Source organism: Neomonachus schauinslandi, chromosome 7 (assembly GCF_002201575.2).
Source record: "Neomonachus schauinslandi chromosome 7, ASM220157v2, whole genome shotgun sequence".
NCBI classification, from domain to species: Eukaryota; Metazoa; Chordata; class Mammalia; order Carnivora; family Phocidae; genus Neomonachus; species Neomonachus schauinslandi.
The window spans coordinates 18,949,279-19,083,995 of record NC_058409.1 but is presented as its reverse complement, the minus strand read 5'-3'; the positions used below and the strand labels follow the sequence as shown (position 1 = coordinate 19,083,995).

The 134,717-nt window shown below is 42.7% G+C and overlaps 3 protein-coding genes and 1 pseudogene across 4 annotated transcripts; 2 read left to right on the top strand and 2 right to left on the bottom strand.

Annotated features, from left to right (window-relative positions):
• Nucleotides 1–31,165: 31,165 nt before the first annotated feature.
• On the top strand, nucleotides 31,166–32,729 carry LOC110591191 (annotated as a pseudogene).
• A 6,579-nt stretch (nucleotides 32,730–39,308) lies between these two features.
• TEX43 (testis expressed 43) lies at nucleotides 39,309–43,554 on the bottom strand. The gene is made up of 3 exons (XM_021702029.1): nucleotides 43,469–43,554; nucleotides 42,819–42,927; nucleotides 39,309–39,518 (listed from the first exon to the last, which is right to left on the bottom strand). The coding sequence occupies exons 1-3, from the start codon at nucleotides 43,552–43,554 to the stop codon at nucleotides 39,309–39,311; spliced, it is 405 nt and encodes a 134-aa protein (XP_021557704.1).
• A 5,775-nt stretch (nucleotides 43,555–49,329) lies between these two features.
• Nucleotides 49,330–64,103, bottom strand: PHAX (phosphorylated adaptor for RNA export). The gene is made up of 5 exons (XM_021701906.1): nucleotides 63,988–64,103; nucleotides 60,297–60,910; nucleotides 58,355–58,475; nucleotides 55,021–55,104; nucleotides 49,330–50,323 (listed from the first exon to the last, which is right to left on the bottom strand). The coding sequence occupies exons 1-5, from the start codon at nucleotides 64,081–64,083 to the stop codon at nucleotides 50,054–50,056; spliced, it is 1,185 nt and encodes a 394-aa protein (XP_021557581.1). The 5' UTR covers nucleotides 64,084–64,103; the 3' UTR covers nucleotides 49,330–50,053.
• A 5,353-nt stretch (nucleotides 64,104–69,456) lies between these two features.
• Nucleotides 69,457–111,776, top strand: ALDH7A1 (aldehyde dehydrogenase 7 family member A1). 2 transcript variants are annotated; one of them, XM_021701719.1, is made up of 18 exons: nucleotides 69,457–69,668; nucleotides 70,981–71,034; nucleotides 71,572–71,637; nucleotides 79,878–79,958; nucleotides 80,284–80,407; nucleotides 84,591–84,723; nucleotides 86,518–86,562; nucleotides 90,356–90,433; nucleotides 93,056–93,153; nucleotides 98,391–98,432; nucleotides 99,468–99,562; nucleotides 101,316–101,400; nucleotides 102,789–102,895; nucleotides 104,706–104,822; nucleotides 106,094–106,191; nucleotides 106,396–106,469; nucleotides 110,166–110,241; nucleotides 111,621–111,776. In XM_021701719.1, exons 1-18 carry the CDS (start codon nucleotides 69,477–69,479, stop codon nucleotides 111,673–111,675), a joined length of 1,620 nt encoding a protein of 539 aa, XP_021557394.1. In that variant the 5' UTR covers nucleotides 69,457–69,476; the 3' UTR covers nucleotides 111,676–111,776. The 2 variants fall into 2 exon arrangements, with proteins under 2 accessions (XP_021557394.1, XP_044773113.1); XM_044917178.1 differs by lacking the exons at nucleotides 101,316–101,400; nucleotides 102,789–102,895.
• The last annotated feature ends 22,941 nt before the right edge of the window (nucleotides 111,777–134,717 follow it).

Sequence of the window (134,717 nt, the reverse complement as noted above, 5' to 3'; positions counted from 1 at the left end):
TTCTTTTTTTTTTTTTTTTTTTTTTAAGATTTTACTTATTTATTTGACAGAGAGAGCACAAGCAGGGAGAGTGGCAGGCAGAGGGAGAGGGAGAAGCAGGCTCCCCACTGAGCAGGGAGCCCGATGTGGGACTTGATCCCAGGATCCCGGGATCATGACCTGAGCCAAAGGCAGCTGCTTAACCAACTGAGCCACCCAGGCTCCCTGACTTACATAGTCTTGCTAGGAATGTCTGAGAATCCCTGTCCTTCTACAGCCTTGCCAACATTTGGTGTTTTCTGCCTCGTTAATATTAGCCTTTTTTGTGGGTTTGTAATGGTATCTTACTATGGTTTGAGTTTGCATTTTCCTGACTACTAATAAAGTTGAATGTCTTTTCTATGCTTGTTGTCTATTTGGACATCCTCCTATGTGGTGTCACCGTTTACATCATGTCCCTATTTTTTCTACTAGGATTGTTTGTCCTTTTCCTATTGATTTGTAGGAGTTATTATATATTCTAGATATAAGTCCTTTATCAGATATATGTTTACTAAATATCTTCTCTCTGTGAAGTGCTTTCATCATCTCTTAACGATATCTACTGATGAACTAAAATTTCAGATATTAATACAGTCCATTTTATAATTTTTTCTTTTATGGTTAGTGTATTTTATGTCCTGTTTAAGAAATCTTGCCCTCTTCCAAGATCAAGAAGATATTCTCATATGTTTTCCTCTAAAAGCTTTATTGTTTTACTTTTCATCTGGAATTGCATCTGGAAAAAATTTTCTGCACATGTTCAAATGTTTCAGCACGGTGAAGTACTCTAACACATTGTCTCCTGTTGGCTCATCCTTGCATATCTGGAGTCCAACCCAAATCCACTGTGAGATATTTGTTATATACTGCTGAATTCAAATTGTAAATATTTTGCTTGGAATTTTTATTATCTTTATGTTAATGAGTGAGGCTAAATTGTATTTTTCTCTTATACTTCTTTTTGGTATCAAGGTTATACCAGTTTATTAAAATGATTTGGGAAGGGTTTATTCTTTTTCTATGCTCAGTAATAAGATTACAACTATCTGGCATTTGAATTTATGGTAAAACTTGCTTATCAAATTATTTGAACCAAATTATTAGGTTTATTTTGTAGGGAAAGTTTTTTTTTTTTTTAAGATGTTATTTATTTATTTGAGAGAGAGAGACAGAGATAGCGAGGGAGAGCATGAGTGGGGAGGTGAGGGAGAAGCAGGCTTCCTGCGGAGCAGGGAGCCCGATGTGGGACTCGATCCCAGAACCCTGGAATCATGACCTGAGCTGAAGGCAGACACTTAACCGACTGAGCCACCCAGGCGCCCTGTAGGGAAAGCTTTTAAACTTACTAATTCAATTTATTTAATAGAAGACTATGTGGATTCTTTCTTTCACCTTGAACTATTTTATTAAGTCATATTTTACATAAATTTATCTATTTCATGAAAGTTTTCAAATATATTAGGATAATATCGTCCCTAATTTGTCCTTTCTTATTAATCTGTCCTGCATCTATACTGAGGTCTCCCTTATCATTCATAATATTGTCTTCCTTTTCTTTCTTGATCTTGTAGATGGTAGTCAAATTTTTGTTCCTTCCAAAGAACCGTCTTCAAGATTTAACTTTTAAGGTTAGAAATTTGTTAGTTTTTAAAATATTGCAGTAAAATTTATATGTGTTACAGAGATTGTGACCTTTTTTTGGATAGTTTTGGGTGTGTTTTATTTTGTGGCTACCACATAAGCAAATCTTAAAAATTCCATATGTGCTTGACAAGAATGTATCTGATTATACATCCTTTAGATCTAGCTTGTTAATCGTGTTGTTTAAGTCTTTAATACCCCAATGATTTTTTTCTGCTTGAAAGATCATTTAGTGAGAGAGATATATTAAAATCTCCTTCTTGGGGTGCCTGGGTGGCTCAGTTGTTAAGCATCTGCCTTTGGCTTGGGTCAGGATCCCAGGGTCCTGGGATGGAGCCCCGCATTGGGCTCTCTGCTCCGCGGGAAGCCTGCTTCTCCCTCTCCCACTCCCCCTGCTTGTGTTCCCTCTTTCGCTCTCTCTCTCTGTCAAATAAATAAATAAAATCTTAAAAATAAATAAATAAATAAAATCTCCTTCTTGCATAGGGAATTATCCCATTTCCTCTCAAAGTGCTAATAAATTTTGCTTTCTATATTTGTTGCTATGTTAGTAAGTGGATAAAACTTTAGAATTTGTATATCTTCTATCTGAATTGAGCCTTATATTAATATGTAGTGATCCTTTTTAACTCTGGTAATGGTTTTTTCCCTTATAGCTTATTCCTATAGCCTGATACTACTATGCCTTTCTCTCTTTTACATATTATTTGTATATATTTTTCCCATGTTTGAAATGCATGGAACTTTAAATTATGTCATCATGTCTTTTATTGGAAAAAAATTTTCGGGGTGGCTGGCTGGCTCAGTCACTAGGAACATGTGACTCTTGATATCAGGGTTGTGAGTTCGAGCCCCACACTGGGGCTCAAGTTTACTTAAAAAAAAAAACATACACATGCACATATATATGTATGTGTATAACATATGTTTATATGCTAACCCTAACACTAAACATACATACATATATATAAAGAAAAAACTTTTCTTTTTGATTTTTGACAGTTTTGTTTTATTATGTTTTTGAGAGAGAGAGAAAGCATACATGTACACATGTGTGGACATGCATGTGAGCAGTGGGGGAGGGGCAGAGGGAGAGAGAGAATCCCAATCAGGCTCCACACCCAGCATGGAGCTCAACTCGGGGCTCAATCTTACAACCCCGATTTCATGACCTGAGCCAAAATCCAGAGTCAGATGCTTAACTGACTGAGCCACCCAGATGCCCCTGGTTTTTAACAGTTTTATTGAGATACAATTTATATACCATGAAGGCCACCCACTCAAAGTATACAATTCAGTGGTCTTCACAGAGTTGTGCTACCATCACCACAATGTTAGAACATTTTTGTCACTCCGAAAGACCACACACATCACCAATCACTCTGCATTTTCTGCCTGTCCCCCCCTCCCTCCCGCAGACGCTGGTAACCAGTAATCTACTTTCCTTCTCTATGAATTTGACTCTCCCAGGGATCTCACATAAATGGAATCATATGGTATTTGTCCTTTGGGGTCTGGCTCATTTCACTTAGCGTAATATTTTCAAGGTTGTAATACATACTTCATTCCTTTCCACTGATGAATATTTCATTGTCTGCACATATCACATTTGTTTATACATTCGTCAGGTGATGGACGTCTGGGTGACTTCCATTTTTTAGTTATTGTGAATAATGCCGTTATGAACATTCATGAGCAAGTTTTGTATGGACATGTGCTTTCCACATGTACGTTTCTTTTGGGTAGATGCCTAGGAAGGGAATTGCTGAGTCTTAAAGGAAGTGTAGGCTTAACATTTCGAGGAACAGATGAACTGTTCTCTAGGCAGCTTGCATCATTTTGCAGTCCCACCAGCACTGTATGAGAATTTTAATTCCTCTACATCTTCAACAACACATGTAATGATTTATCTTTGTGACTATAGCTATTCAAGGATGTATGATGTTGGGCTGCCATATGCAATACCACAGACCGAATGGCTTAAATACCAGAAAGATTTCTCATAGTTCTAGAGGGTGGGAAGTCCAAGATCAAGGTGGTGGCCAATTTGGTTCCTGGTGAGACTCTATTTCTGGCATGTAGGTGGGCACCATCTTGCCGTGGGCTCACGTGACTTCTTTGTGTGTGTAAAGAGAGTGAGCTATGGTCTCTTCTCTCCTTATAAGGACACTAATCCTATTAGATTAGGGCCCTGCCCTTATGACTTCATTTAACTTAATTAATTCCAGAAAGCCACTGTCTCCAAACACAGTCTCATAGGAGGTTAGGGCTTCAACACGTGAATTTTGGAAGGAGGCAAACATTTAGTCCATAACATAGAAAATATAAAGTAGTATCTCATTGTGGGTTTGATTTGCATTTGTCTGATAGTAATTACTTGAGCATCTTTTCATGTGTTTTATTATCCATTCATGTATCTTTTTTAGGGATATGTTTATTCAAATCCTTTGTCCATTTTTAAATTGGGTTTTTGTCTTCTATAATTGAATTGTGAGAGTTTTTTATATATTCTGGATATAATTCCTTTATCAGATATATGATTTGCTAAATCATATATTTTCTAAACTAAACATTTTAAATTATAAAAGTCATGAAAAAATGGAGGCACCTGCTAGCCCCAACAGTAGAACACGCGACTCTTGATCTCACGGATCTAAGTTTGAGACCCATGTTGGGTGTAGAGATTACCTAAAAATAAAATCTTAGGGGCACCTGGGTGGCTCAGTCAGTTAAGCTGCTGCCTTCGGCTCAGGTCATGATCCCAGGGTTCTGGGATCGAGTCCCGCATCGGGCTCCCTGCTTGGCGGGGAGCCTGCTTCTCCCTCTCCCTCTGCCTGCCTCTCTGCCTACTTGTGCTCTCTGTCTCTCTGTCAAATAAATAAAATCTTAAAAAAAAAACTTAAAAAAAGAAAAGTCACCAAAAATGCAAACTTCACCAAATATCAGAATTATCAAAACAGCGAAGAAAACAAATTGCATCACAAAAGAATTTTAAAATTCCAAAAACAGAAAATATAAAGAAGGACATTGAAATATAAAATATGCCTGTCACATCAAAAAAAATGCAAATGTGCTTACTCACCTTTTACAAATAAACAGATTTTCAGATTAGATCACAAAGCAAAAACCAAACTCTGTAGTTTGTATGAGAAACACACCTGAAACAAAGTGATTCACCAAGGTTGAAAATAAAAGGATGGGCAAAAGTAAACTAGGCAAATGCAAAGTAAAAGAAAGCAGAAATTGCAATCTTAATGTCAGGGAATAGGAATTTATGCCAAAAACACATGAAATGAGACCAAGTAGGGCTACTGACAATATTAATTGATGGAATCTACAATGATGATATAACAGTCATGGATAGAGATGCCGCAAAAATGTGGTAATATCTACAAAGAGCAGATACTACAGGAGATACAGACAGAATTAGACACACCTACCTTAGGAGACTTTTATTGCACCTGTAAGTCGAAAGCGGATCAAATAGATTTTTTAAAAAGGATATGAGGATGTAAATAACATGATAAGGTAGAACTGGTCAATGCATCACATTTCTTTAAATGTAAGATGCCATCAACTGTGAAACATAACACTTTTTAAGTAGCACGGAGAGAATAAATGCTATCAAAGTATGACACAATGCCTTAATTGTAGACCTGCAAAATACATGAACAAGTCTCACTATCCTCTGCTCATTGTGAAATCTCTTTCACCTCCTTTGAGGGATTTGGCAATTTCTCCTAAAATCGGTCGCTCTGTTTGGTGTACAATAAGTATACTCCTGTATGTATCTCAAGAATGAAACGCCACACAGATCCATCTACTCATAGTTACCATCCTGTTTTAAGGTTCTAGAGAGTCTTTGGTTGTTTTTGCAAGAAAATGTAGAATTACAGCAATTCTTCCATCGACAATATTTGCCTTACCAACATCAAGTTTATACCTTTCTGCCTTTATTTCCAAGCTTTTCTCTGTGCCCAGCAACTTTTAGTTTCAGTGCCAAAACATACTATAATCTTTTCACCCACATTCAAAATGGTAATTAAAGCCAACATGTACAGAGCCAGCAAAGCAAACATAACTCAGTCGAAGAGTCAATGGCATACACAGCTGGGACCAAGTTTGTCCATGCGCCAGCAGTAACAACCACACTCGAGTGCCATCTGGCCAAGAGTAATTAGAAGATGCCAAAATGGAAAGATGAATCTCAATCAGGGATTTTAAAATGTAAAATTAAGACATTGTGACTTAGATTCAATAAAATGTGGTATATTTTCTTCCCTCAGAGTTGGTAATACATCTGCATTTCAAGTGCCCATTGAAACCTGACCATATACGAGTCCACAAAAGAACCTGAACACATTTCCAGCAGTAGACGTAATACAGACCACATTCTTTTTTTTTTTTTTTTAAAGATTTTATTTATTTATTTGACAGAGAGAGAGCGAGAGCAGGAACACTAGCAGGGGGAGTGGGAGAGGGAGAAGCAGGCTTCCCACTGAGCAGGGATCCCGATGCGGGACTCAATCCCAGGACCCTGAGATCATGACCTGAGCGGAAGGCAGACGCTTAACGACTGAGCCACCCAGGCGCCCCAGACCACATTCTTTAATCACAGTACAATAAAGCAAGACTTACTAACATTATCACAAAATAAAGGCCTTTCTACCCAAACATGTAAAGAAAACAAATTCTCTTATATCTTGGATCAAGAAGGATATATACTGGAATACTAGGCAACCACCCGTGTTCTTGAATGGTGCCTCAGTCAAAACCATCAATTTTTTATTTTGTCAAATAATAAATAAATATTTACATTTTAGGGATTACCAGTGAGAAAAATAAATGGCAGTTCTACTTTCTAAAACAGTACAAGGGAAAGGAGCAATAAGGACCAGTGACAAAGAGCTTACCCCCTATGTTTTCTTCTAGGAGTTTTATGGTTTCAAGTCTTAGGTTTGCGTCTTTAATCCAGTTTGAGTTTATTTCTGTGTATGGTGTAGGTTAGGGGTTCAGTTTCATTCTTCTGTGTGTGGCTGTCCAGTTTTCCCAACACCGTTTTTTGAACAGACTGTCCCTTCCCCATTGTAGATCCTTGGCTCCCCTGTCATAGATTAATTAGCCATATAAGTGTGGGCTTTTTTCTGGGCTCTCTATTCTGTTCCAGTGATAGATGTGTCTGTTTTTTTGGTTTTGTTTTGGGTTTTTTTTTTGCCAATACGACTGTTTTGTTCCCAGATTGGCTTAAGTCCCACCCTAAGGGCCTCATTTTAACTTAATCACCTCTGTAAAGGTTCTGTCTCCAAATACAGTCACATTCTGGGGTCCAGGGCATCCGGGCTTCAATATATGAATTTTGACGGGACACAATTCAGCCTGTAACAAAATTTATACTAAAATATTATATGGGAGACAAACCGCAAGAGACTCTTAGGAAACAAACTGAGGGTTGCTGGAGGGGAGGGGAGAGGGGTGGGGGGATGGCGTCACTGTGATGGGCATTACGGAGGGCACGTGTTATGATGAGCACTGGGTGTTCTATGCAACTGATCAATCACTAAACTCTACTTCTGAAACTAATGATACAGTATATGTTAATTAATTGAATTTAAATAAAATAAAAAATATTATGTAATTTTTCAATATTTCCATATAGGGACCCTAGGGCATGGCTACATTATCACAGTGCTTCTCCAGCTTTAGATGCACTTATGAATACCCTTCGGATCTTGTCAAAAATGCAGATTGTGATTCAGTAGTTCTGGGAGGGCCGTGGATTCTGTAAGACTATCCAGCTCCAAGCAAGGCTGAGGCTCTGCCCCCGGGGACGCCACTCTAGGTAGTAGTGAAGCACAACAAGATATGAAGTAGTCCGATCCTTGCACCTGCTTGTCATCGAAAGGTTTGGATTTGAAAAATAACTGCATCAGAAGATATTCCACACAAGAAAAACAGAAAAATGAAACAGCAGGGGAACAAATGTGATTCATACTTGTAAATGATAAGAGAAAGAAATTCAAATGAAGTAAGGATACCATGCCAAGACAACATACCATCTTAGTGGAGAAAATGACGAGGTAACACATCCCGCCACCCAAAGTGAGTAAGTGAAGAGCGTTAATTTACCCCACCAGCGCTGTCGCATTTTCCAAACTGCAAATTTGCAAAACACTTTTTCATGCCACTGCATAATTTCAACACTACTGCAGGTGACACAATGGGATGCCCACCATGTATCCTCAGTGATAGCAAATACGGTGTTTTTAAAATGGGAAATGATTCAATCAGCACTAATAGCCCCCTTTCCGGTTTATTTATTGCCAATTTTTTTTAGTATTATAATCATACATCACATAAGGAAGAAGCTCAGATTTAGTAAATTATTCAAAGACTATGTCTTTTTTTTTTTAAAGATCTTATTTATTTGAGAGAGAGAGAGAGCACACACATGCAGGAGTAGGGGGGAGGGGTAGAGGGAGAAGCAGACTCACCGCTGAGCAGGGAGCCCTATGAGGAGCTTGATCCCAGGACTCTGAGATCACGACCTGAGCGGAAGGCTTAACCAACTGAGCCACCCAGGCGCTCCCCAAAAGACTATGTCTTTCATTCATTTGGGTTTCCTTGTCCATACCACCTTCCCCTAAATTACAGGGTTTTTTGGTAACTTCCTGTAAAACAACAATAAACTCTGCATTATTAAAATCTACCAAATTACCATTAATTTATATTTATAGTGGGTTAACTCTGATGGAACACAGGAAATTGTACAAAATGAGGGTCATTCTTTCTTGTGTGAGACATTTCCACACGCTGCAGGTGGTTTAGCATTCCTGGTTCCCACTCATTAAATACTAGTACTGCAGCCCCCAATCCTTATGAGGCATAAAAAGATCCCTACAAATACCAAAATACACTTTAGGATGTTGACCATCACTGCACAGATCGTCAACTAGACCAGACTAAACTTTCCATCTTGAAGATTCAATGCAACTTGCAAATGCCTGACTTAAAAACCAAGATCGTTGGGGCACCTGGGAGGTTAAGTCAGTTAAGGGTCTGCCTTCGGCTCAGGTCATGATCCCAGGGTCCTGGGATTGAGCCCCGCATCGGGCTCCCTGCTCAGCGGGGAGTCTGCTTCTCCCTCTGCTTGCACTCTCTCTCTCTCTCTCTGTGTCAAATAATAAATAAAATCTTAAAAAATAAAATAAAGAACCAAGATAGTAAATATACCAAAACAGTAAATGCTTCACAACTGTTTTATAATCCAAAAGTTCCATGAAGAAAGGTCAAGCCCTAGAAAAATCTGACATACTCACTCAGGATTTGTTGTGGAAAACCACAGGTGGTTGGATAGCCAGTGAGCTCTGAAAGTTCTTCCCTTACTAACCGGAAATACAGGAACAACTGCTTTTATTGTTTTTATAACCTGTTTTACGCAAGTATGAGCCTCTTTCACTCTGTTCAAACACAAAATACCTGAAGACACTGTTTAAATTCACCCCACCTGCAAAACTTTGTAGCGTCTCTTATGGAAGACAGGGCCATATTTCATATCATAATTTTCATGCTTAATTACCCTACCCTGAATGAGGTGACTTCAGGGGACCATCTGTTCAGAAAATAACTGGATGAACACTTGAGAGAAAACATGTGAAAGGATAATTAATGTGATAAGCTAAACAACAAGAAAACCTACAAAACCGTATTTGGTTCATTTGCAAGATTTCATCAGACACTTCTCTTAGCATAGCATCTGTATAAAATTTTGTGATGTGTGTATCAGGCCCTATCATTTGCAAAGTTATAGTCTTGCCAACAAATTGGTAAACTCTGGCTTATTTGCCCCTGAGCTCAAAATCTAGATGGATTAGTAGCATCAATAAATTAACCCTTCACAGCCTTAGTAAATTATGAAAAAAATAGTTTAACAGTAACTTCCTAGATTCATAAAATGCTCTTTTAATAAAAGTCAAAGCCGGGGCGCCTGGGTGGCTCAGATGGTTAAGCCTCTGCCTTCGGCTCAGGTCACGATCCCAGGGTCCTAGGATCGAGCCCCACATCGGGCTCCCTGCTCAATGGTGAGTTTGCTTCTCCTTCTCTCTCTTCCTACTGCTCCCTCTGCTTGTGCTCTCTCTCTCTTTCTCTCTTGCTCACTCTCTCTCTCTCTCTCAAATAAATAAATAAAATCTTTAAAAAAAAATCTGGGGGACTAAGCCACAATACATTGATGGTGCTTGTCTCTAGAAGCTGGGATTATATATAATCTTTATTTTCTTCTTTATATTTTGCTGGGTTTTTTTCTTTTCTTTTTTTCTGTTTTTTTTAGAGAGAGAGAGTGTGTGTATGCAAGTAGAGGGGCGAGGGAGGGGCAGAGGGAGAGGGAGAGAGAGAAGATCTTAAACAGGCTCCATGCCCAGGAAGGAATCCGAAATGGAGCTCGATCTCACAACCCTGAGATCGTGACCTGAGCTGAAACCAAAGAGTCTTCGCTCAGTTGACTGAACCACACAAGTGCCCCTTGCTGAGTTTTTTTCTAAAATTTTTTCACTAAGTATATTTTACTTTTATAATCAGAAATAAATGAATAAGTTATTTTTAAAAATATAATGCATTACTAGCAGAATGTTGACCAAAACATGTTGTTTAAACATGTCTTCCTGAATGGAAATAAATAGCACCCTATAAAAAGAAGTGCAGAGAAGATAATGCACTGGAAAGATTAAAACTACCAATGGTGCCAAGCATTACCTGGGAAAACGAAGGTTTTAGTTGTCGGGCAAATAAAATAACTGGCAATAAAAGTCATAATGCAGTGTATAAACAAAAACTTTTCTATGAAGAATTAAGTTTAAAGCTAATTTCCTTTCCTTTCGAAACACTTTGTGTCATGAGAGCACCTTAAATCTCTGTTTAAAAACCTTTTTAGAGGGCGCCTGGGTGGCTCAGTTGGTTGAGCGACTGCCTTCGGCTCAGGTCATGATCCTGGAGTCCCGGGATCGAGTCCCGCATCGGGCTCCCTGCTCAGCAGGGAGTCTGCTTCTCCCTCTGACCCTCCCCCCTCTCATGTGCTCTCTCTCTCTCATTCTCTCTCTCAAATAAATAAATAAAATCTTAAAAAAAAAACAAACCTTTTTAGGGATGTCTGGCTCTCTCAGTCCAAAGAGCATGTGACTCTTGATCTTAGGGTTGTGGGTTCAAGCCCCACGTTGGGTGTAGAGATAGATTGCTTAAAAATAAAATCTTTACATAAATAAACTTTAAAAAGTTTTTTTTAATTTATTTTTTTTAAAGATTTTTATTTATATTTATTCATAAGAGACAGAGAGAGAGAGAGGGGCAGAGGGAGAAGCAGGCTCCTAAGGAGCAGAGAGCCCGATGCGGGACTCAATCCCAGGACCCTGGGATCATGACCTGACCTGAAGGCAGACGCTTAACCATCTGAGCCACCCAGGCGCCCAAATAAACTTAAAAAAGCTTTAAAAAATTTCAGTTACGGTATTTTTCAAGGTCTATCAACTGAATGTTTGTGTCCCCTCGTTTTCCCTCCTCCCCCCAAATTCATGTATTAAGTGTGAATTACCCAATATGGAGGGTATTGGTGGGAGGGACTTTGGAGAGTGCTGCATTAGTGCCTTAATGAAAGGGACCCCATCGAGCTCCCTGCCCCTTCCTCAGTGTAAGGACACAGAGGAAAGAAAAGACTCTGACATGAACCAGGAACGGAGCCCTCACCAGACACCCTATCTGCTGGTGCCGCCATCTTGGACTTCCCTACCTCCAGACTGTGAGAAATACATTTCTCACGTTTATCAGCCACACACTTGGTCTGTCATAGCGGCCCAAACAGACTAGGAGAGCAAGGGTAAAGTTTTTCTATTTAGCTCCTTTCCTGAGGAATTCTTTTTGCAGTAGTTGTGAAAGTTCTGGGTTGTGGTGGCCACCAGCCCAAGATTGTGGGGTCTCAGTGGCCTCAGAGGTCTGCTCCCTTTATAAAACTCCCAGGTGGGCAAACTCTTCTAAATACACACATGTTGTCCAGCAGTGGTTCTCCAAGTGTGATCCGGGGATGCCTGAGGTTCCTAGAGACCTTTCGGGGAGGGTCTATAAGGTCAAAACTATTTGCAATACAAACAATTACCTGGCCTTTTCGTCCCTGTTCTTACACTAGCCTACAATGGCATTTGCTGAAAACTCCCCATAACAGGAAGTATCAGAGCAGAGGGAAAGCAGAAGCAGCTAGGAGACTCCAGCTGCCTTCAATTAAACAAGACATGGAAAAGATGCACGGGGCTGCCTGGGTGGCTCAGTCGGGTAAGCATCTGCCTTCAGCTCAGGTCATGATCCCAGGGTCCTGGGATCGAGTCCTGCATCGGGGAGCCTGCTTCTCCCTCTCTCTGCCGCTCCCCCTGCTTGTGCTCTCTCCCTGACAAATAAATAAATAAAATCTGTAAAAAAAAAAAAAAAAAAAAAAAGAGAGAGAGAGTCACGGATTCTGTCACTCATGAAATTGCTTTTTGTTTTGGCAAATAGTTATTTTTCTTAACTATAATGTTTTTAAACATTATGTTAGCATGTGAGTTTATTATTAATTAATCTTGCATTTTCAGGGGTGCCTATGTGGCTCAGTCGGTTGAGCGTCCGACTCTTGGTTTCAGGTCCAGTTATGATTTCATGTGTTATGGGATCAAGCCCCGTGTGGGGCTCCCCACTCAGTGGGGTGTCTGCTTGGGATTCTCTCTCTCCCCCTCCCCCTTCCCCCAACTCATGCACTTTCTCTCTCAAATAAATTATTCATTTTGGTTTTAATGTCTAATATAGTATCAGCAGAACCCACATAAACAAAAACTCTTTTAAGGTCTTCAATAATTTTTAAGAATGTAAAGCGTTTTTGTTTTGTTTTGTTTTTTTGACAGAGAGAGACAGCGAGAGAGGGAACACAAGCAGGGAGAGTAGGAGAGGGAGAAGCAGGCTTCCCGCGGAGCAGGGAGCCCAATGCGGGGCTCCATCCCAGGACCCTGGCATCATGACCTGAGCCGAAGGCAGATGCTTAACGACTGAGCCACCCAGGTGCCCCAAGAATGTAAAGGGTTCTACCTCTTACACTGTTGGTGGAAATGCAAACTGATGCAGCCACTCTGAATGACAGCATGGAGGTTCCTCAAAAAGTTAAAAATAGAACTACCCTATCATCCAGCAATTGCACTCCTAAGTATTTATGCAAAGGATACAAAAAATACCAATTCCAAGGGATGCATGCACCCTATGTTTATAGCAGCATTATTTATAATAGCCAAATTGTGGAAAGAGCCCAGATATCCACCAACTGGTGAATGGATAAAGAAGAGGTGGTAATATATACACAATGGAATGAAATCTTGCTGTTCACAACAATGTGGATGGAACTAGAGAGTGTAATGCTAAGAGAAATAAGTTAGTCAGAGAAAGACAAATACCACATGATTTCACTCATATTGGGAATTTAAGAAAAAACAAATGGTGGGGGGAAGAGAACAACCAAGAAAAAGACTCTTACCTCTAGAAAACAAACTGATGGTTACCAGGGGGGACGTGGGTGGGGGATGGGTTAAATCGATAATGGAGATTAAGGAGGGCACTCGCTGTGATGAGCACCGGTATTGTATGTAAGTGATGAATCACTAAATTCTACTACTGAAACTAATATTACACTGTATGTTAACTAATTGGAATTTAGATAAAAACTTGAAACAGACAAACAAAAAAAGAACGTAATGGGTTCTACAGACCAAAAAGCTTGAGAAGCACCATTTCGTATGGTATAATCGATCTGAACTCAGAAAGCACAGAGGGCTTAACATGTGAACATAATTATTGTTGGAGATGGGCTTCAGGAAGTGTTTTGTTTTGCTCATGGAAGAAACAGACCAGTATAACATGGGCACACATTCCTGCGGCCTCAACTTGCCCAAATTAATTAATAAAATAATGTAGTAGGACAGTTTATATGCCAACACACGGGACTCTGCCACCAAATAAAAAGTCTTTCATGTGGCTTCACTCTGACAAGTACTGGGAAACACGAAACTTTTTTTTTTTTCATGGCTACAATCATTAGCCTAGACTGTCATCTATGAAATGCTTGTGTGCAGGAAATTGCAATGATCGAATGTCAAGAAGGGTACAAGACAGCCAATGGTGTGTGAACACTCAAAGGTCTGATGATCCACCAACTATATCAAGCCAAAGGAAAATTCTCATTTGGACAAGTGTTGGTTTTCTTTTTTTTTCTTTTTTTAATGATCCAATTTAGGGAGATGACACAGTTAATAGATGAATTCAGATACATGAATTTTTGACATTTTCATTATGAAAATTAAATACAACAAAGACGAGAGCATACTACATTACATCCTGTGTGTCCATCCTCTGTTTCAGCAGTCACTAACAGTTTGATCAATGTTGTCTTATCTATCCATCACCCCACAACCCCACTTTTCAGCGGCAGTATTCAAAACAAATCCCAGTTCAGCCTGGGAAACGTAGTCAATGTTATTGTAATAACGTTGTATGGTGACAGATGGTAACTACACTTATCATGGTGAGCACTTTGTAAGGTGTATAAACGTCAAATCGCTCTGTTGTACACTTGAAACTAATGTAATTTATGTCAACCATACTTCAGTTTTAAAAATCCCAGACATTATACTACTTCACTCATAAATAATTCAACATGACTTGGTAATAAAGACTTTTAAAATTCTATCTAATAAAATGGTCAATACTTTCTTGGTACACAGTAATCTAATACCTAGTCCATGTGCAAATTTCCCTGATTATCTCAAAACTTTCATTCGCAGTGGCCTCCCCCACCCCTTTCTCCTTGAGATTCAAATCAGTTCCCCTGATTTTCTTTGTCTCTTAAATCTCTCTCAATCTCATTTGTTTGTTGAAGAATCCAGGTAATTAAAATAAATATTTTAATTTCATCATTAAGTAGAGAGGCACAAAGGGGCACCTGGGTGACTCAGTCAGTTAAGTGTCTGCCTTCCACTCAGGTCATGATCCCAGGGTCCTGGGATCAAGCCAGCATCGGGCTCCCTGCTCAGCAGGAAGCCTGCTTCTCCCTCTGCCTGCCCCTCCCCCTGCTTGTGCTCTCTCTCTCTCTCTCTCTCTCTGGTAAATAAATAAATAAATAAATAAATAAATAAAATCTTTTTAAAAATGTAATTAATTCAAATTTGATATAGCTAACAATCTTTAACTAAAATTAGGGGGGGATGAGATGTGGCTTTTTTTCATTTAAAATAGAGTGGCAAATTACTTTCTCAAGTCACGGTTACTTTGCTTGGTTCTCTTTCTTCCTCTATTGCCTGAAGGAGAATGGGGGTGCTGAGGGAATCCAAGGACCCTCTGGGATGAGACAGGAGCTCCAGGAGGTCAAACCAATGTCAGAGTCGTCTACTTAGAGTGCTTCCGGCCTCCAAAGTCCCAGCCTCCTGTACTGTCAGAATAGAGTACTGGGTCCTTGCTTACCCCACTCAAACTATTCTATTTAGTTATTTTGGAACAAATTCAAAGGTATTCTGCCCCGATTCCCCCTTCAGGGTTGAGGACCCCACAGCCCTGCTGTTGGGAACATTGGTGGCAATTGGCATCAGCCGCTGGGAGCTGCCTCTCCCAAAATTACATCCCTCCCAGAGGGCAGCCCCAGGCCAATTACCAGTTGAGGCCGGGATACAAAGTCCTGGTTTCCTTGCTTCAGCTGGGGCTAATGCTGAAGGACCCAACCAGCTCTGGAGTTCACCACAGACTGGAGGACAGCCCAAGGCCTCAGCAGCAACTTACATCGTGGGTCAACCTCTCCCTCTGCCCAGCACCGCCTTCTTCATCCCTGGCAGGTGAATCTCCTGAGAGAGGTGCTCTCCTGAGAGCACTCCCTAATAAACCTTCTGTACTCATTTTTGTCTTGGTCTGTTTCCAGCAAACCCTGTCTAAAATGGTTGGTTAAAGAAGCTTCTTCCCACAGTTATTCTTCAGCCACTTGATTGCTTTCCAGAGGCAATCGTATGTATCAGTTTGTCATACAGACTTGCAGAGACATTTCGTGTGGTTCTAAACAGACATGTACATATTCTGTCCCTCACATATGTTTTTTAAACATACACCAGCTTTCAACCATTCTTTGCTTTGCTTTATTCTTTTAATAATATATTTATCTCTTAATAGTATGCTTTGCAAGACTGCCTTATTATTTTTGTTGGATGTTCACTATGGCGTTACCACAATTTATTTAACCATTACTCTATTATTATTGCATATATAAATTGCGTTTGATTTTTTTTTTATTACATGCCATGCTGTAAGATATCACTGGGCATGTATCTTTTCATAAATACATGATTACATCTCTAACACACAGAGCTAGAAGTCAAATTGCTGGGTCAGAGAATATGCATTTAAAATGCTGATTGATGTTGGGGCGCCTGCGTGGCTCAGTCGGTTAAGCGGCTGACTCTTGATTTCAGCTCAGGTCATGATCTCAGGGTCGTGAGATCCACCCCCACGTTGAGCTCTGCTCTGGGTGTGGAGCCTGCTTAAGATTCTCCTCTCCCGGGGCGCCTGGGTGGCTCAGTCGTTGGGCATCTGCCTTCGGCTCAGGTTCTGGGATCGAGCCCCACATCGGGCTTCTGCCTGCTTCTCCCTCTCCCACTCCCCCTGCTTGTGTTCCCTCTCTCGCTATGTCTCTCTCTGTCAAATAAATAAATAAAATCTTTAAAAAAAAAAAAAAAAAGATTCTCCTCTCCCTCTGCTTCTGCCCCCCCTCCCCGACCCATGTCTCTCTCTCTCATAAATAAATAAATAAAATATCGCTTGATATTGCCAAATTTGCCCTTCATGGAAGTTGATGAGAATGTGTATCATGCTATATCCTAGCCAATGGTCTGAGTTATTCATATTTTTTATCTTTATCAATCTGATGAGGAAATCATCTAATGATAGTGTTAACTATCTACTGAGTCATAGTGAGGGTCTTGTGTTTAAAAAACATTTATAATGAGCTTTTTTTCATGAACCGTCTGTTCATATCCATTGTTGATTTTTCTATTGAGTTTTTATTGTTTTCTTATCTTTTTGTAGAAGCTCTTTATGTATTAGGAAATGCAATATTATAGTATGAGCTACAAATACTGTTTCATGGTTTGTCATTTGTATTTAGACTTTGCTTTTGGTAGTTTCTGTCATGCTAATTTTTAAAATGTAGTTTAATTTATCACTTGTCTCTGGTTTCTGAGATTTGTGTTAAAGAGTACTAGGAGAAGAAGACTTTGAGATAAAATAGGATGTGCTAGAAAGGAACATTCTAATTAAAACTGTGGATAAGACCAAAACTATTTGCAATTATCACTGATATTTCTCCAAAGAAGACATGCAGATGGCCAACAGACACATGAAAAGATGATCATCATTTCTTACCATCAGGGAAATGCAAATCAAAACTGCAATGAGGCATCACCTCAAACCTGTCAGAAAGGCTAAAATCAACAACACAAGAAGAAACAGGTGTTGGCCAGGATGTGGAGAAAAAGAACACTTGTGCACTGTTGGTGGGAATGCAAACTGGGGCAACCACTGTGGAAAACGGTATGGAGTTTCTTCAAAAAGTTAAAAATAGGGGTGCCTGGGTGGCTCAGTCTGTTAAGCATTTACCTTTGGCTCAGGTCATGATCCCAGCGTCCTGGGAGCGAGCCCCGCATCTGCTCATGCTCTCTCTCTCTCGCCCTCTCGCTCTCTCAAATAAATAAATAAATAAATAAAATCTTTTTTAAAAATCCTATTAAAAAAAAAGTTAAAAATAGAGCTACCCGATAATCCTGCAATTGCACTACCAGGTATTTACCCAAAGAATACAAAACACTAATTCTAAGGGATACACGCACCCCGATGTTTATAGCAGCATTATCTACAATAGCCAAACTATGGAAGCAACCCAAGTGTCCATTAATAGATGAATGGATAAAGAAAATGTGACATGTATACAATAGAATAGTACTCAGCCATAAAAAATAATGAAATCTTGCCATTTGCAACGACATGGATGGAGCTAGAGAGTATAATCCTAAGAGAAGTTAGAGAAAGACAAATACCGTATGATTTCACTCATGTGGAATTTAAGAAACAAAACAAATTAGCAAAGGGAAAAAGAGAAAGAGACTCTGAACTATAGAGAACACACTGATGGTTACCAGGGGGGAGGAGAAGGGGGGATAGGTGAAATAGGTGATGGGGATTAAGGAGAGCACTTATTGTGATGAGCATCGGGTGATGTATGGAGTTATTGAATCACTATATTGTACGCCTGAAACTAATATTACACTGTATGTCTACTAACTGGAATTAAAATAAAAACATAAAACAAAACAAAACAAATTATCACCAATAACCTAATAAAAGTCTTGATCTTCCCTCTACCTCGCCCTCTAAAACTCATTCCTCTCATAGTCTGCCCCATTTCAGTAAGTGCCAACTTTATCCTTCTATTTGCTCAAGGATGGCCTAGGAATTCTCCTTGGCTCTCTCTTTCTCTCACATCTCACATTCAACCCATCAGCACTTCCAATCAGCTCTATTATTAAAACATCTGTAGAATCTGACCTCTTTCCAAAACTTTCACTATCACCCTAGTCCAGGTCACCATCATGGATTATCATAGAGGCACCTAACTGGTTTCCCTGCTTCTACTCTGGCCTATACAGTTTACTTTCAAGCAGTTAGAGAGATCCTTTGAAAATATAATACAGATCACTGAACTCCTCTACTCAGCAACCTGCAAAGTCTCCAGCTATTTGGTTTAGGGTAAAAGCCAAAGTCTTCCCAGTGGCTTAGGGTCCACTAAATTCCTCCAACCTCATCTCTTACCACACACTGCCTGGCTCACTCTGTTGTCTTTGCTATTTACTCCTAGAATGCTAAAAGTTTCTGCCTCAGGGCCTTTGCAAGTCTGGTGCCTATCTTTAGAAGCTCAGTAGCCACAGCTCATTTTCTCCCCCCTTTTAATATTTTGCTCAAATGTCACTTTTTCAGTGGGTCCCTCTGTGATCACCATATTTAGAACCCCACCCCCCATGTCAACATTTTCTGGTACTCCTGTCCCCCTTCCTACTCTATAGCTCACATATCATACGGCATTCTGAATATGTTGCTTATTTATTTAATATCTTCATACCCTAGCCCTGCCACCACTCATTTAAGTTCCATGAGGGCAGAAATCTATTCCTGTTGTGCTCACTTTTATATCCTTAGCCCTAGAACAGTGCCTGTCAGATAACTAGGATGGAATGGATTTTGAATTTTACCTGAGGGATTTCATTTCTTAATTTGATTCCACAACAGTGTACTGAAAAGTAGCTGTGAATGGCTCTGCACTTGGAGCACTAGGAGGGGGAAAAAACCCACCAGACATATTTTTCATATGGAAAAAGTTTCAAAGAAGAACTGAGGCAGAGTATTAAAAAAAGACACACATGGGGGTGCCTGGGTGGCTCAGTTGGTTGGGCGACTGCCTTCGGCTCAGGTCATGATCCTGGAGTCCCTGGATCGAGTCCCGCATCGGGCTCCCTGCTCGGCAGGGAGTCTGCTTCTCCCTCTGACCCTCCTCCCTCTCATGCTCTCTGTATCTCATTCTCTCTGTCTCAAATAAATAAATAAAATCTTAAAAAAAAAAAAAAAAAAAAAAAAGACACACATGGGATGCCTGGATGACTCAGTCAGTTAAGGCTCCGACTCTTGATTTTGGCTCAGGTCGTGATCTCAGGGTCATGAGACTGAGCCAGGCGTTGGGCTCCATGCTCAGCACGGAGTCTGCTTGTCCTCTCCCTGTTCCTACCCCTGCTCTCCCTCTCTCTCTCTCTCCCTCTCTCTCTTAAATAAATAAACTCTTTTTTTTTTTTTTAAAGCACATATGTAGGAAAGCTTAAGCTTTTCCAGGTAGTTATATTAGAGGTGGATGTATGAAATAGATACTAGGAAATTAAACCTGGAAAATGCAAATTTTCTTAGTTTTAAGAGATTCTGGGGTTAGGTTACACCAAATTATACATGCAATAGGAAACCAGGACAAGACTTGAGCAGAACTTGATATGGTGGGAGATGAGTTTTAAATGCTTCATCTCCCAGTATGTCTAGGAGGCAGTGGGGCTGGAAAGGCAGCTTAGAGCCTAATGCTTACCGTGTCAGTGAGAGAGCTTGAGGTCAGCGATAGTGGCCTTAGAAAGGAGTCACATGAAAAATCCCGTGTATGTTGAATAAACATAAGCTAGCATATGATTGGCTATAGAAGGCAAAAGGGGGCGGGGGGTCAAGTGGTGCTAAAATTTGAAGTGTAGGTGACCCTTAAAGCATAAAGACGCCTTATGTAACTGGGTTCTTGGATCCTTCAACACGTCCTCTGGTGCTTTGATGTATTTGTGTGTAAGGAGACTTGTGATTACTCCAGAGACCCTCAGTGGAGAAAGCCAGCAATGCGTTGGCTCCAGCTGCTTAAGGAAGTACTTGTGCCCTTTACAATAGTAACAGGAGTACAAGGAATAAACAGCACAACCCTAGGGAGACAGGTTTGTGGGGAGCTGAATGGAGCCAAAACCTGGGTAAAGAGGCTGAGAAGATCACCTGCCTTTTCTCTCCCTTGAAGTGTTCTATGGAATGTGATTGCTCAAGCTGCAGCTAACCCCTAGAATTTGACAAAAATTTGCATGGCTCTTCGGGAAAGCCAACTGTACGCTGCCTGAATTGAATCCGGCAGTTCTTTAGCCTCTGAGGATTGGTCATCATCCTCACCTGTGGGAAAAATCAGCCCAGATTGAATTTGCATATTGTACAATGGGTCAAAGGTAGCCCGTAAAAGGTCAAAGTCCCAGATACTTTCTGACACCTTCTTTATCTATGCTTCACCTAGGTTTCTTATGCAAACATCAAGAGATTAATTAAACGTCCTGCCCAGCCCCTCCCCAAAAAAGAGAAAGAAAGAAAAAGACAATCTATGTGATTCAGAGACACAGAATGTCAGTCGACTTTATATTTACCAGGATAAAAGATTTATCTGTAGTAGCTTATGGAAATATTTCTTTAATAATTTTGTACCTTCTAAATGACTTTTTTTAGGTGTGTTAACTTTTTCAAAAAGATTACCAAAACCAGTAAGCAAAATCTTGTTGGAACATAGCCATGCCTATTTGTTTATAAAGGAAACCAAACTTAATTCAGCCTATAGCTTAATGTTGGATTCATTCTCTGCATGGGCTGTATCACTGTCATGGTCATAGCCCGGTACCCCGGAGTGTTTCTGGGCATTGCCAAAACAGCCATTTCCCGCTGGACTCACTTGGCCGCTTCTCCCACTCCTCTGAAACAAATCATCCCCAATTATGCCTTAATTGAATGGAATATTTGAGCTGTTTGAGACAACTTGACTATATCTAGAGCCAAAAGCAAAGAACTTAGTGTCTTTGACTCATCTCCAAATTTTGAAGTCCAATAATAAAAGACACTCTATGATTAAAGGGTTTATTTTATTTTTTTTAAAGATTTTATTTATTTATTTGGTAGAGAGACACAGCGAGAGAGGGAACACAAGCAGAGGGAGTGGGAGAGGGAGAAGCAGGCTTCCCGCCGAACAGGGAGCTGGATGCGGGGCTCGATCCCAGGATCCTGAGATCATGGCCTGAGCCCAAGGCAGACGCTTAATGACTGAGCCACCCAGGTGCCCCGATTAAAGGGTTTATTATAGGTTAAGTTTAGTGAACTATTTAAAGCACTAGAGTCCTCTGCTCCCACTTCTCCCAGCTTATAAAGAGTTGATGCTGTATATTCCCTTGAAGAGATTTGATTTTAATACAATACAGAGTATCACTAAATACAAAAGCTAGAAAGGACCTAAGAGGTCCTATTGTCCATTTTATTTGCATTTTTCAGATGGTGAGACTGAGACACACAGAGATAAGGTCATATTTTATAGGACTCTACAACAGGCTGGAGAGGAGCCTGGAACTGGAATCCAGTTCATCTGATCCAGTGGTTTTACCTTTACCATGTTTACAACAGAATAATTTACACTGTTTAACAGAATAAACGACAAGCACAATAATTCATCATTCAGCCATTTTTCAGAGGAAAAGCACCAGCGAATCTGTATCAGAAGGGACCTTTGGAAACATCCTGCTCAACTTGCTAGTATTTCAGAAATCCCCTTAGAGTTCACAGGCAGAGAGTATATTAGAGAATGCCAGACGCTGTAAGAAAACAAACCCCAAACTTGAATGACTAAACACAATTAAAGTTTACTTCTCAGTCATTTACCAATACAAGTATTACTGATTGGTAGCCTTTCACGAGGTAACTCAGAGCCCAAGCTCCTTTCATCTGATGGCCCACCCTGTTGTAGGATCATCTATGTGCAGAAGGAGGATGGGGGAAAGAAATAAGTAGAACAGACTTCTTAATCTTGGCCTTAAGAGAATATACCTTATCTCCTCTCACATGCCATTGGTGAGGACTGTTCCCATGGCCCCCTCTAGTTGCAAGACAGGCTGAGAAATGCAGTCAGGGGCTGGACACTATAGAGAAAGGAGTACAAATGTTTAGTGAACTCTCTCTGAAGCAAAAGGGCTGGGTCTATATTCCTGCACCAGTCAGTCGGTCGCTGATCCCAGGCAATACCTCGGGTGGGAAGTGGCCCAGCCATCTGTGACTTAGGCAGTTTCCTTCAGCCAAATGCAAGCCTCTGGGGAATAGCATAGGTATTTTTTAAGATTAGCATAGGTGTGAACCATTGGCAGCCTATAAAGGGGATGTAGCAAGACATCAAAAGCATCTGCTCCAGTCTGTACCCTTGGTACCACTCAGAGCTGATGGTTCCTCATGTTCCCGTCAACCCATTTGGTTGCAGGTCCTCCAGGATTCTGGCTGGTGCAATTTCTTATAAGAGGAGGGTTTCTGGAACAAACTACAACCCTGACTGTAACGGGGGGGGTCCTGAGGTTATGATAAATACAATTATGCCCAGGATGAATTGTTGCTCTTTCCAGCATGAAGGGGGTTTGATATAATCACTTAGCCACCAAGTAGCTGGTTGGTTTTCTCAAGGGGTTGTGTCTGGAGACCTCCATTGCTCTTCATTCCTGGTGGTTGGAAATGTGGTGGCAGCAGTAGCTAGATCAGCTTTGAGGAGAGGTAGCGCGTACTATTGAACTCACCCATAATCCCCATCGTGGCCACCACAGCTACTCTGTTGAGAAGCCAGTTGTGCAAGGGCTGGTGTGGCTGAGGACGGAAACTAGCTGGAATCTGCTCAGTGACTCTTCCTGTCCCCTCGTTGGTCAGTGCCTTGTCTGTAATAGATAGGATCTGGCAGACGTTAACAAATGCTCTTGCCCACATCCACTAATCTGCTCACATGCTTCTCTAGACCTACTTCTTCATGATTTTCTAATCTTGCTCTTTGCCAGCCCACTACCTGACCAGTCAGGCCATTTGCCACTGCCTGTGAACTCCACGTAACCTTTTTGGGGGGACCATTTTCTCTCCACACAGAGTAGATACCCAGGAGCACCAAAGTAGATACCCACTGGCAGAATTTGTTTCCACCACCATCTTTGAGCCCAAGTGGGCTGTAGTGTGGTAGCAGCCTATTAACCTGAGGATTCGTCCTCCTCCATCAGCTGGTCTTAGGGAACCCTCAAGAAGCTATGAGCTCAAGGAAAAGTTCATGAAAGAGATGTGAGAGACATATCACTGGAAGTACTTGTTTGTACAGCTTACTCACAACCGGGGGACCTGCGTGAGCCCAGTCTCTGACATACTGTTTCCATCTGATGATGGAATGCTCTGGTGTTCCCAGTCTTACGACGAGGTGTATCTGAACAAGCCCAGCTCATGGCGGGCAGCTCTAATTGCGTAACTGCTTGATGTTTCGTACTCAGAGAGTCCCTTCCAGGTCCCAAGAGTGTGTCAGAAGCTCTTATGTGAATGGTGTATAGTTCTTGGCTGCAGATGGCATGGCCTTGCCCAAGTACCCTACAAGTCTATCCTGCAACTGTCCCATTTGGGCATCCTGAATATTTCACACAGCATTTTTATCCACCACAGATCAGTCTGGTACCCTAGAAACCTTCGAGTCATATGACCCAAACAGCAGTGTTTCTTGTACGGTCACCCAGATCCACGACAGAGCCCTCTTCTGCTCTGAGTCTCATCCTTCCTCATCCCCCATAAGCAGGTCAGAGCAGGGTTTCGCAAATGTGATAAATACTACCTCCGAAGTGCTTGCAGGCTCTGTGCCTTTTTTAATGGCAGGAAACCCAAGGCACAGTTACTTGTCCTTTGGCAGAGAAGAGATGTCCTGGCATGTCCCAGAACACTGTGCCCCCCAAAATGTTTACATGGTGGCAGCCTCCTTCATCTTTTCAGTATTATCTTCCACCTTCTGAAGTGCACGTGTCTTGCCAGCCTCCCAGAGCACTTGCTAGTTCCTCCTTCCCAGATTCACTTAGTGTGACATCAATACGGTTGACTAGTGTGAAGTTCTGTGGAACGTTCACACAATCCAGGTCCCTTTGGACTACATTATGATAGAGCAGAGGACAAGTAAAGTAGCCCTGGGGCCAAGTCGTGAATATGCTCTATTATCCCTTCCATGTGAAAGCCAGCTGTTTCTGATTCACCTTTCCGATGGGTCTAGAAAGCACCGCTTGCCATTTACAGCTGCACGCTACATTCCAAAGGCTATATGAATCTGTTTTAGTGATGATACCACGCTCAGGCAAGCAACTTTGGTTGGGGCTCCTAATTGCTTGAGTTTCTGGGAGTCCCTATCATCCGCCACAATTCATCTAGTTTTTGCAAAGGACAAGCTATTGAATTAAATGGCAACTACGTGGGAACTATTCTCTGAATCCCGTAAGTCCTTGAGGACGCTGCTAATGCCTACCATTTCCCCTAGGATATAATGTTTTCACACTATAGCTGTTCATTTGCTTGTCTTTATTTTTAACTTTTTATTTTGAAGTAACTACAGACACAAGAAATTGCAAAAATAGTACAAGCAGTCCTGTGTACCAAGCTCCCTGTTTGCCCGAAACGTGTGAAATGCCAGAGTCATTGCATGATTTAACGCAGTCTCGCTCTCTTTTTTATTTTTTTGAGATTTCATTTATTTATTTGACAGAGAGAGAGACACAGCGAGAGAGGGGGGAGTGGGAGAGGGAGAAGCAGGCTTCCCGCGGAGCAGGGAGCCTGACGTGGGGCTTGATCCCAGGACCCTGGGATCATGACCTGAGCCGAAGGCAGACACTTAACGACTGAGCCACCCAGGTGCCCCTTAACGCAGTTTCTTCTACCTGTATTTTGTCCCAGTCACCACAGGTGACAATCTCAGCGAGCGCATCCCTCCAGGAAGTCACACTGTTTACCGTCTGACAATGATGAGGTTCACATTGCCATCTAGTGGTTGATTTATCCAATCCCGAATTCTAGATCTACTCGGCTTCCTAGGACCACTGCTGCACCAACTATCTTACAATATGCTCCCTGTGAACAGAACCTCAGGAGGAAATCCCTGCTTCCGTGATCTTAAGGAGAGTGAAAAAAGTAGCAGCCAGGGACGCCTGCGTGGCTCAGTCTGTTGAGTGACCGACTCTTGGTTTTGTCTCAGGTCATGGTCTCAGGTTATGGTCTCAGGGTCATAAGCCTGAGCCCTGCATCAGGCTCCCTGCTCAGCGCGGAGTCTGCTTGAGATTCTCTCTCTCTCTCTCTCCCTCTGCCCCTCCCCCACTTGTGCATGTGCTCTCTAAATGAATAAATAAAATCTTTTATTTTATTTTTTTGTTTGACAGAGAAAGACACAGTGAGAGAGAGAGAGAGAACAAGCAGGGGCAGTGGGAGAGGCAGAAGCAGGCTTCCCGCTGAGCAGGGAGCCCGATGCGGGGCTCGATCCCAGGACCCTGGGATCATGATCTGAGCCGAAGGCAGATACCTAACGACTGAGCCACCCAGGCGCCCCCTGCTTCAGTGATCTTAAGGAGTGTGAAAAAGGTAGCAGACAGGGATGCCTGGGTGGCTCAGTCGGTTGAGCACCCAACTCTTGGTTTTGTCTCAGGTCACGGTCTCAGGTCATAGTCTCAGGGTCATAAGACTAAGCCCTGCATCAGGCTCCCCACTCAGCAGGGAGTCTGCTTGAGATTCTCTCTCTCTCTCCCTCTACCTCTGCCCCTCCTCCACTCGTACATGTGCTCTCTAAATAAATAAAGTCTTAAAAAAAAAAAAAGTAGCAGACAGCAAGGGATGAAGTCTGGCAATTATACTCCTTAGAAGTCTAGTCTCAGCCTGATCCCATGGGAAGCCCTGAATCATAAATTGCACCTGGGTGGCTCAGTTGGTTGAGTGGCCGACTCTTCGTTTCAGCTCGGGGCATGATCTCGGGGTCCTGGGATCAAGTCTTGCGTCAGACTCCACATTCAGCAGGGAGTCTGCTTCAGAATTCGCCCTCTCCCTCTGCCTCTCCTCCCTTAAATGAATAAATAAATCCTTAAAAATTAATCTCAGGAAACAAACTGAGGGTTCTAGAGGGGAGGGTGTGGGGGGATGGGTTAGCCTGGTGATGGGCATTAAAGAGGGCACATTCTGCATGGAGCACTGGGTGTTATATGCAAACAATGAATCATGGAACACTGCATCAAAAACTAATGATGTAATGTATGGTGATTAACATAACAATAAAAACTATAAATAAATAAATAAATAAATTGCACCAAGAAGTTGTCCCACCCAGAGGAGAGGAGGCTGCTAGATCCCCTCATCACTTAGTCTTTGGCCATGGCCCTCCCCTGGGTGGAGGACATAACCGTCAGCCACTGTCTCTAGGACCACCGCCAATCAAGGAGGTTCCGGTCAGCCAAGGGCAATCCTCCATAAAAGGACAAAGCCCTGAGCCTTGAGCAGCCAAACACCCACAGCACCGGAAGGGGGGCTGCTGAACACACAGCCTCTTAAGGGGGATGTGGGCAGGGCTCCCAACAGCATCCACCGCACCTCCCTGAGAAGACAGTCACTTTAAAAAACTGAATGAGGAGAAGGAGTGAACCGTGTGCAGCTCTTGGGAAGAGCATCCCAGGTAGTTGTGAGATGGGGCAGCATGTTTGAAGTACAGAAAGAAGCCCCACGTGAGTGGAATGTGATGACAGAGGAGGGGAGGCGAGAGACGGTGTTTGGGATTCAAGCCAGCGCAGCAGGACAAAGGTTTTTACTCTGATTACCGCTTCCTTAAGACACCCTATCTTTAAAGCTTGGCGATAACGTTGTTTTCTAAATAAATAAATAGTGCACTCCAGGAATAACTTCCTTTTTAATCATTGGAGAAACAGGAACTGGAGTGATTCACCATGAGGAAATGTGAGTTAGTGACACGGTTAGCAATGTTACTCCTGCTTCCATGAAAAGCGCGCAGCCACACATTGGCTCGGAGCCTGTTCGGAACGCATCAGATCTGAGGTATCGCCACATTCAGGCATTTTCATAAGGTAACCAAGCAGGTCCGATCTTGACCTTGGGTGCCTTATCTATTCCTTCCTAATTAGGCTGTACTTAAATGAACCATCTCTGAAAGGGCAAATAGATTATAGTCACACTAAATGGCTTTCTTAAAATACTTCACCATAAAAATAAAAAAAAGCACCGCACCTCTTGCTACTTTCTCTACTGCACATTGATTTTTTTTTTCCCTCTCTGTATTATCACGTTTTTTAGTTTTATAACTTTTCTTGGAGGTTATGATGGCTCTCTCTCTAATAGTGCCTTACTGACCTCATTTATAAAGGTAACTACTAAGTACAACGAAGTTCTTTTCCAGTACAGGTAGATCCTGTCTCTGCATGCACGGCCTCTCTTGCGCACCTCATCTACTCCAATATAAACTGTGGAGAGGCAGCTCCCTAGTCTCCATTCGCATGGCTTTGATCCTAATCTGGGCCTTCTCACCTGGATGTTTTTCCAAACAAGCGTCCCCATCTCTTAATCTCCAATCCATCCTTTGAATTATTGACAGATACATTTTTCTGAAACCCTATTTTGATCATTAACATAACTCTCCAGAGTTATCTATTTTAATCATTTGTTTTAGCATTTAAAGTCCTCAATAAGCTGAATCCCTTTTCCTAAGATTCCCTTTTTTTTTAATTCCCTAACAGAATATTGCTCTGCCCAGGACATTCTCACCATCCTGTAAACACAATGGCTTTTTCTTTCCTCGCTGCCTCTGTTCATACATTCCCCGCATGTGGAAAGTTCTCCCTGGTTCTTCTCTGCTCACATCTCACTCATTATTCAAACCTTGCAACTCCTGTAAGCAGAGAGAGTTAGGGTCCCCAGAAAAAAAGAAGCTTTTTTGACATAAGAAAAGTCATTTTAGGCCACCAGCCATCTTGTGAAAGAATGTAAGAACCGTGACCTTGACTTGGACTCAGTCACCTTAAGATGACTTTTGCCCCAAATCCATGCTGCATTCCCCATTGTGCAAGTTCCTTCATGAATATGTATGCACCCTTAGCTTAAAACTTCCCTGATTTTGTTGTTTGGAGAGACCCTGCTTTGGGAAAGATCTCTGGTGTTCTCCTTTACTTGTTGCAACTAAAATCCTTCCTTTTCCTATTCTTTGGCATGGTTCTATCTTTTGGCTCTACACGCACCAAGAGGCAAACCCAGTTTTGGGTAACAGTCCTGGAATTTGTCCTGATTTCTTTCATTCTATAAAACTTATTACTCCTCTGATAGGTGGCACCAGTCAAGGACTGGTCACCTAGCAATCACTTAGGATACAATGCACATGTAATTGTTTGAGAAACATAGAACAAGACCATGATCTTTGTCTTCCAATATCAGGATGGCAACGAGCCTTGCTGTACTTGCAAAGAATTCTTTTAACTCCCCAGGAACACCAAAGGATGAACAAGTTTGTTATCCTGAGCAAAGAAAGAGCAGAGTTGTCACAACTCATTGCTGGGGGAATTAAGCATGTCCTATGTAACTCCACAGCAAGAAGACTCTTGGAAACTTGTGCCCACTATCCCTGGACTTCACCCCATGTGCCATTTCCCTTCACTGATTTTGCTCTGTATTCCGTTGTAATAAATTACAACCATGAGTATAACTATACACTGTTTTATGAGTCTTCCTAATGAATTACCGAACTTGGAGGTGGTCCTGGGGACTCTTCATGCAAGCCGAAGGACCGTTAGTGGAGGAATGGATAAAGAAATTGTGGTGTGTCCATATGCTGGACAAGCACTCAGCAATAAAGAGCCATAAACTACTGGGCGCCTGGGTGGCTCAGTTGGTTAAGCGACTGCCTTCGGCTCAGGTCATGATCCCAGGGTCCTGGGATCGAGTCCCGCATCGGGCTCCCTGCTCGGTGGGGAGACTGCTTCTCCCTCTGACCCTCTCCTCTCTCATGCTGTTTCTCTCTCGCTCGCTCTCTAATAAATAAATAAATAAATAAAATCTTAAAAAAAAAAAAAGAGCCATAAACTACTGATACATGCAATGAATTGGTTGGATCTCAATGGCATTACACTCAGAAAAGCCAATGTCAAAGGGTTGCAAACTGTAGGATTCTATTACTATGACATTCATAAAGTAACAAAATTATAATGTTGGGACATGGACCAGTAGTAGTGGATCCAGGGGAAAGGTGCAACTATCAAGGGGTGACATGAGAGAGTTTCTTTGTGGTGATGGAACAGTTCTGCATGCTGATGGTCATGATGGTTAATTGATTTCACAGAACTCTATACTCCTCCTTGTCCCCTCCCAAAAGGAGTGCATGTAAAAAGTGGTGAAATCCTAATAAATTCCATATCTCCATACCTGAATTAATAGTGTTTTAACAAAATCAGTTTCCTGGTTTTGACCAATTACTATGGTTATGTAAGATATTATCATTGTGAAAGCTGAGTGAAGAGTGCATGAGAACTCTCTGTACTGTTTTTACAAATTCTTGTGAGTCTGAGATAATGTCAAAATATAAACGCATTAACAGAAGAGAGAGAGAGAGAGAGAAAGAAAGAGAGGGAGAGAGTGTGTGTGTGTGTGTGTGTATTTGCCCAACCTTGCCAGAGGAGACAAGAAGTCTGTAGAGAATAAACAGCATACTTTCTCCTCATGCTGCCAGAGAGCAGAGAGGACTCCCTTTTGTTTAACACCTGTTTGTCTTTTGTTCATTTTTAAAATTGAATCGCTAATTAAGGGTAGCAGAATATGCCATTCCCAAATATGTCACTTTGGCATAAGGATTATTTTGAGCTAAAGGCAATTGAGAAGATGTGGATACAAGAAAAGCTCTCCATCTTCCTTCCACTTGCCTAAAACAGGAAATCCATTTGGAGAGGTGTCCCCATCTCTCCTCTCTACCAGGGGACAGAAGTTGATCATCAGAGACAACTCTACATGCTTATCAGCCCAGAAGAATCTCTAGAACAAACCTTGCTTAAACTAGCCTTTATCTACCACTGATTTCTCCATATATTCTCTCCCCCAATCTGCAACTTGTGTAAGTTCTAAGTCCTTTTATTTGTTTTGTCAATTCTGTACAAAATTATTATTATTGTTCTTCCGTTAAGATGCTGTAAGATCCAAGTTCTAACCACTGTTTTGAGTTACTCATCACCGGGTACTCCCATTTGTATGCATGAAGCATGTGTTAATAAACTTCTGTTTGTTTTTCTCTTGTTAATCAGTCCTTTGTCAGTCTAATTTACATGGGTCCAGAAGAAAATCCTGGGAAGATGTGTGAAAAAAGTTAAAAATTTCCTTCCCTACCCTCATCTTTTTCTTACTGATTTGAAGAAGCTCTTTATATATTCTGAATGGAAGTCTTCAGATTTATGTATTTCATCTTCTACCAATCTGTGACTCTTTCCTTGTCCACTCTCTTAATGGAGTCTTATGATGAAAATAAGTTTTTAATTTTTTTTTTTTTAAAGATTTTATTTATTTATTTGAGACAGAGAGAATGAGAGACAGAGAGCATGAGAGGGAGGAGGGTCAGAGGGAGAAGCAGACTCCCTGCCGAGCAGGGAGCCCGATGCGGGACTCGATCCTGGGACTCCAGGATCATGACCTGAGCCGAAGGCAGTCGCTTAACCAACTGAGCCACCCAGGCGCCCTAAGTTTTTAATTTTAATGAAGTCCAACACTTCAATCGTTCCTTTATGGTTAGTGCTTTTATATCCAGTTTAAGCAATCTTTGCTCACTCCACGTTCTTCAAGTCAAAGTTGTCTCTGTTTGCCCCAAAATATACTCTCCACGACCAGTTTCTAGTCCAGCACTGAAGACTCAGCACTCCATATTTGGTGGTGAAGAATGGCTCTTCTCTCACTGTTGTTAGTACATTCTGTTTTCAAAAGACAGGTCTGAAGGCTTTAGGAAGGGATGGTAAAGACTCATTAACACACTGTATAGCACTAACACTCATCCATCAGAATGGGCCCTGATGGTGAACAGCCTGAACTAGTGATAGCAGAAGCATCATCCCTGCTTGTAGGGAGTGAACGTCATTTACCCGTAATCCAGATTCTCTAAGTCTGTTTCAGCTGTGTGGACAGTGGCTTTGATTACCTTTGGACCAACTAGCATGTTGAAGGACGGACTGGCTATAGCAGGCTTCTTGCATAGCAGCCCTTTCTACAAAGATGCAGTGTTATTTAGAGCGTGGTCCACGCAACATAAGCCTCACCGGGAAGCTTATTAGAAACGCAAATTCGTGGGCCCATCTCAGACCGTCTGAATCAGAATCTTTGGATGTGGGGCCCATAAATCTGCGCTTTAATAGAATTTCCAGGCAATTCTGAGGAATGCTAAATTTTAGGAACCATGGCAGAATAAAATTTCTTATAGAAATCAGCCAGCAACTTGACATTTATCCCCCAAATTAAGTACCTGGCAGCCTAATGTAGGCTCAAGAAACGTTTGACGAACAAAAACAAGAGTGTATGAACGAAAGCAAGAGCCCGAATTAAAGAGAGCAACCACATTTAATCTTCCTGCTATTCATATACGCTAACTTGCCAACGTGGGCTCCCCATTCTCCAGTCATTAAGCGTAAAGCAAAGGTCTGTGAAAAAAGCAAGTCTAGTTCACTTGTAATTAATCCTTAAAAAAAAAAAAAAGAAATTACAGATTTAAAGTGTGATAATTGGTTGGAATATTTTAAGGTCTTTGTGAGAAGAATGCCGTTTTCTGAAACAGAGAATTCACATTTATATTAAACAAAAAGTCCAGTCCTCAAAGAAAGTTCTTTGTCTTGTGCTGCTTCATCCGAGAGAACAGCAGGTGGCAGATGGCCCCGCGTGCTGCAGGAGGGCTGGTGGTCGGGGCTTGGGCAAGGCCACAGAGCTTTCGGAGACAAGGCCGAGGACGAGGAGTGAATCCCTGTCACCAAGCTGGGCCGCCTGGCCAAGGACAGGAAGATCAAGTCCCTGGAGGAGCTCTATCTCTGCTCCCTGCCCGTCAAGCCATCTGAGATCATTGACTTCTTCCTGGGGGCGTCCCTCAAGGAGGAGGTTTTGAAGATCATGCCTGTGCAAAAGCAGACCCATGCCGGCCAGCAGACCAGGTTCAGAGCATTTGTTGTCATCAGAGATTACCATGGACACGTCGGTCTGGATGTCAAGTGCTCCAGGGAGATAGCCACTGCCACCCTGGTCGAGCTTTCCATTGCCCTGTGTGGGGAGGCTACTGGAGGAACAAGATCAGCAAGCCCCACGCTCTGTGCTGCCCCCAGAGGCACGGACATGGTCTCAGCCCCTGTGCCCAAGAAGCTCCTGAGGATGGCTGGTATTGACAACTCTACACCTCAGCCAGGGACGACTTTGCCAAGGCTACTTTGGATGCCATCTCCAAGACCTATGGCTAGCTCACCCCTGACCTCTGGAAAGAGACAGTGTTCACCAAGTCTCCCTATCAGGGATTTACTGACCATCTTGTAAAGACCCACACCAGAGTCTCCGTGCAGAGGACCCAGGCTCCAGCGGTGGCCACCACATAGTTTTATACAAGAAAAATAAAGTGAACTGAGGCTCTTTGTCTTGTGGTTTTGTTTTCTACTATTTAAGAGTTAAATTTTTTCCTCACGTAAAAATGGCCTTTTAGGAGCACCTGGGTAGCTCAGTCGGTTAAGCATCCAACTCTTGATTTCAGCTCAGGTCAGGATCTCAGGGTGGTGAGATCGAGCCCCACATTGAGCTCCACATTGAGCCCCCGTCAGGTTCCGTGCTGGGCATGGAGCCTGCTTAGGATTCTCTCTCTTCCACTCCCTCTGCCCCTCCCCCAACTCCCTCTCTTTAAAAAAAAACTTTCTTTTCCGCTATGGTTAGGAAGTCCAGAGTCCACTGTTAACCCAGACAAATCATTGACAATGAAGTTATATCTTTATAATGGAGATGTTGACATAATATTAACTTCTGGCAATGCTGCAGGCGAAGTTATATCAAGGACAACCACACATTCTTCCAAGGTTACTTTCCTGGAAGGTAAATTTTTGCTTAGCAACAACTTACTCAAAAGATAATGGTGCATACCCATGTACAGTTTTATCAAGATTAATTGATTATCTTAAAAATTATGTCCTTAGACCACCCAACAGCAAAACACTGCCAGGGCACCCAATATATATATCGAGTTAGAGATACAGAATATTCCTTTGCTACAGGTTGTTATGGGAATCTAAGGAAGATAGACTGTGAATCCATTACATTTTGGCCCCACAATTAACATGCAATTTCATAATTTGGAATTTAATGATTAATGAAATGAAGCAGGAAAGCTAATATTCCCAAAAAGGGGGCAAAATAAAATGTGTTGCATGAAAGCACATAAAGCCCTTTGAATACTGGTGGGGATGGGGGTGGGGGTTGGGGGGCTTAGAGTCAGGTGTGATGCAAGGCTCTCCCAAGATCCAAGGTACCCTTTCCAGGGCCTCCTTAGGTCTCTTACTTCAGCCATTCAATAAACATTCACTGAAAGTCTGCTCTGTGCAAAGCACTTAAGTAAAAGCAAGGGGAAATACCAGGAGGATTAAGGATTGGTCTCCATCCTTCAGGACATTTATGCAGGCAGAATAGTAATATAAAGAGCCATGGAAGCCCAGAGCAAGGGAGAGTTATAAGAGTGGAGGCTTCATGGACAAAATACAGTTGAGCTGGACTTTGAATGGATAGATCAGTACATGGTTATATTAGATAGGGTGGGGACGGGGAGAGGCTATACCCAGGACAAAGCACAGACCATTCCCAGCAACGGTGGAGGGAAGCGACCTCAGAGAAAGGACAGTGAATACAAGCGTGTGGGGTGGTAGTGCATGTGTCATGGGCAATAAGATAACCACCATCGCTCCTTTCACTGTCCTGGATGCCAGACACTCTACCCATTAAAATGACCGGGCTTGGATGGTGCTGGTCCTTATATAACATCATGCTCTGGTGTTCAAATCATTAATGGTTTTATGAGTGTGTGTGTGTGTGTGTGGTCAAGTTAGACATATCAGAAAGCTTACCATTTCAACCCTTTTAAAGTGGTGTAGGTCCAGGGTGCCTGGGTGGCTCAGTTGGTTAGGCAACTGCCTTTGGCTCAGGTCATGATCCTGGAGTCCCGGAATCGAGTCCCACATTGGGCTCCCGGCTCAGCAGGGAGCCTGCTTCTCCCTGTGGCCCTCTCCCCTCTCATGCTGTTTCTCTCTCTCTCTCTCTCTCAAATAAATAAATAAATAAATAAAATAAAGTGTATAGGTCCAGTGACATTGAGTACATTCACACTGCTGTGCAGCAATCACCACCAGCCAGCTCCAGAACTTTCCATGAATGATTTTTGAGCAGGAGCATGAAGGAATCACAGAGGGCATTAGCAAAATGACTAGTAGCAGCTTGCAGGACCACCTGAGCTGTCCTCACATGCTTACGGGGAAGGTGAGAGAGAGGACAGGGAACATGTGAGGAGGTTATTGCAAGTCACTTGGTGCGAGGAGGAGAGTAGATCCTCCCTAGGAAAGAAAGAGGGGACAGCCATGTGTACACCACTCTCCACCTACAAGGACAGAAGAGACTGAACGGTTTGGTCGGGGAGGGGAGCAGGACTCTAAAGTGATTTCTGAGACCCAGAAAACTGAGAATATGGGTGTATTATTTATTGATGGTATTTATCAATATTAGCTAATTTCAGAAATAGGCAAGGCTGGGAGAAAAAAGTAGGTCCAAGAAGAAAAGAGCAGGGAAGATGAGAAGCTCCTCTGATGAATCTGAAACTCTCGGTGAGACAATTATTTGAAACATGCAGCTTGGAGTAGGAATTCCAGCTTAGCCTGCAAAAGAGATTAGAGGTGTGAATTTTTTGGTTTTCTCTGAGGAGAGAATATTTGAAGCCAAAATGGCATGTGAAATATGTTCCTCTTCTTGGCCGGGGGTCGGGGGGAAGAAAAGGAAAATGTTCCTGTTCTCATTTTCAGGGAATTTCTACTTCCTGAATTCACTATATTCTTCCTCCCAGAAAAAGCTACTTTGCAACTAAATCAGCCATAGTTGCTAAAATGTAACTGGCGGGCGCCTGGGTGGCTCAGTCGTTAAGCGTCTGCCTTCGGCTCAGGTCATGATCCCGGGGTCCTGGGATGGAGCCCCACATCGGGCTCCCTGCTCTGCGGGAAGCCTGCTTCTCCCTCTCCCACTCCCCCTGCTTGTGTTCCTGCTCTCGCTATGTCTCTCTCTGTCAAAAAAATAAATAAAATCATTAAAAAAATAAAAATAAAAATAAAAAAATAAAATATAACTGGCAATCTAACCCGTATGCCCATCCATAGGCCTAAGAAAAATATGTAAGTGGTATTTTGCATCATGCTAAGGACTTTACAGGTAATCTGATAGACTATTTACAACAACCCTCTGAACTAACTATCACTAGCCCCATTAGCTCACTTCAAGCCACACAGTAAGTACCAGAGTCAGAATTTGGTCCAGGTCAGCCTAACTATAAAGCCCATACCCTCCGAAGCACTTCCCTGATGGTTTTTAATTAGTCCCTAGAAAACATACGATTTCCTCTTTAAATGCGTACTCCCTTGTTCTCTCTTTTTCTACTTTCAATTTTTTACAGATGAAATAAAATTCTTCTGTGACTCTACAAAGTGCTAGGTACTAATGGAGTTAATCCTCAGGGTTCAAGCTACCCTTTGTTAATAAAATAGTTTGGAAATTTGTTAGTTATGGAGGCACTGAAGAATTTTTCTCTCGACTTCTATAATATTATAATCTCTCCAACAGCAAAGACAGTTTTAATTCATTAAATAAACATTTTTAAAAAAAATTTGTTTTTCTTGAGCAATGCAACAGAGACCTCTTCTGGTCAAGAAGCAGAAGTCTTAGGCGGAGAACCAATGTGGGGAAAGTGAAGGCGGCAAGATGAAACACGAAACAGGTTTCGTCTAAGAGTTGACATTGACTTTGGGACTGAACTCTGACAAGCAGAACAGAGAGAGGGATGATCCCACACATAGGGAGCAGTGTGTACAGGAGTGGAAGTGTTCTTTCTTTTCTGATGATAAAATACATATCTACAGATAATTTATAAAGATACAGGATATAAGAATCATTCATAACTCTACCATCCAGAAATTATACTATATAAATATTCTGGTGCATGGCTTTCTGCATTGTTTTCTGGTGACATATATTCTTTTTTGTCCACAAAACTGCATAAATCCTGATTTTTCTTTTCTTTTTTTAATAAGATTATTTATTTATTTATTTGACAGAGAGAGAGAGAGAGAGAGACAACATGAGAGGGAACACAAGCAGGGGGAGTGGGAGAGGGAGAAGCAGGTTTCCTGCGGAGCAGGGAGCCCGATGTAGGGCTCGATCCCAGGACCCTGGGATCATGACCTGAGCCGAAGGCAGACGCTTAATGATTGAGCCACCCAGGCGCCCCTGATTTTTCATTCAGTGTTTTATCACACCTATTTCTCCATATTCTTTTTTTTTTTTTTTTTTAAGTAGGCTCCACTGGTCATGGAGCCTGACATGGGGTTGAACTCATGACCCTGATATCAAGACCTGAGCTGAGCTCAAGAGTCGGACGCTTAACCAACTGAGCCACCCAGTTGCCCCTTTCCATATTCTTAAAAGAAGAAAAAGATGTATTCTGATAGCCAGGCTTCTCTTGGTAAATCATGTAAAAGCCAGAGGAGTTTCAATGAATACTTTTATATGGTCTCCATATTGCCAGGACCCCCATTAATGCACGGAGATGCACACAGCATGGTGAGTGGATTGCTGGCTACATTCCAACTCCTGCTCATCTTCTCAGCTAGACTCCCTTTCTCTGCCAGACTTGCACTTGGCGGCCCCTCAGCTTGTCAGGAAGCTAACTAGTAAAGTCAAATATGATCACCAATGTTCTCGGTATGTGTGAAAAACACATCAATTGGCTTTTTTGACCTTGGAAATCCCAGAGATTTCTAGGCCCAAGATGGAGCTGCTCCAGCCCAGGATGTCACGTCAGCAAAACAAAGCTTAGATAACTGTCAGGTCCCTGAAAAGGCTCTGCCTGATCAGAAATGCAGTATATCCCAAGCCAACTATGGATTGTGTACTTCCTCCCTTGTTTCTTATTTTTTTTTTAAGACTTTATTTATTTGTCAGAGAGAGAGAGAGAGAGAGAGAGAGCACAAGCAGGGGGAGGGGCAGAGGGAGAAGCACACTCCCTGCTGAGCAGGGAGCCCGACGTGGGACTTGATCCCAGGATTCTGAGATCATGACCTGAGCCGAAGGCAGACGCTTAACTGGCTGAGCCACCCAGGTGTCCCTGTTTCTTATTCTTTATCCTATAAAAGCTTCTTGCCTTCCACTCCATTCTGTAGTTTTCCTAGTAGAAACAATCCACTTAAAGTGTTAAATAAAGTTTGTATCACCTAAACTGTCTTAATAATTTTTAACACCCTGTATATATACACTTTTTTTTTTACTTTATTTATACTTTAGTGATCTTTAAGTTGATGTCAGATGGACATCTTTGTCCTTTTTTATAACAGTTTCCTTCATGTGGTAATCATATATGAACACTTGGCTGGGTGAAGTATGGCTTAGACTGACTATGATCTTTTTTAAACTGTGGTAAGGGACGCCTGGCTGGCTCAGTCAGTAGAGCGGGCGACTCTTGATCTTGGGGTTTTGAGTTCAAGCCCCATTTGGGTGTAGAAATTACTTAAAAAATAAAAAGAATCTTTAAGAAAATTGTGGTAAAATATACATGACATAAAATTCACTTTAACCCTTTTTGAATGTACAATTCAGTGGCTGTAAGTACATTTACCTTGTCCTGCAACTTCTCCAGAATTTTCTTATTTCAAACTGAAACCCTGTACCCATTAAACAGAAACCCTATTCTCCCCTCCTCTGCTGCTTTTGGTAACTATTACTCTTTCTTTCCCTAGGAATTTGATTATTCTAGGTATCTAAGAGGAATTACACAATTTTTGTCCTTTTGTGGACAAATTTAGCACAATATTTTCAAGATTCCTCCATGTTGCAGCATGTATCAGAATTTCAGGGCATTTTATGGCTGAATAATATTCCATTGCATGCATACACTGCATTTTGCTTATGTATTCATCTTTCGGTGGACACTTGAGTTGTTTCCACATCTTGGGTCTTGTGAAAATGTTATTTAGGAACATTGACACACAAATATCTGCTCGAGTCCCTGCTTTCAGATCTTTTTTTTTTTTTAAGATTTTTTTTAAAGTAATCTCTACACCCAGTGTGGGACTCGAACCCACAATAACCCTGAGATCAGAAGCTGGACGTTCTACTGCCTGAGCCAGCCAGTTGCACCCTCCCCCCACCCCCCGCCTTCAATTCTATACCTAGAAGGGGAAGTCCTGGATCATAACGTAATTCTATGTTTAATTGCTTGAGAAACCACTACACCCTCCTCCCAGGTGGTGGTCATTTTTAGGTTGTTAAATTACACTCATCCATTCTTTGCTGCAGGAATACAGTGCTTGGATACACTGAACCAATACAAAAAATAAGCTCCAGGTGAAATCGTGCGGTGTATCACAGAGGTATCTGCCAAACACTTCAAATTACCATGTGAAAGCGTTGTCAGGACCCACGGCCTTGGTGGGGGGAGGTGTGTTGGTGAGGTGGGGTGGAAAGGCGATGCTGCGGCAGGCAGAAAAGCAGCAGAAATAACTCCACATCCTGCCACTCTTTCTCAGTGAGGCTCCTCTGACCCTGAGTTTTGGAGGATGATGAACAGCAAAGGAGTGAGGAGAAGGGAAAGAAGAACACAGTGAGGATAGATGGTTGGATGGGATCCATCAGTTAAAAGTCTTAACTATTGGTTAGGAAATTAGTTTCACTGAGAGTCTGCCTTGCCCCACCCCCCACCCTCTTCAACTCCGATGTTCTCAGAGCCCGTTTGCTTTCAAAAACTTGTATAATGGATCAAGAGTACAACTGACTTGTAGCCTTTAAACAAGTTGAAACTGTAGGGGAAACACAATGGTACAATGGGCTTAAATTTGTGGCGAGAGAAAGAGATTGAGATTGAAATACTGCGACACTTTATTCTTCCAGCCTCAGACCAGTCGCCTCCTGAAGCCGTGGGAGATCACAGTGCTTTGGTATCTGGAGAGCGGCGAATGCAGAGGCATATCGGCAATTTTTATTTCTGGGGGGCCTTTCTTCAAGACAACTTTCTGGTCTTCCCCATGGCAAAGCCTTTCGCTGTGATTCAAAAACAGAGAGTCTTCTAAAGGGCCAGCGTGGATCCCACACGCTTCTGCGTGCTAAGGGGGGGAAAAAGATCCCACTGTAAATCACAGCAAACAGCCCTTGATTAGAGGAGGATGGAGATTCCTCAATAGTTTTTCCTAACTAGGGAAGGTCTAGGGGTGCCTGGATGGCTTGTCAGTTAAGCACCCAACTCCTGGTTTTCAGCTCAGGGTCTTGGGGTTCAGCCCGCGATGGGCTCTGCACTCAAGAATGCAACGCGGAGTCTGCTTGTCCCTCTCCCTGTGCTCCATCCCCTGAGCGGACTCTCTCTAATAAATAAATAAATAAAATCTTTTTTAAAAATTAAGGAAGGTCTAGTGGACAGAGCACTATAACATCCCTTTTTAATTTTTATTTTTTTTTAGATTTTTGTTTATTATTTATTTGAGAAAGAGAAAGAGCACAAGCAGGGGGAGGAGCAGAGGCAGAGGGAGAAGCAGGGAGCCCGACGCGGGGCTCGATCCCAGGACCCCGGGATCATGACCTGAGCCGAAGGCAGACGCTTAACGACTGAGCCACCCAGGCGCCCCAACATCCTTTTTTTTTTTTTTTTCTCTTTAAGGCGATGATCTCTAGCTCGTGTCTGGACCACCAGGAAGAGTGATGTGGACTGCTGACTAATCATGTAGTCCTTCACTGATTGTGGGACCTTGTACAAGTCACTTATCCTGCTGTGAGACTTGGTTTTCTCAAATATGAAATGGGTATTAGTCAAGGATTCTTTGAGTGTTGAATAAAACATTATATGTGAATGAAAAGACTTTGGCCAACTTCGAAGTATGAGATCAATATTCACTATGCTGCTGCCCTAGGCCTGGAGAAAATAGCAGGCACTTGAGCCACTGTCTTACATATGCATTTATTTCTGCGCTGAATCGCACTCTGGGGGGGTCTTGGGGTGCAGCCCCATCTCCACTAGGCTGTGTTCTCACTGTGATGTTGCATAGTTACATCCTCTCCAGCGGGAAAAATGGTGACGATAAATGGAAGGAAGGAAAACATAGCTGGCATTCACCCAGGCTACATTCATTTCATTCAGTTCTCACTTAATTTTCCTTTTTTTTCTTTTTAAGTGTTTGTATTTAGGGGCGCCTGCATGGCTCAGTCTGTCTTCAGCTCGGGTCATGATCCCAGGGTCCTGGGATGGAGCCCGGAGTCGGGCTCCCTGCTTAGAGGGGAGTCTGCTTCTCCCTCTCGCTCTGTCCTTCCCCACCTCTCTCTCTCAAGTAAATAAATAAGATCTTTAAAAAAGGAGTTTGTATTTATTTGCAAGAGAGAGCGAGTGCGTGCGTGCGTGTGCATGAGTTGGGGGGGTGCTGCAGAGGGAGAGGGAGAGGGAGAAGCAGGGTCCCGGCTGAGCAAGGATCCCAGGACCCCAGGATCATGACCTGAGCTGAAGACGGACACCAAGGAGGCGCCCCTCACTTAATTTTCATTTTTACTCTGTCAGGGAGAATTTCCTCTACACCAGTCACTAATATTATTTTTTAAATTGTCAGGAGTGCTGTCAACTAAATTGCACAAGTGAAACAGTGAAGAGAAAATTACGCTGGATTGTAGCTCTCAAGAGGGAGGTCAAGACATATTCAAAACAGCTTTTCGTTATCGACTTCAGCTCAAAGTTTATACACCCCGTAATTCTGGCAAATGGAAAAGATAAAGTCAGCACTAATACTGTCACCATGCTCAAGCTATTTGAGACACGAAAAATGACTTGACAAGCCACTGAATTCTAAGAAATACAGTCCAGGGCGCCTGGGTGGCTCAGATGGTTAAGCGTCTGCCTTCGGCTCAGGTCATGATCCCAGGGTCCTGGGATCGAGCCCCGCATCGGGCTCCCTGCTCCTTGGGAGCCTGCTTCTCCCTCTGCCTCTCTCTCTCTCTCTGTCTCTCATGAATAAATAAATAAAAATCTTAAAAAAAAAAAAAAGAAATACAGTCCAATATTAAGACCACAGGGAAGTCTTAATACAGGTAAATTTGATATGTTGAGTCTAGATTTCCTCCATTTTATATTTGTTTCCAAAATATCAGATAAAAATACATACAAAATAATCATTTCAGGGCTAATGGCAGCTTCATTTACTGTATTGTTTGTAGTTTGTAAAAAAAATAATTAAGCTGTATATTTGATATATTTTATATATCATATAGTATTCATATTTTATTATGTTATCTCTTGGTAAAGTATATTCTTATTCAAGCTTAATTGCTTAGCTGTTAGAAACTTACAAATTTATGCAAACCCATTTCTTTCTAGGAATCCTAACTTGAAATCTCCTATTATAGTCTATTACAATAGATTCTATTCTACTTTTTTTAAAAATATTTTATTTATTTATTTGACAGAGTGAGTGAGTGAACACAAGCAGGGGGAGTAGCAGAGGGAGAGGGAGAAGCAGGATCCCGGCTGAGCAGGGAGCCCGATGCGGGGCTCGATCCCAGCACCCTGGGATCATGACTTGAGCTGAAGGCAGATGCTTAACCAGCTGAGCCACCCAGGTGCTCCTATTTTACTTTTTTTTTTATTGTATTAGAGAGAGATCTCATGAGCAAGGGGAGGCGCAGAGGGAGAGAGACTCCCAAGCAAATCTGCACTGAGCAGGGAGCCTGATGCAGGGCATGATCCCAGTGGGATCATGACCTGAGCTGAAGGCAGACACTTAACTGACTGAGCCACCCAGGCGCCCCTGAGTTAATTCATAATTGCAAGTTGCCATTATGTGGAGAAAGGTAGACAGAGAGTTCTGAAAGCTTTGGGTGTATCTATTTTAAGTTTGTCTTTGGCCTCAAATATTTGAATAGATGTTGCTATTTAACTGTTCCTTGCAAGTTTATGTGAAAGTACGTCAAATAGCTTATAGTTTTTGTCGGACAACAGAATGGTGGTTACCAGGGCCTAGAGGAGGGAGAAATGGGGAGACATAGGTCAAAGGGCACAAACTTTCAGTTATAAGACCAAGTTCTGAAGATCTAATGTTCAGCTTAGTAACAATAGTTAATAATACAGTATTGTATCCTCGAAAGTTGCAGAGAGTAGACCTTAAGCTCACCAGAAGAAAAAATGAGTTAACACTGTGAGGTGATGAATGTGTTAATTATCTTGATCCTGGTAATTATTCTACAGTGTGTATGTTTATCAAGTCATCATGTTGTCTACTTTAAATACATATATTTATTATTCCCAATAAAGCTGGAAAAAATAAATATAAATTTAAAAATAGCTTTTGTATAGTTACATATTTATTCATAGGTATATTAAAGTATATTATTTAACTATGAATTTTTTATTATGAACATTTATAGGAAAATACCTGCAGATTCACATTCCTGAATTTCATGTTTTCTTTCCAAGGCATAATGTAACGTCTTGGGATCATCCCTTGCTTTAATGAAAACCGTGGTAAATGAACCTCATTACACCTGAAGATTAGGAAGGCAGGAAGGAAGGATATCTGGTGAGTTCAATACACTCATTTTAGCGTTATTCATGTGTTGTGTCCATGATGTTTGAACCCCCCCAGCTGCAGGACAGAGAGCTATGGCATTGTTTGAGGCTCATCTAATACTGAACCCATTAAAACTCCAAGTATCACCAAGATCAGGAGTCCAGCCTGAGTATCTGTACCTCCAACTGCATGCTGTCTTTTACATCTTGCTTGCAGTGTTCCTTTAACCTGATACTAAGGGAGAAGGCAGCACACCATGATTTGCCCCAGGCCCGCCCGTGGCCTAAATATGTCTCTGACCAGCCACAAACAACAGCTTCGGAATTTAGTACCGGCTTTATGCTCAGGGCAGACTTGCTTTCCCTGCCCATTGTTTCCCTCTGAAACATCAAGCTTTCTAGACAGATGCCAAGGAAAGCACAAAATGTTTGTCCTCGTCTGTGTGTCGCTCCCGGAGGGCAAACAAAACAAAACCGAACACAAAACCCCCAAACCCGGAACCCTCAAGTCCTCACTTATTAGAAGGCTTATATGAACTCTCCTCACAACAGCTATTGGCAAGCTTAGGTAAGATAGGACAAGTGTCTTTCCCTGAGGCCATCACGGACAGTAGGGAGAGACTTCTCTTCTAGAACTTCACTAACTCACTCCTCTAATTATGATGACATTGTTGCCTCAGACAGAACACTGTCTTGCTAACTTCACAGCAACCCAGAGCAGTTACATTAGCAGGTGATTAAGAACATAGAGAGCTTAGGGGCACCTGGGTGGCTCAGTCGGTTAAGCGTCTGCCTTCGGCTCAGGTCATGGTCCCAGGGTCCTGGGATCGAGCCCCACATCAGGCTCCCTGCTCAGTGCGGAGCCTGCTTCTCCTTCTCCCTCTGTCTGCTTCTCCCCTGCTTGTGCACACACTCTCCCTCTGTCAAATAAATAAAATCTTAAAACAAAACAAAGAATGTAGAGCTTAAAGGGTGCCTGGCTGGCTCAGTTGAAAGAGTGCATGATTCTTGATCTTGGGGTCGTGAGTTCAAGCCCCACGTGGGCTGTAGACAGTAAATAAACAAAACTTGAAAACGTAGTTTTTAAAAATGTGGAGATTAGGGCTATTTTTAGTGCTTTTTTTTTTTTAATATCCCTATGACTAAAACATCATTCTTTTTTTTTAAATTTTTTTATTCTTATGTTAATCCCCATACATTACATCATTAGTTTTAGATGTAGTGTTCCATGATTCATTGTTTGTGCATAACACCCAGTGCTCCATGCAGAATGTGCCCTCCTCAATACCCACCACCAGGCTAACCCTTCCTCCCACCTCCCTCCCCTCTAGAACCCTCAGTTTGTTTTTCAGAGTCCATCGTCTCTCATGGTTCGTCTACCCCTCTGATTTCCCCCCCTTCATTCTTCCCCTCCTGCTACCTTTTTTTTTTCCTTAACATATATTGCATTATTTGTTTCAGAGGTACAGATCTGAGATTCAACAGTCTTGCACAATTCACAGCGCTTACCAGAGCACATACCCTCCCCAGTGTCTATCACCCAGTCACCCCATCCCTCCCACCCCAACCCCCACTCCAGCAACCCTCAGTTTGTTTCCTGCGATTAAGAATTCCTCATATCGGGTGCCTGGGTGGCTCAGTTGGTTAGGCGACTGCCTTCGGCTCAGGTCATGATCCTGGAGTCCCGGGATTGAGTCCCGCATCGGGCTCCCTGCTCAGCAGGGAGTCTGCTTCTCCTCTGCCCCTCCCCCCTCTCATGTGCTCTCTCTCATTCTCTCTCTCTAAAATAAATAAATAAAATCTTTAAAAAAAAAAAAAAGAATTCCTCATATCAGTGAGGTCATATGATACATGTCTTTCTCTGTTTATTTCGCTCAACATAATACCCTCCAATTCCATCCACGTCGTTGCAAATGGCAAGATCTCATTCCTTTTGATGGCTGCATAATATTCCATTGTATATATATACCATGTCTTCTTTATCCATTCATCTGTCGATGGACATCTTGGCTCTTTCCACAGTTTGGCTATTGTGGACATTGCTGCTATAAACATCGGGGTGCATGTACCCTTTCGGATCCCTACTTTTGTATCTTTGGGGTAAATACCCAGTAGTGCAATTGCTGGATCATATGGTAGCTCTATTTTCAACTTTTTGAGGAACCTCCATACTGTTTTCCAGAGTGGCTGCACCAGCTTGCATTCCCACCAATGGTGTAGGAGGGTTCCCCTTTCTCCGCATCCCTGCCAACATCTGTCGTTTCCTGACTTGTTAATTTTAGCCATTCTGACTGGTGTGAGGTGGTATCTCATTGAGGTTTTGATTTGGATTTCCCTGATGCCGAGCGATATTGAGCACTTTTTCATGTGTCTGTTGGCCATTTGGATGTCTTCTTTGGAAAAATGTCTGTTCATGTCTTCTGCCCATTTCTTGATTGGATTCTTTGTTCTTTGGGTGTTGAGTTTGATGAGTTCTTTATAGATTTTGGATACTAGCCCTTTATCTGATATGTCATTTGCAAATATCTTCTCCCATGCTGTCGGTTGTCTTTTGGTTTTGTTGACTGTTTCCTTTGCTTTGCAAAAGCTTTTTATCTTGATGAAGTCCCAATAGTTCATTTTTGCCCTTGCTTCCCTTGCCTTTGGCGATGTTTCTAGGAAGAAGTTGCTTCGGCTGAGGTCGAAGAGGTTGCTGCCTCTGTTCTCCTTTAGGATTTTGATGGACTCCTGTCTCACATTGAGGTCTTTCACCCATTTGGAGTCTATTTTTGTGTGTGGTGTAAGGAAATGGTCCAGTTTCATTCTTCTGCATGTGGCTGTCCAATTTTCCCAACACCATTTGTTGAAGAGACTGTCTTTTTTCCATTGGACATTCTTTCCTGCTTTGTTGAAGATTAGTTGACCATAGAGTTGAGGGTCCATTTCTGGGCTCTCTATTCTGTTCCATTGATCTATGTGTCTGTTTTTGTGCCAGTACCATACTGTCTTGATGATGACAGCTTTGTAATAGAGCTGGAAGTCCGGAATTGTGATGCCGCCAGCTTTGCTTTTCTTTTTCAACATTCCTCTGGCTATGCGGGGTCTTTTCTGGTTCCATACAAATTTTAGGATTATTTGTTCCATTTCTTTGAAAAAAGTGGATGGTATTTTGATAGGGATAAAACATCATTCTTATCATGAACAATTAAAAAACTGAGAATGCTTGCAGACATATTACAAATTTGACACAAACATCCTAGGTAACATTTTGGACTATGCAACTGTTATTTACAAAGTAGCCCTTCATATTAACATTCTGTATTTGTCCTTAGCTGATTGTCCTATTTATATACTGCCCATGGTGGATGTGTCTCTTTTATGTTTCACCATCTATTGCTTACACACACCCTTTAAGAGTGGAAATCAAATGTTTAAACCCAAAACCATCCCAACCCATTTTATCCCCTAGGATGTGAGTTCTGTTGCAGAGTATTTGAGATTATAAAAACTCATTTTAATACAGGGAGTGTGTCTTGCAAGTTACCACGAGAAGTGGAGGGCTAGTCGTGTCAATCCCATACTCAGCAAGTACAAAGAAGTTAGGCTGAGCAGCAAGAATTATTGCCAGATAGTTTGGTGAGAGTATTAACTGAATATAGACCTGACAATAGTTTGGATAGACATTTTTTTTTTCTTTACGTAATCTCCTCGCCCAACGTGGGGCTTGAACTCATGGATCCCAGGATCGAGAGTCGCATGCTCTACCAGCTGAGCCAGCCAGGCGTCCCTGGATAGAGATTTCTAGATTTAGATGGGCAGAAAGAAGAGTAATTTTAATAGATAAAAAGTAAAGAACCTTAAAAATTGAAGTGTTGGGGAGGACTCCAGGCTCTGGTCTGTGCCCCATTGGGACCCTCATTCCATTCAGACCAGGTTATCTTGCTTCTGGAGCATGTCCTGGAGCAGAAGACCATGAACCCCCAAACTCCGCAAAGTCTTGAGAGGACATGCCAATTCCCCCAGTAGGATGCAGAGGTTCGCCATCGGTCACGTGAATCGTTTTTAAGCAAAAGTACAGAAAAGTGTACAGAGATGTGGCGAAATTCCTTCAGGGGATCTGGCCATGGGCACACACCTCTATGGAGAGCTGATGGTGAGTGAGGACGCAAGGCGGCCAAGTCACCTACAGGTGCTTTGAGTAGCCCAAGGAGCAGATGGGTAGGTCCTCAGCGGAGGTAGTGGCCAAGATGCTATTTTAAAGAGGAAACATCACAGTGAGATTCTTTTTCATACATCTACTCCTAGCCCTGGTGTGGCCTGGACGTTGAAGGCAGGCTAATTTGGGGCAGCTAAAGCCATCAGCCAAGAGCAGTACCCATGTCTCCGTCCTTCTCTTTGCAGAGGCTGCTCTTGGTCGATCTCACGGGGCTCCGTGAGGTGCCTTTGTTCCCTACCCTGGAATTGCCACCTCAAGATCCTGACCCTGAATTGGATCTCTTCTGTGAGGTTAAGGCAGTTCTTTCACACTAATGATTAAAGCCATCTGGGACACATCGAAAATCCTGCTGAGCATTTTGCATCAATCACCACAGCATATGCCTGCAAGAGGTGCTGCTCTGCAGAACTATTTTGATTGGTGTTTGTTATTTAGGTATTTTCAAAACTTGAGTACCTTTCGGTAAAAATGCAAGATAAGCATCCAAGATGTAGTGATAAAAAAATGTCATGGATTACTAAGAAACAAAACAAAACACCTCAAGTGTTGGTTTCTATTTAACATTAGGATGTAATCCTAATATAATTCAGAAATCCATGGTTTCCAAATGGTAACAACTACTGGTGACAATGAACCAGGGAGCGGCTGGGTGGCTCAGCCCATGAAGGGTCTGCCTTCGGCTCAGGTCATGATCCCGGGGTCCTGGGAGCAAGCCCCTGCTTCGGGCTCCCTGCTCGGCGGGAAGCCTGCTTCTCCCTCTCCCTCTGCCCCTCCACTCCTGCTCTCTAATAAATAGATAAAAATCTTTAAAAAAAAGAAAAAAGAAAAAGAACCAGGACACACCATTTAGTGAAGATGAAGTAACCTCAGATGTTAATACCCTTCAAAAAAACCTTAACTTTCACTAGAAAATTTAGCAATATTTACACAAACGTATGGCATTTAAGGTGGCAAGGACGCCTGGGTGGCTCAGTCGGTTAAGCATCTGCCTTTGGCTCAGGTCATGACCAGGGTCCTGAGAAGCAGTCCCACTTCAAGTTCTGCTTCTCCCTCTCCGTGTCCCCTACCCCCACCACTGACCACCCCCCCACCCCGGCTTGTGCTCTCTCACTCACTCTTGCTCTCTCAAATAAAATCTTATTAAAAAAAAAAAAAAGTAAAGGGGCGCCTGGGTGGCTCAGTCATTAAGCGTCTGCCTTCGGCTCAGGTCATGATCCCCGGGTCCTGGGATGGAGCGCCGCATCGAGCCCCGCATCAGGCTCCCTGCTCGGCGGGAAGCCTGCTTCTCTCTCTCCCACTTCCCCCTGCTTGTGCTCCCATTTTCACTGTGTCTCTGTCAAATAAATAGATAAAATCTTAAAAAAAAAAAAAAGTAAAAAAAAAAACAAACACAAAAAAACGAAAGTGGCAGTTAACTGAATGTTATCTTTCCCAATGTATTACACCTTTAAAATCACCTCTCATGAATAATCTCAGGAACAATATTCAGTTACCTATTTAAAATACTGTCTTCCCTTGATTATAGCAATTTTATGCAAGAATATCTGAGATTTAAAAAAATAGTCCCTTGAGGGTCACCTGGCTGGCTCAGTCAGAGGAGCATGAGACTCGTGATCTTGGAGTCTTGAGTTCGAGCCCCAGGCTGGGTGTAGAGATTACTTAAATAAATAAATCTTAAAAAAAAAAGTCACGGGGTGCCTGGGTGGCTCAGCCGTTAAGCGTCTGCCTTCGGCTCAGGTCATGATCCCAGGGTCCTGGGATCGAGCCCCGCATCTGGCTCCCTGCTCGGCGGGAAGCCTGCTTCTCCCTCTCCCACTCCCCCTGCTTGTGTTCCCCCTCTCGCTGTGTCTCTCTCTTTCAGATAAATAAATAAAATCTTAAAAAAAAAAAAAAAAGTCACTTGAATCGCATTAAGGACTGCCCAAAATTTAATTTTATTTTTGCATTCTTTACGAATAAAAAGCAACCAATAATTCTTTTCCCACTTATAATATTCTTAGATCCAACTTCAGTGACTATGTATTCCAGGAACTACAGAAAGATTTTAAGTACTGTCTGTAAAGAATAGTTTATAATTGCTTCCTACAGATTTTTGTTTATTTTGTAAACCATAGTCAACCCTTAGAACACCTTAACTCCCCTTATTTCCTTCAATAAAAATGAGTAATTTGACACTTCAGGCAGATGTAACATTTTTAATACCCAACTTCCTTAACATAAGGTAAAACAGTCTTAGGCAGGCAACCACTGTGAATTTTTTAAATGTCCAAAGTAATTACACAGGTATGGATCACATTCAGTATTTAGTGTATGATCGAGTAATTAGAAAGAAGTAAAAAACAAAGTTAAAGTTAAGAACCAGTATTTCTTTGAAAAGCTTGTTAATTTACTTCTGGACAAATAAGTGGTTAAGAACCATCAGTATAAACCTATTTTTAGTCTCTGTCCTTCAAACTGCCTAAAAGTTCTTAGAACACAGAAAAACTAAATTTGAATGCATTTGTAACAGCTTAATAATTTATGTGCCTTATTAGGATCTTTTAATGGAATGTTTTGAAACCAATCATAATTCACTGCAAGGATAAATCAGAAAAAGAAAACAAGTTTTTGAATTGCATGTTACAATGACCTGGACAAAAGTAATTATCAACTAGTAGTAACTAACACATGCAACAGATTGAGAAATTAAATCCTCTGCTATATATACTTGTAAGTATTTTGTCAGACATGAGAAATGTTTCTATCAATAACATTCATCTCCCCACAGATTCAACTTTATTTTAAACAAGTAAACAGTTCTTTCTCTCCGGATTTTTACATGTATCAGTGCAAAGTAAAACAAAGCAACTTCAGTAGAAATGGCTTATTACAAGATTATTCTAAAAAGGCTTATTCCCCTAAATGTACTAAAAGATGTCCAAATCGTGCGAATGATCCACCTCGATGGCTTCCTCTGCATCCAGCTTTGTCTCTCCGTGGCCTTCCTGCGGCTCGTCAAGAGAGGCCAGAGCCTCGTTCGTATCACTTGCAAAAGTTTCTCGTGATGTATCGTCATCTTCTTGAAAATTTAGATTTTTAATAGCTTGTTTCATCTTTTTCCCCAATACTTGTGTTCTCCTCTTTCTAGCAGCCTTTTTATTTTCATACTCCTTTTGATTTTCAATGTAGAAAATGTCCTACAATAAAGGAACGACTTGAAGTAAAGACTGCCATTTACTGAACGTTTATTAGGAGGCTTCCTTTACGTTATCTTCATTTCTCACAAAAAACAAGCAAATATTATTAGACTCTAATAGGACACAGAGTCCAAGATAGCAGGGAAGCCCCCACTGCAACCAGAAGATGAAGCTGTAATTCAAACTTAACCTCATGTTAGCTCCGGGGCGCATGCTTATTCAACCATCACATACCATCTCTACAGCCACAGGCTTCCAAAATGGGAAGATATGGTAGAAAAATCATGTTGCTTAGGATTTAAATTAAAATCTATTTTGTCCCAACAAAACAGAAGTCTTTGGAATAAGGGTTTACTAACTTTGAAATGGCATCATAACCATACGTGACTGCACATGGTAAGGAAACCAAGCCATGCCTGAAGGGTGTGACTAAGTATGATCACGTAACCTACACAAGGGAAAAAATCCATCCCTTAAAAAAATGTTACTGTAATTAGCGTGGAGAATGTAAACCTGTCAAAAACTTGTACCATGAGGCATAAAAATAATGCAATCAGCACTGGGATATATTCCAGGATGTTAGAAGAGGGATTTTGTAACAGAAAAACATGAGATTGTTAGTACAGGGCTTCTCCACCTGGGCAATCCGAAACGTCCAGCTCAATTCCTGCTGTGTGCACTGCAGGAGGGTTAGCAGCATACCTGGCCTCGCCCCATCAGCATAGAACCCCTCCATCCCCAAACTGAGACAACCAAACACATCTCCAGGCACTGCCCAACGTCCACCAAGAGGCAAAATCGCCAGCGGATGAGAGCTGCCAAAGGAGAAAATGTGTTTCATTCAACTACTACATGGGAAAACATAAAATAGCACCTGGGAACCTTGATGCAGATAGAGAAGTGTAGTTTCAGAGGCTACAAAAAGAAAAGTAGGCCAGGGATCTAAAGAGAAGGCCAAAAATGACTATGCTAAAACAGAGAAGGTTCCAAGGTCTAAAAGAGAAGTTAGGATAGGCAGGACACACTTCTGACACCCTATGATCTTCTGGGAAGGGACTACTAAAAGCTATAACCAAGTCACTCCCTATTATATTCTTAAAGTGCACAAATTACAAATCCCCTCTTGTTTATAAAAAGTACTATGTACAATGGTGAAATAAAGGAGGCCCTCTCCTAATATTTTTTTTTCCCTCTCCTAATATTTACGCTAAATAGTTACAAGCAGCACAGAGAACTAGCCGAGGAAGGAGTAAGGAGCCCTGAAATTAAGGCAACAAGGGAAGGCTTCAGAAGGTGAAAGCTTTGATGGGAAGAAGGAATAAAAGTACCTGCTAAAGGAATGACAAGATTGGGGGTGGAGAAGGAGGGTACAGGTCTAAGAAGTGGAAGAAGGACCAAAAAAAGTGACTTCAGATAGGCACCATTTACTGAATGAGCACCTTTATATGCCAGGTATTGTGTTAGGATTTTTCATTGTCAGCGGAACCTTATGAAGTGGGTATTATCCTTCTCTTCAGATGAGGAAAGCGAGAGTGCCCGCTTTGGCAGCACATACACTAAAATCAGAGGAGGAGAGAAGGCACAAGACTGCAGAGCCAACATGGGAAGGTATCAGGTGTAAGCTCGTATATTAGTTTTCCATATTCGCATTCTTAAAACCCATGGTGTTGCCTTCACAGAAGTGTGACAACTCACAATTTTTTCAAGGGTCTGCTTACCCGCCAAGGGCAGAGATAAAGAGCAGCTGTGAGGGGAAGGAGTCCCATTTCATGGGAAAGCTCATCCAAGCATCTCGAAAAAAACAAGTCTGAGGAGTACAGTGCTTGGCAACACCAAGTAAAATGATAGTTTCCCTTTTGCCTCCAAACACGTGAAAAAGGAATGACATTCCATAGGTTACGAATGTGGCAGAACCAACAGGGCAATGGCCCAGAGAAATGCCGCTGTAAACTGTTGTTCATGTTGTTACAAAAATGCAGACAAGTGATAATCTGCCAGGAGCTTTCTGTCCTCCCTTCCCTATCTACCTGCACAGAATTCATTTTACAAGAACCTAAATGGTACACTATTTGCAGAGGGAGACCAGTACAGCTGAGCTTTTTAAAAAATACAGCAAATTAACTTTTTAACTACTCCTAATCTTTTTTTCTCTCACAAACTTTGTATTTTCCAAAACAAAACTTAAACAACTACAAACCAAAACAAAATGGTATGTCATATACCAAAACGAAATCAAATAAAAAAACCGCAAACAAGCCCACTCAGTTCGATTCTGGCTTCCAAATTCTACAGACTGATTATTAGCATTATAGTGACCCAAACAGTAATTATAACATGATCATTTAGATGATTTGAAATTACCTATGATGAAATTCTATTTGCTTTAGGTTTTTTCCTCTGATAAAAGGACTCAATCCATGCACATGCAGAAAATTTGGAAAAACACAGAAATATCTTAAAAGCCAAAACATTTATAATCGTCTGGAGCAGACCGAATCATTGGTAACTCTTTGGTGTTTTACATATCAATTAACTGTCCCATGCCTCTTTTTTGTTCTAAATTTGTAGTTTGCCTTTTTAAAAAATTCGGTATTACTTCATTTTTCTCCTTTTCTTAAAACTGCTTCACAAAAATAGAAGCTACAACATAGTTACTTTAAAAATGTCCCTCTTGGTTAACACTCTTCTATTATTAGGTATTTCAAATGTTTGTCTGTTGTTATAATGCAATGTTTCTGGTAGCTTAACGTAACCTACTAACATTAAAATCTCTTTCTCCACAATGAGTTAGAACTGAAGTTCAAAGACGTGATTCAGTGAAAACAACCAGTTTCAAGTCAGTATTCTGCACGATCCCAGGGGGATCATTTTTATTACTTTTCATGTGCATACCATGGTAACATCCACTTTGATAGAACCTGGTACAGATTAAGTCTTATAAATATTTGGCCTAGTGCTGGGGACATGGTGAATAAATGTTATTTTCTTCTCTTCTGCTTGTGGAAATTGTCCAAAGTTTAGTTACCTACAAGAAGTTTTTCCAGATACTACTTTATTTAATCCTTTTAGAGCTCTATTCAATGGGCAGGACACTTAATAAAAAGTCCCCACTTTATAATTGAGAAAATTAAGGCTGAGGGAGAGTAAGTGATCTGCTCCGTCATATAATTACTAAATGGCAAAATTAAGATTAAAACCCAGATTTTGAATGTTAGGGAATTCTTTTTATCACATCGTGCTATTCCTCTGACATTCTACTATCAAACAATGTTTAATGTTCCTTAGAAGGATGTTCCTTCTCAGTGTACACCTTTTGTCAGGGATCACCGTGGGGGAGGAGGGAGAACATAAGCAAAAGCTCTGCTCTACTAACAGGCGTAAGGAAAATTACATCATTACAAATTTATCGAAGTCATTGTTCCAATGAGGAAAAAAGGCAGTTATGGACAAGAGATTTCAAATGTGCGATAACAGTAACGTTTCCTGTAGGAATTTCAACAATAGATTTTTAAAAAATAACTGGAAGTGGACAGCCAGAAAACTTGAGGAAAAAATATCTAACACTGAGCAGATATAAAATAAACTCACAAGGAGTGGCAGCTCAAGGGAAGTGACTTTTATTTATCTGTCTTCATTAGCATTATAAATGGCTCAACCACATTCCTCCGACCTGTATTACCCACTGTTATGGTAAAGAGAGTACAGAGCTGCTCAAATACAGTATCTGCGTTGCCCATGTACCTACCACCTCTTTCCTATTCAAGAAGCAAGTTCTCCATCTTGATCAGATCTGCTAAATGTAATCATGTTCCTTAATTAACAGATTAAAAGATAAATTCTGAGCTGTGAAAATCTCACGTGGTAAAAGAACTTCCCATATAGGACATTCTAGTAATGCAAAAATGATTAATACTGAAGAGCCTAGATTCTAGTTTATAAGAACTACTGGAGACAGAGGACTGAATGAAACAAACCCATGAGGAGACAATGACCAGAATGTGGTATGTTCTATTAGATAACCATTCAGACTCTTCAAAAGGTCTAAATCACAAAAGAAAACGTGGAGTTAAAATGAGCAAAAGAGCTACAATGGAAATCTAGACAGGATCCTGGTTTGGGGGGGGGTGGAAGGTAGACAATACATTCTTGGGACAATTCAGGAAATTGGAATAAGGTCAAGATACTAGATGATACTATGAAGTTGTTTTTCCTTCTCTAAGGTAAAGCTATGTAGGAAACTGTCCTTATTATTGACAGATGCTTATTGAAATAATTAGAGCTGAGTGTCACGATGTTCACTACTTATTACCAAATGGTAGAGAAAAACAACTGTAAGGTAAGAATCTCAAAATATTAAAAACCCCTAAATCTAAGTATAGGAAATTCATCCTATTATTCTTTCATCTATTCTGCACGTCTGAAATTTTTCATTAATAAAAAGTTGTAGGAGGGTAGAAAAAATAATTACGTGCTAAAAGACCAGGAAAACGACATAACGGAAATTGTGACCTTGGTTTGGAAAGGGAAGAAGAGGAGGCAGTTTATAAAGGCACATGTTTTACTTGAAATGAGACACTGACAAAACTGGTCAAGTTAAGGCAGAACAGGTGATGGAGATTAAGAGAATATGAAGCTAGAACCCAAATAGAAGTGAAATTATGATAGATCTTAAAAGTCAAGGACACTGTAATTTTTACCTTAATTTGTTCCTCACTGATACTAGGAGTATTTTTCAGGAGATTCAGGAAAACTCCACCTGGTGTTCTTCTTCGACTACCATTCTACAAAAAGAAAGAGAAAAATGATACTGTACAGACTGTTCCTATGAATGGCCTAAAGCATCTTTTAAACAGAAAGGTACCTAAAGAAATAAAAAGGTCTACCCTGATCACCACAGTTTAACTGCAATGTCCTCCTCTCTTCTCCATACCTCCATACCTCTATTTCTTTTACCATAGCATTTATCACTTTCTAACATACCTGAAGATATATTTATTCTTTACATATTGTCTCCCTCCCACCCCTACCTACAATGTAAGATTGCTGTGTCTACAACAGCGCCTAGTACACAGCAATAAATAATCGTACAAGAAAAATGTCCATTAGGGCACCTGGGTGGCTCAGTCATTTAAGTGTCTGTCTTCGGCCCAGGTCATGATCTCAGGGTCCTGGGATCGAGCCCTACATTGGGCTCCCTTCTCAGCGGGGAGTCTGCTTCTCCCTCTCCCTCTGCCCCTCACCTCACTCGTGCTCTCTAATAAATAAAATCTTTAAAAGAACAAAAAAAAGAAAACTGTCCATTAAAAGAAAGTGAATTTGGACTTGCATCTTTCCAACAACCAGTAGATTTTCACTAGCTCACTATGATATAAACTTTTATTACTACAGTACTAAGATATTAATGAATCTGTAACTTTGGGCTCAACTAAACAAAAATCCAAGTACCTCAGCAGTGACAAACAAGGGGGCCAGTACATTCATGATTATTGTAATTTGTTTTGTTGTCAAGTTCTGTTTTGACTTCCATAATCTATATTCACATGCTATTTCCTCAGCCAATGCTATCAATTCTAACTGGTTTCTCTCTCCATTTCCACAGCATAATATTGATTCACTCTCATGTGATGTTACCATTCAGATTCATGAGGAGCAAATAAGGAGCCATTCAAACTTCATCCTCACCCTGCGGTGAAAGCTGAATTAAATGAAATCTCCAAAACCATATGGGATAAAGTACCACTGCCTACTGGGGCGCCTGGGTGGCTCAGTCGTTAAGCGTCTGCCTTCGGCTCAGGTCATGATCCCAGGGTCCTGGGATCGAGCCCCGCATCGGGATCCCTGCTCCGCGGGAAGCCTGCTTCTCCCTCTCCCACTCCCCCCGCCTGTGTTCCCTCTCTCGCTGTGTCTCTCTCTGTCAAATAAATAAATAAAATCTTTAAAAATAAATAAATAAATAAAATTAAAAAAATTTTAAAAAAGTACCACTGCCTATGATTGGGCCCTTAACCAGACTAGTGCACTTTTTGCCATTCTCAAGCAGTAAAGTGTTTCTCACTTCACATCTGTCAGAATGGCTAATATCAAGACAACAGGAAATAACAAATGTTGGTGAGAATGTGGAGAAAAGGGTATTTCTGTGCACTGCTAGCAGGAATGTAAACTGGTACAGCCAGTATGGAAAAACAGTATGGAGGTTCCTCAAAAAATTCAAAATAGAAATACCGTATGATTCAGCAATTCCACTGCTGGGTATTCAACCAAAGAAAACAAAAACATGAATTTGAAAAGACATATGGACCCCTATGTTTACTACAGTATTATTTAAAATAACCAAAATATGAAAGCAACTTAAATGTCCAATGATGGGTAAAGATGATATATATCTCTATCTGTATCTCTATATATATGATGAAATATCACTTGGCTATAAGAAAGTATGAAGTCTTGCCACTCACATCATGGATGGACAGAGAGGATATCATGCTAAGTGAGTCAGAAAGAATAAGCCAAATGCCAGATGACTTCACTTATATGTGGAATCTAAAAACCAAAACAAACTTGTTTACCAAAAAACCAGAAAGAGACTCATAAATACAGAGAACAAACGTGGTTGCCAGAGGGGCAGGGGGTGGGGAATGGGCAAAATAGGTGAAGGGGATTAACAGGTACAAACTTCTAGTGACACTATAAAGTCACAGGGATGGAAAGTACAGCATGGGCAATGTAATCAATAATATTGTAATAACTTTGGGGCGCCTGGGTGGCTCAGTTGGTTAAGCATCTGCCTTCGGCTCAAGTCATGATCCCAGGGTCCTGGAAGAGAGTCCTCAGTCGGGCTTCCTGCCTACCAGGGAATCTGCTTCTCCCTCTGCCCCTCCCCACCGCTCATGTTCTCTCTCTCTAATAAATAAATAAAATCTTAAAAAAATATATCGTAATAACTTTGTATGGAGATAGCTGATAACTACGCTCATTGTGGTGAGCATTCTGTTTGTAATTGTCAAATCACTATGTTGTACAGCTAAAATTATTTTTGTATGTCAGCTATACTTCAGTTAAAACAACAGAAAACAGAAAAGTGTAAAGAAAAACAAATACTAAAATGTTTCTCAAGTTTTTGTTCACTGTTGCTTCCCTTACCCCACCAACCATGGAACTGTAATACTAACTGATACACTGTATATCTACCTGTGTTTTATACCTATATATGTGGGTTTTTGTTTTTTTGTTTTTTGGTCCCAAGAACCAATTTTTAAGAATGCATGAATTAAACAAACCCAAAACAACATGTCTGTTCATCACTGCCAATTAAGGGCTGGGCATACTGTGCTAAGTATTTTACGTGCATCATCTTGTCCAATCCTTGTAACACAGGATTAGTCCCCAATCTGCACCTGGGAGAAAGAGGCTCTGAAAAGTCAAATAATTTAGCCACATCTCACACCGATTAAGTTGCAGACCCAGAATTCAAAACAAAGTATCCCAAATTCTAAAACCTGTATTCTTAAAATTTGAGTTTCCAAGTTCTCTCTAGATTGTTTTCTTAAAATTTCAGCCCCTACTCTCTATGAATCCTGTAAGAGATACATTGTTGACTGCACACTAACAGGATACAATTTATGTATGGTTTTGTTTTTTTTTTTAAGATTTTATTTATTTATCTGACAGAGAGAGACACAGCGAGAGAGGGAACACAAGCAGGGGGAGTGGGAGAGGGAGAAGCAGGCTCCCCGTGGAGCAGGGAGCCCGATATGGGGCCTGATCCCAGGACCCTGGGATCATGACCTGAGCCGAAGGCAGACGCTCAACGACTGAGCCACCCAGGGGCCCCTATGTATGGTTTTTGTAAGGAAAGTAGTAATTGCAAAAACTAACTATACATAATTTTTAAATTCAGTTTTTTAAGATCTGAGCCACACTGTAATATACTGATAAATAAGAAATCCAACAATCAGAGACAAGTTTATTTTGTAAAAAAAAAATCACATGAAACACAATATAAAATAGAAACAACAGAGCAGTAACTCTTACCATTATAAAAAGGCCACCATTTTGTTCAACTTCAGCAGTTTCCATCAGAAGTTCAATTGCCTTTTTGTTCCCAATTATCCTCACTACTCGTGCTATCAGATCTTTCTTTGGTTCCTGCAACCTGATAAGGAACAAACAGAGTAAATATTTGCTGTATAAAGTTGAAGAAATGTACCTTTGTCTCCAGTTTAATGCCCAAGTAGAATCAAAATCCTCTTCTGGTAATATCTGCTTTTGGCAATCTTCAATATTTAACCTTAGAACCACGGACATACCAACACTACCACCTTGGGTCACCCAAAGAGACAATAAACTCAAGGTTCCATCTCAAGTCTCAGAACTGGCCTCTTCATTTTGCCTTAATGGATTATGGTGAATTTCAAAATAAATGTGCACATCCAGCAAGGGGAATGCAAGCCTAAACTCTTGTCAAAACAAGTAACAAACATACACTATGCTTTCAATTATCACGCCTACAAGTTAGTTCTCCTAACTCCAGAGATGCGTGGGAGCTTTAAAGTGGATAGGATCTTCCTCTCACTCTCTGCCTCAGAACAAAGGCCACAGCTAATATTTACTGATGACTTACTATGGGATGAGCACAATCCTAAAAACTTTGTATGCATTATATCAGTTAATTATCTCAACAACCTTATGAAGTAGGTACTTATTTTCATCTTACCACTGAGAGGTAAAAACATAGGAAGCCTAACTAACACTTCTCACGTCACAGTCCACACTCTATAGAGATGAATGAGGATTAACATGGAAGTTCTCTAACTAGACCTGGTTTTCTTGCTCCTTCTCAACAAGGGGCAGTGCATTATTGGAGAAAGAGCACTGGACTAGGAACAAAGCAACCAAGGTTTAGTTCCAAATCTGACACTTAAAACTGTGACTTTGGACAAGCCATATTAACTACTAGGTCTCAGTTTCCTTATCCATAAAATGAAGGCTTTGGTTTACAGAATCTCTAAATTCCTTTCCAACAGTCAAATTCCAAACTCACTCTGTAGGTTAAAAGTCCAGTATTAGCATTATTACTCTTGAACCATATCTGTTTTCAAATTTGTGACACTGTTCATTAATCACTTAGAGCTAAGAAAAAGTTAAACAAAATCTGAACTTGTTGAAAATAAAATGAAGTATCAGTTTACCATACACCAAGAAATTCTACTTCTAGGTATTTACCAGTAAAAGTTAAAATACATGTCCTAATATCTGCAGGTCAAAGCTCATAGAGCATTATTCATGACAGTCAAAAAGTGGAATAGCAATATGGATGTCTGTATATGTATAGAAATTAAAAAATTAAGTGTTGATGCCTACTACAAAATGGACAAATCTCAAAAACATTACACATACAGACCATACGCTGTATGATTCCATTATTATGAAATGTCCAGAAAATGCAAATTTATGCCAACAGATAGTAATCAGCAGTTATCTGGGGCAGGAACAAAGAATAACTTTAGAGGAGCCTGGGTGGCTCAGCTGGTTATGCATCTGCCTCCGTCTCAGGTCATGATCCCGGGGTCCTGGGAACGAGCCCCGCATCGGGCTCCTTGCTCAGCAGAGAGCCTGCTTCTCCCTTTCCCTCTGCCTCCTTGTGCTCTCTATCTCTGTCAAATAAATATGTTAAAAAAAAAAAATCTTAAAAAAATAAAATAAAAAAAAAGAGCTCCAAAGCACTAAATGACAAAAGTCATTAAGAGTTCATAAAAGCAAATAAAAAAGTTCATAAAAGTTTACAAAACTCATTATTTTATCAGGCCTATCCATTTAAGGAAACACAGATATATTCCTATAACCAAGTAAACCCATTCCTAAAATTAAAAAATCTCACAAGAAACATCATCCTTAATGCATTGGAATTATTTCCTATAAATGGAAGACAGTAATTGGTCAAGTGCTCATTTGCAGGCCACATTTTAATGCTCACCTGAAAGAAATTTCATCAGCTACTTTCTCTTGCGAATCGTCCTCTGTGATCTCATACCGGCCTTTATAGTTCATTTCTAGTCTGTCCCCCAGTCTGTCTTTGATAGGTCGTTTCCGTTTGAGATGACCTTGCCCATTTTCCTCTTCCTTTGATTCCATTTTTTTGCCACCATGCATATATTCATCTAGCTCTTTGTCTAATTCTTTCGTATGTTCTTGGGATTCCCTCTTAAGTTTCTTCGCAAGTAAGTAATTGTAAGTCTCGGATTGTCTGCTCTTGTCAATGGTACCCTCCATTCCCAAGATACCAAGTTCAGTGGCCACTGCATCTTGATTCTGTTCTTGTAGCACAGCACCCCATATGTTGTTAACCTTCTTTCCTCCAGGAACAGGTGGTTTCTGGCTGCTCTGGCCAAACTGAAAGGGTTCTGGCTTCGGAGGAGGGTTAAAACATTTCTGTCGTTTGCGTTTCCAAAGGGAGCTGTCATCATCTGAATCAGAAAAACTCTCTTCACTTGAATCCACACTTTTAACAGTCCGATAATGTGATACTGGCGCACACGGTGTTGCAGGACCCTGGAAGGGCCTCACTGTGCTGTCCCCACCTAGTGTTTTCTGCAGTGAAAGGAAATACCATCAATTCCACCAAACACATTAAATCTACCCAGCATGTGCTATTTAAAAAAAAAAAAAATTATTTAGGGATTCAGTTGGACCACTGAAGCAGAACAATCTTCAATGAATCTCTGAAACCAATCCAGTCCCTACTTTTCTAAAGTTCCACATGGAATTTGCCAATTTTAAAACCACAAACTCGTTATTTCTAAAGCCAATACAGAATTTAGTTCTAAAGCCTATTTCTAAAAAGCTCTTTATTTTTTTTTTTTTTAAAAGATTTTATTTATTTGACAGAGAGAGACACAGCGAGAGAGGGAACACAAGCAGGGGGAGTGGGAGAGGGAGAAGCGGGCTTCCCGCCAAGCAGGGAGCCCAATGTGGGTCTCAATCCCAGGACCCCGGGATCACGACCTGAGCCAAACGCAGACACCCAACGACTGAGCCACCCAGGTGCCCCAAAAAGCTCTTTAGAGACACCTGGGTGGCTCCGTCGGTTAAGTGTCTGCCTTCGGCTCAGGTCAGGATCTCAGGGTTCTGGGATCGAGCCCCGCATCAGGCTCCCTGCTCCGTGGGGAGCTTGCTTCTCCCTCCCTCCCTCTCTCTTTCTCTCTCTCATGAATAAATAAATAATAAAAAATAAATAAATAAAAAGCTCTTTAATTCCCACGTTAGAGAAGATTTTCAGTATTTTCAGTTATTGTCAGAATGTTTGAAAATGACATGCACAATAACTGTTAATAGCAGTTGTGAAAATTAAAAGGAAAGCTCACTAAACTGGAGTCAGGGGGCTTGAAGGGGAAGTTCTCATGTCCTATCAAAGGAAAAGACGTGAGGTTTCACCTCCCACAGGAAGCAGCCTACACCTTACTAACACAGCCAGAGGAAGATTTTTTTCTTGCCTGGCAACAGCCCAGCCAATGAGACTGTCCCAACTCAGCCAATGAAAAGCCACTATACTTTTTTTTTTATTAAAGATTTTATTTATTTATTAGAGAGAGAGAGAGACAAACAAGCAGGGGGAGGGGCAGAGGGAGAAACAGACTCCCCATGGAGCAGGGAGCCTGATACAGGGGTTGATCCCAGGACCCTGGGATCATGACCTGAGCTGAAGGCAAATGCTTAACCGAATGAGCCACCCAGGCACCCAAAAAACCGCTTTTAATTCCCAGTTTACTCCAGTGGACTTTTTTACAGCCCCTCTCAACTTCTCCCCTTCCTCTATAAAAGAGCATTCCTCTCTGTTTCCCACTTGCCTATGGTTTTGCCCTAGCTTGCTTGTTCAGAGTTGTGATTCTCTGCTGTTCCAGAATAAACCCTTTTTTGCTGGTAAGATAACTGGCAAGTTTTATTTTAAAGCTTAACAAGTTATAACAGAATATGTTCTCTTTCTTTTCAAACATGTTTTTTTTTGCATTTGGACACATCCAACTTCCTTTATACAGTTTAGTGACCACACTCTTTTGAGATTAGATAGTAAACTCCTATGGGTAAGAATCCCTGACATACTATTAAAACTGCACAGTCCAGGGCGCCTGGGTGGCTCAGTTGGTTAAGCGACTGCCTTCGGCTCAGGTCATGATCCTGGAGTCCCTGGATCGAATCCCGCATCGGGCTCCCTGCTCGGCGGGGGGTCTGCTTCTCCTCTTCCCTCTCGTGCTCTCTGTCTCTCATTCTCTCTCTCTCAAATAAATAAAATCTTTAAAAAATAAAAAAATAAAAAAAAAACAACTGCACAGTCCATGGCATTAAGTTTACCAAGTCATGGGTCAATCTATGTAAAACCACCCGGAAAAGATTGAAAACCTAAACTGAAACCTTCGTATCAATTTCCTAAGACATCTATATACAAAAGGGAACACCTTGGGGCGTCTGGATGGCTCAGTCAGTTAAGCAGCTGACTCTTGGTTTGGGCTCAGGTTATGATCTCAGAGTCGTGAAATCAAGCCCCACCGTGGGCTCCACCTCAGCACCTCAGCATCCAGCTTGGGATTCTCTCTGCCCCACCCCCATCTCTCTCCCTAAAATAAATGAAATCTTTAAAAAAAAAAAAAAAAAGAACACCTTTGTGTTTTGTACCAAACGAAGTATTTGCTGAGCTCCCCAGTGTTCAGCCCCGATGACTTATTATGTATGATAGGTGATCAAGAAATATTTATGGTTTGGTTTTTTTTTTTTTTTTTTTTTTTTTTACATAAAGGGGATGTTATTTGTGCTATTATGTGCTCGAAATGGCGGCAGGAGGGGGTGATTTAAGTCAATAAAGAGACAGTCTTCCCATCTTCAAATAACAACAGCATCTAAAATTTGTCAGGGGTTACTGTTCACTGAATCCTTACAGACACCCTATCACTGACGTGCTCTTATCATTCCCATTATACAAATTGGGGCACTAGGCTAAATAACCTGCCACTGGTCACACGGCGGAGGCGCCAGTTTTCGAACGCGGGCAGCCTGGCACTAAGCCCGCTCAAAAGTGTCTGCTACTTAGCAGGCAATCAAGACAAACTCCCATTTAGAAAACGGGGAGGTTAATACAAAACCCGGTGCCACATTATTGCGTGGCGAAACTAGGTCCGACGGGGACATGGAAAACCAGGCCCTTAAGCAAATGATGAACTTCGTTCCCGGTTTTCAGGCTCCCTATATGATCAAGGCGAAAAAGGAGCGCCAGGGGATGTTTCTGCCCGCCGTCCCCAGGTGCCGGGCGGGGACAACCTAATCACGCTACAGCGGGGACACTCCGTTAAGTTCAGAAAACCCAGAGCGGCACACCGCAGGCGGAGAAGAGCCGGCCGCACGCCCGTCAGCAGGAGGCCGCAAGCCTCGCCGCCCCGCTAGGCAACGAGATGCCGGGTCAGGGTTCGGACGGCCCGCGGTCGCGTCCCCGCCCAGCGCCTCCCCCCCGCCGCCGCAGCCCGCGTGCCTCCGCCCGGCCCGGGAAGCCGGCCGGCCCGCTGCTCATCCACACAGCCGCCCGCCCCCTTCCGCAGTCCCGGCTCCGCACGCCCGCCCCTCCTCGCAGCCCGGGCTGCGCGCTCCCGGCTCCGAATGACCCGCCTGCCCTTTACACTCACCGGCACCTGCAGCGGCCTGTCGCTGGGTGCGACCGTCATGTCGGAATCCGAGTCGGAAAGCTGCCCATCTTCCATGTCGCCGGCGTCCTGCGCCATCTTCCCGCGGCGTGGCGCGGCGGGTCAGGAGAGCACTTCCGGCGGCGCGGCGGGAAGGTCCGGCGGGCTGCGGTGCTCGGGCGCCCCCGCCAGGGGGCCGCTCCCGCCCCGACGGCGCGCGGGGCGCCTTCTCCGCCCGCCTGGGCGAACGTTGACGAATATGCATAATCGTGACAAACTGTGCACCACTTGCACTTCCGGGAAAACGAATCTCCTGTTCCCCAGCACTTTGGCGCGTTTTCTCCCGAGCTCTGTTTTCGTGCAAACCTAAAGTTGTGTCTGGACAGCGGCCGTCGGGGATTCCTCCCATGGCCTCACATTCCTCACCGAGGTGCTCTGCACAGGCCTTCTTGCTCCCATTCTTGCTCCTGCACAACCCCCTGTAATTGTAGCTTCTTGCAGAGCCTTTCAGGCAGCACCGGAGGTCATTACCCAGCTCAGACCTTCCAAGGACTTCACTCCACACAGTGAGTTCGGAGTTCTCAGCATGGCGGATCTGCGTCCTCTCTAGCTCTGAAGCCGCACTGGCGCTGCTCAGACAGTCCCTCACGCATCCTTTGTTCTTCACGGGTTCACGGCCTTTGCAGTTGCCCTTGCCTCTGCCTGGAGGAGCCTTGACACCTCACTCTTTGCGCGGATTGTTCTCCTACATGATTAGATTTTCCGATTGAATGCCACCTTCCAGCAGAGTCCTTCTTCGACCACCCTAACTAAAACAAGATCCTCTACTGCCACTCTTGAACGCTTATTTTTCTTCATGACACCAATAGTCATATCTGCATTTGTTTTATTTTTTGGTCTTCGTTCTCCCCTGGAATGTCTGTTTCATTGACTGTCGTTTGTCCCCAGTGTTCAGCCCAATGACATTGTATATGAGAGGCGATCAATAAATATTTATGGATTTTTTTTTTACATAAAGGGGATCTTACTATTTTTACCTTTTACTATTCTATAATCTGATTTTATTTTTTAAAAAAGTTTATTTATTTGAGAGAGAGAGAGAGAGCACAAGCAGGGGGAGGGGCAGAGGGAGAGGGAGAAGCAAGGCTCCCCACTGAACAGGGAGCCCGATAGGGGGCTGGATCCCAGGACCCTGGGATCATGACCTGAGCCGAAGGCAGACGCTTAACCGACTGAGCCACCCAGGCGCTCCTGTAATCTCAGTAAAACAAAACAAAACAAAACAATAGGGGTGCCTGGCTGGCTCAGTCCATAGAACATGCGACTGGATCTTGGGGTTGTGAGTTCCAGCCCCACTTTGAGGGGGTAGGTTGTACTTATTTAAAAAAAAAACAAAACTTAAAAAATCTTAAAAAGGAACAATTTATCCTGGACACCTTTCTGTACCAAAATAGAAAGCTCTAGCTCCTTTTTAATGACTACCTAGCATTCGGTTGCCTAGAGATACCATCACTTATTTAGTCTCTGATGGTGTCCATTTAGGCTATAGCCAATTTTGCAATTAGCACATATTTTTCACAGACTTGTTTTATTATTTCCTTGGGATAAGTTTCTAGACTGTGTGGAAAAGAATGCATATAGATTTTTGAAATGTGAGTTTAAGATCTAAGACCTAGTCCAATCCCTTTTTGACAATGAAAAGAGATTACACAGCTAAGCTATTTAAACTGAGTCTTGACTCCAGTTCTTCTAACTCTTACACAACTTTATTGTTTTATCTTTCCTACATAGAATTGCAATCCCCTTGGAGCTGATCCTGTATGGTGTGAGGTAGGAGTCAAATTTCAGGCTATAATTAACGTTTTACTATGTGGTATGGGGTGCAGCTAAATGTTATAAAATGCAGAGAACAGCTCCCCATCCTAAAGAATTTCTCCATTGTTTTCCTCTAGAAGTTTTAGAGTTTTTGTTCTTACTTTTAGGTCCATGGTCCAGTTCGAGTTAATTATTATATGTAATGTGAAGTGAAAGTCAAGGTTCATTTTTTTAGCATGTGAATATCTGATTAATACAGTACCTTTTCTTGAAAAGGCTATTCTTTCCCCATTGAATTTCCTTGTCACCTTTATTGAAAATTGACTATGTATGTGAGAATCTATTTCTGGGTTCTCTATTCTGTTCCATTAATCTTTATGTCTGTCTTTACACCAATGTGACACTCTTGATTACTTAGGTTTATAATAGTTGTACAATTGTATAATAATTGTTAAAATTAGGTAATGTAAATTTGTTCATTTTTCCCCAAATTGTCTTGGCTATTCTAGATCCTTTGCATTTCCGTTTAAACTTGAGATCTGCTAGCCAATTCTGGTGTTTGATTGGGATTGCATTGAATCTATCATTTAATTCAGACACTGGGGAGACTATCTTAGACTGATGCTATAAAAAGCTGGAATCGGGGGCTCTTGGGTGACTCAGTCGGTTGAGTGGCTGACTCTTGGTTTCGGCTCACGTCATGATCTCAAGGTCCTGGTATCGAGCCCAGCGACAGGTTCTGTGCTCAGCGTGGAGTCAGCTTGGGATTCTCACTCTCCCTCTGCCTCTTCTCTCTCTCTCAAATAAATAAAATTCTTTAAAAATTTTTTTAAAAAAGCTGGAACCGTATATTATTAATCAATAACTCTCCTGATGCTGGGCTCATTAAACAACCAGATAGGTAGTTTGTATCCTGGGAGAGAATGCAGTGATTATAGGATGTGAATTGTTGGTCTTTCTGAAGATAATTTTCCCTATAAAATAATATGCCAGCATTGTAGTTGTAGCATCATTTCTTTGTGAGCTTGATTAATGAATTTGCCCAGAGCAATAGTGTCACTTCCCCATGCTCTGACAAATCAGGTTTTGCATTTGCAAAAATGAAATTGTATCCTGGGTTGTGGTGGTTTCTCTAATGTATTGCTGCCTTGGGGCAAGCATGAGTGTTCAGGTCACATCCCTCTGCCTCCTGGTAGCTATCTTTGAAGAATGAAGACTTCTAGCATTCATTGAGGACATCACATCATAAGCACTGTTCATTTGTTACAATGCTGTGACTCCAGAGTCCTTGCTTTAATCACCATGTTATGATGCCTTTGATAAGTCATTTGGAAAGCAGGATTGGCTCTTTGCAGACTTGCCACTTCTAATACAATACTTTCAAGGTGCCCTGGGTTTAGTCAGTACATTGGCATTTCTCTGAGGCTTTGCAGTTTTTATATATGCTTTTATATATGATTCACTTAATTCTTTTTCATATATGAAATGTGCTCTCATGAATCATTTAATTCTATCTCTTCCTGCTCTGCCCCATCAAAATTCATTGCTTATAATTTTTTCCTGACCTCCTATTGGGCAGGGATAAGTAGTTTTGAAAAACGGAGGTAGAAGAGAGAGATGTAATCTCCATTTTCAACATAGGCGATTACTGGTGTCTATTTTTGCTAGAACTGGTTTAGAGAGACAGCCATGAACTTCTCTACTTGACATAGTGAAGAGAAGGAATCTAACCTTCCTCAAGGGCATTATGTATCACTCCTAAAATTTAGTGCATCTGTAAATGTCTTCTGAATTAAACGGAGGAGAAGGAAGACTGTGGTGTTGGGATATATGTATAAGGAATCTTGCTAGCAGCCAGAAAGTGAGAAGAATTAAATTCTCAGTTAAATGTCTGAGGGGGAAAAAAGAGTCTGAGACTTAGAACTATGGAAATTAGGGCTTCAGTCCTAGGGGTGATGAAGATAGTAGCTGGGCTGTTGGTAGATTATCAGTGCTGGACAAGGTGTCTACGCCTTCTGCTCCTCAGGTGTATTCGTAGGTTCATTTGTTCATTCATTCATGTAAGTGCACAGTGAGCCTGCTACAATGCTGAGAGTTGTGGAGCCATGCAAGGATGAACAGGTAAAAATGTAACATTTACAAACAGAAACATCATTCCTGTATATCCAGCCCATACTATACTTTCTGGTAGGTGTTTGATATGCCAGAGTATTTGTTGAAATTATTTGAGCCATAAGGATGGAACAGATAAAGCCCAAGCTTGAATGCAGAGATGGATGTTTCACAGGTGGAGAGAATAGCAAAGGACAAAAGCACAGTGGGAAGAAAACAGGCTTTGCATAGAAACAAAGTGACTTAGTGTGTCTGGCTGCAATGTGGAAAGCCACCAGCAATTAGGAGGAATATTTTTAAAAGGTATGTTGGGAATCACTGAAAGACCTATTAACTCGATTCCAGAGTGGTGTGTGTGTGTGTGTGTGTGTGTATTTTTTAATTTATTTATTTGAGGGGGGAGGAGGGGCAGAGGGAGAGGGAGACAGAGTCCCAACCCCACTCCACGCTGAGTGCAGAGCCTGACATGGGGCTCCATCCATCCCACAACCCCAGATCCCAAAGCCAAGAGTCCGAGGTTCAACCAACTGCACCACCCAGAGAGAGAGTGTGTGTGTGTGTATATATATATATATATATATTTAAATATTTATTTGGGAGAGAGAGTACTTACTTGTGCAGGGGGAGGAGCAGAGGGAGAGAGAATCCCAAGCAGACAACCACCCCCTCTCTGGACAAGCGGGGAGCCCCACATGATCTCAGGGCTCCCAGATCAGGATGTGAGCCGAAATTAAGAGTCAGATGCTCAGTGGACTCAGCCACCCAGGCGCCCCTGCCTATATATTTTTGACCCACATCCAAATCATGCTGATAGAGATGTTAGTATTTTCCTTATATAGGGTAGGCCTAGTTACTGTGGAATGAGATGGGAGATGGAATGGTTAAGCGTGGAGGGGGGAGGAGTGAGTGGAAAGGCTATTAGAGGAAAATTGAAGTAATGGGGAATGCAGGGGGAATTGATCAAAACTGTCTTTATTCTTCAAAAGCAAGAATATACCCTGGTAGGATATTGAGAAGGCAGTATCATCATTTAACATTTTTCATTAATTAGAAAACTCGAATTTGTAATTTAACAAAGCAGTGAAAACAACCCTCTCCCTCCCTCCACGAAGAAACCTCCCTTGGCTACTCCACGTACACAACCGCGTCAGCATCACCTGGGAGCTGGTTAGAAACGGCGATTCCCAGACCCCAGACCAGAGCCATCGAAGCAGAATGATGGTCAGGTGATTACATGCACGAGACAGCCCGAAAAGCCCCGCTCTAAGCTACGGTACTTTAGAACCAGTGTTTTGCTGAAAAGAATTTCTAGCCGGAGCCGCGCTTCGCGGCCTCTTGCAGCAGATGGCAGTAGCCCTCTCACTTCCTCCTAGCGGAAGGTTCCAGGCGGGGGCGAGCTCCGCGCGCCTCCGGAAGACCCCGGCTGGCTTGGGCCGGGGCGGGGGCGGGGGCGTGCTCCGGGGGGCGGGGTCTGCCCTGCCCAATGGGCTCTCCCGGGCGGGGGGGCGGGGCGCTATTTCAGCCGCTCCCGGGGGCGCGCGCACGCCGCACGTCCCGGGCTCAGTATGTGGCGCGTTCCCCGCCAGCTGTGTGTGCACTTTGCGAGGGGAAGCCAGCTCTCGGGCCCTTGGAGTAGGCCTGCCGCCTTCATGTCCTCTCTGCTCATCAATCAGGCCCAGTACGCTTGGCTGAAGGAGCTCGGGCTCCGCGAGGAAAACGAGGGCGTGTATAATGGAAGCTGGGGAGGCCGGGGAGAGGTATGCGGGCGTGCGGGAAATCTGTGCGGCCTCGGTGCGGTCCCTGCCCAACCCCCCCCCCCCCCCCCCGCCACCCGCGGCCGCTGTGCACGGTTGTACTGGGTGGCAAGTTTTGAAGCCACATAGTAAACGTGTGCTTGTGTAGGGTGCCTTAAAAAATGCGTTTAGATTATTAGGTCTTTGTGTGCTATGGAGAAATCAGTGTCATTTTGGAGCTGGTAGGGCTTGAACTTCCCACACACGCTTACAGCCTTATGGCAGAGTTCTCCGATGGGTAGTGAAGACGTGCCACACGCTTAGCGTTGGGAAATTATCTCAATTTTGTGCTTGACTCTGGCTCTTCTGATGTGACGTGTCCACAGGTAATGTTCTGCCTTAGTTTTATACTGTCTTTTCTGAAATCTTTTGTTGGAGTTTGCAAGCCCGGACTTGCTGAAATCCTGTTAAAATTGTTGGGTGCTGAGCTTCCTCGAGGACAGGATTTTCAGCGTTTCTTTACTTCCAGAGCCACACACCATGACTGGCACTCGGTGAAAGCTCAATTAAGTGTTTTACAGAATAGGATGGAAAGGTAAGGTTATTACCGCTCAGATTTTTTTGAAAGCTGCATACAAAAGAAAGCTTTTATGAGAAGATGTTATAGAAAAACACAAAAAGGAAATGTTACATAACATGCCACAAAGTTTGTCGAGTGTGATATAATGAGCTTGCTTTGTTAGAGGAAACAGCCCTTTGGGTTATCTGTGACTGTAGGAGATGCAGGTGCTTTTAATTATTCTCTAAATCCCCTCTTCTGTTGGCACTTGGATCCTGTTTTTCCTGTGCCATGTCATTAGGTTCCTGGATACATTACTCTCTCCTGAAAATCTAGCTATGCCTTGATTTTTTTTTTTTTTTTCTTTCTCATCTCTGCCATTTGTGTGGAGATGGGCCTTTCCCATAGTTGTCCACTGTTGGCTCTTTCACCTTCTGACCAGGGCAGAGTAAGAGCCAGAAGAGTAAGTAAAACTCGTCAGTTTGGTCTGTTATTTGTGGAAAAAGAGGTGAAGTAACGGGTTACGTTAGACTACTGCTTTTACACCTAATGTTTAGATGGCAAGCTGCGTTTTGCAAAAAGTGGTTTTGAATGTTTAGGTCAAAAATGAAAGCTCTGTAAGTGACCTATTTGTAATAAAAGTTAATGTAAAGATTCCAAGTTTGGATATGGTATCTAAGTTTAATTTCTTCCTCTGTTTTCCCATTTGGTCTGTTCCCCCATTTTGGAAGGGATTTCATTTTCTGTAGATAGCATTCATTTTTTTTTTGTTTGAAGGTTATCACGACCTATTGTCCTGCTAACAATGAACCGATAGCAAGAGTCCGACAGGTAAGTTTTTTTGGTTTTGCTTTTTTTAATACAAACTGCCCATGGAGTTTGTGCCTGTGATGAAGAGCAGTATGGAGTCTCCCAGTCCAAGAATAAAGTGTTTCTTTTTCATAGGACATTTAAGAATGTCTGGGAGAAACTGCTCACTCTTTGGGTTGGGGTGTCCTAGAAAAGGTGAAACAGAAAAGTCGTGGGGGGGGGGGTCCATTTAAGGCCATGTTTCTGAATCACCTGTTTTTGAGTGAAGATTCTAACCTGTGAAGTCTGGGTTAGAGCCCACGGTGTTGTCCCCAGATGAGGCTGATGGACCTTGCTTCTAGGAGCAATGTTTTAAAAAGCACAGCTGGATTCTAAGCTGTTTTACTGGATTCTCACAAGTGTTTGGGAAGCATTGGCTGTGAAATTTGTCCTAAACTACAAATCTGAGGGTCACCTAGAGATACTCCAATTCTTCTCCAAAAATCTTGGGTGTTCTCAGAAGGGGATCCTCACTGCCCTTTGTTTTTCCCTTTGTCTCCCCACTACTTGCTAATTTAGGCCAGTGTGGCTGACTATGAAGAAACGGTGAAGAAAGCGAGGGAGGCTTGGAAAGTCTGGGCAGAGGTGAGTGTGAAGGTCATAGCACGATGACCTATGGTAACTGCAGGGAGAGAAGAGAAATCTAAAGAGCAGTCAGTGCTCTCCGCAGTAGGAGTTGCTGGGGGCTGTGATAATCTGCTGCTGCAGTAGTCCCAGGTATGCCTTTTCCACATTTGGCCTTCAGTAAATGGTGATTTTAAGTGGATTGAAAGTCTGTCCTGAAGTAGCATACACCTCAGCTATGAACGCTATTTCCAATTGGAGTTTCTTAAGTTCCTAATTGGACTGTCTATGCTGCAAACACCCTTTTGCTGCTTCTCCCCGCTCCTTCCAGCCAGCTTTATGCAGGGCTGGGGGCTGGGGGTGTGGGAGGGAGTATCCCTGCAGTTGGTTGATAGTCCCGGTTCAAAGGGCCGGGCGTCGAGTTCCTGCAGTCCGATCAGGCATGGGGAGCGGGTGGTGTGTCCCGTCCCCCGTCTGTCTCTGATGTAGGAAAGAACGTTAGGGTTCGAAGCCCACGGCCAAGAAAGAATTCGTGAGACGTCTCTGGTGCGAAAAGGTGGTTTTATTAAAGCACGGGGACAGGACCCATGGACAGAACGAGCTGGACCAGGGTCATGAGGAGTAGCCCATTATATACTTTCAGGTTGGGAGGGGGTTTCGGATAGCGTTAAGTCTTGAAGGAATTTTGGAAGCAAGGTTTCCAGGACCTTGAGTGGGCTCCTATTGTTGGGAAAAGGTCATTTATTACCGTCTAATAAAACCTTAGTCATGAGACCCTTCAGGTGTATATCGGTGGGCCGTGTGCTTGGGGAATGATTACCAACACGTATCTTGGGGGCGTTTAGAGATAAAGGAAGTTTCCAAAGGAATTTTTACACGTTAGACTTACAGGATCCTGGTTGGGAGGAGGGTCAGGCTAGGATTGCCTTTTGCCTTTAGCAAAGTATTAACATCGAGGCAGTTGAGTCCCTAGAGGAATGTCACTCTGCCTGTTTCAAGAACTTGTGAGTGGGCTCTAGGTAGTAAGGAAATTTAATAATTTTTCTTCTGCCTTTGTTTTCCACATCATCTCCACCTTGGGTAATATGAGCCAGTGTAGGAGCTGTGACTGGAGCTGGGCTGGGCCACAGGGAGCTGTCCCTAGGTGAGGACTGGGCTCTGGAGAAGAGAGGGAAGAACTGGGGTAGCCTGCATTTTCCAAGCCTCCCTCCCCTCCCCCACTCCGAATATCCCATTCGATCTACCACCGAGGATTATAGGCCTGAGGGTAGAAGAACATCCTGAAGGTTTAACCCAGTTCTACCCTTGGGTAAATGACTTACCTTCTGTGTGCTTTGTCTTGTAAATAGAGGAGACCAGGCCTGCCAGCCTCCTGGGGTTATGGTGAGGGTTAAATGAGTTAATCATTCGAACTGCTGCCGAACCTGGCCATTGCAAACCTCCATACCTGAGCTAGGCACCCACATGCTGCTCGGTTTGGGACTGCTGAGCCAGTGTTTTCTCTGAATCAAAGATTGCTAGGGTGACTTGGGGAGGGGCAGGCTCTCCCAGAGAGCCCTGAGTTGGATGCCCCTTAGTTGTCAGCCAGGAGGCTGCCTCTGTGCAAACCAAGAGGAACATCATTCCTGTACTTGAACCAGATCTGGCTGTAAGTTGGCATAGCACAAGAAAAATGTCCTTGAGCAGTAAAACGCCACTTCCAGGGACGCCTGGGTGGCTCAGTCATTAAGCGTCTGCCTTGGGCTCAGGTCATGATCTCAGGGTCCTGGGATCAAGCCCCGCATCAGGCTCCTTGCTCAGCGGGAAGCCTGCTTCTCCCTCTCCCCCTGCTTGTGTTCCCTCTCTCGCTGTGTCTCTCTCAATTAAATAAGTAAAATCTTCCAAAAAAAAAAAACAACAAAAAACGCCACTTCCAAAAGTAAATTGTGTGCTAAGTAAATAAAGTTCATCCTACTTAGAGAAAAATGTCCAAAGCAGTGTCATTTATTGTTTGCAAAATAATTTTTGTTTTCTTTTTGATCATAAAAGTGATACATATTTGAGGCACCTGGGTGGCTCAGTTGGTTAAGCGGCTACCTTCTGCTCAGGTCATGATCTTGGGGTGGGCTCCCTGCTCAGTGGGGAGTCTGCTTCTCCCTCTGTCCGCCCCCCTGCCGCCCCCTCATGCACTCTCAAATAAATAAATACAATCCTAAAAAAAAAGTAATACATATTTACTCAAAATTGGATGAGACACTAAGATAATCACATTGAATCCCCTTACCTCATCCTCTTCTATATAAAATGGGTATTGGGAGTTAGATTTTGTGGATTTTCTTACAGTCTTTTATGTGTTTCATAGTTGTGATTATTACACGAGGCATGTGTAAAATTTTGTGACCTATCATAGCACTGCATCCAGCCTGAGGTATTTACAGAAAAGTTCATTACACTTTTTTTGAGCAGTTTTAGGTTTATGGTATAGGAGAGGAAAAATCTTTTGCTTTTCACTCTTCTGTTCTGTGGCTGGTCCAATAATTGGCATAAAACAGATTCACAGGAGAAAAACATTTAAATTTCTCCTGTGGGGCGGGGAGGGGTGGCAGTGAGGAAAGATCCAAGATCTAAGGGCAGCCAGACTCCTAGGCTTCCATGCATCCAAAGCTCTGGGGCTCCTTGGGGGGGGGGAGGAAGACAATTCACAGGAAGGTGAGAGGAACAAATGTTTGGTACGCAAATGTTTTCCTTGCCATGCAGCTTAGGTCTCTCCTTATAAAAGTGATCTCTGGTAATAACTCGCTTCTTGGCACAGATCACCTTTTTAAGTTCTTTTAGGCAGTTAAGGGGGAGGAGAAAAGCTTTTCCTGAGTCTGGTGGCCTGGGTTGCCTTCAGATCAAAATAATCCTCATGCCAAAGTGGCATGTTCTGGCTCAGTCTGAGCCCTGTCAGCAGAGCGATGAGCAGCAAACGGGGCCCCTGAACCTCCTCATCACACTTAGCACGTTTCCCTCTTACCACCATCTTACATTAGTGCCATGCATTGGTTACAATGGGAGAGCCAATGCTGATCAATTAAAGTCCATAATTTGTGTTAGGATTCGCTCTTTGCATACACTGTTTTGAATGCCAGGGAAACCTGTGACCAGAAACGGCTCTTATAGGTGTGTGTGATTCAGGATCTTGCCTTTCCCGAACTGGTTTTTAAATCAAATCTTGGCTCTGCCCTAGGGCTGGCAGCTGACATTGTGATGCTTCCCTTAATAGGGTGCTGTACTTTTTTGTTACTGCTATTTTCCTGTTGAGGATTGCATTTGGCAGTCTGCTCTCACTGAACAGTGCCCACCTCTGCACCTACCATGCTTTCTCCTACTTCCTGGACTTTTCAGATCTCCCAGTAGAGTGAGGTTGCCAAGTGGGAACGGGTTGTTGTCCTGGGTGATGGTGGAGTCAGTAGGGGATCCCACTTGTTAGAATTTGAGTTAAGCAATTGAGTTCAAAGTTGAGTGAAGTGGCAGAGCCTTTCCTAACTGCGCCTCCGGGGCTCCTGCCAATGGGGCAGTGACTTAGAGGCTGCTGGTGCCTCAAACAAGAACAGAGCAAAGCTCATCCCCTCCTGGTCTTTGCACTTACCCTCTGGGCTCCTTACTCGCGTGGGGCTGCTTCTGCTTCGCCCTGATGGGTTTTGGCTGGCCTTGCCTATGTGAGGATAAACCACCGTTTCAATGAGTTCATTTGCGTTAGGCCTGGAATTTCTCAACGGGAATGTTTCTCTTTAAGGAAAAAGTATAAAATTATAGGAGGATAGATTATATATGCTGATTTCTTTCTCCTCACTATACCTAAGCACAGAGAATCTGGACGGGAATACTGGTTCTGCTGCTCTCTCTCAGGAACTGGTTTCAGCCCAGAATGCCACCGATTAAGCCTCCTCTGCATCCCCAGTGTGTCATTTTTCCCATCCATCTCTGGTGAGGAAGAGCCAGAGTGAGGACAGGCAGCTGTTAATGGGCCATCTGTAAGTGAATGAAGGAATACCATTTACATGGAAGCTCTTCAACATGGGTTTCCTCATATTATTACCCCAAAGGCTCAGCTGATGATTCTCTCAGCGCTGATAATTCCTTCCTCGTGGCTGTCCGGGATGCTCTTTCTAAATAAAACTTCACAGGTGCAGTGTGCAGGGATGAGGACTCTGGTTGCCCATCTCAGGAGGGCATGAGGTTATGAATGGTCTGTTGTGGTGGGACCAGTCAAGCTCACCTGGGAGGTGGGGCTATCTTGTTGCCTGCTCTGCCTTCATTTCCCTCCCCCCAGACCTACTCCTGGCTTTCTCAATTTTTACTACTCTATCCTGTCATTTGGGAGGCTGGAACAAAAACGAAGAGGCTCTACATTTGAATGGTCTTGGATGGAATCTAGCCCAAAAGTTTCAGGGGTGGTGATTCTCCTATCTACCCAGGGTTGAGACTCTGTCAATTACCATTTGTCAGTGAGCAAGTCTTGAGTGTTTTAAAATTACGTTTATCTCTATTGCTGTTTTTGTAATTGAGACAAGTCACCATCCTTGTCTTGCCTAATGGTCTTCCTCTGTGAATCTTGTCTCCCTCTGATCTCTTTTCCAGACCATAACTGGAGTGATTTTTTTAAGTAAGCTCTAAGCCCAACGTGGAACTCGAATTCATGATCCCAAGATCAAGAGTTGCATGCTGTATGCACTGAGCCAGCCAGGTGACCCTGGAGTGATATTTTAAAATGCACTGTGATTTCCCCCCTACCATTTAACACCCTCTAGTGATTTTCCCAGTATTTTTTGGAGGATCCTTTATAAGGTCCTTTGCATTGTGGCCCCTAATTTTCTCTCCTTCTTTTAACAACCCTTTGAATTTTCCAAAAATCCTCCATATTTTCTCTTGCCTTTTCGCCTTTGCATATGCTAAGTTTCCTGTTGCCCATAATTTTCCTCTACTTTCTCTACCTCTTTACCTGGCAAGGACCAATCATGCTTGAGGTCTTAGATCTCAACTTTAAACTTCTTCAGAAAGCCGCCTCCTTCCCCACTCACTAACCCCAAGCACCACTAAGTTAACACTGCTAGGTTCTCCCCTTGTACAATCTGGCTTCTCCACAGCACTCACCACATGAGATTGAAATCACCTGTTTCTTGCCTCCACCACCCCACTGGGGAGTTGGTTTCTAGTGGGCTAGAATTGTAGCTGTCTTCCCTGGTATCCCTGGGGAAGAACAGAATATCTGGCACATAGAAAGTGTGTAATAATGATTGGTTAGAGACCGAATAATACATACACAGAATACAATGTAAAGGGCCATGTGTATTGGCCATTCTGGTTGATGTTAACCAGTTTGCTAAACTTAGAAACCTGTATGCTAAACTCATTTGAGCCCATCCCATGGCTCTAGGAGGTGTGTAGGATCTGTGCTAATTCAGGTAACATTGCAATTTTTGTTTCTTGTTTTCAAAAGAGTGCATATATTGTAAAAATGGCAAATGTTGTAGACATAGGAAATGTGGGGAACAGAAGTCTGTTATAATTCCATCCCCCCAAAAAGTCCCATTCCCCAGAAATGACCATTCTTAACATCTTGTATATTTCTTCAAATATAAGCAAAAGTTTAGTTATCGTATGCATTATTTTGCTATTTTCTGTTCTCCAGTTACAACTCTTTAAAGTTTTCCCGTATGAATCTACCTTACTGTGAAGTATCCCATTTTATAGCTGTTCCGTAATTAACCGGTCATGTGTTGATGGACATTAAGATGGTTGGTTTGTCTCCGCTAGAAAACGGCGTTGTGATTAAGTGTTGTACCTTTGCTAGGTTGTACACTTATGTATATGCTTGATATCCAGGAGTGGAATTACCTAGTCAAAGGGTAGGAATGGGGGTGCCTGGGTGGCTCAGTTGGTTAAGCGACTGCCTTCGGCTCAGGTCATGACCCTGGAGTCCCTGGATCGAGTCCCGCATCGGGCTCCCTGCTCGGCAGGGGGTCTGCTTCTCCCTCTGACCTTCCTCCCTCTCATGCTCTCTGTCTCTCATTCTCTCTGTCTCAAATAAATAAATAAAATCTTAAAAAAAAAAAGGGTAGGAGTGGTTTAAATGTTAGTGGTATGCCAAGTTACCTTCCAGAAACGCTCTATCACGACCCGGTGGTCTATTTGGGAAGAGCAGAGCGAAGATGAGCCCTGAGTTCTGGGTCAGGCTCTGGGAGATGGTGGCCCTTGAGCAGTGAGCAGTGCTGTGATAGCTCTCTCTAAGAGGTGGTGTGGGACTGGCTCCAGCCTGCGGGAAGCCATCCTTAGAGTTACCCTGGAGGAGAGGCAGAGTTAATTGGGAAGAGCTGGAGAGGAGTGATGATCACAGTTGAGGAAGTCCTGTCTCCACTTGTGAATCACATCTCAAGCTTCACGTGGCCCAACCTGTACTCTTTACCTCCATAAACCCCTGACGCTTCTGAGTCTTCCTCGTCTCAGGAATTGTACTTCAAGCCAGAGACCTGGGCTTCATCCATGGTTCTTGCACTTCCCTCATTTCCCACACCTATTCCGTTACTGTGTCCTGTCCGTTCTGTTTCCAAAATAATCCCGAATCTACTTTATAGTCTCCCTTGCTTCAGTTTTACAACTAAGTTACTGTAATCTTTGGCCTAGGCCACTAGAGTAGTTCTTAATTGGTCTCCCTGCTTCTACTCTTCCCCTCCAATATATGCTCTACCTATCCCACATTAATTTTTTTTTTTTAAGATTTTGTTTTAGAGGAAGAGAGAGTGGGGGGAGGAGCAGAGGGAGAGGGACAAGTAGATTCCGTGCTGAGTGCAGAGCCCGATGCGGGGCTTGATCCCAGGACCCTGAGATCATGACCTGAGCTGAAATCAAGAGCTGGACTCAGGGGCGCCTGGGTGGCTCAGTCGTTAAGCGTCTGCCTTCGGCTCAGGTCATGGTCCCGGGGTCCTGGGATCGAGCCCCGCGTCGGGCTCCCTGCTCGGCGGGAAGCCTGCTTCTCCCTCTCCCTCTGCCTGCCGCTCCCCCTCTTCTGCTCTCTTTCTCTCTCTCAAATAAATAAAATCTTAAAAAAAAAAAAAAAGAAGGCTCGGGGCGCCTGGGTGGCTCAGTCGTTGAGCGTCTGCCTTCGGCTCAGGTCATGATCCCAGGGTCCTGGGATCGAGTCCCACATCGGGCTCCCTGCTCAGCGGGAAGCCTGCTTCTCCCTCTCCCACTCCCCCTGCTTGTGTTCCCTCTCTCGCACTGTGTCTTTTTCTGTCAAATAAATAAATAAAATCTTAAAAAAAAAAAAGAATTTAAAAAAAAAAGAGTTGGACTCAGACGATTAACTGACTGAGCCACCCAGGTGCCCCCTGCACAGCGATCTTAATAAAAGGCAAAGCAGGGGCACTTGGCTGGCTCAATCGGTGGAGCATGCAACTCTTGATCTTGGGGTCTTGAGTTCAAGCCCCAGTTTAGGCGTAAAACTTAATTAAAAAAAAAAATCTTTGGGGGAAAAAAAAAGGTAAAGCAAGTCATCTCCTTAAAAACCATTAAAGACTTCCCATTGCACTTATAGTAAGATTCAGTAAGATTATTAGCTCCACGAACACCTCGTTTATTTTTGCCCCAGTGCCTGGCATTATTCCTGTCATATAGTAGGTGCTCAGAAAATAGTGAGTGAATCATAATTTGAATAGCTTATGGAATACTGTTCTAGGGTTTGGCTATGCAGTCAGTTTGACCCATAAGAAAATGTCATTGGGAATCATAAAGGTTTACTGGTATTTAAGGTATTTTTTTTTTTTTAAAGATTTTATTTATTTATTTGAGACAGAAAGAAAGAGAGAGAGAGAGCACATGAGAGGGGGGAGGGTCAGAGGGAGAAGCGGGCTCCCTGCCGAGCAGGGAGCCCGATGCGGGACTCGATCCCGGGACTCCAGGATCATGACCTGAGCCGAAGGCAGTCGCTCAACCAACTGAGCCACCCAGGTGCCCCGGTATTTAAGGTATTTTAAGCTTTTTTAGAGTCATTGTGTTCAGTTATGGAATTTCTCTCTGTACTTGGCACAGACCCTTACTCTCCAAAAACCTATCATCTGGATGATGTTTTCTGGGGCTCTGGGATTGGTGTTAGGGATATGCCATAATTACAGTTTGGATGTGATCAGAAAGTCATCTGTTGGGTTTGTATTTAGCTCTCTTAGAGCATGTTTGTCTAATACTGTGTTGCAGATACAAGTTTACACTTTGAATCAGATGCTAAGATTCCATTCTCTTCTTAGGTTCCTGCTCCGAAGCGAGGAGAAATAGTGAGACAGATTGGGGATGCTTTGCGGGAGAAGATCCAAATACTAGGAAGTTTGGTAAAGTATTTTCATAGTGAATAGACATTCCTTTGAGTTGCAGAATAAGGCTGCTATGCATTTGTGTTTAAGATTATAAGAACAGTTCATACATTTAAAAAATGTCTTTAAAGATGAACAAGATGAACTGGGAAGAGTAAAGACAATTTATGGATTTTTAAATTAAGATAATAACAGACTTTCTGTAGTTTATACCTTCACAAAATAGACAAGAAATACAGTTTGCTTCCTTCTGCACCAGCCCCCCCAACCTCTGCCTCATAAATTTAGTATTTAAAACATGAATTGTGTTGCAAAATTGCTTCTTGGCTTTTTGGTTTTTTAGGTGTCTTTGGAGATGGGGAAAATCTTAGTGGAAGGTGTGGGAGAAGTTCAAGAGTACGTGGATGTCTGTGATTATGCTGTTGGCTTATCGAGGATGATTGGAGGACCCATCTTCCCTTCTGAAAGTAAGCAATGAAGTCAGTTAAGCTAAGACTTCTGTCCTCTTCGGCCATACTCCAAAAAAATGCCCTGGCTGTGAATGATTTTCAGAGGAGGAATTGCATGTAGCATGTAAATATATGAAAATGTCTTTAATATCTGTACTAACAAATAGGTGAAAATATCAGATCAAGATACCTGTTAAATTTTTCTGTTTTTAAAGATAAGACTCCATTTTGGGAAGTCCGTGGGTGAGATAGCCACTCTTTTATGGGGACTTTTGGTAACATGAATCACCGGTCCATCAGGAAAACAATTTGAAAATAAATCCGAAGGCCCCAAAATGTTTAATACCAGTTTCAAGACTAATTTGAGTAAATACTCTGAAATATGACAAAGGTTTATATATAAAGGTGTTCATTGTAGTATCAGTAGGAAAAATTTGAAATGACCTAAATGCCTTATCATATGACAAATGTTAAGCTAATTTTGGTAGTCTATTAATACATTTTAAAAGTCATACTTAATGGAGATTGCTCTCCCCTAACCCCACACTTTGTTTCTTTTTCTTTTTTTAAGATTTTATGTATTTATTTGACAGAGCACAAGCAAGGGGGGGAGCGGCAGAGGGAGAGGCAGAGGGAGAAGCAGGATCCCCACTGAGCAGGGAGCCTAACATGGGGCTTGATCCCAGGACCCTGGGATCATGATCTGAGCTGAAGGCAGATGCTTAACCAACTGAGTTACCCAGGTGCCCCTAACCCCACACTTTATGAGAAAGTTGTATTTTTTTTTTTTAAAGATTTTATTTATTTTGACAGAGAGAGAGACAGCGAGAAAGGGAACACAAGCAGGGGGAGTGGGAGAGGGAGAAGCAGGCTTCCCGCTGAGCAGGGAGCCCTTCATGGGACCCTGGGATCATGACCCGAGCTGCAGGCAGGCACTTAACTGAGCCACCCAGGCGCCCCGAGAAAGTTGTATTTACTTAAATTATTTTAATTTTTTTTTAAGAGGTGATAAATTCATATCACAAAATTGGAAAGGAATAAAAAGGTAAAGGATGAAAAAATTTTCTTCCTACCTCCCTGGATACTCCCTACTAGTCCCATGGAAATAGTGAATGTTTCTGGTTTCTTCTTTATCTTTTTAGAGGTTTTGCAGGCAAACACGTGTCCTTTAGGAACACCAACATTAGCAAACTATATGGTCTGTTCTGTACTAATTTTTTACTTAGTGTGTCTTAGAGATTGTTGCTTATTATTCCAGTAAGGGACTTCATCTTTTTTTATGCCTTTCTATTGGTTGTGAGGACGCTAATTTTTTAAGCCAGTTCCCAAAGGATGGATAGATGTAGGGCATTTCCAATTTTTTGCTGTACTCTGTGTTGCAGGGACTGACCTTGTACTCAGAGGAGGTTTCAACAGTGAGGATAAGGGTTTTTGTGATCTGTAACGTTGGCGATGTTAATGGAGCAAAACAGGCGATGCATTTCTGCAGAGAAAGTACCAAGGCGGGGCTCCTGGGTGGCTCAGTTGGTTAAGCATCTGCCTTCAGCTCGGGTCATGATCCCGAGGTCCTGGGATCAAGCCCCGCATTGGGCTCACTCTCATCAGGGAGCCTGCTTCTCCCTCTCCCTCTGCCATTCTCCCCCTGCCACTTGTGCTCTCTGGCTCTCTCTATCTTTTGGTCAAATGAATAAATAAAATCTTAAAAAAAAAAGAAAAGAAAGTACCAAGGGGTGCAAGTCAGCCAGAGCAGTGACTGCTTGTCTGTGTGTAGCAGAATTATTGATGGTTGTTACTGTCTGTTTTTCTCTATTTTCAAAAATTTCTGTGATGGAAATTATATTATATTTATAATCAGGAAAAGTAATATATTTTTTTAAAGAGCACATTTTCCTGTTTTTTCTTGGCATATTTGGCAAATTTCCTAATGGTGGAAAGAATTGGAATTTTTTTTTTTTTACTGTCCTTAATTAGGTATATAACAATGATTCCCATTATCCAAGATGAATTTTATGTTACTGATCATTTTTTCTTTTTTTTTTTTTTTTAAGATCTTATTTATTTGAGAGAGAGTGAGAAAGAGAGCACAAGTGGGGAGGAGGGACAAAAGGAGAGGGAGAAGAAGACTCCCTGCCGAGCAGGGAGCCCCATGTGGCGTTGAATCCCAGGACCCTGCGGGTCATGACCTAAGCCAAAGGCAGATACCCAACTGACTGAGCCACCTGGGTGCCTCGTTACTAATCATTTTCAATAGGCTTTTCTAGTTAAAAAAGTAAATTGCCAGTTTGGAGAAGTACACATGAGCAAACAAGGAACTTCTTTGACTTATACCTACTGAGATGTCTGCCTCACCAATTAAAATCTTTTTCAGTTGTTGGGACATTTTTTAGAAGAGTAGGTTATTCATCTATCTATGCAGAGGCTTTGTGGGTAACTTTGATTTCATTAATGTAGTAAATGCTTACTGAGTGTGTACCAAGTGCCAGGTGAACTGATAGTGATACTTGATCAGTAAGGCATTGTCCTTGTCCTGAAGGAATTAATTAATTGATTGAGAGAGGAAGCAAGTGTGCATATTAGTGGGGCATGGGTAGAGGGAGAGGGAGAGAGAGGATCTTAAGCAGACTTCACGCCCAGTGCAGAGCCTTACATGGGGCTTGATCTCACCACCCTGAGATTATGACCTGAGCCGAAATCAAGAGTCAGAGGCTTAATCACGGAGCCATCCAGGTGCCCTGTCCTGAAGGAATTTGTACGCTTCAAGGTACCTTATGTTTTAGAGTGCGAGGCAAGTGGGAGACAAGTAATGGGATAATTGTAACAGAGCATGGTAGGTACTGTGATGGGGTACAGGGGAGGGTGGTGACCCTGAGCCAGCCTTGTGAGGCAGTCAGGAAACGCCCCTAGGAGACAGTAATGCAAGGTCAGGCCTCAAGGAGGAGATGGGTGGGGTGCTGGGGCAGGGGTAGCTCTGATGCTGGGAAGAAGTCTGTGATTTAAGGTGGGAGGACGTGGCTTATTTGGGCAACTGCCTTGCTTCAGCATAGCTTGAGGGCACCGTTTGAGGGGAGAGACTGGGTGGTGATGGAGCCCCGGGAAGGAACCCGTCCTGCTGAGGGACTTGGACTTTGTCCTGAGGACAGCTACAGTAGCCATCCAGACACCACAGGCTTGTAAGCAGGGGACGGAGGGCATCAGGGCTGCGCTGGCTGGCCTCCGTGGGGAGGAGGATGACGGGAGGGGCCAGGAAGAGGCTGTGTCAGCACATGATCTCTAGGGGGATTGAGCTCAGCTAAAGGGGGGCCTGGGAGGGAGGGCAGCTACTACTGGGTTCTGTGTTCCCACAGCGAGAGTGTGGCCAGAGAGATGGACGGCTGGGAGCCCCACCTTCCCCGTCAGTCTGTGGTTTTAACTCTGTTTGTGAGCTGTCACCTTACTGTTCCAGTTCACTGCTCCGGCTGCCTTTGATTAAAATGTGCCCCTTGTGGGATGGTGGGTGATGTTACATTTAAAATTTGTATATAAGATACATATTTTTCTAATAGATTTTTTTTTTAAGATTTTATTTATTTGACAGAGAGAGACACAGCGAGAGAGGGAACACAAGCAGGGGGAGTGGGAGAGGGAGAAGCAGGCTTCCCGCGGAGCAGGGAGCCCGATGCGGGGCTCGCTCCCGGGACTCCAGGATCATGACCTGAGCCGGAGGCAGTTGCTTAACCAACTGAGCCACCCAGGCGTCCCCGTACATGTAATTCTTAGAGCTGTTCTTTTTTCTTACAAATGAGCCACCTTGTCTCTCTTTGGAGAGTTTGGCCAAGGGCTTTACAGGCAATGTAAAGAACAGGAGTCACAGGTCCTGGGTCGTGCCCTTGGCATGCACATCATCCAGGGCACCTCTCAACGCCTCTTTGAAGTTTTCTTGTCTCCCAGATGGTGCTGATGCTGCCCTGCTCCACACAGAGCTCCTGTGAGGATCAGAGGCATAAAGGTATCCGTACAGTGTATAACCTAGCATGGTAGTAACAGCTTTATTGTATGCTAATTAATGTACCTGTGTAAAGAGATCCATTGCAAGGCCTCTGGAACCCACTGGGTCTGGTGCACCTTCTTTCTCTGAATGATTTCAGACTCTGTTGTTATTATTACCATCAAATGCATTAAGATGATGTGCTTAAGCATGTTCTGCCCCATCCCGTGTCCTCAGGACCTGGCCACGCGCTCATTGAACAGTGGAATCCCGTGGGCCTGGTTGGCATCATCACTGCATTCAACTTCCCGGTGGCAGTGTATGGCTGGAACAATGCCATCGCAATGATCTGTGGGAACGTCTGCCTTTGGTAAGACCTCACCTTCTTACACAGTAGTAAAATGATAAAAGTAGCCATTTTCAGGTACTGCTCAAAGGGTTTTACATGTATTGAAATGTTTTCTAATATCCGACTCTTCGATGAACATGTAAGTCACACCTGCTAGTTGTACAGTGCTGAGTTTTTATTATTATGTATTTTGCCACTGGTAGAATTAATTTTTTTGCCTTATTTTTTTTTTTGGCAAAGGCTTGTGCCCACTCTTGTTTCCAGCTCTTTCCACCCCAAGTGAGTATACTGTAAGAGTTAGTGTCAGGATCTATAGCTTTCAGGGCTCACCACAAGGCTGTTTCCACTTCAGGTAAAAGCCACAAGTGTCCCCAGGTCACCTGCAGTTCTGGCCAGCCTTGTATAAATTAGGAGGTCCCCACGAATCCTCAGTTTCAATAATTCACTAGAATGACCCACGGAACTCAAGACAATGCTATGTTTAATGATTACAGTTTTATTTTAAAAGTCTCATACTCTACCAACTGAGCTAACCAGACACTTAATTATAGTTTGATTTTAAAGGATACACATAGGGTAAGGTGTAGAAGGGTCCCAGATGCAGAGCTTCTATGCCTTCTCCCAGTTTAGCTGGGACGTGTCACCCTACCTACCAAAGAAGCTGCACCGATCTTGGTGTCTATAGTTTTTCTTGGGATTTCCTTAGAAAGGCACAGTTGATTAAATCGTTGGACATGTGATTGGACTCTCTCAGTCCTCCTCCCTTCCCCATAGGTGGAGTCAGGGAGGGCTGAAAGTTCCAACCCTCTACGACCCTCTAATCACATCGTTGGATTTTATGGTGACCAGACACCCCCCCCCCCCCGTCTGGCAGCTGGCTAGCAACCACCCCCATCAAGTCACCTCATTAGCATAACAAAGACACTCCGGGGGGGGGGGTCTGATTCTGATGCTATTTCAGAAACTGGGAACAAAGACCCAGGTGTATTCTTTATACCCCACTCTAGGAACAAAACTAAGTTAAAAAGTTGGTGGAAAGAGTCACAACCTTCTTTGTGAAATTTGACTCCCCCCCCCCATAAAAATTTCATAGTGAATCTCGAAGTGATTGTGCAGCCCTTGGCCAGTGTTCCCATTGATAATTAACTTTTACATCTTTATAAAATATGTGATAGTAGAAGTTAGTTGGGAAATGTCTATTTCGTAGATGGCAAAACACTTCCCTGTTTTTAGCTTCCATGGTGAGATCAGGAAAGCCAGGAGAGTTGTCTTGGCTTGTTTGGCGTCTATCCCACTTATTGCCTTAACTGTAATGTGTTCAGTTGAATATATTCACAGACTGTCTACAAAAGCCAGGCATCGTTGGGAGATTAATGATTTGGCACCATGTTGCCAAAGAGACCCACGCTTTCTGGTATTTGAATGCATAAAAACTAGTCGTATGGCTTTTCTCAGCCCTGTGAGCCTTCTTCTGGGGAACTTCTGAAGTTCATGTTGATAGATTAACATTTCCATAATTGACAAAGGTTAATGTAACAGTTCCTTTGACAAAGGTTAATGTAACAGTTCCTGTGTTCAGTGCAGCAAGCAGGTTCAAAATTGTCATTTTCATGTTTTTCAAAATTTTATAGTCCCTTGGGTCCCAGAGACACAAAGCTGAAGAAGGACAGATTCTGATTTCAGTTACTAGGCTCCATGGTCTAATTGGACAGAACTTGTCACAAAGACTTTTGGTTCTGCTTGACAGTAAAAGGTACTTATGATTTCCACCAAATTAAGTTGCCTTTTTTTTTTTTTTTTTTTAACCCTGTCAAGGAAAGGAGCTCCAACAACTTCGCTCATTAGTGTAGCCGTCACAAAGTAAGTATGTGTGGCTTTCTTTTTCCCGAGTGTTGAGTAATCTCAAAGAGTGATTAGTAGGCCCTGATTTTTAATTCAGTGTGGAAGGGTCACATTTACTTAAGCATGGAACTTGGATAGCCTCTTTCTCCTTTGATTGTAATAACATTTTGATAATCATTTTACAGCATATGGAGCTCTTTCAGAGCCGTATCATTGAACTCTTTGGAAACATGCCAGATATTGATTAACATGTTGAAATTGAGCTCTTATAAACCTTTATGTCACTTGGGAAATAAAAACAAATCCAGTGGAAAGGAAGTCGTGCAATTTAGGAGCTGTATTTAGTAAATGCTGAACGTGTTCATGGTTTTGACTTCTACCCAGCTACTGCGTTTATTGCTTTTGTTTAATAAGTGGTTAGCAAAACAGAAAGAACTGATAATACTGTTCTACTGATTCTAACAGTGTCTAAAATGTACTTCATTCTTGGATTATAAAATATTTTTAGTTCATTTTTGAGAACTTGACAATTCTGATTAGGTCATAAAATCAGTGTTACTGATCTGTCATTGTGGAATTTAGAGTCTGTATAGAAGAGGATACCTTCCCATGTAGAGTGATGATTGTTGACAGTCCTTGATGTCCCATCGGTTGCATGGTCTGCCTTCTCTGATAGAAGGATTGCTCATAGGAAGCATGTGGAGTCTCTATGGAAGAGGGTCCTTAACTTTAGAAGTTCATTTAGGGGCAGTGGCTTAGGAATTGAAACGTGGGCTGAAAAAGAGAGTAGTGTGTGTTAGTATTTACTTGAAAGGAATATGTGATATTGAGGAAACTTTATCCTCCAAGGCAAGATAATTAAATTGAATAATTAAGTAATTATTGACTTATAATTAAAATTTATTATAATTATACTTAAATTATAATTAAGTATTACAGACAACTGTAATCTGCAAAACACATGAGACAGGACACAGCTATAAAAATGATGAGGTTCCTAGGCAGTTGTTTTATTTTTTGGGTTTTTTGTTACAGGGTTTTTTTTGTTTTGTTTTTTTTTAAGCTTTTTTATTTGCGAGAGAGAAAATGAGAGAGAGCATGAGAGGGAGGAGGGTCAGAGGGAGAAGCAGACTCCCTGCTGAGCAGGGAGCCCGATGTGGGACTTGATCCCGGGACTCCAGGATCATGACCTGAGCCGAAGGCAGTCGCTTAGCCAACTGAGCCACCCAGGCGCCCTTGTTACAGGGTTTTTGTTTGTTTGTTTTTGTTTTTTCCTGGGTGCAGAAAGGTAAGGTTTTATTAAAGCACGGGGGCAGGACCTGTGGGCAGAAAGGGCTGCCTCCTAGGCAGTTTAAAAAACAAAAAACTCAAAACAGTTACTCTCGATGTAGTGAACAGATTTGCCAGTTGTTATTAAGCAGCTGGTTTAAAATACCTATTTTGATAACAGTTCCAAATGTTCTAGGTGATTGCTGCTTTGAGCTTTTTTTTTTTTTTAAGATTTTATTTATTTATTTGTGAGAGAGAGAATGAGAGAGAGCACATGAGAGGGGGGAGGGCCAGAGGGAGAAGCAGACTCCCTGCTGAGCAGGGAGCCCGATGCGGGACTCGATCCCGGGACTCCAGGATCATGACCTGAGCCGAAGGCAGTCGCTTAACCAACTGAGCCACCCAGGTGCCTGCTTTGAGCTTATTTTTGTATTTGTGCTCCGCGGGGAGCCTGCTTCTCCCTCTCCCACTCCCCCTGCTTGTGTTCCCTCTCTCGCTGTGTCTCTGTCTAATAAATAAAATCTCTAAAAAAAAATAAAAATAAAAAACAGTCTGAGGATTTGAAATGTTCATATGGGAACATGGCCACTCTTTAGATAATTTTTTTTTTTTTTAAGATTTTATTTATTTGACAGACAGCTGACCCACAGGACCCAAAATGTCTTGGAACAATTCCGTAGGCAGAGCTTTTAGCTACCCACAAGGGACATGAAGTTACAAGAGTCCCTGTGCTCAGCGTCGACCAAAAAGCATGAGGTTCCCATTTCCAGTTCTCACATTGTCATCCCAGTCCAGGTGGAGTTGACCTGTTCAGGGGTCATGTCTAGCGTAAGTCATGCTGTGTCTCTGGAGCCTTGTTGGTATTCCAACATTTACCAGGCAACCAGGGCAGCAGAACCAGAGAGTTAACCCTCGTCAGAGAGGCTCATGCAGTATGGGAGATGGTTTGGTGAACGCCTAGGTGCAAAGCAGAATCCCCACCCTTGAAGAATAGTCCATCTCCTTGTGCAGACAGTAGATACACCCTAAGTCCCTGGAAGAAATTGTACAACCTGGGCGCCTGGGTGGCTCAGTTGGTTAAGCGACTGCCTTCGGCTCAGGTCATGATCCTGGAGTCCCGGGATCGAGTCCCGCATCGGGCTCCTTGCTTGGCAGGGAGTCTGCTTCTCCCTCTGACCCTCCCCCCCTCATGTGCTCTCTCTCTCATTCTCTCTCTCTCAAATAAATAAAATCTTTAAAAAAAAAAAAAGAAATTGTACAACCTGACATCTGGTCTCAAACACGACTACTGCATGTGTGATCCTTGATGGACAGGAAAAGAGTATCGCCATCAGGGACATTTTGGGGGACAATTGGAGAATATATGTATAACGGATCTTTTTTATGGAAGTGGGTATAGGGTTTAGATTTTTTTGTGCAATTTAAATTAGAAAGTTGCTGGAAGGTTAGGGTGATGGATGAAAAGAGCCTTGGCTCTCTCTGGGCCCGAATGCCTCAGGACGCTCAAAATGAATGAAAGAACCCAACGTCAGAGAAACCAGGATCACTGGAGCCCTTTTTTACAGCTCATTGTCAGATTTAAGTGGCATTGAACTGTGTTTAACTCAAATAATGTTAAGTTGTAGGATAATGTTTAAGAAAAAGCTCTGCTGGCCCACAGTGCTCTAGCCTGGAGGCTGCTGATATTTCTGGACTCAAGGATTTGGTGCAAGGCCAGTGGGCACTAGTCTTGAACTTGCTTAGGTGCTGCCGGCAGGTCCAGCCCCCTCTGCTCTGTCTCCTCAGTGGCTCCTCTAAGTTTGGGGCCTGTTCCCTGTTTCATCCTCAACCACTTCCCTGGCTGTGGTATCTCTTTGCAGCGATCTGTTGAACCTTCTCATTTGCTGATGGGGACCACCTTTCCTTTTCTTCATTTTTCTAGGTTATGGTCCTTATTCCTTTTTATGTCTTTCCCTCATTTTAATGGACTTGGGGCAAGAGACCAAAAAAATGCCCTATGATCAGTCTGCCATCTTGAATCCAGCCATGTGTTCAGAGTTGGGCAGAAAATCTTTGCAAACAATGAACACTTGAGCTACCTGATCAGTGCATTGTGTCTTTTACTTTTTTGCTTGTATTTTTCTTTTTTCTTTTAAGAGAGAAGTGGTGGGGGGCAGGGAGGGATAGAGAGAGGGGGAGAGAGAATCTTAAGCAGGCCCCACACCCAGTGTGGAGCCTGATGCAGGGCTGGATCTCCCGACCCTGAGATCATTACCTGAGCTGAAATCAGGAGTCGGACGCTTTACCGACTGAGTCACCCAGGTGCCCCATGTATTTTTCTTCTTAAGATTTTAGGGAAAATAAGTTGTACTTTTAAGGTGTTGGAAAATCTTGCGTCTAATATGTCAGGTGACATCCAGGCCTGCGTGTTTGGGGCGGGAGGTAAGGGATGGGGGAGAGAGTCGCAACAGGAAAGTCAGGTGGTGGGAAATTATTCCTAGTTTAAAAAAACCCTTAGAAATGAAATTGTTCCCTTTCTTAGAAATTGTTTTTCCCTTTCTAGGATAATAGCCAAGGTCCTGGAGGACAACCAGCTGCCTGGTGCGATCTGTTCCCTGACCTGTGGTGGAGTGGACATCGGGTAGGTCAGTGGGCCCAGAGCAGCTTTCTGTTGAAGGACTCCGGGTCGATTGGTTAGGATCATCTTTATTAGAGTAATGAAATCCAGGACAGCTGAGGAGGGGAGAGGGGTTTTTTCGGATCGTTATTATCACATACCTCATTGGGCTTTGCTTTATTGGAGGATGAGGAAGAATTATCTTTTTAATTGCCCAGAGCTAGTTTTGTGAGGTGTTTATAGCCTAAAATAAGAAACCCCTGTAACTTTGGGAAGTCTGTGGCTTCCTGCCACTTAGTTCGTAGAGGTGCTTACTTAGAAAACAAAACTGTGGAATTGGAGTCTGGTGTCTCACTCCTTCAGCTGAGAACCTGTCCTGTTGTCTAGGTCCCTCAGCTGAACAAAAAAGGGACCTCTTCGGGGATATGGCATCTTTTAAAATATGTATTGTTTTTAGAAAATGGCTATATAATTCACATACCATAAAATTCTCTCTTTAAAAAGGTACAATTGAGCGATTTTTAGAATATTCACGGTGTTGGGGCACCTGGGTGGCTCAGTTGGTTAAGCGACTGCCTTCAGCTCAGGTCATGATCCTAGGGTCTGGAATCGAGCCCCGCATCAGGCTCCCTGCTCAGCTGGAAGCCTGCTTCTCCCTCTCCCACTCCCCCTACTTGTGTTCCCTCTCACGCTGTCTCTCTCTCTCTCTCTGTGTCAATTAAATAAATAAAAAAAATCTTTAAAAAAAAAAAAAAAAGAATATTCACAGTGTTGTGCAACCGTCACCGTTATTGTCTTCGAGAACATTTTCATTATACCAGAAAGGAACCTCCTCCCCATTAGCGCTCACTTGGCATCCTCTCCCTTCCCCCTGGCAACCACTCATCTACTTTCTGTCTCTATAGATGTGCCTTTTGGAGGACATGTCATGTAAATGGAATCCTACAACATGTGGGCTTTGTGTCTGGTTTCTTTAACTTAGCATGGTATCTGAGCCTCTTCTTATGACGGGACCTATAATTGCCCTGATCGATGATGAAAGTTGAAGTTACTACTACTGGCCTAGACTTCAATTAGGTGTGCTCTCATTGGAGTCAGGCCTGGTTTGGTTGACACGTTGGTCTCCCTCCTTCACTTACCATGCTACTCCACTTACTGGTCAGTCTCAAAAAGGAATAATACATTGGTCCTTTTGATAGAAATGAGAAGATATTAGGAAATACAACTTCTACATGTAGAGTACCTAGTGAAATATCATCTACATGTCATTTACAACATTGTAACAAAAGACCTAGTCTTTTGTGCTCTTTGAGCATCCAGTCCTTCACATGGGTCTTGGACCAGCTCAGATGGAGGAGTGTTTGCAGGCGTGCCTTAAGTAACAGCCTCTCTGAGTATCAGCGCTCATGTTTGCTGGACTGAACCTGGGGACATCTGCATGCATTATCCCATCAAGCTGTCCCAGCCCTACGGTTAGTCTCATGCTGTGGCTGATCTGCTAGGCCCATACCAAGCCCTTTGAAGCCCAGAACCCAGAGCCAAGAGATTCGAATCTATAGTGTCTGGTCTATATTTCTTAGAGGTAACTGGAAATCCTAGCACAGTCTTTATTTAAAGTGAGCTTCCATGAGAGATACTTAGGATGTTTCTCTATAGTGTTCAGACTTTTAATTCTTTTTTTCTCTTAAGATTTTATTTTTTTATTTGACACAGAGAGAGAGAGCACAAGCAGGGGAGTGGCAGGCAGAGGGAGAGGGAGAAGCAGACTCCCCACTGAGCAGGGAGCCCGATGCGGGACTCGATCCCAGGACCCTGGGATCATGACCTGAGCCGAAGGCAGCCGCCCAACGACTGAGCCACCCAGGCGCCCTTCAGACTTTTAATTCTTTTTTTTTTTTTTAAGATTTTATTTATTTATTTGAGACAGAATGAGAGAGAGAGAGAGAGCTCATGAGAGGGGGGAGGGTCAGAGGGAGAGGCAGGCTCCCCACCGAGCAGGGAGCCCGATGCGGGACTCGATCCAGGGACTCCAGGATCATGACCTGAGCTGAAGGCAGTCGCTTAACCGACTGAGCCACCCAGGCGCCCCAGACTTTTAATTCTTAAAGGAATTAATAGTTTAGGAGTCTGCAACATAATTGGGGTGCTCACCAAGGAAATACTAAGGTTATGATGTATAGGAAAGACTTTCATCCTTTATTTTTTTAAATATTTGAGAAAGAGCATTCAAGAGTGAGTGGGAGAAGGGACAGAAGGAGGGAGAATCCTGAAGCAGACACCCCACTGAGTGTGGAGCCCGATGTGGGGCTAGATCCCAGGACCCTGAGATCATGACCTGAGACGAAACCAAGAGTCGGCAGCTTAACGAACTGAGCCACCCAGGTGCCCCAGGACTTTCATCCTTAACAGTGTCCTCAAGGTGATTTCTGTTTACACAGAGCTCCCAAACCAGGTTAGCCTGTTGGACTGTATGGTTCTGCTTGTGAAAATCTAGTTCATTTTCATGAAGACCTTCCCTCGCACTCTTGGGATAGACTTACTGTGTTGTGATGAGGAATCGTGTCGGAGTGCTCTGGCCCCTGGTGCCAGTAGGTGGCGCCATTGCTGGGCTTCTCTGCCTGGGTGACCTTGTTTATTCCCCTGCAGCACAGCAATGGCCAAAGATGAGCGGGTGAACCTGCTGTCCTTCACCGGGAGCACCCAGGTGGGAAAACAGGTGGCCCTTATGGTGCAGGAGAGGTTTGGTAAGTGTTAGCTTTCTCATGAGCATTGCTATTCCCTCCTCTATGGGTATGAAATCTCCCAAAGTTGGGTTTTTCTCCTTTCCGTGGGGACACCAGCCATGTTTATTTGAATGTCCAAGTAAAAGAGAAAAGGGATACAGGTATGAATGGGGAGACTGCAAACTTAAGAGCATAATTTGGAAAAGCATGTCATTTTCCCCTGAAATGACCAAAGCGAAATCCTATCAAGATAATACATTTCTTGATTTCTATCGGAAGTGTTTGGCAAATTAAAAACAGAAAAGTCACATTTAAATAGGTACAGGGATTGACAGGACCTGGAGTGAATATGCAATGGAAGACTTAAGTCTGTTCTTCTCCTTTCACATTTTACGTATATATGACTGACAAGGGTTGTAGGCACAGAATTTTGCGTGCTCCACTTTACGGCTTCTTAAAGAAGTTTTCAGAGATAATATTGACTGTCGGTTTTTGGCGATTTTGCTGAATTTTGACTAACCCTAGCCTAAAATGAGACTTGACTACTAAATCTGCCAGGTGTTTTGCTATAAAGGTGTTGCTTTTATTTGTTTATTTTCCCCATCCCGAAGGCATTGCCATTTATTTATATATATATATATATATATGCTATTTATTTATTTATATATATAAATATATATTTATTTATATATAAATATATGTGTTTATTATATTTATATAATATATAAATTATTATATAAATAATAATATAATATAATATATATTATATTTTATAATATATAATATTATATTTTATAATATATATAATTATATATTATAAAAAATATATATTTTATAATATATAAGCAGCAGGATTAATGATCTTGAGCATGCCGGGACAAGCTTCTTGGGCCAGGTGTGGATCTTCGAACAAGTTATCTATTCAAAAGCTTTGCCCATTTTTTAATTGGGTTGTGCTTTATATTGTTGAATTTTAAGAATTCTTTATTTATTCTAGATATGATATATATATATTGTATATATATATATCTATATATATATGTAGATATATATATAGATATATATATATATATATATATGGAGCCCAGTGCAGGGCTTGAACTCAAGACCCTAAGATGAAGAGTCAGATGCTTAACCAACTGAGCCACCCAGGCACTCCAGGTGTTGCTTTTAAACAGGAAGTTTACAAACCATTAGAGCTATTAAGTAAGGTCAGGTTGCAGGATTCAAGATCACTATACAAAAATCACTTGTATTCCTGTATCTTAGCAATGAATAACCTGGAAATGAAATTCTGAAGACAGTTGCGTTTACAGTAGTGTCAAAAAGAATAAAATACCTTTTTTTAAGAAAGATTTTATTATTTATTTGGGAGAAAGAGCACAAGCAGAGGGCAGGAGCAGAGGGAGAAGCAGATTCCCTGTTGAGCGGGGAGCCTGATGCGGGCTGAGTTTACAACCCAAGCCGAAGGCAGACGCTCAGCTGACTGAACACCCAGGTACCCCTAAAAGAATAAAATACCTAATAATCAATTAAACAGGGGCACCTGGCTGACTCAGTAGGTAGAGCATGCAACTCTTCATCTCTGAGTTGTGAGGTGGAGCCCCACATTGGTGTGGAGGTTACTTAAAAATAAAATCTTAAAAAAAGAAATTAACAAAAGGAGGTGAAGTCTTTCACACAGAATACTACAAAGTATCGTTGAAGGAAATTAAAGATCTAAGTAGATGTAAAGACGTCCCATTTTCACTTTCTGGAAAACTTAGTATTGTTACAGCCTAAGAGCAATAACTGCCCAAGTAATCTACAGATTGATTGCAGTCCCTTTCAAAATGTCACCTGGCTTCTGTGCAGAAATCGACAGGCTGATCCTGAAATTTAGATGAACTGTGGAGGACTCAAAGCAGCTGAAACAGTCTTGAAAAAGAACAAATTTTGAGGACCCATACTTCCTGATAACACAACTTGGTACAAAAATACAGTAATCAAGATGATGTATTGGCATAAGGATAGACGTCAAGATAAGTGGAATAACAGTGAGAGTCCAGAAATAAACCCTTCCAGTTATGGTCATTTGATTTTTGATAAGGGTGCCAAGACATTTCAACGGAGAAAGAGTAGTTTTTTCTTTTCTTTTTTTTTTTTAAGATTTTATTTATTTGAGAGAGAAGGAACAAGAGACAGAGAGCACGAGAGGGAGGAGGGTCAGAGGGAGGAGCAGACTCCCTGCCTAGCAGGGAGCCCAATGCGGGACTCGATCCAGTGACTCCGGGATCATGACCTGAGCCGAAGGCAGTCGCTTAACCAACTGAGCCACCCAGGCACCCAGAAAGAGTAGTCTTGTCTTTTTTTTTTTTTTTTAAGATTTTATTTATTTTTATTTGAGAGAGAGAGAATGAGAGAGAGAGAGCACATGAGAGGGGGGAGGGTCAGAGGGAGAAGCAGACTCCCCGCCGAGCAGGGAGCCCGATGCGGGACTCGATCCCGGGACTCCAGGATCATGACCTGAGCCGAAGGCAGTCGCCTAACCAACTGAGCCACCCAGGCGCCCAGAAAGAGTAGTCTTTTCAACAAAGGGTGCTGGGACAACTAGATATCCATGTACATAGGTATGAAATTAGACCCCTACTTCATCTTACACACAAAAAATAATATTCCGAAGACCTGAACGTAGGAGCCAGAACTGTCAAACTCATAGAAAAAAATAGAGGAATAGTCAAGGCAGTGGTTTCTTGGATATGATACCTAAAGCACAAGCAACAAAAGATTAAGTAGACTTCATCAAAAATAAGACTTCGGCGCTTCCAAAGAAACTTAACAAAAAGGTGGAAAGAGAAACCTACAGAATGGGAGAAGATATTTGCAAATCCTTTTTTTTTTTTTTTTAAAGATTTTATTTATTTGACAGAGAGACACAGCGAGAGAGGGAACACAAGCAGGGGGAGTGGGAGAGGGAGAAACAGGCTCCCTGCAGAGCAGGGAGCCCGATGCGGGACTCGATCCCAGGACCCTGGGATCATGACCTGAGCTGAAGGCAGTCGCTTAACCAACTGAGCCACCCAGGCGCCCTGCAAATCCTTTTTTGATGAGAGATTCATATCTAGAATAAATAAAGAACTCTTAAAATTCAGCAATATAAAGCACAACCCAATTAAAAAATGGGCAAAGCTTTTGAATAGATAACCTGTTTGAAGATCCACACCTGGCCCAAGAAGCTTGTCCTGGCGTGCTCAAGATCATTAATCCTGCTGCTTCCATGAGCAGATTCATCTCTTCCTTCTCCTTTCCCCTTCTTCTTACTCAAAGCTATAGTTGGTTATTCTCTCTTAAGTAGTAGTTTAGTAGAAGGATTACAGTCTTTAGAAACACGTATCCGTCTGCCGTCAGTTATAGGTTCTTTCCTTGGAGAGGGTTGGTGGTTATGAGTCTAATTAGGGAACACGCAGAGAAGTAGGAGGATACGGAATGTATAGGTCCCTTCTCTGCGGTGTGTCCGTTGAAGCCGGGCCGCAGGATCCCACGTTAGGTGCAGATTCCGCTGTTGCCTTCCTTTTCTTAGCAGGTAGCATCGTCCTCCTCTGTAGCCAGCCAAGCTATCATTAAATCCTCTGTTGTAGTAAAGACTACGGCTGATAAGTAGCAGTGACTTCTGGTCATGACAGCCCCATCTCCTTATAATGTCCCCTGGGTGCTTAACTGTTTCAGAGCATTGGAGAGAGAACATACTCTCCTGCTGCCCCATGTGCTCCTGATATCAAACAAGTAGTGTTTATTTACGTAGAAGCGGATTTTAAAGGGCATTTAAGGAAAGATATTCAAAAGATCAGCAGTAAACACAGCCCTAAAGTCGAGGCACATCTCTGTTCTTTATTGCTGAGGTGTGTAAGGTAAGAATGGTGTTCGTAGACGTTCGTAGGCTGCTGTGTAACTTTCCTGGAATGTAAGTTGGCATGTTTATCAGGAGCTCTAATAGACCTACCCTTTGGCCCTGACTGAACTAGATAATCAAGAGGTTGATGATCAATAATCAGTATTATCCAACACGGGAGCAGGAGCTAAGTAAAATTTGTTCCATAGTATGCAGTGATATTTTTAAACAGCTCTTAACAACTTAGGGAGAAGGTGTAAGAGCAAATTAGTTCCTATGATGTCAAGAAAATATAAATGAACAGGAAAGAGATTTGAAGGCGCTGTATCAGATGATGAGGAGAGATTTCATGGTAACTCAGGAGCCATAGCTTTCTGCCTATTTGATACTTTCTGATTTAAATTTTTTTAAAATTTCTTAACTTTTTTTATTGTGGTAAAAGAAATGTGTGTGTATATATATATTTATATATATATAGTATATAACAAAATTTACCATTTAAACTATTTTAAGTGTATACTTCTGTGTCATTAAGTACATTTTCATTGCTGTGCAACCCACCATCCCTCTCCAGAACTTTTTTGTTTTCCCAATTTTATCCTCATTAAAAACGAACTCCCCAGTTCTGCCATCCTCCAGCCCTTGGCAACCATCATTCTGCTTTCTTTCTGCATGGATTTGACCAGTCTGAGAACCTCCTATGAGTAGCGTCACCACCCGGTATTTATCCTTCTGTGGCTGGCTGGCTTTACATAGCATGTCATAAAGGTGGCATGTGTCGTAATCTTCCTTTTTAGAGCTGGATAATATTTTTGTTTATTTGCTCATTTTTTGATGGACCCTTGGGTTGTTTTCACCTTTTAGTTATTGGTTAAGGACCCAGAAGTAGATTGCTAGGTCATATGGTAATTCTCTGTTTAATATCTTGGCAAATTACACAATTTCCCAGACTTACAGTTTCAGGGGGTATAATTTCACAATGAGAGAAAAGTTACAAGACTAATACAAGGAATTCCTGTATACCTTAAATGAAATTCACCCAGTGGCTTCTGTGTTGCCCCATTTATCATTTTCTCTCTCCAACATGCACGCATGCACATAAACTGTGGGTGCTTATTGGTTTATTTTTAACGTTTGAAGAAATGCTGGAAACATTGTGTTTCTTTACCACTAAATATTTTAGTGTATATCTTAGGAGTATGGACATTGTGCCATATAAGCTTGGTACAGTATGCAAATCAAGAAGTTTGACATGGATGCAATGCTCATGCTACATTTGGAATCTGAAAATAAATTAAGAACGTAACTGAAATAGGCTGTGATTTCAGGCCGTCTTGCAGTGTGCGTTAAATACTGAAATGGGCTTTAATGTGTGTTTGTGTTTTTAAAGGGAGAAGTTTGTTAGAACTTGGAGGAAACAATGCCATTATTGGTAAGGCTGCCTTTCATTTATTTTCTGTTCAGAATAGCTTTGGTAGCCACGGTGAACATAAAGAACTCACATAGAAACTCATCCTTCCTCTGTTGTGTCCATCTAAGACGTAAGTTTGGCTTTCAGGATTTACTTGTGAGACAGGACACAAAGGTTTGAGGGCAGAGATGACTAGGAGGGACAGGTATTCATGTTGGAAAACGCTACTTGGGGCTTAGGGCTTGTGCCCGAGACTTTCTGGTGCGGCATGGTTTCTTTCTTTTCCTTCCGCTTTCTGAAAACTGCCCACATGTTTCTCTAGAATAAGTAATTCTTACACAACTTCCTGATTCCTTTATATTTTAAAAAATTAGCTTGTCTGTAATGAAATATTGAGTGCTTTTATACTGGGAAGGAGTCCTTCCTTAAAGCATTGCATCGTTTACCTGTAGGCTTGGAGTTGACTTGATTGTCTTTTTCAGTTGTTGGGCACAGAAGGAAAGAGGCTATCAGCCTATTCTGGATAATGGACATCAGTAGGGTGATTGCTTGATAGAAGCATGGATTTTGTGATAAAAAGCAAAATTTGGTAATTTGCATATTGCCGTCATCATCGTCATGTGTAAATGCCTATATATTTGTGGTGTGCACCAGAAATTTAAAAAGACTGTGGTGATGGCTTTATTCTGGTTGAACCCATCTGGTTAAAGAGTGTTCATTCAAAAGTATAGTTAGCATTTAGCGAGCGCTGGGTTTCACAGATACTGTGTTCAGCTCTTTCATCTGAGTTATTTCCTTTAATCCCCACAGTAATCCCATGAGGTACCTACCATTATTAATCTCCTTTGACATCTGTACTGGGGTAAAGACCTTAGAGCTCATTATTCTGCTCTTATGTAATCCTCCCTGGAAGAAAAGTTGCCCCCGTGATGTGAGCATGCTTCTAGCACAAGGAAAATGCTGATAGTCTATTACTGAGCTTTCGAGGACATCACTTAGTACCAGTTAGCAAGTCTACTTGGCGACACTGATGGGTATCTGCTTTGTCTCTCTAAGCCTTTGAGGATGCGGACCTCAGCTTAGTTCTTCCATCGGCTCTCTTCGCAGCAGTGGGGACAGCTGGGCAGAGGTGTACCACCGCGAGGCGCCTGGTGAGTGTGTCTGCGAGGGCACATGATGTCGGATGACGTTGTCTTCAAACCCCACTTAGGATCACATTGTACTGTTAGGAAGTACTGCTAGAAAAATGTATTCTGCAGACGTGGTTGGCACATCTGTGGTCCTGTTACTCTCTTCCTTGCTCAAGGCAGATGGTGCTGATCAACCAGGGACTCTGCCTCCCCCTCCACCCCAAACTAAAAGTGGACTCATGCTCATTGATTGGAGTTTGACTGGGGAATGAGACCTGTTTTCAGTCTTAAACCTAGAACAATATGGACAAAGTCCAATGTCACTTAGAGAATAAAATCAGCTAAAAGTTTGGAGAATTTGCAAATCATTTGCTGAAAGATAGCCTTGGTTTTTTCATAAAAACACTTTAAGTAGTAAAATATTATTAAGATTTTAATTTTGGGCCTGTAAGTCTGGTATTAGATCTAGACTTGATATGGCATGGTTTATTGAAAAGCAGACGACTTTGTTTGTTGTCTCTGTATGAATATGTAGTCTGCACACAAATGATTAGAACACATCAGTATTAAGAGCATACAGGGAGGATGTGGTTTAGCATCCGTGTGTGGGGTTTGGAAGGTTTAATCTCCATACTTAGATTTGAGCTAGATTTCAGTTTTCTGTGGGATACAACCCTGATGTTCATGACTTTGTGTTTTTATTCTCACCCATAGTGAGAATGAACCAATTCTTTATAAGGTTGACATAATGTAAATTAGAATAAAAGATACCTGGAAAGTCTCCTTTTTCTGTAACTTTTCATATTCATTTTTCATGTATTTTACAACAATTGATTATCTGTATTTCCTTCTTTGTTCCATAGTTGAAGCTCTCAAAAAAAATCTGAGATAGGATGTTCATAGAACATTTACAATGTATTGAATTTGTTTGCTTTAAACATTTACTATGCTAACGCTAAGACAGAAATCGGTACTCCAAAAGATAATCACATGGTAAAATTTGAAATGAGATGGAAGTCAAGCATTTGTCTATTCGGCTGAGTTTTACTTTCCTTTGTGTGTTGGGGCAAGTGTACATAATCAGGCTTTATATTTAGTGTTAAATGTTAGAGGATGTTATTAGTCACTGCCCAGAGTGGTTTCCATAGGGACAGTTAATGGTATGTAGAAAAATCCATTCCAGTACTGTGGACCTCTCCATGACTGTCAATCTATTTGTTACATGGAGACCAACCCAGAGAATGGATGGCTTGACAAGTTCATCTCTGTCGGTGGGAGCAGAGCATGGAACTTACATCCTACCTCGAGTGAGTCCAAGGGCGGTCCTCCTGGTTGAGACATCCCTCCCGGGCCCTACTTAGCCTGAGGCTAAGGGCGTGTTACACAGCATCAGTAGGCCGACTATTCTGCTATGATGTCTAGTTACCACAGGGACAGGTAAACCTGAGGTTATCTGGTAATTAAGATGTCAAACACTCTAGAACCAAAACAGGCTTAATTGATGTGTGAAGCTTGGCCAGATAGGTCCTTAGAAACTTGATAAAGACATTGCCTAAAATTTTTTTCTAACATCCACCAAGTGGAAATTATTTTGCCTTAATGTAGTTAATATTAGAATTAGAAATTATCTAATACTTTATTTGCTTATGTTTTCAGAGGTCATAGTGTTTAAAAACCATTATGAGTTGTAAATCAGTACAATTATGGAAAGTTTCACATTGTTAACAAATTTATACGTTTGACTATTCTCCTGAATGTTTCTTTTTTCACTTAGTTTTTACACGAAAGCATCCATGATGAAGTTGTAAATAGACTTAAAAAAGCCTATGCGCAGATCCGTGTGGGGAACCCATGGGACTGTGAGTATCTGGTTTATTTCAAAGATGTTCGTTTTTAACAACTGGTCTTACCAGTGTTTCTGATCTTATACTTGCTGTTTTTCCTTTCCTGAGAGGCCTGAGGACATAAGAAGCAGGGTTATTGGGCACTTGGGGTGTCACGTCCGCTCCTAGCTTAGGATCCTCAGTGCTTGATGTCAGCTGGTGGGTGAGCTTAGGATGTGGTGTTCTGATGGGATGACTCGGATGAGCTTTTCTCTCTTCACTTTTAAAACTCCTGTGCAAGCCACGAGCATCCTCGTGGAAGGCTGCAGGAGTCACCTAGCTGACTTGCCTGCTTCCACTTCTGCCTTCCAGAGAAGCCAGAGTGATTTTTTTTTTTTTAATGTAATTAGATGACAAATCACATTCCTGCTTCCTACACTCCAGTGACTGCTAACTGCTCCAGCTAAAACCTGGATTGCTTCCCAGTCCCTCTGGGTCCGGCTCACAGTCTCTCATGATGGGACCTCTGCCTCCCCCTCTTACCCACCCTGACTCCTGTGTACCATTTGCTCCTTTGCTCCCTGAGCTCCAGCTTCTCCATCCTTCTCGCGGAGCTCCGAGTGTCCCAGGCTCCATCCTGCTGCCCTTTCCATTGGAAATGCTCTTCACCCCGCTTTTCCCATGCCTGGTGCTCTTAAGGTGCCACCTCCTCACTGAGGCGTACCTGAATCCCCTTCTTCCTCTGTCCCCTGGTCCCCTTTAAGGCTCTGGATTCCAACAGCATCCGTCTCTTCCCATTGAATTCCACAGCAGCTTCTGAGCCTGTGAACTTTTTAGAGAATGATCTCATGGTCATGAATAAATGGAGCTTACGTTTTTGTTTTTTTTAAAGATTTTATTTATTTGACAGAGGGAGGGAACACAAGCAGGGGGAGTGGGAGAGGGAGAAGCAGGCTTCCCGCTGAGCAGGGAGCCCGATGCGGGGCTTGATCCCAGGACCCTGGGATCGTGACCTGAGCCGAAGGCAGACGCTTCACTGACTGAGCCACCCAGGCCCCCTGGATCTTAAATTTTAATGCAGTGCTCTGATTCTTTGATAGCCATTCCTTTAACCCAGGGGTTGACAGATTTGGCCTGCCCCCTGTTCATGTAGAGAAACTTTGTCAGGACACAGCCCCACCCCCTGGTTTCCGTGTCTTCTGTGGCTACTTTCGCCCCCCTCGCAGAGATGAGTGGTTGTGGTAGAGACCATATGTCCTGCAGAGGATTCAGTATTTCCTGTCCTTTTACTGGGAAAGGTTGCGGACTCCTGCCCTACACCTGAGGGCTGTATGAAGAGATGGGGCTGTTCATTGAGAGAGCTCGTCTAACAATAAAATGATGCCATTCAGGGTGAGATTAAGAGCATTCCTTTTTCTGTGCAGCTAATGTTCTCTATGGGCCACTCCACACCAAACAGGCAGTGAACATGTTTCTGGAAGCAGTGGAGGAAGCAAAGAAAGAAGGTGGCACCGTGGTCTATGGTGGCAAGGTAATGACACCTGAGCTTAGTAGTGACACATTTTTGCTTCCTTAGGCACAAGCAGGGCTCTGGGCAGATGGGTGAAGGGTCTCCTGCTGTGAGACCCTTGTCTTGTCTTTTCTCCATCCCTTTTATAAGGGGGAAATCAGTGTTTTGGTGACTGAGAACATAAAATGCATGGAACACTTCTGGAAGGACGCACAGGAAACTCAGAGCCGTGGTTGTTGAATTGAGTCCCTGGGAATTTGTATGGAAGGGAGACCTCCTTTTCCTGGGACAGTAAAAGACTGTGTTCAGAGCAGTCAGAATCCGTATTTAGTGGTTGCTTTTAAAAGGCAGGGTATCAAAAACGGGATCCTAGGTAGTTTGGCCATAATAGGCATCTTTGCTGCCAGCATTTTTACCAAAAACATTATTGTTGCATAACTAATTGGTTATAAAGGCAATTTTGGCATAAAGGGTAATGAGAATAATGAGCATAACTGGTTGGCTGTTTGTTTGGTCAGTATGTTAGTCTAATCAGTGGATTGACAGTTGGGTTTCATTTCTCCATTGATGTAGTATTCCCGTTTTTATACTATATAAATCTTAGCCCTCATGATGGTCTATGCAGTGGTGCAGAGTTTTGAACTCCTTTCCCACAGAACCATGGACTTTGCATTTCCCATAGAACTTTGAAGTGTCTGTCAACGGATGCGTGAGAACATGCCAAGGACAAACAACGGTGTAGAAGACTTTCACAGCGCAATACAAAGCTCAGTTAGAAATATGCATCCTGGTATTTAGAAACTGATAACCTCTCTTAACAAAGGAAGAAATTTCAGCAAAAAAAAGAAAAACGAGGAGTCAAATCAATAAGCAAGAAAATGTGTAATACTATACATGAGAGATTTTGAAGACAAGTAATTAAGTACAATCCACAAAATCAGTTATTTGGACAGTATTGACTAACCTACAGGTTTTTTTTTTTTTAAGAATTTATTTCAGAGAGAGAGCACGAGTGGGGTGGGGGAGGGGCAAAGGGAGAGGGAGAAGCAGACTCCCCACAGAGCAGGGAGCCCCCCACGTGGGGCTTGATCCCAGGACGCTGAGATCATAACCTGAGCCAAAGGCAGACGCTTCACTAACTGAGCCACCCAGATGCTCCACTGGGTCATTAAAACAATAGAAATTCACTTTGCTCACAGTTCTTGGGACTGAGTCTAAAGTCAGGGTGCTGGCAGGGTTGGTTTCTGGTGAGGCCTTTGTTCCTGGCACACAGACCATGCACACGGCCTCCTTCTCAGTGTCCACGCGTTGAGTGTGGAGAGAATAAGTCTCTGGTATCTCTTTCTCTTTTTGTAGGGACTTCTATTCTGTCAGATTCGGGCCCCACCCACGTGAGCTCATTTAACTTTAATTACTTGCTTGAAGGTCTGTCTCCAATTTCAGTCACACTGGGGGGGTTAAGGCTTCCACGTAGGAATTTGGAGATGGGGTATAATACAGTCTTCAGACAGTATAGATGACCTGTTTTTACATTATATAAACTTTTTAAAAAAACACCTGTCACTTTTTTCAGTGTCACTTGCTCGCATCACATGTCACAGCTTTTGCTCCTTCGCTCCTTTTTCTATTTTTCTTTGACCAACTAAGTATCAACAGGAGACAGAGAAGATTTTTGTTCATGGTGGAAAGTTACTTTGGGGAAACAATTTATCTGTATAAATGGTGTTTATTTTTTTCTCTCCTCTAAGTAGAGGGAAAGCTTGTGTCCTCTGACCCGAAGTACTAGAAAGCAAAATGCCTTCATTCTCATTACTTTATTTCTCTACTGAAGGTCATGGATCGTCCTGGCAATTACGTAGAACCGACAATTGTGACAGGTCTGGCCCACAACGCGTCCATTGCACACACAGAGACGTTTGCTCCGATTCTTTACGTCTTTAAATTCAAGGTAAAAATGGATTCTGTTTCCCTTTTCTTGAGTTTGATGTTGAAACAACTGCGAAGACGAAAATGAAGGTATATGAAATTACACTCGGTTAGCCTTTCGGGAGGTTTTAGGAAGTCACTGTGCTAGTAGGAGTTTGAAGGTGAAGGCTAAACCATGATGAGATGAACACTATATACTGTGGAACATGTCGGGCTCGCTGTCAGGGAAACCAAGGCAGGCTGAGGACCGGATTGGAGTTTATGGAGACTGACTCTCCTTCACGTGTCACCTGTTCTGAGCTGTGTAGGCCTGATGGTCAGCTTCCACACGGAAGGGACCAGATAGTCCCATAGCCTGAGTGCTGAGTATCAGCAGACAAATGAAAAGCTACATGAGCGATCTAAGACATACAGTTGTAACCTGTATCCATGGAGAGACTGGGGGTTTTAGTAGACGGAAAGAGCTAGAGGGTCTCCTTTCCCACCGTGAGACAGGCCCAAGCCATGCCAGCAGATATTTGGCAATCGAATCAAGGTTTGAATGTGCCATGATTAATAGTTAAACTATGATAATGAGAATCACATGTTTTTGCAATTATAGTATTGCTTTTTATTTTTAAAAGATTTTATTTATTTGTTTTGACAGAGTGAGAGAGAGCACAAGTAGGCAGAGCGGCAGGCAGAGGGAGAGGGAGAAGCAGGCTTCTCACTGAGTAGGGAGCCCGATGTGGGGCTCGATCCCAGGACCCTGGGATCATGACCTGAGCCGAGGGCAGACGCTGAACGACTGAGCCACCCAGGCGCCCCAGGACTGCTTTTTAAAAACCTTGATTTAAATCGTCTTAGTATTGTTTCACGTCATGTGACTAGAGAGGATAATTTTATGTTTTGTACTGTGTGTATGTGAGTGAATTCTTGAGTAAATTATTTAGTGTATCTTGCCTAATCTGTAGATTGGGGATAATATAAAACCTGTATCATTGGATGAGGATTAAATACCTAAATGCATGCAAAGTGCTTAGGTCAGTGGGTTGCATATAGTAGGAGCTCAGTAAATATTGGCTCCTAGATGTAGCAGCTTGAATGGAAGCATGTCCTCATCTCTGTTTCTCAGAGTACAGTTAAGGAAAAACCCCGCAAAGCTGTGTATAAGAGAAACAATTAGTAAGAGATGGAGATTTTGGTTTACTTTTGTGCACTGAAATTATACTGGTACATCTCATGAAATGTACCATCGTGAACTTTGACCTGAACACTGCGTCCTCTAACATCTTCCATTGTCTGTCCTTTCAGAATGAAGAAGAAGTCTTTGCTTGGAATAATGAAGTGAAACAGGGACTTTCAAGTAGCATCTTTACCAAGGATTTGGGCAGAATCTTTCGCTGGCTTGGGTATAATTTGTCTATTTTGGGAATTTACATAAGCCTAATATGTGTGGTGAATGGGCTTACAAAAAAAGAAAACGAAACCATCATAGTTGAAAGACCATTTTTGAGCATCGAGAGTCTTAGAGGTTTTGTTTGGGTTTTTTTGTTTGTTTTGTTTCTTAATTTCCTGTATGTTGCTTTCAACCATGCTTCCCTTTCTACACACAGACCGAAAGGATCAGACTGTGGCATTGTGAACGTCAACATCCCCACGAGCGGGGCTGAGATTGGAGGTGCATTCGGTATGTAGAGAATCCTTTTCCATGCTGGGGGCAGTATGTTAGGTGGTCGGGGTATCGTAACAGAACACCATGGCATTGGTGGCTTGGACAACAGAAACTGACGTTCTCAAGTCCAAGGTTAAGGTGTTGGCGGGGCTGGTTTCTCCTGAGGCCTCTCTTCAGTCCTTACGTGGCCTTTTCTCTGTGCCTGCCCGTACATCCCTGGTGCCTCTTCCCTTCCTAGGACACCAGTCCTATTGTTATAGGGCCGTACCTTTATGACTTCTTTTTTGGGCTTGTGACTTCTACCTTAATTACCTCCTTGAAAGTCCTTTTGCCAAATACAGCAAAGTATTGGAAGTTAGGTTTTTAACATAGGGATTTGGGGAGGGGACACAATTTGGGCAGCAAGGGAAAAGCAGTCGTAGCTTTTAGAAAAGTTTGACCAAGAAACCGAAATAATAGAACCTGGTAAGAATCTGTTCTAACATGCTTAAGAGGAGCTTACGTGCCACATTCAGAGTGATTGTCCAAGATCCGACTTTTTATTCTCAAACACAGCATCACACTGGAGCCGGGGCCCTTAGCTTAGTATATGTGACCCCTTGAAATGGTGGCATCTCTTTTTTGGGGAGATGGTCTATGACCCAAAGAACATTAAGAACCCCTGGCTTTAGAGATAAGCCAGATTCCGTCACACGAAAAGCTCTGGTTTTTGGTTGCAAAGGGATGTGGTAAGTGTTAAACATGAGCTTTTATTTTAGATAAAATACCAACTTGTTTTTTTACACTGGGTTCTGCTTGTATTTTCTCATGGTTAATAGTTTTTTTTTTTTTTTTTTTAAAGCCATTCCAACTAACAATCGTGTGTTAAGCATTACAACCAAAAATGAGGGGAAGTATAGTGAAAACAGATTACCTTGTTTATACTTACATATATGTCTATATATGTGTAGAGGAAAACACACATGCATTAATATCTCCAACAGTTTAAATCGTTCAAGGCAGTTTTTAATGTTTTAGCCCAGTGTTTGCTACCCTTACTATTCAGTGTGCCGACTTTGATGAAAGGCTCCTGCTTTCCTTCAGGCTCGGCCCTGGTGGCCTGCGTGCACCAGTGTCCATCTCTCCCCCTGCAGGCCTTTATTCCGTTTGTAGCCCACACTTCTTTGTGCACCTGACTCTTCTTCCTTGGAGCCTGCGCAAGTTATAATTTTTAAATGGGAAAGGGGGTTCTCCCACTTTTCTATTCCGGCTTCATTCCCAGCAGCAACTACTTTGAGTAAATTTACTTTTTTTTTTTTCCTTACTTTTTTTTACTTTTTATTTATTAGTTATAAGCAATCTCTCCATCCATCGTGGGGCTGGAACTCACAGCCCTTAGATCCAGAGCGGCGTGTTCCACCAAGTGAGCCAGCCAGGTGCCCCTACTTCAGTTTTTCGAAGTAGGGTGCTTTAACTGTTTACTCTTTCTCCACTTTAGACATTATTTGTTGACCCTCTGTTAGCATAGATGAACTTTCTTAAACCTTCCTCTTCTGTGTGTGTGGCATGATGTTATCATGCTCGTTGAGGTCAAGAGGAAACCAGAGGAACCAACCATGCTTCTCCGTGTTCTCCCCCTCAAAGTCACACAGGATGTGCTCCATTCTTCCAGCAATGGATCGGGATGACAAACGTGACATGTCAGGAAAACTCATGAGAGACTCAGCACCCAAGGCTTTTGTTGGGGGCTGGTCACCCAGGCCTCCTTTCCCTGGCATATACCGAAACTCCAGACTCCCTGAAGGAGAAAGCAGGGGTTTAACATAAACCACATTGTTCCAAAACAGCTGAGGCCCCGTGAGACACTTTTATCATTTAGGAGAAGTTTTATGTCCGTGTAGGGAACTATTTAGCAGCCAGGTTCCCACAGGCAGCAATATTGCAAGCAGACCTGCTCTGTCTTTCCTGCACAGTTTGCAATAATTTTTCCTCGGACTTTTGCAGTTGTTATTCATTTGCATTATGATTTCTGGTATCGTGGATGAAGAGCCCAGTCCACTTTGATTTCTTTTTTTTTTTTTTTTTTTAATATTTTATTTATTTATTTGAGAGAGAGAGAATGAGAGAGAGCACATGAGAGGGGGGAGGGTCAGAGGGAGAAGCAGACTCCCTGCCGAGCAGGGAGCCCGATGCGGGACTCGATCCAGGGACTCCAGGATCATGACCTGAGCCGAAGGCAGTCGCTTAACCAACTGAGCCACTCAGGCGCCCTCCACTTTGATTTCCAGTCTCTCTTTTTATATTTTTTCCTATTTATGTCAGTGGAGGTCTTTGTACAAATTTTTCTTGGACATTGGGCCAGTGATTAGCTTTAGAGTATTGGGGCTCATAATTTTCAGGGCTGGGGTGTTTTTGCTAGTTCTGTTTTGGTAGTATTTTTGACAAATTTTTTCCCTTCCACTTTTTCTCTCTCTCTTTTTTTAAGGTTTTATTTAGAGAGAGAATGTTGAGGGGGAGGGGCATAGGGATAGTGAGGGCGAGAATCTCAGACTCCATGCTCCAGCTCCAGATCGTGACCTGAGCTGAAACCAACAGTCAGACACTTAATCGACTGAGCCACCGAGGTGCCCCCGCTTTTTAAAGTAATCTCTGCACCCAGTATGCGGCTTGAATTTAAAACCCTGAGATCAAGAGTTGCATGCTCTACTGACTGAGCCAGCCAGGCACCCCAATTTTTCTAATTACTGGAACTATTACTTGAATGTTATCTCTTGAAGCATTGTCTATTTTTGTTATCTTTTCCCTCCTATTTTCCATCTTTTTTTTTTATATGGGAGATTTCCTCATTTTTTTTTAAAGATTTTTTAGTTTAATTTATTTTAAAGATCTATTTACTTTAGAGAGAAGAGAGAGAGTGCCTGCGTGCTGGGTGAGGGTCAGAGGGAGAGGGAGAGAGAGAATCTCAAGGAGACTCCCCGATGAGTGCAGAGCCCAACACAGGGCTCGATCCCATGACCCTGAGATCATGACCTGAGCCAAAATCAAGAGTCGGATGCTTAATCGGCTGAGCCACCCGGGTGCCCCTAGGATTTTATTTTTAAGTAATCTCTATCCCCAACGTGGGGCTCAAACTCACAATCCCGAGATCAGGAGTCGCACACTGCACTGACTGAGCCAGCCAGACACCTGCTCAGATTTTTCTTCTAGCTCTTCTGTTGAGTGTTTTCTCCTGTGCTGTTACTAAAAACACCACCAAGACTTGTGCTTTGATGGCACGTTGTACATAGTATCCTTTTCTTGTTTTATGGACTCATTACCTTCTTATGATATAAAGACATTCATGTTATATTTCAGAATATTATAAAAGCAGTGTATATATGTTGTTGAAAATTGTGTATAGCTAAGCTTAAATGAGAAAATTATATTTCCACTGTCCAGAAGTTTCCCATCTTAATATCTGGTCTAATGGTAAGGTTGGTTTTCTTTTGTTTCTGGCAAATTTGTTGCCTCTTTATTCCTTTTGGGTTTTTTTTTTTCCCCCCTCTTAGTTCTTTTTTCCTGTTTATTTGGTCTCTGTCTTTTGTTTGTAGAGGAGATACTCTGAGCTAAATGGGAGCTTATTGGTCAGGTAGCTCTGGTCTCCTTTCGGTGTGTTTCTCTCCGTGCTCCCAAGAAGAGGCTGCACCCGGAGAAACTGCTCATGACCTGTGAACTTCTTGTGTATTTGTCTAGGAGGAGAAAAGCACACTGGAGGTGGCCGGGAGTCTGGTAGCGATGCCTGGAAACAGTACATGAGAAGATCCACTTGGTAAGAAAAGGCTTTGGGAGGGTGGGTTTGAGCTTCGAGCCATTGGAATGTGCTTTTCCGTGCGGCTTCACTTCAGTTTGGTTTTGTAACGAACTGCAGCTGTCCCCTCCCAGGGCATCCATCCTGTACTGTTACTTGTCTCCCTTTTTTGTCCCACTTCAGCTAGTGCCCAGGGCTCGACTGTGAAACTGTCTCGGTGGTGGTTTCTGTCTGGAGACACCAGAGGAGCAGGACATTGGAAGGTCAACCAGTAGGAGAGAGTGGGAGAAGCTGTACTTTCAGTTTTCTCCTTGGGTGGGGCCACCACCCTTGCAGATGGTAGGAGCAATAGCAGAGGGGAGGTGTGCAGGGCCCCTGCAGGCCACAGGAGTGAGCATGGCTCGTGACGGTGCATTAGCTCGTTTACCCAGCACACCGGTGGCTAGTGAGGGAGAATTTTACTAGGGAGAATTTTACTAGGAGTTGGTTGTTCTACTTGTATGCTATTTTGGGGTTGGTTTTTTTTTTTTTTTAATACTTTATTTATTGGGAAGGTACACGAGCTGGGGGACGAGCAGAGAGAAGGAGAGAGAATCTCGAGCAGACTCACGCTGAGCGCAGAGCCTGATGCAGGGCTGGATCTCATGACCCCGAGATCATGGCCTGAGCCGAAATCCATAGTCGGACACGTAACTGACTGAGCCACCCAGGCGCCCCACTTATATGCTGTTTTTCCTTTCCCTTAGATGGAAATATTTTTACCCAACTCTATTAAAACAATATGTGGGTCAGGCCCATGTGATGTTATGTTATAGAAAGAACACAAGTTGAGGATCCAAGGATGCTCATCTTAGTCTCAATTTATTGCTTCTCACTAGCCCTGTAACCTCAGGTGGATTCCCAAACTTAGCCCCTTAGAGCCTCAGTGACTTGATGTCTGTCTGGAAATTCTGACGTGCTTTTGGCTGTGCCTTAAGTCCCAGACACATGCACGCTGTCCTGGTTCCCATTCTTTGTTGTTGTGGGGTTTTGTTTATTTTTGTTTGTTTGTTTCCTGGTTCCTGTTCTTTGAAATCAATTACGTTCCTTTTACTTTCCTTGCGCACCCGACATCTAGAGTGGATCCCCATATTCTTGTGCCCTGAAGACTATGAATAACATATTGGATACGTGTTTTTCCAGATTTCTGTGTTTCTCTCCTTTGTCTTTTCTCTTTTATAAAACTGGATCTGTACTAACCTTGTTTCGTATCCTAATTTTTTTTCTTTACCAACTTGTATCTTAGACATTTCACCTTGTTATGTGTATAGAAATGCTAGATTTTCTTAATGGCATAAAACATTCTATATTATGTATGTACTACCCTTCATTGAATTTGTTCATTTTTTTTTCCCCTCTAGTACCATCAACTACAGTAAGGACCTTCCTCTGGCTCAAGGAATCAAGTTTCAGTGAAGGTGACAGTAAATTGACGTTACTTCAGATTTATAGGCATTTCTTCTGAAGATGAAGAAAATTAAGATTTGCCCTGAATAAATGCATCATTTTGATTACAACAGTGGCTAGTCTCTTAACCCTCAGGCCCCAGCTAAATCAAGAGACTTATTTTTTAAAAATAAAACTAAATTGTCATGACATAGCCATATTTAGTAAAAGGATGAATTTTTTGTTACTAGTAATTTGTGAGTTTAAGAATTTTTTTTTTTAAGATTTTTTTTTTAAGATTATTTATTTATTTATTTGAAAGAGAGAGACACAGCGAGAGAGGGAACACAAGCAGGGGGAATGGGAGAGGGAGAAGCAGTCTTCCCGCGGAGCAGGGAGCCCCATGCGGGGCTTGATCCCAGGACTCTGGGATCATGACCTGAGCCGAAGGCAGATGCTCAACGACTGAGCCACCCAGGCGCCCCGAGTTTAAGAATTTTTTATTATAATTTAGAAAAAAAAGGAGTAGATGCAATAGGAGGAAATTGGAAAAACAGAATAGAATGGAGAAGAAACTAGAAGTCTTCTGGGTAGATGCAGGAACATCTGCTGAGTGTGAATAAAGATTGCCGTAGTGAGTATTGACTCACATTAGCCTCTAGCGTGTTTGCAGGGAGTGTGTTCGTGTTCCTTGCATGTGGGTTAGCACAGCACAGCGCCCATGTGGAATGACTTGCTCTGTATGAAATGACTAAGGGTCTTTATCACCATTATGACTTCTCTTGCTCATATTGGCTTGTGTCACCACAAAAAAGATATGCATGGTGGACATAGGTTTTGCACCTGCCAAGGACTCTGCCCATGTCTGTGGAAAGCGTGTCTGGGTTTCTTATGCAGCCTTAGACCATTTTTATAGCTATTACATTTGTGCAGTTGCCCTTGGATTTGTTCTGGGAGAATGACCACTCTGTGTGTGGCAGCATGTGTTTTTTTTGTGAAAGGAGGAAAGTTAGTTTATTCGTGGCTGAGAATCTGCCTCCTTCTCTTGGGAAACTGAGCCTTTGGAGTGGTTCAGCCCAAAGTTGCCTGTGGAGCCCACTTTGGCTCTTGAAGGTCTTCTGTCTTCCTGGCAGTCTATCCTGCCCGGCTGGGTTAGACCTGGGCAGAAGCCTTCCAAGAAGATGACATTTGTAGATAACCTAATGCATCAGGGTGTATGGAGAGATTTGGATGACTGGCAAAGAGTGGGTTGAGTTATGACAGAGAAGTAAGCAAATGAAAAAACGAAGCAATTAAAAATTTATCAGGGTGGGAAAGGTATTCATAATATGTCCCATGGCGTAGCTGGGACTAGGGCTTACCAAGGCATGCTGTTGTCAACCTTGAATATTAATTAAGTGAAATGCTGGTGATAGATACCTGTTGAGAGCATATGGGCAGGAAGAAGTTGGGGTTACATCAAAGAGGCGGACAGTTCCTGTTCTCTAGTGGAAAACCAGCAATGCCTAAAATTACAGACGTAAGAAAGACTTAAGAAAGGTTGATGGAGGGCGCCTGGGTGGCTCAGTTGGTTGAGCGACTGCCTTCGGCTCAGGTCATGATCCTGGAGTCCCGGGATCGAGTCCCACATCGGGCTCCCTGCTCGGCAGGGAGTCTGCTTCTCCCTCTGACCCTCCCCCCTCTCATGCTCTCTCTCTCTGTCTCATTCTCTCTCTCAAATAAATAAATAAAATCTTAAAAAAAAAAAAAATTTGTGCTTAAATTGTCCCTCTTTGTCCTTTTTTAGTGACTCAACAAATAAATGTCACTTGTTAGTGTTTTTAACCAAGGAAGTTGAGATACACCTTTGTGTGTGTTGTTAGGGTTGTGTATTTTAAGGTGCTAGGGGCCCTGTACCGCTTCGTGTGATTACTGTTTCCGTTGAGCCCCTCCTGACTGCTTGCATCTGGTGCTGTCGCCATACTGCCATCTCCTGGCCCCCATTGTGGACAAGAGGGCTTGCTGTCAGCATACCAGTTTCCACCACTGCCGTGAACCCGTGTCTTGGCATCTTGCTGTACTTCTCCAGTCTCTGGAGACAGCGTCCCACCGTCTGACCCTGGGATCCTGACTCTTGTAGTTCCATAGGCAGGCGTTGGAAGACTTGATTGTCCTGACCTCCATTTTGGGAGGCAGGCACTCATGAGGAAGACCTCACAGAATGGAGTTGAGGCAGTTTTCTCAAAGGAAATAGGGATGCGGTTACTTTTTTCACTCCTCTCTTCTCTGCTATGCAACCAGAGATCATTCTCGTGGCATTCTCTGTCCCTGGGAATGCTGAGGGGACCGAGGAGGCCATGTCCTTGCTCTTCTGCCCTCCTAGCACTTCAGATCTGTCTCCTCTTGCCTGCAGTGTAACTTTACTTATCTGCCTGTTTGCTGTAGGCGTTTGCGCTGGTGATTGTCTGCAACTTCTGCCCTTTCTGTACTTCTCCCCTCTTGCACGTAACTGCTCATGTTTGGTTTTGAGAAGTTTGTTGGCCTTAAAGGGAAATTTAAGGGGAAGTGTGAAGACATTAGGTGCCAGGATGTTATTTTTCAGTCCCAGAAAGTGTTGATACATTCTGATGTACTGAAGTTTTGGACTTTTCATGCAATCAAATCTATTGTTTTTTTTTTTTTTCTTTTAAGATTTTAAGTAGTCTACACACCCAACATGGGGCTCGCTCGACCTTCCCAACCCCAAGAACAAGAGTCACATGCTCTACCCACTGAGCCAGCCAGATGCCCCAAATCTATTGATCTTTTATAGTCTTTCCAATTTAAGCTTAGAAAGTTAGGTTATAAATTTTTTCCTCTGCTTTTTTTTTTAAGTGTGTTTTTAAATACTTGCACACAGTTCAAAATACAGTGGGCCTATAATGCTTAAAACACTGTTCCCCCTGATCTGCCCCCGCCCCTTACTGGAGTGACCACCCTCACCTTTTCTACTGTTGCTGACCACGTTATTCCTAATAAGCTCCTACTGCTATTTTTCAGTTAATCAGTTTAGATATTGAATGCAGAGTTCTCAATGCTGTAGGTGAGGATTAACTTTCTTATTAGCACTTCCCCAAACATAAAGCCTCTTTCCCTCCATTCCCCTCATCTTTTTATACCACGGCATCTGGTTAAGTCTGTAGTCATGACTTAATTATGACTTGCAAAGGGCAACAAATCATGCCTGCTTTCTTGTCTTTTTCCTGGAGTTTGTAATTGCCCTTATTGCTTAATTTGCTCTACATCTATTTTTTTTCTTATTGTGGTAAACTACAACATAACCATTTGAAAGTGTGCATCTCAGTGGCATTTGGGTACATTGACTCATTGGTGTAGCGATCACCACTGACTAGTTCCAGAACATTTTTATCACTCCCAGAGGAAACCCCATACCCACTGAGCAGTACTCGCTTTTTCACCCTATTCCCCAGTCCTTGGCAACCACCAGTCTGCTTTCTGTCTCTGGATTTGCCTATTCTGGATATTTCATAAAAATAGACCGTTACTAATTATTTCTAAATGCCTGGATTCTGTCACATGCCTGTTAAGATTTTCCAGTTACTCAGGAAGCTGTTTTTATTTTTCCAGGGATCACCTGTCCCAGTGCTCTTTGTCTTCTGCTTCAATGAGATGGTCTGCTCGGGGCTAGCATACGAGTGACCTCGGTGAATTTCCCTTTCCTTTGCTGGTCTTCTGCATTAGAGACTCTTGCTTCCTGGCTCCCATGCATTTTGTCTGATTGCTTTATCCTCTAGTCTTGCTGGAGCACATCCTGCAGAAGCTTCCTGACTGGTGGTTTGGGAGGTAGTTTTTGCAGAGTCTTCTAAAGGAAAGGGCTGTCTCCACATTGAATGGAAAATTCAGTATAGGGTTCTGGATTAAAAATATAGAGACTATTTTTTTTTTTTCCACTGGAAAGGCCTGTAAGTGTTTTGTGGGATTGGCCTATTGGTCTTTAATCCGTTTGGCCTTAAGGTGTAAGCTGTGATTTGATATAAATTGAAATCCCCTTCACATATTTAATACTCCGTCCCCCCCAGCCCAGATTTGATGAATGGATTTCCCTTTCCTCACTGAGCCTTTTATAATACGATGCATTCTTGTGGATACCAAGATCTGTTTGTAGGTTGTATATTCTGATTCAGTGATTAGTGTATATATGTGGTTGTGTATACATACATACACGTGTATTGGACTGATTTAATTCTTGTGGCCTTTATCTATTTTTATTTTTATTTTTTTTTTTAAAAGATTTTATTTATTTATTTGAGAGTGAGAGAATGAGAGAGAGCACATGAGATGGGGGAGGGTCAGAGGGAGAAGCAGACTCCCTGCCGAGCAGGGAGCCTGATGCGGGACTCGATCCCGGGACTCCAGGATCATGACCTGAGCCGAAGGCAGTCGCTTAACCAACTGAGCCACCCAGGCGCCCGGCCTTTATCTATTTTTAGAGGGAGAGAGAATCTCAAGCAGGCTCCCCACCCAGTGCAGAGACCAGGTGAGGCTTGATCTCAACCCTGAGATCATGACCTGAGCTGAAATCAAGAGTCGGACACTTAACCGACTGAGCCATCCAGGCGCCCAATTCTTGCTATGGCCCAGGTCTTTAAATTCCTGTTTTCTTTTTAGAGTCCTATTCAGATTACCTGTGTGACCTTCAGAAAACAGCTAACCTATTTGAACTTCATTTTCTTAACTGTAATCTGGGGTCTACCAGTTTGGCTTCTTTGTTGTAAGCTGCAGAAAACAATTTTGCCTTTAGCAAAAATTGTAAAGAATGGTGGTCGCACTCACTTTGCTCCTGCGGGTTCATTCTCCAACATTCTCCCGCAGTGTGTCTTTCAGGGCTGACCTCTGGACTCCTTCACCTGAGCTTTCTTTGTGTTCTGGTTTTTGATTGTGCAGAAAATCAAAGCACAGAGGTCAGAGTATCCATTTCCCCACTCCCTCCCTGCCAACCTTTGGCAGTTACTGTCAGTGGTTTTAATCTTTGTTCTGTGACTGCAGAGCTTGTCAGGTGCCCCCTCTGCTGTGGTAACACAGGATTCTGCCAACACCATTCTGTTTTCTTGCCCTTCATTCTCCAAGTGCAAATGGCATTGTGTTGATGCTTTCTGGGTTTGTCACCTTCCTCAATTCCTTATTCTCCGGACTAGCTAGAAAGCAGGTAATAATGAACTACCTTGTTCTGCTAGAATGAATGAACTTCAACTATTTTTAGGCCTTTTATTTTCTTTACTAAAAATTAAAATCTTGAAGCAGCCAGCGGTTGGCCTGGTGTGGATCCTTTGCCTGTCCAGTATGTGACCTGCTCATTGTTTTGAGGAAGAGCAAGACCACTGTATTAATACTCGAATGCTGAAGTCAAGGGAACGTAATTCCCTGGATTTGGAAATAATGATATTATCCTGGGAATGAAATGTGGGTGCTGGTCTGCTAAAACAATACATTCTATTCCTCAGGGCAGTAATAATACCTGCCACAATTTTAAAGAAGAAAAATTATAAAAGTAACTCTGCCTGGCACATGGTGAGGGCTCTGTAGATACTGGCTATTGCTATTAGAGTGTTTTCTATATTTTCCTAAAAGAAATGTAGAAGCATGTTTCAGCTTTTTGAAACGGGAAGTTTTGGGGTATTTTCATTGGAATTACATTAAATTTATAAATAAATTAGGAAAGAACTAATTCATAGTACTCAGATTTTTTTGATCTCATTATGTATATGTTGATTTGTTCAGGTATTTATGACTCCGCAAAATTTTGTAGTGCATTTCATGTGTCTTTTAAGTTTATTCCTATATATTTTAAGATTTGAGTTATAAGTGAGATTTCCCCTTCCTTATGTATAAGTTATTACGTAGACTGTTCACTTTCTAAGGTGGATTAGGTTTGAAAATGGAAACACAGGGGTACCTGGGTGGCTCAGTCGGTTAGGCGTCTGCCTTCAGCTCAGGTCATAATTCCAGGGTCCTGGGATCAAGTCCCACATTGGGCTCCCTGCTCAGTGGGGAATCTTCTCCCTCTCCCTCTGTCCTTCCCCCTGCTTGTGTGCTCTCTCCCTCTCTGTGTCAAGTCTTTATTAAAAAAAAAAAAATGGAAACACATATCTATCAACACTCTACATTTGCTCTTGGCTGGTTGAAGGTCAATTTTAGCCCTGTCAACTCTACAGTTGGGGAAATTTGGCCAGGATTCAGATAATATGGAGTTGTCTTTACGGTGTTGAGCTGTAGGTGGCACTGCTGCTCAGAGCAAACGCCTGAGTTTGGCAGGGAAGGGCATTGTGTTGACTGTGGTATCCAGGAGGTCACCATGGAAAAGGTTTTCTACTCTGCAGACAGATGTGCTAAGCACCATGCCCTGCATTTATGGAATGCTTTACATTCCAGCGCCATTGGTAACCTGCATTTCCTACTTCTGGTCTGCTAACGACACAGATCACCTGAGCTTCTGTGGGTGACTTAACTTTTGGGTAAAATCTAAGCCCCAGAATGTCAGTGAAAAAATAGTATTGGGCTGTAATTGCAGATGAGTGTCTTTTAAGTTAAGAAATGTTAGTAAGTTGGTTTATTTTCTGTCCACTACCCCTGTTCCTTGTGGAGCATATGTGTGAGGTTACTCCAGTTTGAACAACCCCAGGGGACATTTTATTTGTTTCACTCATACTTCTATGGTACTTACTATGTTCCAGGCACTTTTCAAAGCACTTAACAAATAGAAACCCATTTAATTCTCATAACAAGTTGTGAAGTAGGTACTATTGTAATGCTCACTTTATTAACGAGGAAATGGAGGAACAGAGAGGTTGAGTAACTTTTCCCAAGTCAACCAGCTGATAAATGGTGGAAATGGCTGAAATTTGAACCCAAGCAGTCTGGCTCCAGAGTTAGTGCTCTAGTGATGAGTCACCTAAAATTAGTGTTCTCCTTCCTTGTGTACCTCTCTTTTGAATCGCTGTCTCTTCATTTTTTTCTTCTGTAATTTAATTTTTTGTTTTTATATAATCACAAACTTCAAAATTGGAGTACAGTACAAAGAACTTCTTTCCCCTTCACTATTTGAGAGTATGTATTGACCTCTCCCAACACTCCAAATCCTTGAATATGTATTTCTACAAACGAGGACATTTTCCTACGTAACTGTCGTATGCCATCAAGATCAGGAAATTATTGATACATCTTATTCTCAGATCCCATTCAACTTTAACCCCTTGTATCAGTAATGTCCTTTATACCAAAAGGAGCTATGTTGTTCTACTTTTTTTCTTGACTTTTATGACCATGACACTTTATTTATTTTTTTTTTAAGGTATTTATTTGAGAGAGGGAGAATGCAGAGAGAGAAGCAGACTCCCCACTGAGCAGAGAGCCCCACATGGGGTTTGACCTCGGGACCCTGAGATCATGACTGGAGCAGAAGGCAGACACTTAACTGACTGAGCCACCTAGGCGCCCTGACCATGACACTTTGGAAATTACAACTTACTTGGTAGAATGCCCCTGAACTTGGTGTTTGCTCATGAGTAGATTCGGGTTTAAGATTTGTGTTTTAAGGAGCGCCTGGGTGGCTCAGTGGGTTAAGCGTTTGCCTTTGGCTCAGGTCATGATCTCAGGGTCCTGGTATGGAGCCCTGTATTGGGCTCCCTGCTCGGCAGAGAGTCTGCTTCTCCCTCTGCCTCTCCCCCCTGCTCATGCTTGTGCTCTCTCAAATATATAAAATCTTTAAAAAATTTTTTTTGTGGTAGAGCAGTACAATCACAGAAGTGATGCTGTGTTCGCCTCGCTGCATCTTACCAGGCTCTGGCTTGTTGCCATTTGTCCATTACTGAGGATGTTAATGTCACTCTCATAAGGAGGTGTCTGCTGGCTTTCTCCATTGTAAAACATTTCTTTTCCCCTTTGTAAATGAATGTCTTTCACGGAGAGGTGCTTTGAAACTACCTATATGGCCTGTTTTCTCTTAGACTTTCTATTTATTTACTTGTGTTTGTATGTTCTTATATTTTCCTATTTACTTTTTGGAGCAAGATGTTCTGGGTGGTTCTTGTACTTACCTGCCCCAGCCTTGGAATCAGCCATTTTCTCTGAAGAGCCCTGATTCCTGTTAGTCAAGAATCCTATTGAGAAGCCGAGACATGTGAACATGAAGATTTCAGTACTGCGAGGTCCTCACAGCAGACAAGAGTTGGGAAATACACATACATACAACCTTTCTACATATGGACAACCATGAGGCCATATCAGAACTTCACATCCAGTCCAACATCATAGTGCTTGTTCAGTGTTTGCCTTTCCAGGATTTGCTTCTCTTGTCTCTGACCGTCAGAAACCTGCCTCCCGGTACCCTCGATACTTGTTCTGGTTGGTTTCACCAATCTCCCATTCTCCCAAGGACGCCCTGCTCACCTCATCCTGGTTCTCAGGGTGTTGGGCTCGCCCTTACCATGGACATCTTCCTCACCCAGCTCAGCCTCAGACACCCACCCACAGCTACTCCCACATGGGGACATCCTTCTTACCCATCTAATGGCTTTAGGATTGCATTGTTGAGGAAGAGAGACAGAGGACCTGACCTTTCCTTACATGTGCAGTTTCGAGTCTGATTCCAAATGGCATTTAGGTGCCCCCCGCCCTGCCTGCCTGCCAGGGAGCTGAGATGTCTGGGGCTTCAGCTGGCTGTACAGGGAGGTGCAGGTCTGGGAGGTTTAACACCCACGTCTAGGCACAGCTCCGTTTCAAGTGGGGTGAAGGCTCTGAGGAATCCCCTGATCTCTCTGGCCCTAACTCTTGTGTGGGAAGTGAATAGGCTGGACCAAATCTGCTCTCAAAAGCTGGTCCCTTGTGGGCCAAAATTGGCCTGGGTGCCTGTTTTGTTTGGAATTTAGCTTTTATAAAAATCAAATTAAAATTTCTGAAAGCATAGGTGGTGTACTTTAATTTGCCACAGTTGGCCACAACTGTGATCTTACCCAGCTTCATGCATTTCCTTCCAGCCCAGGGGCTCCGTGGCTTTATTCTTTCAGCTCTGATGAGTTAGGCGTACTTCAAAAAGCCCTCTTGGCTAAGTACAGGTTTTCTGCCGAGAGTGGAACAGTCAGCTGTGCCAAGTCGGGACCCTGGCATTATTTAAGATATTATTTTAGCTGCTTGGGCAGAGACTACAAAGAAGAAAGGTTAAACAAACTAGTTTTTCTGATTTAAGAGCTCAGGTGTAAATAGTCCAGGGTGGGTCCGTGACCCACGGTGTCCAGGCCTCAGGCTTTGTTGTTCCGCATAGTAAAATGTGGGTCACTGCCGCTCCGCATTTCAGCTCGGATATAGTTGGGAAGGCGCTCTTCTGTTGAAGTGTGTGACCCAGAAGTTGCACATGTCACCTAAGCGGAACTTAATCACACAGCAGACACAACCCATGAGAGGTAAGAAATAAACCTTTAATCTTTTTTTTTTTTTTTAAGTAATCGCTACACTCATCATGGGGCTTGAACTCACAGCCCTGAGATCAAAGGTTGCATGCTCTATGGACTGAGACAGCCAGGCGCCCCCAGACCTTTATTCTTGGGAGCCATGTATCCAGTCAAAACCTGAGTGTGGCGTTATGTTGAGAGGACAGAAGGGATATTGGAAAATTAACACCTTCCAACTCTGTATGTGTTAAAAATACTCCCCTCTGCCCACTATCTGGAATATCCTCTGTCTCATGTCATTTTGCTTCTCTATGCGGATAATCTGCCAATTAAGAATGCATTTAGATTCTGTCTTCATCCCGGAGGGTTTTCTGTCATTTATCCCTTAGTAAAAAATGGAGGTGGTGAGCTTCCCAAAGCAGCAGATGAGGGAACTTTCAATGTTGGTTAGGAAAGAGCAGGAGGTGGGACAGTGGAGTCAGGGTTGGCAGAGGTGGGTGGGAAACCCTGTGGGAACACCAGGCTGAAGGGAAAGAGCAAATCCTGGGAGAAGGTAGTGCTGGTAAAAGAGAAGTGGGAAATCCAAGAGAACCCAGGACGTGAGCTTCCACTAGTGTGGCCTCTTTGCTCCAATTTCTGCTCTGTGGCTCAGTGGATTTGTAACCTGTCACACTGGGGCTTTCAGAATGGCTGGATTCAGTTCCCCAGCTCTGTGCTATGTGATGCTGGGAAATCCAGATCTCTTCTAAGACCCACTGTCCTCCGTAAAATGGGCATGATCTTCCTACCAGGCTTCTTTTCCCAACACTACCATGAAATACAAATGCAGTGTCAAATAGGAAAATTGTGTGTACAAAGTCTAATAGAAAGATGATATTGATAGATGTGGTAGAACTCTCTATGTTCTGTGCAGAATTCGTCTAGGCCTGGGCTGACCCAGGGTTATGGATTTAGTTAATACGGGGTCACCCTGGTTGAAAGGTCATTCCTGCAGCAGCCAGGGTCTAGGGGAGAGCACATGGTCTGGGGGGCTGGGGCCCTCTTTGTCAGGTTCAGGACCTGTGCTTCAGAGTAGTTACCTGTCTGGAGAGGTGAAGAAGATGAGCACGTCTCAGGTTTTTTATAGTCAGAAACACCTTAGGCTGGGCCATGGGGTTGTGGTAGGATCTCCAGAGCTGCCTCTGATGGGTGCGGCGGCCCAAGGGACGTGGCTTGAACTCATCAGGTGTTGGATTCCTCTGAGCCAAATAGCCATAGAACTGACCGTCTCTGCTTTTGACCTGGTTTGAGCTGGTGAACTCATTCACTTGGTTGGCTTTTAGCTGTGAAAATTCCCTGTGTGGAATGAGGAGCTATTTTGTATTTAATAGTGTGTCATCTGAGTGTGCGGTCAACCTGAGGACATTCCGCTATGAGCTAGGAACGTGAGCTTTGCTTACAATCTCAAATCGCGCGTGAGAGAAGCTTTGCGTCCGTCCTTTTTCAGAGCCGAAGTGTCACATTGCCTTACCTTTTCTTGGGATGCTATGAGGTGGACCGCCTCCCAGGGATGCATCTTGTTGTATTTTGTATTGCAGCTTGGAGAATCAGGTGTTCATTTTATATTGTATCCCTCAGTATTAATGTTAAAATATGACAAACTATTTTAGAAATAATCAAGATGATTCACCGAAAATTTTTTTTTCTTGCCTTGAAGTGATGTCTTGTTCCAACGTACAAAATTAGGCATAACCATTGTAGTGTTTCAGTGGTGTTTTAAATCCTGACTCCAGATACCCAAAGCAGAGTGATGAAATGATTTTAATCTCCTGAGATGGAAAAGAACCTTTAAAGAAAAAAGTATTAGGACATTTTCTATAGCTTCTGGGCTGTAGACTCTGCATCAAATGACTTAGTGAATTTTTATTCTCATAATTTGCTCTGTGTAAGGAGTCAAAGAAAGATGTTTTCGTACCTCTGCCTCCCTCTGCCATTCCCCTCAGGTGCCAAGTAAATAACAGATCATTCTCATATTTTCTCTGAGCTCAGGTAAGCTGAGGGTCTCCCAGCCTCATTCCCCATTTGTATTTTTTGACCTCTATACATTTAACAATGGCTCTCTCATGATCACACCGCCTCCATTCCTCCTTGAAGGATTTCGTTTTATTCTTGCCCACAGAAAGCACAGAGCCACACTGGCTGCAGGTGGTTTGGCCTTCCAGAACTTCCACGCCACTAGAGTTCAGGTGCCCCACCATTGAGATTTTACTGCCTACATGCCTCTCAGGCTAAGTGGCTGGAGTCATCATTGCCTTGCATCTTTATAAATAACCTTGTCAGTGTGTCATTTTCTCTTTCCCCCAACAGGATGCTTCTCTGTAACATGATTTCTCTGAAGTAGGCAAGAGCCCAATTGTTACCTCAAAGTTGCCTAAATGACTTGAAGGGCTTGAATTTTCAGTAGCTTACAGAAAGAAAAGGGGCTTTCTCACTGGTACAACTGTTCTCTCCAGTGAAGACTCCCTGGCTGACCTCTCTTCACCATCAAGCAGTATAGTGCCAACCACACTGTGACTCATACTTCAATAATCATTACAGGAAACTCGCTTTAGGATTCTTCTTGGACTTACAAGGTCTACTTCTGGTTCATTGTTATTTCTTCTGTCTTGTGAGTATCCTTTAACAATAAGGAAGGTTACAGAGAACTTTTTAGAGCATCTTCACTCCAAAGTCATATTGACTTCTCTCTCTCTCTTTGCCCCCAGCAGTTCCAGTGCATCATTATTTTCAACTGTCTGTTTCCCTCAGTAAATGAAAGTTCTCTGAGGTCAAGACCTTCTCTAGCTTGTTCAAGACCTTGTGTAGCTCTTTCTCTCCTGTATCTGATGAGATGCATGGTATACAGTATGGAATCAGTAAATGTTTCTTGAATAAGCAAATAAATGGATGCTTTGCAGAGGTTTTGGCTTCTTTTTGTATGTATAGGGGAAGAAAAAAATTTTACTCTACCCTCTTAGATTCATTAATTGGGACCTGTGAATTAAACTGAGAAAAAGATAGATTGACAAGAGAAAAGGAATATAAATTATATTTGTTATTAATCTTTTAATTTTTATGTGCACAGATGCCTTCATAAAAATGAAGACTCAAAGAAGTGGTTGAACTTGGGGGCTTACATACTATTTTACCAAAGGGTGGTGAATTGTAGAGAAATGACAAGACAAAGGAAAAGGGGCTTGGGCTTTTCGGGATGGTAGGCTGTGGAAAGGTGAATATATGGGGGAAACTAATGGAAGATAAAGTTATCTAGTAAGGTATATGCAGACTCAACACTCTCTCCATGGCTGGTTATAAAGTTTGTTCTCTTCCAGGTACAAGAGAGGGAAGATTTAGGCAGATTGGGGGAAGTTGGAGAGCTTTCCCTGTGTCTACTTTTTCTCACTTGCATTCAGTTCAGAATCATTTTTCTGCTGAAGTGGCATATTTTGGGGTGACATATTCTCATCCCTTTCATGTGTTTGGTAAAATTTGGTTGTGGTAGAGAAGCCTCATTTGCCACTCCACCATCCATTCTCTCCCTCTTCAAGTAGGTATATGGCTTCCTGGAATAAAGACAGCATCTTCCCAGCTCTTTGCTGTGAGGTGTGGTTTGTGAAAAAAACAGGCTGGGTTTCTGAGGACTTCTAGGACCAGATTACCACCTCTGGATTGCCAGCCCTTGGGCTTTTCTGAAGTGGAGAGATAACCTATCTTGTTCATGCTACTCTAATTTTGGTGTTTTTGTTTGTTACATGTAGCCCCACCTAATCATAACAGATATGTTGGTTTAACATTTGCGTTTTTGAGGACCAGGGGGAGATTGGGATTAAAAATCTAAATCTAGGGGCTCCTGGGTGGCTCAGTCGTTAAGCGTCTGCCTTTGGCTCAGGTCACGATCCCAGGGTCCTGGGATCGATCCCCGCATCGGGCTTCCCTGCTCTGCGGGGAGCCTGCTTCTCCCTCTCCCACTCGCCCTGCTTCTGTTCCCTCTCTTGCTGTGTCTCTCTCTGTCAAATAAATAAATAAAATCTTAAAAAAAAAAAATCTTAATCTAGCTGGGATGACCATAGAAAACGATGCCACTTTCAGGTGTTCAGAATCTTAAGACAGCGTTAGCTCAGGTGCTTTTCTTGGCTTATTTATTTCATATCTGCCTGCTCACAAATGGGGAACATGTCCCCTCTTCCTGTCTCACCCCTTGACTTAGAAGTGTTAATAAATTAGTACATCAAAATGTTGATATGGGGCGCCTGGGTGGCTCAGTTGGTTAAGTGTCTGCGTTTGGCTCAGGTCATGATCCCAGGGTCCTGGGATCGAGCCCCATGTGGGGCTCCCTGCTCAGCGGGAAATCTGCTTCTCCCTCTCCCTCTGCCGCAGGCTGCTCCCCCTGCTTAGGCTGCTCCCCCTGCTTGTGCTCTCTCTCTCTCAAATAAATGAACAAAATCTTTTAAGAAAACAAAAAAACCCCACATTGGTGTATTTAATATGTCCCGGTAGGCGGAAGGTACCTGTGTACCTGTAACTGGCAATGAAGCAGGAAGTTTGTTGTGCCCAACTTGGTATTTTGTTTTGCTTTTAGACATAAGGAAAAGGCAACCAATTGCATTTTTTAAAAAAGACTTTCCCCTATTACTACTAGTATTTTTTTAAAGTAGGCTTCATACCCAACGTGGGGCTTGAGCTCAAAACCTCGTGATCGAGAGTTGCATGCTCTACCCACGGAGCCACCCAGCCGCCCCTCCCCTATTATTTTTATGTCACTGGAGCCAGTTTCTTTTTCCTGTTTCCTTTAAAGGATTTACATTTCTTTATTGTCTTGTTGAACTCAGCTCGTATGTATAAGCACTTCCTTGACAGTGGCACATTTCTTTCTTCAACCAGTTCTTTCCTATACACGTTGGGTATCTAAACCTTGTTCTGCTTACCTTCTGAGCCATAAAGGAGCAGGGAATGCTGTCTTTTTCAAAGGAGTGGTGGCTATGAGTACGTGCAGACGGAGGGGTGGGGGGCAGTTGATGAGCTGTCCCTCAAGTCTGTGCCACGGCTTTATGAGAAAATCCTTTGCCTTCATTTTCAAGTGAATAATACCTTTTTTTTTTATCTGTAGGAATTCTCATTAAGCTTAGGCAGTTATGGAATTGGGAACTTAATAAAGTTCTAATTGGAGTCAGGGGACATTAAAATAAGAAATTTTGCTCTCGAATGCCCCTGCACTTTGAACTAGTAGGGGTCAAAAAGCAGAAGGTCCTGTCAGGTTGGGCTGTTTGGGGAACTTCAGTGGTTTGGGCAATGTCTCAGCTGGCTGCACAGTCCAAAGTGTTAGGTGTCCTCCTGAACCCTCAGGTTGAAAAACACCTATTACGTTGAATCATAAGAAATTGCCATTTTGTTTTTAAGTTTAAAAAAATGGTAAAATATTGGAAGTTTATTTGAATCAACCTACACGTGAGTTTTCAGTTTTCGTGAAGAGTTAATTTAGAACGGTGACCATGAATGTCATGAGAAACGAAACATTATATATAATGCAAGGCTGGAAATGGATTTTTTTTAATGAATAATTTGTAAATAAGGAAATGAGGCTCAGGGAGTAGAGATCATTTGTCCACGTGTCCAGAGCTGGGAACTAGAGGAGTCATTATGGGAACCTGGATCTTGCTTAACTTGAAGCCAATGATCTTTTCATGAATACTCACTGCCCCTTCACTTGTATTCAGTGTGGTAACCTCCTTGGTCAGTTTGGGAAGCAAATAATCACTGCACAAATGAACCTTCTTTTGTTGTGGAGCTGTTGAAAAGCCTTGAGCTTCTATATAATTACGTGGCTACTTGAAATTAAAAAAGCATCTCAGTATGTTATTAAGAACCATCTTTTAAAAATGGACGAATAAATTATTTTCTTATGATGGAAACAAGGCATTGGGGGGAAAAAAAAACCAAGATGGAAGCAAGGCGTTGGGGGAAAAAAACAAACCAGAAAGTACACATAGGCAGAAGAGAAAAAGTCTGGCAGCCATGGTTTCAGCAACTGGAGACAGGCAGTGTTAATACTTGGATATTTGTCCTTATCTCTCTGTGCTCATTTATTTAACAAATATTGATGGAGCACCCACTCCGTGCCAGGCACTGTACTAAGTGGTAGGCTGGTTTGGACAACAAGTAGATGTAGTCTTTGCCCTCAGTGTAGAGGAGGCCAAAGTCAATAAACAAGTACACCAACAAATACTTTGTCCACATATTGAGATATTTGAAATAAAATGCCATTAAAAAAAGAGGGTAGAGTTCTGGAGTGAGAGAGGAATGAGGAATATGGTCATTTAGACAGGGAGGTCAGGAATGGCCTTGTTGAGGAGAAGACATTTCCACGGAGATGAGAATGGTTAAGTAGTCAGTGATACAAATCACTGAGTATCTTGGCAGAGCTATAGTCAACACAGTGAGGGAGATCAGAACATGCGACCCCAAAAAAGGCCTCTTTGGCATATTGAATATTTGGAGCTAGATGCCCTTGAGAAATAGCAGATGCAGGAAGGGCTCTCTGATCTCCCCCCTTGTGTCTAAAAGTAGAGTGCCCTCCCGGTACCAGGAAGGAGGAGCACATTCTTATCATTACACACAGGGAGTCAACATGAGATGAGTCTGCACAGAAATACCTTATGAAAACAACCCTTATTTGGTGTTAGTTTCCCCCGTGTATATACTAGTCACCTTGCCACACATCACTGTGTTCAGCCCCAAGCCACCTTTCCTTTGCCTTGTCACATCGCCACAATTTATTGCTCTTTGCTAATGTGGTATACGAGCCCTCGGGTCTAACTGCTTCTTTGGGATTTTCACTTCTATGTAGGAAACCACCCATGCCTTGGAAAAATAGTAACATCAGAAAAATCTATATACTTTTCTCCTGTCAGTTCAATTCCTAGGCCCTAGCCACAGAACCTAAGAGGGTCGAGGAGAAGTCTCTCCTCCCCTGCAGCAGGAAGGAGGCTGGCACATTTGACAGACTTTCCAGGAGGAGGCACAGGAGGTGTCTGGCCTGGAGAGAGGCCCACATTTTCATAGGGTGTGGAAGAGAGCTGGAATTGTGTCCCATGTGATTATTATACATGTAACTTTAGAAACAACAATGGAACAGTTCTGTGTACATGGTCATTGTCACTTTTTTTTTCATGATCAACACATAGATTTGGGGTGTATTGTCTGTGACACACGAGTGTCCTTACCTGGGTAACCCTGCCTGTTCCTTGCTCTCCCATTGCCTTTGTGGGAGAGAAAACTAGGCTATCTGTTCCTACTGACGTAATATGAATTAGGAAAAGGAAAAACAGCCACTTCCTTGTATACACAGCTATGAAAGTAGGTCCCTGGGACTGAGTAAACCCCACAAATGGGCCTTTTCCTTCCAGGAAAATATTTTTTTATTACTAGCCTTTCTCCTGCCCAGGAAGAGGATATAAATCAGATTTGTGCACAGTGTTAATATCATTAAATTGTAACACCTTAAAATCACATCATCTATCTACTCTTAATTTCTTCCGAATCTCACAAAACTCGGTGTTCAACCAGAGCCACGTTCTGATTTCTCCCAAGAAATGTATATGCTCCTCTGCCCTTCTGTGTGGCATTTGGGGAGATTGTTTTTAATCACTGTGCTATTTTTGGCCACCATCAGTATTTCTCTTGATAACCACTGAGGGAACGTGGCACATGCCAGGGCTGGGACTTGAGTTGTTTGTAGTTGCAACACTGAAAATCATCATGTCTGGTCCTGACAGATCCACCTTCCTAAGCTCAAGTGAAAAAGACAAGGTTTTGAGAAACAAGTACAACAAACATGGTTTGGCATATTTTGGGTGGTTCTTGATGACAGGCTTCCCCAAGACAAAGCAAAGAAAGAAAACAAGCCAGGGGCCGTTTTATGCTTGGGTACTTTCCCAGAGTTTGCACAGGCCCCAGAGAAGAGAAACTTCTTTTCAGGTTTGTGCACTGGAAAACTTTGCTTGATGAGACTGATTTAAAGAAAAAAACACCTCCACATCCTGACACACCCAATCTGAGGGAAAAACCACCTTCAGTCCCCACCCAGCTGGAATTCCCCACTCCATCCACTTTTTGGTAAAACTCAAATACGAGATGTGACAAATGGTCCCAGCTCTCATCCCATGTGCCTAGAACATTCCATGGGGTGTGTGTGTGGGTGTGGGTGTGTGTGTGTGTGTGTGTGTATAGAACATACACTGCCAATTCAGACCAGCCTGATATTTGGGAGATTTGGGACCATTATACTTGGCAGTTGTTTTCCTAAATTGTCATGAGGGGGAGAAAAATCTTACACAAATAGGTTATTGCTATTGATGGATTTTCTTCACACGCAACCTGTTTCCTGGTCCTCTGTCACCTGGGAAGGGAGGAAGACACATGAAATGTGTTTTATTAAGCAAGTCTAATTCCCAGAAAGAGGACAAGAAAACTACCCTCTATGACTGAGGATGTAGGGAAGCTGTAAGATTCCCACATGGGTCATTTTGGTGCAGCATTTGAATGGATGGATGGAAGTCGGCATGTGGATTTTCTTCCCTAAGGGGCTTCTTGAAGCATAGGAGACTCTATTTAGTAGGGATAATTTAGAAGCCATGGCCAATTCACTGAAAGTCATCGTTACAAAAATCCAGCGTGTTTTTGACCGGTCTTAGGAATCTTGAGTAATTTAATGGATTTACTCCTAGGAGATTATTGAGAAACAGGAAGTTTGGGTCCCTGACATTCCTGTGTGCAGTGATGAGATGAGAAGTGGTCCCTTGTGTCTTCAGTTCCAGGACAGCAGGTGCTGCCTGCCCAGGTCCTGGCCTCTTTGAGAATTAGCTGAGGTCACTGTCTCCCTGCAGGGGCTGGGAGTCCCGCCACAGAACCTCCACCTGCTTCCAGAAGGCAAGTGGTCAATAGACGCTGGTCAGCCTCTGAGACTCTTTGGATGGCCTTGGGTAGCTTTTGTTCTCTAGGCTTTCAATTCTCTAGTCCCTTCTCCGAAAAAGGAAATGTTTTCTGGAAATGTTTCTTTTTAGGAAATTAAACTTAAGGTGTTGAGACATATTTCCAGGCCTGTTAAGGCCTCAACCAGAGATACAGGATGGTTTACCTGGCATCTCATTCACACTTTGGCATTACTTGGTGCCAGATAATGGAAACATATTGCAAGTATTCTAAGATTTGAGGGACTTAATGAAATAGTAGAGTTTACTAATGTGGTGCTGTTAAAAAGAAATCGTAATAATCTTAATGACCAGACATTATGGGCCCAAGAATCATTCTGGCTATGTAATTTTTTAAAGAAGATTTATTTACTTATTTCAAAGAGCACGAGTCAGGGGGGAGGGGCAAAGGGAGAGGGAGAGAGCGAAAGAGGCAGACACCCTGCTGAGCAGGGAGCCTGGGGCTGGATCTCACAACCCTGAGATAATGACCCTGAGACACTTAACGGACTGAGCCACTTTCTCAGATTGCTCTGTACTTAGCCAGGCTTCGGAATGGATCTCCTAGTCTTGGTAGTCTGTAAACATACTATGCTTTGGTGGACATCTATTTAAACTATCCTAGCCTTCCTTTTCTTGAACACTGTATACCATGTGAACGTGTGGCTCTTTGTTAAATACACCGTCATGAGCTTCAGGTAGTTTCTACTGAACTTTTTTTTTTTAAAGATTTTATTTATCTGAGAGAGCACAAGTGGGATGAAGGGCAGAGGGAGAAGCAGAGTCCCCACTAAGCAGGGAGCCCAACGTGGGACTCGATCCCGGGACTCTGGGATCATGACCCGAGCCAAAGACAGATGCTTAACCAACTGAGCTACCCAGGCACCCAAGCTTCAGGTGATTTCTAAACATGCAAAAAGTGTGGACTTAGGAAGAGCCTAGCATAGTAATCTCGAGTAAGGCTTCTGGAATCAGAGCATCAAATCCTGGCTCCTGTACTAATTAGCTCTGACTTCCAATAAATTACTTTACTTCTCCGTGACTCAGTTTCGCTGCCTATAAAATGGGGGTGTGGGGGTGTGGTGGCCATTAGCATGTGCTTTGCTAACCTTCAACTGTAACTGACCGTGGGCCCCAGCCCCTGTGCTCTGACATCTATCCCTGGGGTTCCCTGTGGCTGCTCCTAGCTTACTGAGTGTGGCAGGGATATTAAGATAGATCCAATCCTGGGCCACACGAAGCTCCTGTATTTACCACTGTGGCTTGTAGACTCTTTGATGGCTTTGCCTAACTGTCCCTTTGTGATGTTTCCAGGCAGCCTGCTGCCTGTCTCCTCCCTGGCCTCACATGGCATCATGGTCTCAGGCCTCTCCCAGCCTAGTCCAGCTCCCTCCCTCTTATCCCTCATACAAGTAGTACCCCTAATATAGGGTTGTCAGGTTAAGTAAGCAACAAATAAACATCAGGGTGTCCAGTTAGATGTGAATTTAAGATAAGCGACCAATCATTTTTTTTTTTTTGAAAAGTATACTTTAGCTTTTAGTAGACTCATATTTGGCCAAAAATTTGGGGAAATTCAATTCCCATCTTGGCTTCTGAGGGTGCCAATAATTGTACCCACCTCAGAGGTAGAATTGAATCACTAAAAGATGTAATTAGAGGGGCGCCTGGGTGGCTCAGCTGGTTAAGCGTCTGCCTTCAGCTCGGGTCATGATCCCAGGGTCCTGGGATCGAGTCCCGCATCGGACTCCTTGCTCAGCAGGGAGCCTGCTTCTCCCTCTCCCTCTGCCTGCCGCTCCCCGGCTTGTGCTCTCTCTAACAAATAAACAAATAAATAAATAAATCTTAAAAAAAAAAGATGTAATTAGAGCTGGACTTGGCACATACAAAGTGCTCTATAATTAGTTTTTTTTTTTTTATCAAAGTCAGAGGGTGTGATGGATACTGAATGTGCTCTCCTTGGGTCCCATAGCCTTGCTATGGGTGGCCGTGGGGACCGGTTGGGCTCCAGGCTATGTGTCAGGTGCAGGTCATCTCCCTGATACAGAGTGATCTGTTGCAGGGTGATGGAGCTTGAGTCACCCACGCAGAGAGAGTGACCCTGACAGCAAAGCGGCTCTGCTCTCTTGGCTCCCTGCGCATCACTCTTTCTTCTTTACTGCCTGTTTTTTCTTTCCTCTGGTTTATTTCTTTTTAAGATTTTATTTATTTATTTGAGAGAGAGAGTGCACACACAAGTGGGGGAGGAGGGGCAGCGGGAGAGGGAGAAGCAGGATCCCTGCTGAGTGGGAACCCCCCCCCGCCCCCGACTGGGACTGTATCCCAGTTCCCAAGATCATGAGCTGAGCCTAAGGCAGATGCTTAACCAACTGAACCACCAAGGCGCCCCTCCTCTGCTTTATTTCTTACCATCTTCTGTTTCCCCATTGTGTTATGGCCTCATACAAAGAGCCAGGCCTGGTCTTCAGAAAACCAGAATGCTCTTTTCCCTCTGGCAAGCCTCCAAAAGTTGTGCTTCAAGTTATTCTTTGGGCTATTTCTCTTTTTAATTGTTTTCCTATTTTTTTTTTTATCACTAGTTCTTGCTTGCTTTTCCTTTGAACTATTAGGTTCTGAAGTAGTCTGGTTGCTTGAGAATTCTGAGGTTTGTGATCTGCACAACAGAGGTGATGTAAATGAATTATGTAGGAGTAGAGACCAATGGAACAGATGAGGAGTTTCATTGTTACTGGGGAGGAGAGGACTTTTAAGATCAAAACAAAATGCCTTGGACACTTGGAATAGAATCTGGATGTTTAAATCTTATGTGATAGGACCAGAGTCATATGAGAAATTCAGTAGCAGTAATACTTTAATTGATATACATTTCCCTAAGATTCAGAAAATAGTAATTTCAGAAATACTATGTGAACATCAGTTAACTCTTAGCAAAGATGACTTTGTAATGAATTTGCCCCCCGCCCCCCAACTACCACCCTTAATAATAGCAAACTTGCATGTGCATTAAACTTCCTACAATGATGCAAATGTAGGGGAGCAAAATTTGCCACTTCAAAATGTGTCTCTTTGGCACATGGATTATTTTAAGCTGATTCTTTTTAAGAGAGAGCAGGCTCAGGAAGAACCTTTCGCTTCCCCCCTAACTGCGTAAAAGAACCTAGATAGAGAACCTTCTCCAGGAAAGAAGCTATCACCACAGATAACTATAGTATAATATGAATTAGGTATGGTAGACAGAAGGAACCTAGCAGTGTCTGTTTGATCAAAGTCCTCTCTGTTTCCCATTGTTTTTGGATGGCCCCGTAAATATTTGTTTACTAAACATTTACTCTTTACATCATTCCTGTGAATTGCCTTTCTTTTATAGCACCAGACCCATACCTTCTCTTACTTAGTCCAGAATGACATATAAACCTCATTTTGCCTGACTACCTTTGGAATCTCCTGTGTTTATGTGGATTCCCTGTGTGTGTAAAATTAGATTTGATTTTTGCCTGTTTTTCCATCTTATGTCAATTTAATTCTTAGGCTAGCCAGAAGAACCTTGAACATAGAGAAAAATTTTTCCTCTCCAACACAAATTACAAGTGGCAAAAATATAATTGGAAGCGAAGGAAAAATCACTCTCTACCCTAAAAGGTCTTCTGGGTGGACTAGGAATTAAATTGATGTGAGACAGATTTTTTTTTTTTAAAGATTTTATTTATTTATTTGAGAGAGAGAATGAGAGAGAGAGCACATGAGAGGGGGGAGGGTCAGAGGAAGAAGCAGACCCCCTGCTGAGCAAGGAGCCCGATATGGGACTCGATCCCGGGACTCCAGGATCATGAACCTGAGCCGAAGGCAGTTGCTTAACCAACTGAGCCACCCAGGCGCCCCGATGTGAGACAGATTAACATGAGCAAAACCCACGATTTTATTATTTGCTCACAGAGGCCCAGTAATGAAACGGAGACCTAAAGAAATGACCAAGGCAGGCGGGCAGTTTTTATATTTTTTATTTTTATTTATTTAATTTTTTAAAAGATTTTATTTATTTGAGAGCAAGAATGAGAGACAGCATGAGAGGGAGGAGGGTCAGAGGGAGAAGCAGACTCCCTGCCAAGCAGGGAGCCTGATGCGGGACTCGATCCCGGGACTCCAGGATCATGACCTGAGCCAAAGGCAGTTGCTTAACCAACTGAGCCACCCAGGCGCCCAGTTTTTATATTTTTTAGACAAAGAGACAATAAATCTGTGAGGAGTTGACAGGACAGAGAAAACTTAGCTTTGAGAGCTTCAGTTAGTAAGGAACTCTGAACAGAATTTGGGCTGTGGTAGTAAGTCAGTAAAAAAAAAAAAAAATAAATAACCAGAGTTCTTTAAACAGGCTTCTTGGTTCTGATTTTCCCATCTCTGGTGATAAACATGTCTCTTTACCTCTTAGTACAGGAAGGTACCTTTCATGTGGGAGATTTATTTCCTGCTTTCAGGGGGATAGAGGAGGTTCTCAGTGTCCTTGTTGTATAAATTTTATTTAAAATAATATGCCAGAGGGGCGCCTGGGTGGCTCAGTCATTGGGCGTCTGCCTTCGGCTCAGGTCATAATCCCAGGGCCCTGGGATCGAGCCCCTCATCGGGCTCCCTACTCCACAGGAAGCCTGCTTCTCCCTCTCCCACTCCCCCT

Excerpts from the sequence above, each read along its gene's own strand:
- TEX43 (XM_021702029.1), bottom strand. The coding sequence starts at position 43,554 with ATGGCCTCAGGGAAAGACACTTGTCCTATCTTACCTAAGCTTGCCAAT. Across the intron at positions 42,928-43,468 it reads TCATATAAGCCTTCTAATAA|GTGTAATGAGGTTCATTTAC; the intron begins GTGAGGACTTGA and ends CCTAATCTTCAG. Across the intron at positions 39,519-42,818 it reads TCAGGAATGTGAATCTGCAG|CACGCAGAAGCGTGTGGGAT; the intron begins GTATTTTCCTAT and ends TCCCCCCCTTAG.
- PHAX (XM_021701906.1), bottom strand. The coding sequence starts at position 64,083 with ATGGCGCAGGACGCCGGCGACATGGAAGATGGGCAGCTTTCCGACTCG. Across the intron at positions 60,911-63,987 it reads ACAGGCCGCTGCAGGTGCCG|AAAACACTAGGTGGGGACAG; the intron begins GTGAGTGTAAAG and ends CTTTCACTGCAG. Across the intron at positions 58,476-60,296 it reads GCTGATGAAATTTCTTTCAG|GTTGCAGGAACCAAAGAAAG; the intron begins GTGAGCATTAAA and ends GTTCCTTATCAG.
- ALDH7A1 (XM_021701719.1), top strand. The coding sequence starts at position 69,477 with ATGTGGCGCGTTCCCCGCCAGCTGTGTGTGCACTTTGCGAGGGGAAGC. Across the intron at positions 86,563-90,355 it reads ATTAGTGTAGCCGTCACAAA|GATAATAGCCAAGGTCCTGG; the intron begins GTAAGTATGTGT and ends TTCCCTTTCTAG. Across the intron at positions 110,242-111,620 it reads TACATGAGAAGATCCACTTG|TACCATCAACTACAGTAAGG; the intron begins GTAAGAAAAGGC and ends TTTCCCCTCTAG.